Source organism: Sus scrofa, chromosome 4 (genome assembly GCF_000003025.6).
Source record: "Sus scrofa isolate TJ Tabasco breed Duroc chromosome 4, Sscrofa11.1, whole genome shotgun sequence".
Taxonomy (NCBI): domain Eukaryota; kingdom Metazoa; phylum Chordata; class Mammalia; order Artiodactyla; family Suidae; genus Sus; species Sus scrofa.
In genome coordinates this window covers 92,393,873-92,516,478 of record NC_010446.5, presented here as the reverse complement: position 1 = coordinate 92,516,478, position 122,606 = coordinate 92,393,873, and the positions used below count along the sequence as shown (strand labels likewise).

Here is a 122,606-nt window from a genome sequence, read left to right as displayed (position 1 = left end):
CACAAGTAAGTGGTGTTCAGTGCTCTGAAGTCCCTGTGTGACAATGATACCACTCATGTGGCAGGAAGGCTTCCTTGGAAAGAATATTTTGGGGGTGGGTTCTCTGTTTTAGCCACCACTGCAGGGCACTTTTAAGATGTTCCTCTCAGTAGTAGAGCCTATGGCTGATGGACCCAGAAACTCTCTGGGACACAGATAAATCCTGGGAATAGTGTGAGGGAGACAGTCAGAAGTGCCATCTGTTCAAGAGTAAATGACTCCCTTTCTCCTTGACCCAAAGCCTCTGTTTCTTTTCCTTCCCTTTATTCCCACTCTGGGTTCATCTACTACTGCCTTTGCCTTCTGAACTCAAGTTATCCTCTTTTCAAAAGTAAAAGTTAAGATGTCTATTAGGAAGCTCTTAGCCCACAGCAACCCGTAAAGTCCTGTTTATTCTTTCTAGGATTATGGAGGCTTGGTACTTAGAAACCCAAAGGGCTCTTATTCTCTTGGGAGTAGAGGTCACTGCTTCCCCCATTCTTTCCCATATGTCTGCCCAGCACATATATTCACACAAACATATATAGCAAGTAGGGACCAAGGACACTTCTTGTCGCTGTCTTGCTAAATGAACAGTCTAGGAGTTCAGAGTGTATTGCTGCATATAAAAAGATTGAAACACATAACTGCTATTTCTACCGTTGACCTAAAACAAATCATCTGCCAAATATTTCTCCACCAAAGATGGGTTTACTTGAGATCAGCAGAGAATTGCAATTCAGGATCTGCAGCCATGGAGAGCCACGTGCAAGTCCCCACACAGCAAGAAAGGAGAATGTTTTTATAGAAGGAAAAGAAAACAGAGAGTGCTGTAGTAAATGGCCCATGACTTCATTAGCTGTTGAGCTCTGCTATCATCACAGGGTATTAGAGCTCCCTCTGCTGGCCTCCCAATTCTATTTATTTATTTATTTTTAGGGCTGCTCCTGCAGGCATATGGAGGTTCCCAGGCTAGGTGTCAAACCAGAGCTGCAGCTGCCAGCCTACACTACAGCCACAGCAATGCCAGATCCGAACATCATCTGCCACCTACACCACAGTTCATGGCAATGCCAGATCCTTAACCCACTGAGCGAGGCCAGGGATCAAACTCATATCCTCACGGATACTAGTCAGTTTTGTTTCCACTGAGTCACAACAGGAACTTCCCAACTCTATTTAATTGCAGTGTCTGTTCATTAAATTTTAGGGTAGAGATCTAAGCCAGCTTCTTTTTTCCCCCCACATCAGTGGTGTGAGGAAGTTCATGGGCCAGGGATCAAAACTGAACCTGAGCCACAGCAGTGCCAATGCCAAGTCCTTAACTGCTAGGCCACCAGGGAACACCATGGCTTCTTGAATTCAATAGCTGCTTTGTATGAAGAGATATGTATACAGTTTTGACTACCTCAGAAGTCATCTCTATCCCTTTCTGACTCTGCTAATTGTGGTGTGCAGGAGTGAGGAGCGGAAGAGGGAAAGTTTTTCAAAGTCTGAAAAGGACTTTTGTATGCAGTCTTGCTGAAATTTCATAGTGTAACAATAGACAGAATCATCATCACCCCCAACATCACTGTAGCTAACTAATATTTATTAAGCACTTACTAAATGCCATACCTTGTGCCAAGTATACCATGTTCTCTTCCCCAAACCCCATACCCCCATTTCAGGACATTGCCAAAGTCAAAGCCAATTATGTAACTTGCACCCCCTGATAAAAAAAGAAGAGGCAAAGTACTGGGTAGATTTTTAAAAATTATTTTTTGGGTTTTGGAGGCAATGTATTCCTGATTTAAGTATACTGCTCTGACCCAATCATCAAGTAAACCAGATGACTGTCAGTTTTGAGTGAGACCCAGCGTAAGAGAAGGCTCTGCAACAAGTCCATGTTGCCGTGGAAGTTGTTCAACCACATGGGGGATACGAGCCAGGAGATCTGATGTTGCCTGAAGTGACGGTGGCCAATAGGGATGTTGGATGGGGCATCTGAGGAGCCAGAAGTGGAGGATTCTGGAATAAGATCCTAGGATTTTTAGAGCAAAATTTTATACTCTCTTTTGGAGATAATGCTTCTTTTGAGAAGTAACCATCTAATTTGTTACTAGGTCTTACCGGAAATTTAACGTTTGTGGGACATCAAGTGACTATCCAATCTGAACTTCTCATCACAAGCAAATGTTATCTAATCATAAGGTTGTACATCATGATAGCAATCCATTCTCCAGAGGAAATTTAAAAAAATAAAAGACTAGGCTCAAGCAGGCATAAGCGTGTTGTATGAGCAGGTAGGTCAGGCTGCTATGGAGTCAACTTTTGTTTCAGTCCTCTCTCTCAGTCCACGCCTATGGCCTCATGTAGAATTCCTTATAACTGGCTAACCATACTACTCAGCCATTAAAAAAAGAACAAAATAATGCCCTTTGTAGCAACATGGATGGAACTAGAGACTCTCATATTCAGTGAAGTAAGTCAGAAAGAGAAAGACAAATACCATATGATATCACTTATATCTGGAATCTAATATACAGCACTAATAAACTTTTCCCAGAAAAGTAACTCATGGACTTGGAGAACCGACTTGTGGTTGCCAAGGGGGAGGGGGAGAAGGAGGGAGTGGGATGGACTGGGAATCTAGGGTTAATAGATGCAAACTATACTGCCTTTGGGATGGATAAGAAATGAGATCCAGCTTCATAGCCCTGGGAACTATATCTAGTCACTTAAGAGCATGATGGAGGATAATATGAGAAAAAGAAGAGGTGTGTGTGTGTGTGTGTGTGTGTTTGTGTGTGTGTGTGTGTGTGTGTGTGTGTGTGTGTGTGTGTGTGTGACTGGGTCACTTTGCTATACAGTAGAAAAGAAACAGAACACTGTAAACCAGCTATAATGGAAAAAGTAAAAATTATTTATAAATTAAAAAAAAAAACCTAGCTAACCAAAGAAGAAAAGCTAGGGCTTGTTTCATGATGACTTTGCACAATATGCTGGAATTAATTGGAAAGGGACTGTAAAAGCATTACAATCCCAACTAGGATTTTCCTGAAAAAAAAAAAAATGATGAAGGTAATCCTTCCAAGAGGCAGAACTTAAAGCATTATATATGGTCTTCTTATCAGTCAGTCTGGCTTGAAACCAAATGAATTCTGATTAATTCACCCTTACAGCTGAGGCTCACAGAGTCCCCCTGCCCTCCCCTATGTGGCAGGAAGTCCAGCTTTTAGCTAGGGAGATAGAACCGGCCCTGATGATGAGACAGAGTTGCAGTTTTTGGAGTTTCATATTCAAAAGGCTGGGAAAGAAACAAGCTGAGTTCTCAGCCCTGCAAACAGGGCATACAGCAGGACTACCATTGCCCTTGAGATTGTAAAGAAACTTACATTAGCAGAAAAGGCAAATATTATACAAATAAATAATCAGGTAAACAAGACAATTTCCAACAGTGGGGATTTCTATGAAAGAAACAAAATAAAATCAAGATATGTAGGCAGGAGTTCCCATTGTGGTGCAGCAGGTTAAGAATCTGACCGCAATGGCTCAGGTGGCTGTGGAGGCACAGGTTCAATCCCTGGCCCGGTGTAGTGGGTTAAAGGATTTGACATTACCGCAGCTGTGGTGTTGGTCACAGCTGTGGCTCAGATTCAGTCTCTGGCCTTGGAACTTCCATATGCCACGGGCGAAGCAAAAAAAAAAAAAAAAAAAAAAAAAAAGAGAGAGAGAGAGAAAGAAAAAGAAAAAGATATGCAGGCAGATAGAATAAAACAACCAACTACAACAGCAACAGCATAATTGATATTCAAGTGTGTAGTAAATTTCAAACATAGTTCCAAGCCCTTCATATGCAGTCACTCATTAAATCCTCACAAAATCTTATGAGGTAAATATTATTATTCTCATTTTCAGATGAGGAAACTGAGGCACAAAGAAGTTGAGTCACTTGTCCACGGACACAGATGGCAGGTGGAGGAGACCATCTGGTTGCAGGGGCCAGTTAGTGCCAAGGTTCCCTCTGCATCTCACTTTTTTCCCATGGGAGGAAACTATTTATCTTCTTTTTTAGTAATCATATATCATCATATCACACCATATATCAAATCATATCATATACCATATCATGGCATAATGTCACATCTCTTCCAATGAACAGTCAAGACTCTGTCATGTGGCAGAATCTGAACTCAGATCATCACATAATTCAATTCTCCCCACAACACCAAATTCAGTGTAATCAAGCTATGCAAATACAAAATATCCAAATAGCTAACTTTAACAATAGTATCTTAAGTGCTAAAGTCTCCCACATTCTTCTTCTTCTTCCTCTTTTTTTTTTTTTTTTTTTTTTTTTTTTTGCTTTTTAGAGCTGCACCCTCGGCATATGGAAATTCCCAGGCTAGAGGGAGAATCAGAGCTCCAGAGCTACAGCCTCCAGCCTCCACCACAGCCACAGCAACACAGAATCCAAGCCACATCTGTGACCTACACCACAGCTCATGGCAATTCCGGATCCCGGACCACTGAGCGAGGCCAGGGATTGAACCCTCGTCCTCATGAATACTAGTCAGATTAGTTTTACTGCACCACAGGCACTCCCAAGCATCCCACTTTCTGATTCCAGTTTGTTCCTGACCTTCCTGATCAGTATCCCCCCCAAAACCACATTTTAATAATAATTTCCCATTTCTACTTAAGGTCACATAAGTTGATCCATGTTCCCTGATATGAAAAGAGTCTTGTCAAGGCTTTGTGACTAAGAAAGAAGTCCCACTTTCAGTAGATTTAAACCTGTGGAAAGCAAGGCTGTTCTCTTTGCCACATTAGTGTTAGGAGCCTTTCTTTCCATCAAGGATTGAAGGGCCAAAAAAAGGTTGTAGGTAGAAATATTTGAGGCACCTGGTTAATCTGAAGATGAAACTAAGTGGCAGGGTTAGAGATTCTAAAAAAGATGATGAAGGAGTTCCCCAGTGACTCAGCAGATTAAAGATCTGGGGTTATCACTGCTGAGGCTTGAGCCACTGCAGTGGCACAGGTTCTATTCCTGGCCCTAGGATGTCCCCATGATGTGGGCATGGCAAAAAAAAAAAAAAAAGAAAGAGAGAGACATGATGATCACAATGATACATTCTGGACATGGAACATGGATTTATCTATAAGATTCCCTTTATTTTCAGGATCCATGTCACCAAGCATCTGTCAAAAGCCAGGCACCAAGGAGATTTATGGCACATTTTTCCATCAATAGCCACCTGCAAAACCTGCCCTTCTCTTTGAAGATCTCTAATCACTCCCTAATAAGCACTGCTACGCACATAGGGTTACCTTTTAGGGCAGGCCTTGCTTACACAGAATGACAAGCAGATGACTGGAGTACAGATGGGTGTAACCACAGAGCTCTCTTGGTCTCAAGTGATGGGGGCCACACTCCTGTAGCTTTTAGACTGAAGGGGCTTAGATAGACATTTATGAGTCTTAAGTACCAAGAAAGGGAGCTGATTTGTCTGGAGATCATGAATAAGAAATTGAAACTTGCTGATTTTTTTTCATCTGCCTGAAAATGCCAAGAACAAGAAACCGGACACTAGTGCAAAATTACTCATTTTCCAATCTTTTCAATTTGCAACTTCTGAGAACTTTCTCAGCAACATAATAACCACTACTTCTTCCTTTTTTGCTTACTTCCCTTTGTTCCTTTTTTACCCTCAGACCACATGTAAAGCAGCCCTGTCCAGCTGAAGGGCTGAAGAAATAGCAGTTGCTGAAGTAGAATCACATTAATCATCCACCTATAGGGAAGAGAGGAGAGATTTATTTTAAGAGTGGCTTGTGTAGATTGGTCCATTCAACTTCTTTCAATCCATAGAAAGGAGAGAGAAGAATTTACAATTGTCAGGGAAGAGTAATTTTAAATATGGTTTCATCTACTAAAAGGACACTACTGGGAGGAAACTGAAATGTCAAAGGGACCTGTGAGGGGCTATTGCATTGTAATTTATAATTCTTGATATAAATGTCTCTTTATTCATCAACAAGGCACTGTTTTTTCTTGTATATTAAGAGGATGTCCCCTGTGAGTAGCACAGACAGAAATGCATGCTCCAATGCATATTCCACCATACTCACTTTTGGAAAAATGAAGCTGTTCCCTAGACTGAATGACCTAAGGATTATGGTTTTCCTAAACTGTAACACCTGGTGCTTGATTCTGAAATCGTCCTTTGTAGCCAGGTTGTTTGCAGTTAGTGACCCCATCTTTAATTCTTTTTGTTTGACATCTAATTTTCAGAGATGTTAAGTATTAAAACACTCTGCATTGGAGAACACAATTCAAGAAGGGACTTGTCTTCCACATTACACATGGGTCTTTCCTCTCTTCAGACCATGTTTTGGTTTCGTGTTTACAGAAATTGAGAGGAGTCTCGGCAAATGTCTTGTTTCTTCACCCATGGCTAGATGAGGGCATTTTAGTAAATAAATATATCTTTATAATCTATTAGATAATTTTGGCATATTAAAATAACAGGAACAAAATACAAGGCAAAGGAAACACCACATTTACATTACAAGTAATAGGTAAAGATAGAATACACATTTGTGGTTGCCAAGAGGGAGGGGGGAGTTGGGGGTTAGTAGATGTGAACTATTTCATTTAGAATGGAGAAATAATAAAGTCCTACTGTATAGCACAGGGAACTATATCTAATCTCTTGGGATAGACCATAATGGACGATATATGTAGGACATGACAAAAAATTGATAGTAAAAGTGGGAAAATAGATAATTCCACAAGGGAAGTAGGAAATTTTAACATTCTTCTCTCAGCCCTTAAAAAACACCCAGGGAGTTCCTGTTGTGGCTCAGTGATTAACGAATCCGACTAGGAACCATGAGGTTGTGGGTTCAATCCCTGGCCTTGCTCAGTGGGTTAAGGATCAGGTGTTGCCATGAGCTGTGGTGTAGGTTGCAGACGTGGCTCAGATCCTGAATTGCTGTGGCTCTGGTCTAGGCCGGTGGCTACAGCTCCGATTAGACCCCTAGCCTGGGAACCTCCATATGCCACAGGAGCCGCCCAAGAAATGGCAAAAAAAAAAAAGAAGACAAAAAAAAAAAAAAAACCCAGAAAAAAAACTCAATAAAGACACAGAAAATCTGAATAACACACTCAACTTCCTCAACTTAATTGATATTTATATCTTCAAAAGTTGAGGATGTACACTGTACAATTGCAGAATATATATTATTTTCAAGTGTACATGGTATATTCATCAAGATAGACTATATACTAAGTCATAAAACAAGTCCCAATAGATCTGAAATTATTGAAATAATAGAATATTTTTCAATAACAATGTAATTAAATTAGAAATCAATATCAGGAGTTCCCGTCATGGCGCAGTGGTTAACGAATCTGACTAGGAACCATGAGATTGCGGGTTCAATCCCTGGCCTTGCTCAGTGGGTTGAGGATCCAGCGTTGCTGTGAGCTGTGGTGTAGTTTGCAGACATGGCTCGGATCCAGCATTGCTGTGGCTGTGGTATAGGCTGGTAGCCACAGCTCCGATTAGACCCCTAGCCTGGGAACCTCCATATGCCACGGGAGCAGCCCAAGAAATGGCAAAAAGACCAAAAAAAAAAAAAAGAAATCAATATCAATATTATATTTTGGAAAATCCCAAATACTTGGAAGTTAATAGCACAACTTTCAATAATTAATAAGTCAAAGAAAAAAATCATACTGGCTTTAGAAACTATTTAGAATTAAATAAAAATATCAACAAAATATAAAAACACTCTAGAAGAATTCAGGAAGTGTTAACAGAGAAATAAAAATCAGAGAAAAAATAAATAGTGAAATGGAAGATCTAAATTTAACATCAATATATCAGTATATATCAATAATAACAAAAGGTGTGAGATGTAGCTAAATCCACCTTAATTTTAAAACCTTATAGCTTTTAATGCCTATTTGGAAAAGAAGAAAGGTCTAAACAAATGAAAGTTACCACTTTAAGAAACAAGAAAAAAGGAGCAGAACAGACACAGTGTATTCAATTCCTACTCTTGAGTAACAAATTAGTACAGATTTAGCAGTTTAAAATAGCAAACTTTTTTATCCTAGGGTTTCAATGGCTGGGTTTTTCATTCAGTGTCTCACAAGTCTGAAATCAAGGCATCAGCTGGCTGCATCCTCCTAAGAAGACTTAATTATGGAAAAATCCACTCCCAAGTTACCATCATTTCCTTTTAATTATATGACAGAGATCTTCTTTTTCTTCTTATTTTTCTTTTTGGGCCACATCTACGGCACATGGAAGTTCTCAGGCTAGGGATCGAATCTGAGCCAGGCTAGGGATCGAATCTGAGCCACAGTTGCAACCTACACTACAGCTGTAGCAACACTGGATTCTTTAACCCACTGTGATGGGTCAGGGATGGAACACTCGCTGCTACAGAGACATGTAGGAATGTAAATCCACTGCTCCACAGAACTCATGATCTTTTTTTTTCTGTTTTTTTTTTTTTTAATATCAGTTAGCTGGGGAACACTCTCATCTCCTAGAGGGGCCCCTCTTTTCATAGGCGGTGCACAACATGGCAGTGGTTTCTTCTTTAAGGCCTGTAGGAAAATCTCTCTGATGCTTCACTTTTTTTTTTTTTTTTTTAAGACTTACCTGATTAGGTAGCCTAGGAAAATCCCCTTTTTCATTAGTCTAAGATAAATGATTAGTAACCTAATCATGGAGTGAGATCCCCTCATTTTCTCAAGTCCTGATCATACTCAAGAAGAGAGGAGACTGCAAAGATGAGGGTCACTGGGGTTGCTATCTTGGAAGACAGTAGAATTCTGCCTACCACACACGAAATAAGTAAAAGGGGTGAAATAATAATGATAAGAGTGAATCAAAACATAAAATGCAGAAAAAAATAGAGTTGATTAATAAAGACAAATCTGGTTCTTTGAAAAGATCTACACAGTTGAGAAACTGTTAGCTAAACAGATCAAGAATAAAATAGAAAAAATACAGTGACAGTATTAGAAATGAGAGGTTAGCACTACAAATATGTCACAGTAAAAAGAGAATAAAATATTATATAAAAAGTTATGCTAAAAGATTTGACAATGAGATGAAATGGACAAATTTCTTGGAAAGAACAACTTGCTAAAATTGGTGCAAAAACAGTGTGAATAGTCCATTACCTTTTAGAAGTTTAAATTCCTTGTCACAAAAACTTCCCACAAAGAAAAGTTCAGGTCCAAACAGCTTCTCTTGTGTATTCTATTAAAGATTTTAAGGGAGTTCCCGTTGTGGCGCAGTGGTTAACGAATCCGACTAGGAACCATGAGGTTGCGGGTTCGGTTCCCTGCCCTTGCTCAGTGGGTTAACAATCCGGCGTTGCCGTGAGCTGTGGTGTAGGTTGCAGACGCGGCTCGGATCCCGTGTTGCTGTGTCTCTGGCGTAGGCCAGTGGCCATGGCTCCGATTCGACCCCTAGCCTGGGAACCTCCATATGCCGCAGGGGCGGCCCAAGAAATAGCAAAAAGACAAAAAAAAAAAAAAGAAAAAAAGAAAAAAAAAGTTTAAAAAAAAAGATTTTAAGCAAAAATATCAATTCTACAAAACTCTCTTAGATAGCTAGATGTATGTGATCAATGGAGCAGAATAGTCCAGAAATAGACTCACATTTACATGGTCAACTGATAGTTGACAAATGTGACAAGGTAATCCAATGAGGAGAAGGTAGGGTTGTTGTTTTTTTCAAGAAATGGTAGTGGGAGTTCCCGTCGTGGTGCAGTGGTTAACGAATCCGACCTGGAACCATGAGGTTGTGGATTCAATCCCTGGCCTTGCTCAGTGGGTTAAGGATCTGGCGTTGCCATGAGCTGTGGTGTAGGGCACAGACGTGGCTCAGATCCCACATTGCTGTGGCTCTGGCGTAGGCCAGTGGCTGCAGCTCCAGTTTGACCCCTAGCCTGGGAACCTCCATATGCTGCAGGAGCGGCCCAAGAAATGGCAAAAAAGCAAAAAAAAAAAAAAAAAAAAAAGGTAGTGAAACAATTGGACATCTGTGCAAGAAAAAATTAACATCAACTCTACATGACATATGAAAAGATTAACCTGAAATGCATCACATATCTAAATACAAAAGCAAAAACTATTAAATTTCTAAAAGAAAATGCAGAATGAAATCATCATAACATTCAGTTAGTCAAATGGTTTTTAAACAAGATACACAAAATATGAACCATAAGAGAAAAAAATGATAATTTTCATCAAATCAAAAATATTTGCAAAAAAATATGTTTGCTCTTTGAAAGATACAGTTAAGAAAATGTAAAGGCAAGTCGCATACTGGGAGAAAATATTTATTAAGCATATATCTGACGAAGGTATATATATCCCAAATACATAAAAAAATAAAAATAAAAACTCCAGTAACTTGGTAATAAGAAGACAAACACCTTAAATTATAAAGAGGCAAAAGAAAGTTTATTCAGCTAATAGTGCTGGAACACAGAGATATTTACAAGAAAAAAATGAGTATTTTCCCTCATACTACAAAGATTTTCACTCTAAATGTCTCCTAGAAACATTTATATGCAAACATTTAAAACTATGAAATTTCTAGAAAAAGAAATAGGAAAGAATATTTTGACTTTGGGTATATATATATATATATATGTATATATGCGTGTGTGTGTATTTATATATATGTGTGTGTGTGTGTGTATATGTACATATTGCCACACCTGCAGCATATGGAGGTTCCAGCCTAGGAAGTGAATCAGAGCTGCAGCTTTGGGCCTATGCAAAGCCATGGCAACATCAGATCCAAGCAGCATCTGAGACCTATGCTGCAACTTGCTGCAATGCCAGATCCTTTACCCAATGAGTGAGGTCAGAGATCAAACCCACATCCTCATAGACATTATGTTGGGTTCTTAACCCCCTGAGCTATGATGGGGACTCCAGGAGGTATACTTTCTTATATAAGAAAGGCAAAACATACCCATAAAATGAGAAAGTGATAAACTGGACTTTATCAAAGCTAAAAAAACAAACAAACAAAAAACAAACCTCTTCAAAAGACACCCTTAAGAAAATGAAGGGTAAGCTACAGATACGAGAAAAAATATTTGCAATGCAAAAATCAGACCAAGATATAGGAGAAAAAACAAACCCTTGCAACTCAATAATAAAAAGACAGTCCAATAAAGAAGAGGTAATAGGTGTGAACAAATACTTCACGATAGATCTACAAAGAGCTAATAGGGACTTGAGAAGATAATCATCATTATCAGGAAAATTAAAACCACAATTAGACAACAGTATATACCACACTACACACTCCTTAGAAAGACTAAAATTAATGACTGAAAATGTCAAGTGTTAGCAAGGAGGTGGAGCAACTGTGACTACCAGAGACTGCTCACAGGAATGTAAAATGGTGCTACCATTTTGGAGAAGAGTATTGCAGACTCTTAAAATGTTAAGAGTGACATAAATGTTGAGTGACCCAGTGATTATACGTGTTTACAAAGACACAATAGAAACATGTCCATACAAAGGACTGACTGTGAATTTTAATAGCAGCTTTATTTTTAATAATGACAAATGAAACAATATAAATGTTCATTAAGAGATAAATGGATAATCAAAAGTGATATATCCATACAATGGAATATTACCCAGCAATAAAAAGGAATATGCTATGGATACCTGAAGCAATGTGAATGAATCTTGCTATCTTTTTGCTTGGTGAAAGAAGTCAAGCACAAAAGAGTATAAACTCTATGATCCTATTTATATGATATTTTAGAGAATACACTCCATAGTAACAGAAAGCTTATCAGTGATTGCAGGAAAAAAAAGGTGGAAGGAAAGAAGTATTGCTTATGTGATAAGGAAACCTTGGTGGGGTGATGGAGATATTTGAGATCTTGATGGTGGTAGTTTCATGGATGTATATATTTATCAAAATTCATCAAATTGTACATTTTAAATATGTGGAATTTATTGTGCATAAAATACTCAATAATTTGTAAACAAATAAAATAAATATAATGTAAAGAAAGAAATTATCATAATGCTTTGACTCTTAATGCCTCATTTGTTACCTTCCTGACTAGTTGGAAACATAATTTCCTCTTGGACCTTCCTCAAATATTCCTTAGGATCTTCCTGACTGCCTACAGGTACTACTGTTTGCCTTCTGTTTGAGGACCTGCATAAGGTGTCTGTGATGGAGGTCCTACATGCACTCAGAAATTCTGTACACTTAGAGTCCCTTTGGTGTCCACTTCTCTTAGGGGATTTGCCAATTCCCGCCTTAGAGGTTGCTGTCCTTGGTGCTACTTGCACTGTTGGCATGCACTCCTGATTCTCACTGTCTATGGGAGGCTACCTCAATCCTGTATTTCTCCCTTAGGGATTTTTTTTTTTCCTCTCTTAAGTCAACAGTGAAAACTTGCCTTTTTTCACCACTCTTTTAGATGGGTTTCCCACAGCTGGACCTAATGGCATGTTCCCCTTCCCCTATATACTTCTTCATCCTGGAGCTCACATTGGGGAGGAAATTGCAGCAAAATTTAAGCACTGGCAGAGATTACACCTGGATTCCTTGCTCCCTCTATGGATTGCATTTTGTATCTACTGATACAGAAACAAGACATATAAGTGCCTGGTTCATAATTTAAAAAAAAATGTGTTCCTCTTTAAGAAAGAAAGAAATCATTTTTCCCTTGGCAAATGATCTTGCTAGTTGAATTCCTTAGTTTAAGACAAAAACCTCAAATCAAATTGCGTTTTGATGGGAGTTCCCATCATGGCTCAGTGGAAATGAACTTGACTAGCATTCATGAGGACGTGGGTTCAATCCCCGGCTTTGCTCAGTGGGTTAAGGATCCAGCGTTGCTGTGAGCTGTGGTGTAGCTTGCAGATGCGGCTCAGATCTGGCGTTGCTGTGGCTGTGGTGTAGGCAAGCGGCTACAGCTCTGAGTTAACCCCTAGCCAGGGAATTTCCATATGCCTCGGGTGCAGCTCTAAAAAAGCACCCCCCCAAAAAATTGCATTTTGACATCTGTTATACCTTCTATTCGCTCAGCTTCTGATACTCAAGGAGAAAAACATAAAATTTGAAATACACAGTACTTTTATGCTTGAGTTGTTTTCAAGCTTTGCAAGGCATTCTTGCATTAATTACTTAAAGTTATCAGCAATGGCTGGTTTAAAATCAACAATGTCCCTGAATTGCATCAGTTGAGTTGCAACAGCCATCGGGGAACTTACTAGCTTCTTTTCTTAAGGTCTGTTGTTTTCAGGGCTTAAAATGTTCAGTGTAACACTAGGTGATAGTTTTCAGAGCTAAAAAATATTCAGTGTAACACTAGATGATAGAAGCTAACAATTTCAGTTATTCCTTTTCTGCCTCAGCAGCGCTCATGATAAAAGTAACTCTGCCATTTTTTTTCTGGCATACTTAAATTTTTTTTTCTTCATTGGCAAACACTCAACATCTGTCAGCCAACTGAGGAATTGATTCAAAGTCACTGAGCAATGGAAGGGGATGTTCTTCTTTGTGCCTATTAATTGTCTTTCATCTCTGAATCCACTGCCAGCTCAGGTCATGAGGGCTCCCAAGTGACACTAAGTTTTAACATCCTAGTCTTGTGAATCATTGACCCCACTGACCTGCCCAGGTTGGTGCTGATGCTTCTGTAGCCACCAAATAGTGGATATTGAATAATTAAACAGTATAACTGAGCTGCTGTCAGTAGAGGAAGGTTTGACCTTGCGAGAGAGGAAGTATCTTGAAGACAACAAATTCTGCATGGGGTGGAGTGTGTGAGTGTCATGCACCTGCATCTATCTTTATCTATCTATCTAGTCATCTACCTACCTATCTTCAATATTGTCATCAATCATTTATCATCTATGTGTCTAGATAAATCTGTGTTAGTCTGCTCCAGCTGCCATAACAAAATAACACAGGCTAGGTGGCTTAAACATAAGATATGTTTTCTCACAGTTCTAGATGCTAGATGGCCAAGATCAAAGTGCTAGCAGAGCTGGTTTCTGGTGAGACCTCTCTTTCTGCCGCCTTATGCTTTGCCAATGCCTGCCTTCTTACTGCGTCTTCACATGACCTTTCTTTCCTCTGTGCACATGAAGAACAATAGAGAGGGCTCTGGTATCTCCTGTCTTCTTGCAAAGACACCAGGCCAATTGGATTAAGATCCACTTGTATGACCTCATTTAACCATAATTACCTCCTTAAAGGTCCTATCTCCAAGTATAATCATACTGAATTTTGAAGAAATATAATCCAGTCTATTACACTATCCAATCAGACAATTTGGAAGCTCTCTCCCATTAAGTAGAATGGGTTATTTTTAAAAATCTTAATACCGATACATATCTCATAAAGAAATAGAATATACACGGACAGAATGAATATTTTTGGTTGTTTCCAGTTTGTTAGCTGGGACAAAGCATATACACCAGAACATCAGCAATGCCACTATAAACCACACAAAAATGGAAATGAGATATTTAGAACAAACTGTTTATGTGAGATAGTACATTAAAAGGTTTGATGACACTTAGATCTGCTGGTCATGATCACACCCTTGTGATCCTAGCTAGACCACTTTTCCCTTCCTTTCAACAGGCCCAGGAGCTGAAGGCCCACCTGTCCTGTCTTCACCTCTGTCTCTACTAAGAAAAGGATGCAGCACCTGCTCAAAGATGCCCACTATGTTCCCAGAGAATGCAGAGACTCAGGCACAGAGGAAGTTGGCAGAACATGCACACAGCTTCATATCCCCTATAGCCCAGCCTCCTGGGATGCACAGCCCTAGAAGCAAGAATGGTACATGGTTAGAGATAATAGAGATAATGACACAGGCTACTTCTCAGGGTCTCTGTGAGCCACTGAATACAGAGCTAGTGGTTTAAGGCTGATGACGTGCATGGGACATTCTCATAGTTTTCTGCAGCATCTTCAAGGTCCCTGTCTCTATTGCTGGCTTGCCCTGTAGAGTCATCTGGATGTGCCTTCTTCAACTCTGAATAGATTACTCTGGGCTCCTAGTAGGGGGGAAAAACCCACAAATAGTTAGTACCTAAATATAAGCAAGGAAGAGCAGAGGGGAAAGAAAGCCAGGAAATGGAACCCACCTTATCCTCCCAATATTTCCTTGGTGCATTTGCTGTTGGATGGGAAGAGAAAAGAAAAATATCAAACTATGGGTGATATATTGCAACTTACAACCTACTCACAAGGCAGTCTTTCCTTGGCTGACTCATTTCCTGTTTCCTCTGCTGAATTCTTCCAAGTCCTCACAGGCCAAGTATCCCATCCTCTCACACACAATAAAGCCTTTCTTCTGCCCATAAAAATGCCCAGAATGACTTTCCAGAAAACATTCTTCCTTCTCCACTGCTCATCACAACTTCAGCAGAATAGCCCTTCCCACCCCTACCCAGGGCCTTTAAGGCTACATTGGTTATCTGGGAGAAGGCAGAAAACATGGCTCATTTCACTTTGCTCAGAGAAATTGGAGGAGGCTGCATAGAGCATTGGCATATTAAGGACACACAGAAAATTCCCAGTAAGCCAAAGGTTATAGTATTAACATTGAGAAAATTCAGTTTGTGTATTTCTCCTGTCCTTACAAGGATTCTTTGGATGTCTTTCACTTATTCATACAATCAATAAGCATGCAGTAAACAATGGCTTTTACTAAGCATTGTTAAGCTATAAGGAAACAAAAATGACAATAGACTCAAGTCTATATGATCAAGGATCCTATCATTTTTAAGTGGAGAAATAGATGTGGAAACACATGAAAAAGTATTATGAGCACCAAGATAAAAATACATATAACATGCTGTTGCCACAAAGAGTCAGCAGTTCCTCTCAGGTGAGGAGATAAGGAGGGCTGGAGGAAATCATTGTGAGTTTCATAGTAATAAGTGAATTGTGTTTTGAAATGTGAGCAAGGGTCACCTGGTAAGCTAGAGATAAGAACATATCAGAACAAATAAGAAGCATGAGCACACATGCATGAAACAGCCCAGTTTGATCTGGAAATGCCAAGAGCTCAATAAGGCAAAAGTAAGGACATAAAGCAGAGCTTAGAGGAGGGACCAATGTGCAGAGGTCATGCTTTAAATTGGAGACTCATTGAGAGCAGTTAATCTAGGCCACAATGTGATCAATTATGCATCTCAGAGGGATTGTGCTGGAAACAGACTGGTAGAAGTTTGGGAGAAGAACAAGAATAGAAATACAGAGACCAGTTAAGAGAATTATAATTGTCAACACATTAGATAATGAAAGGCTCGATTTAGCAAGTATGTTCATTCCTTAATTTAAGAAAAATATTGGAGGGGGCTTATAGTTTTCTAAGCATTGCACTGGATGCTACTGAGGTATTATCCAAAAGTTATGGTGTCTGTCCTTAAAGAGTTTACGGGGTGATGGTGGAAGTATAGACAGGTAAGAAGGAATAGATATGGTTATATGAAGGGTAATATAAGAGATGCAGTTAATTTCTTCCATGTTGGATTCATATTTGAGATGACTCTTTGATCGGAGACCTCTTGCTAGATTTGATAAAACACTGCCGCCTTTCCCCCAATTCTTTCAAAGGTGTCTCACCTGAATTTTCTGTTGTATGTTGGATGCTCTGGATCTGGGAATAAACCAGGTCACTATCTCCAAGACCCACTGTGAAAGAACAGATCATAGCTGGCTGACTCATAGTTGTGGTGCCAAGAGCTCACACTACAGACCCTTCTTCCCAGGACCAAGTATATAACCACTTTCTATCTCTGACACAGTGCCAGAAATGTCATTTTTTTTTTGTTTTGAGCAACACTCGTGGCTGGGCCAGGGATCGAATCTGAGCTGCAGCCCTGACCTATGCCATAGCTGTGGCAATGCTAGATCCTTAACCTGCTGTGCAAGGCCAGGGATCAAACCCAAGCCACTTCAGAGACAACACTGGATCCTTAACCACTGTGCCACAGCAGGAACTCCCAGAATTTTTTTTTTTTTTTGGTTTGGTTTTTTTTTTTTTTTTGTGGTGGGGGTGATGCCTGTCTCATATGGAAGTTCCCAGGCTAGGGGTTGAATCAGAGCTGCAGCTATTGGCCTATACCACAGCCACAGCAACACTAGATTGAGCCACAATGGTGACCTAGCCACAGCTTGTAGCAATGCTGGATCCTTAACCCACTGAGCAAGGCCGGGAATCGAACCTGCATCCTCAGTCACATTAATTGGGTTCTTAACCTGCTAAGCCACAATGGGAACTCCATAAATGCCATTTAAAATTGAATATGACTGAGCCATGGACTGTGCTCAATCTCCCTTCCCTCCTTGGTGCATCCCTGGAGCCCTGAACCCCTTAGGAAGCCCTTACCATTGCAGTACTCTGGCTGCAGCTCCGTTGGGTCTGGTGGCTCAGAGTAGACAGGCCCTTGGAGGTCTGTGTTGGAGGTTCTGGACAAGGAAGTCTCCTGAAACGCATTGGGACTGGAACTGAGAGAAAGGGGGAGAGACAAAAAGGAGAAAAGTATTTATGATTATGCAGAATCTCAGGAAAATTTATATCCAGGAAGAGTCCATCATGGTTCATGTAAAAATATCAGGGCTGCCCACTCTTAAAAAAAGTCTTGATGGCTCTTTGGAGAAAAATGTCAGGAGAATAAGAGGCAGCCAGGGCCATGTTACAGAGGCCAGCTGAGCCAAGGTCAGAGGGCAAAGGCTGCCTAGTTCCAGGTCCCTTTCATAGAGTAAACACTTGTATTTGCCTAATTTAAAAAAAATTATTTTCAAAAGCTTAAATGTTTCGACATCAATACACAAAGCCTTCTTCACTCCCACAGAACTTGACCTTTGTCTTTTTTTAAGGGTCCCTTTCAATTTTCTACTTCACATTACCGTAGTCTACCTTTCCTGTAAAATACCATGAAGGCTCTTTAGGAAAAGTATTTTTTCCAATTTCATTTCCTCCTGCAGTTAATATTGTGAATTGAACATTGTCAGCATTCAATAACGGTTTCGGGAAGGAGTGTATGAGTAGGAGAATGAGCAATAAGGGAATGAATGAAATGTAGCCTTATAAAAGATGATGTCATTCAGACTTCAATGGTCAGTTCTCTACTGGAGCACACTTAGGGAAGGAGATAAATTGCTATGGATAACAACATGAATTCTGTGTATAAGTAGGTATAAGTAAGTATTACTCACAAATACGATTGAAAGTGGCCTTGTTAATCCCATTTTTTGATCCCATCAGAATTTGAAAAATGTTAATAGGAAATCCAGCCAATTTTTTTCCTTTCCGCAGCATGAATCAGCTTGATGTGAGATCTCAGTTCCCAGACAAGGGACTGAACCCAGGCTGCAGCAATGAAAGCACTGAGTCCTAACCACTAGACCACTAGGGAACCTCCCAAATATTTTTTAATTTTAGAAATTCCATGTTCTATTTTGTGAGCATAAATAAAATGAAACTGTTGGCAGCACAAGAAGCAGGGAACTTACCCAGGGGTTCTAATGACAAAAAATCCTCCTGAAAAGCAAACAAAGGAACATTGATGAAAAGTGCTCCACGTGGACAGTGTGCTCCCTGTTAGAACATCCTTCTCCAGAAATCAAATTCATTTTAGATCACAGCTATGGCAACAGAACATAGCCTGTTCAGAACATCCAGCTCTGCCTTACCATTGTAGGTAAGGAAGGTGGGGTCTGGAGAGATATTTGCAGAGAATCAGACTTATTCCCAATCATTCAGTAATAGCAGCATGTACTCTAAATAGTTGTGACCAAGTAGCAGAAGAGAGACAACTTAATTTTTAACTCAAGGTCAAGGGCTTCCCCTACTCCCATTTCTCTGTTCCAATTGCAGCCTATGAGGTAAAGACAAGGAGATTACGTCCTAGAGAGGGGGTTAAAACTGATACTGAATTGTTACACGAGTATGATCCATAGGCCTACCACCTTAGTAAGACCTCTCTTTATCTGTGACCCTTGCAAATCCATTTTAACAACACTGGATGCATATTGTTTTCTCCGTACCTCTTCTTTCCTTCTCTTTCACCTGGCTAATGCCAACTTATCTTTCCTCCTCCAGAGCTTTCCCTGATGCCAACAAGCTGGATTAAGTGACTTCTATCCATGCACATATACCCCTACATTATTAAAATTACTGTATTGTATTGTAATTATATTCTATGTTTGCTGCTAAAACTCTCCTTCATGAAAGGATATATTACTTGAGACTGCGAACCTCATTTTAATTATTTTTGCATTTCCGGTGCCTAAAATACTAAAAATATTTAATAAAGATCTGTTAAACTACTGAACAAATTATGTACTGTGAGGACTCAAAGAATTATGGACTATGAGGACAAGGCGACAATTTTATAATGGGTGATTATATATAAATCTAATCTGGAAGCTTTCTGCATCAGCCTGGAAAATATGGCAATTTTCCACCAACACTGAAATACTGAAATCTTTCTGGTCTGTCCAATACATACCTCCTCCCAGTTTCCCATCTCTGCCCTTTGAGTGTTTATCTGTGGCTCTAGATTTGTCTTACTGGGCTTAGAGAACACAAATTTTTGCCCAAAGTGAACATATTCAGCCTTATCTCCCATGAAAAGTGACTGATTAATGCTTACAAACCCTGCCTTTGGGAACCAGGTGTCCTGAGTTAAACTAGAGGTATGTAAGCATGATACTGGCCTGTACCTCTCTCCTCAGGGCAATGGTAACCACATCAACCAACAACCAATAACCCAATAACCTTACTTGTAGGCAGGTTAGCTAAGTCCCAGGATGCATCTGAACATCAGACCAACTCTTCATTTGCATAAAAGAAAACAGACCCAGAAGGTGGCTATTTATAGCATAAACTAATATTCACTGAAGATATATGGACGAGGCACTATACTAAGCAGTTTACATAGACCTAAAATGGTAAAAACTATTATTACAACCATTATTTCACTAAGGAGACTGGAGTTTGGAGAGTTATATTATTGACTGTTTAATCCAAGTTTTGTGTGTGTGTGTGTGTGTGTGTGTGTGTGTGTCCTTTTAGGCCCGCACCTGGGGCATATGGAGCTTCCCAGGCTAGGGGTCAAATCGGAGCTGTAGTTACCAGCCTGCACTACAGTCATAGCGATGCCAGATTCAAGCCTCATCTGCAACCTACACCACAGCTCATGGCAATGCCGGATCCTTAACCCACTGAGCAAGGCCAGGGATCGAGGTTAGTCAGATTAATTTCTGCTGAGCCACGATGGGACCTCCCCAAGTATTTTTAGAGTCAATAAATATATCAGTCCCTTTGGTAACTTGGAGAATACACCCAGGCTTAAGGAGCAGAATTTTTCGCTTTCAGAAGAATTTGGAAGGGCTGAGATCTTCCCAGAGAATATGGATCACTATGAGATGGAGGACCTTGCTACTACAGAAGTTTAGGAGACAAGATTTTGAGGCAGAAAGGCAGAGACCCTCTGATTGGTAGACTGTCAGAATTCCTTAGTTTAGTTCGTTATTTAAAACAACATTTCCCAGGAGTTTCTGTGGTGGCTCAGCAGGTTATGAACCTGACTAGAATACATGAGGATGTGGGTTTGATCCCTGGCCTTGCTCAGTGGGTTAAGGATATGGCATTGCCACGAGCTGCAGTGTAGGTCACAGACACAGCTCAGATCTGGTGTTGCTGTGGCTATGGCATAGGTCTGCAGTCACAACTCTGACTGGACCCCTAGCCTGGGAACTTCTATATGCCATGGCCCTAAAAAGATAAATAAATAAATAAATAAATAAATAAATAAATAAATAAATAAGTAAGTAAATAAAACATTTCCCCTAGATCTGGAGGACATAACATCCTGGGCTCCTGCCCTCATGGGTCACACAAAATGATAATTGATCATCTTTCCTTCCTGGTGTTATTTGGTGCTGCACTGACTGAGCAATCTGTTTTTTGAACATTATCAGTTTCAACACTGAGGATCTCATGTTTGCACTTCTAGAATATTACTGAGTAATAAACGACATCCAGATAGGCAATGAGATATAAAAGTAATTTTGAAAGTAGGAGGTGTGAGCAACCTTTTACAAGCCACAAAGGTGTAATGGAGAGAATACGGACTCAAGGGCTAGGGAGTTAAGCCTTAACTCTGACTCTTGGTAGATATACATGAATTTGGAAAAGTTGCTTAACTTCCCCAAATCTTCATTTCTTCATCTTTCATATGATTATAATAATATTGGTTGAATTGATGTGAGATGTACTTTTTGAACAACTGGGAGAGTTAGACACAACATATAATAGATTCTAAATAAATAACAGCTTTTATGATGAGTACTATCAGGGTTAGTGCTACACACATAATTGTATATGTAATATTATTTCAGAAAATACTAAGTAGAAGTATCAGTCATAAGTATTGGTCATAAAATGATAGTGCCATTTTTCATACAAAGGAGCAGAAGGACAGAGGCTCATTGACCTGGAAGTAGACGTAAGAAGACAATGCTTGAGTATTGTCACTAAGGAAAATATGAAAGGTTTTCATTAAACTGAGATCCAATTATTTGTTTATTTGCTCAAACTTTAGTCTGAGCCCTGAGAAAGGGAAAACAGAAGGCAATATGTCCACATCTTTAAAATATTGAAAGAAAAAATATTTTCAGCCTAGAATTATATGCCAATAAAAATATATTGCACAAATGAATGAAAAAGAAAGACTTTTACAGACATACAGAAACTGAAATAACTCATTGCCAGCAGATACATACTGAAAGAAATGTTAAAAGAAATATTTTATTTTATTTTATTTTGCTTTTTAGGGTTGCACCTGTGGCATATGGAGGTTCCCAGGCTAGGAGTTCAATCAGAGCTGTAGTTGCTGGCCTATACCACAGCCACAGCAATGCAGGATCCGAGCCGCATCTGTGACCTATACCACAGCTCATGACAACAGCAACACTGGATCCTTAACGCAAAGGGCAAGGCTAGGGATCAAACCTGCATCCTCATGGATGCTAGTCAGATTTGTTAACCACTGAGCCAAGATGGGAACTCCAAAAGAAATCTTTTAGGCAGAAAAAATAATACAAGATGAAAATATGGGAATACGAAAAGGAATGAAAGACATTGAAAGTGGTAAATTTATGAGTACATATATGGTATTTTAAATGAAATTTAAACCTGTTTAAAAGATAATTGATTTTTTATGAAAATAATAACAATGTAGCAGGGAGGGGAGAAATGGAGAATGCAATGGTAAGATTTTTATACTGTACATGAAGTGATGTAATGTCATCTGTAAGTAGACGGTGATGAGCTAGATATGTATACCATATACCCTAAAACAACCACTAAAATAACAAAAAAGGGTTATAGAGCTAATAATCCAACAAAAGAAATAAAATACAATCATAAAAAATATTCAATTTGTCCAAAAGAAGGTGGAAAAAATGCAAAGGGAAATAAAGAAGAGATGAGACAAACAGAAAATAGAAAAATAAAAGACTTAAATCTAACCCTATTGATAATCACACTAATGTAAATTGCCTAAATTCCTTAATTAACAAGTAGAGACTTCCACGTTAGATTAAAAAACCAGAGCCAACTATATGCTATATATAAAAACACACTTTAAATACAAGGGCACAAATAGGTTAAAAGCAGAAGGGTGGAAAAGAGAAATATGCTAGTACTTATTATGCTAATTTATTTATATCAAAGAATATTTCAGAGTGAATGAGACTATCAGAAATAGAAAGGTCATTTAATAAAGATAATGTGGTCACTTCATCAAAAACAAATAATAATGAGAAATATTTGTGCACCTAATAATAGAATTTCAAAATACATGAGGCAAATCTGATAGAATTGTAAGAAGAAATGGGCAAATCCACAATTACCATTGAAGATCTCAGCACCCTCCTCTCAATAATTGATAGATCAGGTAAAAAGAAAATTAATAAGGATATAAACAACTTCAGCAACACTATCAATCAACTTTACCAACAGGTCCATACTACAAGAAATTCTCTGTCCTTCAGGCAGGGAGAGAATGATACCACATGGAAGTATGTATGTCAGGAGTTTTGGGTTTTTTAGACTTAAGAGAAACTTAAGTCTAGACAAAGAGGAATGAAGAATTCTGGAAGTAATAACTAAGTGATTACCCTGACATCAAGCCAGAAAAGGAAATGATAAGACAATAAAGTTACCAAACAAACTTATGGACATAAATGCAAACATTCTTAGCAAAGTTTTAACAAATAAAATTTAAAAATCATAACCAAGAAGGTTGACCCTAGAAATGCAAAGTTCGTTCAACATTCAAAATCCAAATCCATACCAACAGACTGGAAAATAAAATCATATGATCATCTCAATCAATGTAAAAAAAAAACATTTGTCATTTTTCCTATAAAAGCTGTCAGCAAATTACAATTAGTAGGGATGCTAATAAGTAACATCTACAAGAAATCCACAGCTTTCACCATTATCATACTTAATGGTGAAAGTCCAAATACTTTCCCCCATAAGATTAGGGGCAAAACAAGGATGTTTGTTCTCAACACTTCTATTCAACATTGTACAGGAGGTTCTAGCCAGTGCTTTATGGCAAGAAAGAGAAGTAAAAGGAATTTAGATTGGAAAGGAAGGCATAAAACTATTTTTATTTGTAGATGACATGATCATCCATATAGAAAAGCTGATGAAATCTACAAAAGTAATACTACAACTAACAAATGTGTTTAGCAAGTTTGTAGAATATGAGATTGATATATAAAAATCAACTGAATTTCCACAGGCTGTAAAAAAAATCAGAAGTCGAAATTTTAATTTCTTCCTTAGAATATCTATTCATTTATCTAAATTTTATTGTATTTAAATGGCATTAAATATATCTCAGAGTTTACAGTTTGTACCTATGGCTATTGTCTATTTTTGTTGTTATTGTTACAAGCGGAGGACTTTGTTTTTTCATTCTTTTTGTTTTCAGCAAGCTTTGGACTGGGATTGGAACAATTAATTCTTAATTTTCTAATTTGTAATGGGAAGTAAAACTCTGCTCTGATTAAACCTAAAATTAATCACATGGAGTAACAACTTCTTTAAGAAATTTGTTCCACATTTTGTCACTGCCAATAGAACTGAAGCCCTAGCACTTGAAAGGAATAATTGACCTTCGTAGGACATACTACACAAGTCCAAACTATCGTAGCAATGACAAAAGCCACAACGAGAAAGAGTAAGATGTACCCACTCACCTGAATTCGTTTGGGTCCTGAAGCGACTCACCAGAACAGCAGTGACAGCAATGCCAACGATGGTTAACAGCCCTGTGGTAACTCCCATAGTGATATGGGTTACTTTGCTACTGGAAGACCCTAAGTGAAGAGACCTATGTTTGAGTCCCATTGCCAAGTATTTTTTGATCTAGACAAAAATCACATAGGGAGGGGCTAGCGATCTGTTAGGACAGTGTTTTAACAGATTCTGTTTTCTCAATTTGAAAAATTTCCAGTATAATTTGTAATTTTCAAGATAACAGCACATGAAGAGTGCTTGTCAGCATCTAAAATTTATTCCTTTTCCCTGCCTTGACCCACTGAAAGCAGTACCAAGATTCCAGAAGCTTCAAGCCTTGGTGTCATGTTAAAAACACTTTGAGGGGTTCCCGTCATGGCTCAGTGGTTAACAAATCCGACTAGGAACCATGGGTGGCGGGTTCGATCCCTGGCCTCACTCAGTGGGTTAAGAATCCAGCGTTGCCATGAGCTGTGGTGTAGGTCGCAGACGCGGCTTAGACCCCGCGTTGCTGTGGCTCTGGTGTAGGCCGGCAGCTGCAGTTCTGATTCGACCCCTAGCCTGGGAACCTCCATATACCACGGGAGAGGTCCTAGAAAAGGCAAAAAGACAAAAACAAACAAACAAACAAAAAAAAAAAACCCAAACAAACAACAAAAAAAAAACCCCGCAAAAACCACTCAGAATTTTTACAGTCTGCTAGAGAAATATTTTATTGACTATAAAAGAAACCTATAGCCCAGGTACCACCATCCTACCTGTGATGCTGAGTGTCACCACCTCACTGCACTGCACCCCTAGGCCATTGTCAGCCGCACAGGAGAAATTTCCAGAATGTTCTGCCATCAGAGTGAGGTTGAAGGAAGCGCCCCCTCCAGAGGGGGCTGAGCTGTTCCCCAGGGTGACATTCTCGTGATAAAACCAGTACAGGATCGGGGGAGAGCCTCTTTGGGCCTCACAGCGAAGCTCCACCACATCTCCCACCAGGGCCTGAGCCCTAGCAGGATTGAAGGTGAGGACAGGCTGAGACACTGGAACTAGGAAGGAAACATAGTTCATCAATAGTTTAAATTAAGTATGTGCACAAAATAGCTTAATAAAAGAAATATCCAGTAGAGTTTAGTAGTAGGAACATGGACCTGGGATTCAGGAAAACCTGAGTTTAAATCCTGCCTCTTCCCTTTATTAGTGCGGGGATCCTGATGTTTTTTTAACATTTTAATATCTCTGAGTCTGAGTTTATTCCTTTGTAAAATGGAGCTAATAATAATTATTAATCATAATAGTCATGTATGGAAGTACTAGATAGATGTCAGCTGCTATTATTGACAGATTTAATAAAATAATAAAAGCAAAGTTTGTTTCTCAACATTATTGATTGGAGTCTTTGCTTTAAACCTAGACTTCCATATTTATATGAATTAGGACCTCACCGCCCTCTACACAGTTACCTGGCTTTATTTTCCTACATAGCATGAACATTAACATCTACCAATCTATGCATCTAGTATCTATTCTCTCTCTCTTTCTTTCTTCTATCTATCTTTCTACCTATCTATCTACCTCTCTTTGTTGTATATCTGATTTCCCAAACATAATGTAAGTTTCATAGGAATGAGGACTTACCTGTTTGTTCGTTTTTGTTTTTCTGGCTGCTAGAATTTTGCCTTGGCATGCAATAGTTCATCAATAATTGGTGAATGAGGGGATGACCAAATTGACCTGGATTGGTCCCCAAATATTCAGATACAGCAATAAAAACTGATTTTTATTTTTACTGATAATGACAGAAATAGGACAGCCAGGAAGAACAGAAAATCACTATATTTTCAATTAATAGATGGAATGGTCAATCAATAAGGAATTAATGTGGATTGTGAACTATAAGATTGCTGATTCTGACAAGTTGTGAGGAAATTTGACAGAGCCAATCTGTCTGCAGTGTTTTAGATATAAGCTGTGTGCTTTATTGGCAAGAGAAGTTTGGTAAGGATCTTAAGATCTCCTTTGCATCTGAGATTGGCTAGAGGGGAGAGTGGGGGGATAATCCATAGAATGAATAATTCAACTTGAAAATGCTCCACCTGCTGGCTGCAAGACAGATGGCATGAGCTGCATCATGGCTAGAAATGCCAAGTCTTGGTTGCTTTTGGAAGAATAGGATTCCTGCTAAATTTTAAACAGATAGTTTGAGTTTGGCTCTTTGGTACATCCTTTACAACATGAAATGAACTGAGCCAAATGGTTAAGAGTCTCAGGGATAAGCCTTTATATGTTCTTTGTGCATCTCTGTGCCTTTCCACCCATGTAACTGCCACATGTATTTTTTATCCAATTTTTATTGCTGTAAAATACACACAACTTAAATTTTACCATCATAAATTTTCAAGTGTACAGTTCAGTAGTATTAAACACATTCAAAATATTGTGAAACGATCACCACTGCCCATCTCCCTAACTTTTTATCTTGTAAAACTGAAACTCTGTTCCTGTTAAACGATCACTTCCTATGCTCCATCTCCCCAGCCCCTGACAAGCACCACTCTGCTTTCTGTCTGTGATTTTGAATACTCTAAATATATAAGTGGGATCATACAGTATTTGTCCTTTTGTGACTGCCTTACTTCACTTAACATAATAACCTCAATATTCATCCATGTTGTAGCATGTTATCAGAATTTTATTTCTTGTTAAGTCTGAATAATTCTCCATTTTATGTGTATAACACTTTGCTAAACCATTTATCTGTAGATTGACACTTGGGTTGTTTCCATGTTTTAGCTATTATGAATAATGCTGCTCTCTACATGGTTATACAAATATCTTCTTGAGAATATGTTTTCAGTTTTAGGGGGTGTATACCCAGAAGTGGAATTTCTGCATCATATCATAGTTCTATTTTTAGATTTCCGAGGAACCTACATATTGTTCTCAATAATGATTTCATCATTTTACATTTCCACCAACATTATACAACTATTCCAATTTTTCCACTTCCTAACCAACACTTGTTATTTTCCATTATTGTTTATATACTCATCCTAAGGAGTATGAGGTGGTACTTCACTACAGTTTTGATTTTCATTTCCTTAATAATCAGTAGTGTTGAGCATTTTTTCATGTACTTAATGGCCATTTATATATCTTCTTTGGAGAAATGTCTATTCAAATCCTTTACTCGTATATAATGGGTGTCCATTACCCCAGCTCCTGTCCCTCAACCCACAGCAGAGCCCACAAACCTTAAAACACTAGACAGGGCAGAGGTGCCAGAGTGCCCTTGGTTCCCACCCTACCCCCTCCCTCTTCCTGCCCCTGAATTGAAGGAACTTAGGACAAAGGGGATCCCAGACACCTGGTCAGAGCCCACCATCCTGGGGCACAAGGTGATGATAATGGCAACACTTCAGGAGCAAAGCATTAATGACTCCGGAGGAACCAGAAATGATAATAGAGCTACACTTCTTGCAGAGACAGGGGAGGATGGAAAGTGCCTCTTTCAAACATAATCAAAGGCTCCGCAGGTGCAAGGAACCAAAAGCTTACGCCATAGCACCACCTACTGGAAAGCAAAGGAAAGTCCTCTACTTTTTAACTTTATTATTAATGCACCAGTAGAGGAACAACACATCAAGTACAACGAAGAGTCATATTAATACTATACCACAAAAAGAAAATGGGGAGTTCCCATTGTGGCACAGCAGAAACAAATCCAACTAATAACCATGAGGTTGTGGGTTTGATCCCTGGCCTCACTCAGTGGGTTAAGGATCTGGTGTTGCCGTGAGCTGTGGTGTAGGTTGCAGACACAGCTCAGATCCTGTGTTGCTGTGGCTGTGGCTGTTGTGTAGGTCAGCAGCTACAGCTCCAATTTGCTCCCTAGCCTGGGAATCTCCATATGCCAGGGGTGAGGCCCTAAAAAGCAGAAAAAAAAAAAGAAAGAAAAGAAAAGAAAAGAAAGAAAGAAAAGAAAATGGCAGTTCTCCAGAAACCAAACCCAAAGACATGGAACATTGTGATCTGAGAAAGAAATTCAACAAGCTACAGGAAAATCCAGAAATCTAAGTTAATGAGCTCAACCACAAACTTCATGAGCAGAAGAAATACTTTACCAGAGAGATTAAAACCCTAAAAAAGAAACAAGAAATTCTGGACTTGAAAAACTGAACAAATGAGAAGAAGAATGCATTAGAAAATATTGGAAATAGAGCAGACACTATGAAAGAGAGAATTACTAATCTCAAAAATAGAAATCTAGAAGTAATACAAATATAAGAGGAGAGAGAAATAAGATCATTTAAAAATGATGGAATTGGGGGGGCAGAGCAAGATGGCAGAGGAGTAAGAGGTCGTGCTCACCTTCTCCCACAAACACGTAAAAAAAAAAAAACACATCTACATGTAAAACAACTCACACAGAACATCAACTGAATGCTGGGAGAAGAACCTAAACCTCCGAAAAGAGCAAGAAACTCTTGATATAACTGGGAAGAGCAAAAGAAAAAAAGAGAGAGAGAAGAGGAATCAGGACAGGACTAGCATTCCCGAGAGGGAGCTGTGAAGGAAAAAAGGAACCCACCGAACTGACGGAAAGATCAGCTGAGTCAGAGGGACCTTAAAGTTGCCAAGAAAAGTGCAGCAGCTGGACTGAGAACAACAAAGCAGAGTGAGAGCCACACAGACCATATGAACCACTGGCCTGGACACCACTGCTTGAGATGCTTGGGCAGGGGCTGGACACTGAGACTCAGGCTCCAGAGGACCAGGGTTGGTGGTGTGGAGACAGCCTAAGGGCTAAGGAGCAGCAGGCCATGGGCAGGGGAACGGTAAGTCACAGGCTGGGGAGGGAAATGTCATGCAGAGGGAACCCAGGAGAAGGTTCAGACCTGCAGGAGAGGCAAGGTGCCATTGTTCAGGAGGGTGAGAGGAGGAGGGCCGAGCTACCATAGGAAACTCCCTGCACCTGAGTGTGTGCGTGCCCACGGGCTCTCAGAGGGTGGGGCGGCTCTTGCACAGTCTACAGGCAGCAAGAAGCCTCTTGCTTGTTTAGGGGAGATTGAGCACTTTTTGTGCAAGCTACCGGTGGCCAGGCACCTCTTATGTGGGCCAAAGGCATCAGGGGGCTAAGTGTGATGTGGTGCCTCTTGCATGATCTACAGGTGGCAGGGACAGATCACAGTGGTTGTCTCAGAGGCCAGAAGGAGGTATGGCCTGTGAGTGGGCTCAACCTGTGACCCTGGTCACCTCAGGGGTTGGCAAAAAATAAAAAAAGAGGGGACTGCAACCAAGCACCATACTCTGTTGCTCTTACTCCCTGGGGAACACACCCACCCTGCAGCTGCCACTGACATTGGTGGCACCCAGACATTGGTCACTGTCCCTTCCCAAGACCCTACAACTAGGAGCAGCTGGTGCAGCACCTCCTGCATGGGCCAAATGGGACAGGGTGCTTCTTGCATGGTCTGCAGGTGGTGGGGGCAAACTGCCACAGTTATCTCTAACTCCGGAGGTGGGGTGGTCCACTGCCACCAGGGATACCTGAACAAAAATCACTTGCAGCCCCAACCACCTCAGAGAGCACCACAGAGAAGGACATTGCAATGGAACACCACTTGTTGCTCTTGCTCCCCTGGGAACACACCTGCCCTGCAGCTGCCAATGCCAAACACTCTGGGCAGTGCCCAGACACTTGATCACTGTCCCTTCCCAGGAATCTGCAACTAGGAGCAGCTTGTGCAGCACTTCCTGTGGGGGCTAAGTAGGATGAGGTGCTTCTGGCATGGTCTACAGGAGGAATGGGAGCAAATCACCACAGTTATCTCTGACTCCAGAGGTGGGAGTGGCTCGCCACCACTAGGGCTCCATGAGAAGACACCATTTGCAGCCCCATTCACCTCAATGGCACCACAGAGGAGGGTGTTGTGACTGAATACCACCTGTTGGTGCTCTTGCATCCATGGGAACACACCTGTCCTGCTGCTACCATGGCCAGATGCTCCAGGCAATACCCGCATGCCTGATCTCTGTCACTCCCCAGGATCCTATAATTAGGAGCAGTCTGTGAAGCACCTCCTATGTGGGCTAAGTGAGACAGGTTGCTTCATGCAAGGTCTACAGGTGGTGGGGGCAAACTACCACAGTTATCACTGACTCCAGAGGCGGTCATGGCCTGCTACCACTAGGGGTCCCCTAACAGGCACCATGTGTGGTTCCAATCACCTCAGAGGAGGGCATTGCAATCAAATACTAGCTGTTGTTACTCTCACTCCCCTGGGAACTCACACACTCTGCTGCTGCTACTCCCAAATGCTCTGATAACCTTGTAGATCTGCCTAGAGCTCATTACCACTTCTCAAGGCCCTGCAACTAGGAGTAGCCTGTGTTATCTTCCTGCAGGTCCTTGCTACTATTAAGAGCCCAACGACCATGCACTGAGTGCTGGCCCTACCCATTGCCTCCTTCTCCCTGAAAACACCCTGAGCATCCTGGGGATAACAGCCTGCCCACACCGAAGAAAGAGATGGCAAATATTCAAACTCCCACAGCAAAAATAAATAGTAAACCCCCCTAAATACAAAGAGGTACTCTTGCATAGAAGTAGCCTTATGAGACTACAGTTGGAGTTCCCCAAACTCACAGAAAAAGAAAAACACAAGCAAGATGAAGAAGCACAGAAACCATTCCCAGTTAAAGCAACAAGCGAATTCACCTAAAGCAGTCAACAATGAAACAGATCTCCTCAGTCTGACAGACTTTGAGTTCAAAAGGGAGATACTGAAAATACTGAAGGAATTAAGAGAAATATGAACAGTAATGCAGATTCCTTTAGAAAGAAACTAGAAAATATAAGAAGGAGCCAAGAAAAAGCAAAAAAATTCATTTGCAGAGATGCAAACTGAGCTAAAGGCAATAACGTGCAGAATGAATAATGCAGAGGAATGAATTAATGACATGGAAGACAGAATAATGGAAATCACCCAATCAGGACAGCAGACAGAAAACCAAATGAAAAAACATGAAAGCAATATAAGAGACCTATGGGATAATATAAAGCTGGCCAATCTACACATAAAAGGAATTCAGAAGGAGAAGAAAAAGGAAAAGGGATTGAAAATATATTTGAAGAAATTATGGTTAAAAACTTTCCAAATCTAAAGGATACTGATTGCAAAATACAGGAAGCACAGAGGGCCCCAAACAAGTTGAACTGAAACAGGCCCACACCAAGACATATTATAATACAAATGGCAAAAGTTAAAAATAAAGAGAGGATTCTAAAGGCAGCAAGAGAAAAACAAACCGTTAATTATAAGGGAACCTCCATAAGGCTCTCAGCTGATTTCTCTACAGAAACACTACAGGCCAGAAGGGAGGGGCAAGGTATATTTAAAGTACTGAAAGGAAAAAATTTGCAACCTAGAATACTCTGTTCGGCAAGAATGTCATTTAAAATAGAAGGGGAGGAGTTCCTGTCATGGCTCAGTGGTTAACGAATCCAACTAGGAACCATGAGGTTGTGGGTTTGATCCCTGGCCTTGCTCAGTGAGTTAAGGATCTGATGATGCTGTGAGCTGTGGTGTAGGTTGCAGACACGGCTCAGATCCCACGTTGCTGTGGCTCTGGCATAGGCCAGCAGCTACAGCTCCAATTAGACCCCTAGCCTGGGAACCTCCATATGCTGTGGGAATGGCCCTAGAAAAGGGAAAAAAAAAAAAGAGAGAGAGAGAGAAGAAGGGGAAATAAAGAATTTCTCCAACAAGCAAAAGCTAAAAGAGTATGACAATACTAAACCCATTCTAAAAGAAATACTGAAAGGGCTTCTCTAAATTAAAAAAAAAAAAGTAAGAAGAATTAAGATGGAGGAAACCTCATTTGGAAAGCAATCACTTAAATAAGCCAGCAAGCAGATCTATACATGAAGATGTTAAAAAAAAAAGACATCAAAATCATACAATGTGGGGAAGGAAAGTAAGAAAATATAGATTCTTTTTTCTATTTTAATGACATGTTTGAGCCTATATGACTATCAGGCTAAAGCAAGCAGATATAGGAAGGGGTTAACATACTTAAAAAACAGGGCAACCACAAATCAAAACCAAACATTACATTCACAAAAACTGAAAAGTACTCAAGCAGAAAACAAATGGAAACCATCCAACCAAAAAAAGAAAAGAGAAACAAAGAATCAACTGAAAAACAAGGTTTAAAATGGCAATACATACATATCTATTAATAATCACCTTAAATGTCAAAGGACTGAATGCTCCAATGAAAAGACACAGAGTGGCAGATTGGATAAAAAAGCAAAAACCTTCAATCTGCTGTCTACAAGGAACTCACTTCTGGGCAAAGGACACATACAGATTGAAAGAGAGGGGATGGAAAAGATATTTCATGCCAATGGACAAGACAGGAAAGCACGAGTTGCAATACTCGTATCAGAAAAAATAGACTTTAAAATGAAGGCCATAAAGAAAGACAAAGAAGGACACTATTTAATGGTTAAAGGCTCCATTCAAGAAGAGGATATTACAATCGTCAATATTTACGCCCCTAATATAGGAGCACCCAGATACCTACAACAAATACTAATAGACATAAAAGGAGAAACTGATGGGAAGACAATCATAGGAGGAGACTTTAACACCCGCTCACATCCATGGACAGATACTCTAGAGAGAAAATCAATAAGGCAACAGAGATCCTAAAGGACACAATAGAAAAGTTAAACTTAATCAACATTTTCAGGACATTACATCCAAAAAAAAAAATCAGAATATACATTCTTCTCAAGTGCACATGGAACATTCTCAAGAATTGATCACATACTGGGGCACAAAGCTAACCTCAACAAATTTAAGAATATAGAAATTATGTCAAGTTTCTTCTCTGACCACAATGGCATGAAACTAGAAATCAACCACAGGAAAAGAAATGAGAAAAAAACAACTACATGGAGACTAAACAACATGCGACTAAAAAACTAATGAGGAAATCAAGAAGGAAATTAAAAAATACCTTGAGACAAATGATAACGAAGACACAACCTCTCAAAATTTATGGGATGCCGCAAAAGCAGTGCTCAGAGGGAAACTGATAGCAATACAGGCCTTCCTCAAAAACGAAGAAAAATGTCAAATCGACAACTTAACCCACCACCTAAATGAAACAAAATCTAAAGTCAGCAGAAAGAAGGGAATTCATAAAGACCAGAGAGGAAAAAAATAAAATAGAGATTAAAAAACAATAGAAAAAATCAATAAAACCAAGAGCTGGTTCTTTGAACAGGTAAGCAAAATTGGCAAACCTCTGGCTAGACTCAACAAGAAGAGGAGAGAAAAAACCCAAACAAACAAAATAAGAAATGCAAAAGGAGAAGTCACAACGGATACTATGGAAATACAAAAAACCATAAGAGAATACTATGAACAATTGTATGCTAACAAATTTGACAACCTAGAAGAAATGGACAACTTTCTAGAGACTTACAGCCTGCCAAAACTGAATCAAGAAGAAATAGATCAACTGAACAGACCGATCACTAGAAATGAAATTGAATATGTCATAAAAACAGTCCCTACAAGGAAAGTCCAGGACCAGATGGCTTCACAGGTGAATTCTACCAAACATACAAAGAGGAAATTATACCCATCCTCCTTAAAATTTTTCAAAAGGTTGAAGAAGAAGGAACACTCCCAATGACATTCTATGATGCCATCATCACCCTAATTCCAAAACCAGACAAAAATACCACCAAAAAAGAAAACTATAGGCCAGTATCTTTTTTTTTTTTTTTTTTTTTTTTTTTTTGTCTTTTTGCTATTTCTTGGGCCACTCCCACGACATATGGAGGTTCCCAGGCTAGGGGTCGAATCGGAGCTGTAGCCACCGGCCTACGCCAGAGCCACAGCAACGCGGGATCCGAGCCGCGTCTGCAACCTACACCACAGCTCACGGCAACGCCAGATCGTTAACCCACTGAGCAAGGGCAGGGACCGAACCCGCAACCTCATGGTTCCTAGTCGGATTCGTTAACCACTGCGCCACGACGGGAACTCCAAGGCCAGTATCTTTGATGAACATAGACGCAAAAATTCTCAACAAAATTTTAGCCAACTGAATCCAACAGCATACCACAACCAGGTGGGATTTATCCCAGGTTCACAAGGATGGTTCAACATGCATAAATCAGTCAACGTCATACACCACATGAACAAAAGAAAAGTCAAAAACCACATGATCATCTCAATGATGCAGAAAAGGCATTTCACAAAGTCCAACATCCCTTCATGATCAAAACTCTTATCAAAGTGGATATAGAGGGAACATAACTTAACATAATAAAAGCCATTTATGAGAAAAACCACAGCAAATATAATACTCAATGGAGAAAAGCTGAAAGCCTTCCCGCTAAAGTCTGGAACAAGACAAGAATGCCCATCATCACCACTGTTATTCAGCATAGTATTGGAAGTCCTAGCCACAGCAATCAGAAAAACAGAAGAAATAAAAGGCATCCAAATAGGAAGAGAAGAAGTAAAACTGTCACTGTATGCAGATGACATGATACTATATATAGAAAACCCCAAGGACTCAACTCAAAAACTACTTGAACTGATCAACAAATTCAGCAAAGTCACAGGATATAAGATTAATATTCAGAAATCAGTCACATTTCTATATACTAACAATGAAATATTAGAAAATAAATACAAAAATACAATACCTTTTAAAATTGCACCCCCAAAAATCAAATACCTGGGAATACACATGACCAAGGAGGTAAAGGACCTATATGCTGAGAACTATAAAACATTAATCAAGGAAATTAAAGATGTTAAGAAATGGAGAGATATTCCATGTACCTGGGTTGGAAAAATTAATGTTGTAAAAATGGCCTTACTACCCAAAGCAATCTACAGATTCAATGCAATCCCTATCAAATTACCCAGGACATTTTTCACAGAACTAGAACAAACAATCCAAAAATTTATATGGAACCACAAAAGACCCAGAATTGCTAAAGCAATTCTGAGGAACAAAAACCAAGCAGGAGGCATTGCTCTTCCAGACTTCAGGCAATATTACAAAGCCACAGTCATCAAGACATTGTGGTACTGGTACCAAAACATACATACAGACCAGTGGAACAAAATAGAGAACCCAGAAATAAACCCAGACACCAATGGTCAATTAATCTTTGACAAAGAAGGCAAGAACATAAAATGGCAAAAAGACAGTCTTTTCAGCAAGAATTGCTGGGAAACCTGGACAGCTGCAGGCAAATCAATGAAACTAGAACACACCCTCACACCATGCACAAAAATAAACTCAAAATGGCTTAAAGACTTAAATAGAGGACAAGACACCATAAAAATCCTGGAAGAGAACATAGGCAAAACATTTTCTGACATCAGCTTTACAACTGTTTTCTCAGGTCAGTCTCCCAAAGCAACAGAAATAAAAACAAAAATAAACCAATGGGACCTAATCATACTGACAAGTTTTGCACAGCAAATGAAACCAAAAAGAAAACAAAAAGACAACTTACAGAAGGGGAGAAAATAGTGTCAAATGATGCAACTGACAAGGGCTTAATCTCTAAAATATACAAACAACTTACACAACTCAACAGCAAAAAAGCCAACAACCCAATTGAAAAACGGGCAAAAGACCTGAATAGACATTTCTCCAAGGAAGATAAACAGATGGCCAACAAGCACATGAAAAAAAATGCTCAATGTCACTGATTATTAGAGAAATGTAAATCAAAACTACCATGAGATACCACCTCACGCCAGTCAGAATGGCCATCATTAATAAGTCCACAAATAACAAATGCTGGAGGGGATGTGGAGAAAAGGGAACCCTTCTGCACTGTTGATGGGAATGTAAGCTGGTACAGCCACTATGGAGAACACTATGGAGAACAGTATGGAGGTGCCTTAGAAATCTATACATAGAACTACCATATGATCCAGCAATCCCACACTTGGGCATATATCTGGACAAAACTTTCCTTGAAAAAGACACATGTACCCGCATGTTCATTGCAGCACTATTGGCAATAGCCAAGACATGGAAACAACCCAAATGTCCATCAACAGATGATTGGATTAGGAAGATGTGGTTATATATACACAATGGAATACTACTTAGCCATAAAAAAGAACAATCTAATGCCATTTGCAGCAACATGGATGGAACTAGAGACTCTCATATTCAGTGAAGTAAGAAAGAGAAAGACAAATACCATATGATATCAGTTATATCTGGAATCTAATATACGGCACAAATGAACTTTTCCACAGAAAAGAAAATCATGGACTTGGAGAATAGACTTGTGGTTGCCAAGGGGGAGGGGGAGGAAGTGGAACGGATGGGGTGCATGGGATTAACAGATACAAACTATTGCTCTTGAAATGAATTAGCAATGAAATCCTGCTGTGTAGCACTGGAAACTATGTCTGGTCACTTATGACGGAGCATGATAATGTGAAAAAAAAATAATGTATACAGGTATGTGTAACTGGGTCACCATGATGTACAGTAGAAAATTGACAGAACACTGTAAACCAGCTATAATGGAAAAAAATAAAAATCATAAAAATGATAGTATTCTCCAAGAACTATCTGACTCTTTTAAGAAAGGCAACATTAAGGTAATGGGTATCCCAGGAGAAGACAGGGAGAAGTGAGCAGAGACTATATTTAAATAAGTAAAAATAGCTATGGACTACCCAAACCTGGGGAAGAAGCTAGATATACATGTCCACAAAGCTAAGATAACACCTAACTACCTCAATGCAAAAAGACATATTGTAATTGTCAAAAGTCAATTCCAGGAGTTCCTGTTGAGGTTCAATGGAAATAAATTTGACTACTATCAATGAGGACATGAGTCTGATCCCTGGCCTTACTTGGTGGGTCAGGAATCTGGTGTTTCTGTGAGCTGTGGTGAAGGCCACAGATGTAGCTCAGAGCCCGCATTGCTGTGGCTGTGGCATAGGCTGGCAGCTGTAGCTCCAAGTAGACCCCTAGCCTGAGAACTTACATATGCTGTGGGTGTGGCCCTAAAAAGGAAAAAATTAAAAATTAAAATTAATCAATGCCAAAGGATTTTAAGGCAGCCAGGGCAATAAAGGATGGTAACCTCCCAAAAAATCCCTGTGAGGCTATCATCAAGTTTCTCAGCAGAAACTCTGCAGGCCAAGAGGGAATGGAATGACATTCTCAAAATACTGAAAGATAGAAAGTGTCACCCAAGAATACTTTATCCAGCAAAGTTATCATTCCTATATGAAAGACAAACAAAGGCCTTCCCAGACAAATGAAGGCTGAGGGAATTCATCAATACAGTTCTGCTTACAGGGAATGCTGAGAGAAGTTTCTCTACTAGAAACAAAAAGGCAAAAGTACACAAAACTTTCAGGAAAGTGATAAATAGACAATCAGAAAATTGCAACTCTTTATCAGAACAGGTTTTAAACAGTTTGTTATAGCATAAAGGTAAAAGGGGGAAGCAGAAAAAGAACTATAGCTACTTCAATCTGGCAACAAATTTATAATATAGAAAGAGATAATTTGAGGGAGTTCCCACTGTGGCACAGTGGGTTAAGGATCTGGCGTTGTCTCTGGTAGCCCCAGTTTGAATATCAGCCAGGCGCATTGGCTAAGGATCCAATGTTGCCACAGCTGTGTCATAGGTCAAAGCTGTGACTGGGATTTGATTGCTGGCCCAGGAACTTCCATATGCCGCCAGTGCCACCATTTAAAAAAAAGAAAAGAAAAGAAAGATGATTTGAGACAAGAAAAACATAAAAGGAGAAGCAGAAAAGGATGGAACCTATATAGGTAAATGAAGATAAGATGCTATCAGCAGAAAGAAAGGACTATTTTACTAGGAGTTGTTTTATGCAAACCTTGGGGGTAAATATAAAATATAAACCTAGAGCAGAGACACAAAACATTTTTTAGGAGAGGAAACTGAGAAAAATATCAGAAAATTCACAAAACCAAAATGGCAGGCAGAAATGCAAGGAAAAAAATCCCATGGAGATACGAAGCAACTGACAATGAAAGATAAAATGGCAGTACTAAGTGCTCATTTATCAATAATAGTCTTAAATGTAAATGGATTGAATTCACCAATCAAAATACATACAGTGGCTGGATGAAGTAAAAAATAAGGCCTGACTATATCCTGCATCCAAGAGATTCACATCACCTCTAAAGACCAACGTAGGCTCAAACTAAAAGGACAGAAGATGATACTCTAGGCATATGGCAGCCAAAAGAAAGTGGATACCCTTGCTCATATCAGACAAAATATACCTCAAGCCAAAAAAGATAACAAGAGACAAAAATAGACATTATATAGTGATAAAAGGGGACAATTCATCAAGAAGACATTAACAGTGATAAATACATATGCATGTAACATTGGAGCACCAAAATATACAAAGCAATTCTTAAGGGACCTAAAGAAAGAAATTGACAATACCACAAAAATAGTAGGGGACTAACACCCACTTACATTAATGGATAGATCATTCAGATAGAAAGTCAACAAGGAAACAGCAGTAGATAACATGATTTTATATACAGAAAACCCTAAAGACTCCACAAAAAACTAGTAGAAATAATAGACGACTATTATATTATAATAAAGTTGTAGGGTGAAAAACTAATATACAAAAATCTCTTGTGTTTCTATGAACTAAAAACAAACCAGCAGAAAATAAATTAAGAAAACAATGCCACTTACAATTGCAACAGAAAGAATAAAATACCTAGGAATAAATTTAATCAAGGTGAAAGGCCTGCACATTGAAAATGATAAAAACTTTGTGAAAGAAATTAAAGAAGAAACAAGAAATGGAAAGATATTTCATGATCATGGGTTGGAAGAATTTACATAGTTTAAATGTCCATATCACCTAAAGTAATTTATAATTCAATGCACTCCCTATCAAAATCCAGGACATTTTTCACATAAATAGAACAAAAAATTCTAAAATTTATGTGGAACTACCAAAAAAAAATTAGCCAATGCAATCCTGAGAAAAAAGAACAAAACTGAAGGCATCATATGCCCCAATTTTAAATTATATCACAGAGCTAAAATAATCAGAATGTCATGGTATTGGCAGAAAAACAGACATATAGATAAATGGAACAGAATTGAGAGCCCAAAAATAAACCCACACATATCTGGACAATTTATTTATGACAAAGGATCAAAGGATATACAATGAAGAAAGGATAGCTTCTTGAATAAATGGTGTTGGGAAACCACCACATACAAGAAAGAAAGAAAGAAAGAAAGAAAGAGGGAGGGAGGGAAGGAAGGTAGAGGAAGAGGGAGAGAAAGAGAAATAAAGAAGGAAATGAAATCATTATCTCATACTGTACACAAAATTAACTCAAAAATTAACTCAAAATGGGAAGTTCAAGTTGTGGTTCCGCGGTTTGTGAACCTGATTAGCATCCCTGAGGATGCAGGTTCGATATCTAGCCTCACTCAGTGGGTTAAGGATCCTGTGTTTCTGTGGCTGCTGTGTAGGCCAGAGGCTACAGTTCCAATTGGACCCCTAGCCTGGGAACCTCCATATGCCACAGGTGTGGCCCTAAAGAAGATAAAAAGACTCAAAAAAATTAACTCAGAATGGATTAACTGAAACCATAAAATTCCTAGGAAAAAACATAGTAAGCACAATGAACAAATGGGACTACAGCAAACTTAAGAGCTTGTCCTCAGCAAAGGAAACATTCAACAAACCAAAACCAAATGGGAGAAGATATTTTCAAATCATATATCCAATAAGGGGTTATTGTCCAAAATATATAAATAATTCATACAACTCAACAACAAAAACAAACAGCTCAATTAAAAAATGGTCAGATGGAGTTCCTATCATGGCGCAGCAGTTAACAAATCCAACTAGGAACCATGAGGTTGTGGGTTCGATCCCTAGCCTTGCTCAGTGGGTTAGGGATCCGTCGTTGCCGTGAAATGTGGTGTAGGTTGCAGATACGTGGCTGTGGCTGGGGCATAGGCTGGCGGCCACAGCTCCATCTGATTGGACCCCTAGCCTGGGAACCTCCATATGCTGCGGGAGCGGCCCTAGAAAAGGCAAAAAGACAAAAAGAAATGGTCAGAGGAGCTGAAAAGATATTTTTTTTCAAAGAAGATATCCAGATGGCCAATAGGCACTTGAAAAGATGTTCAACATTGTCAGTTATTAAGAAGATGCAAATCAAAACCACAATGAAATACTACCTCATATATGTTAGATTGGCTATTACCAAAAAGACAAGAAATAACAAGTGCTGGCAAGGATATAGAGAAAAGAGAACCCTCATACAGCATTGGCTGGAATGTAAATTGGCATAGCCACTATGGAAAACAGTATGGAGATTCCTGGAAAAATTAAGAATAGATCTATTACATGACCTAGCTTTCCCACTTCAGAGTGTTTATCCAAGAAATACAGAAACTCTAATTTGAAAAGATACATGTGCCTCTGTGTTCATCCTGGTGTTATTTACAATAGTCAAATGTGGAAACATGGAGTTCCCATCATGGTGCAGTGGAAACAAATCCAACTAGGAACCATGAGGTTGCAGGTATGATCCCTGGTCTCGCTCAGTAGGTTATGGATCTGGCATTGTTGTGAGCTGTGGTGTAGGTCGAAGACACAGCTCGGATCCTCTGTTACTGTGGCTGTGGTGTAGGTCAGAAGCTGTAGCTCCAATTCGACCCCTAGCCTGGGAACCTCCATATGCCACAGGTGTGGCCTTAAAAAGACAAAAAAAAAAAAATGGAAACAACCTAAGTGTCCATCAATGAATGAATGAATAAGAAAGATACACATACACACAAACACAGAATGGAATGCTACAATGCCATAAAAAAGATGGAATCTAGCCATTTGTGACAACATAGGTGGACTTGGAGGATATTATGCTAAGTAACATATATCAGACGCAGAAAGACAAATATAGTATTCTTTTAACCACATGTAAAACAAAGAAACAAAAAGCAAAATAATGAAAAAACTAAACCAAACAAAAACAGAAACAGCAAACATAGCTGAGGTTACCCAAAGGGAAGAGGTGTTGAGGGGAGGGAAAAAATGATGGTAGAAGGAACCAACTGTATAGTGATCAATGGGAACCAAATTTTTGGTGGTGAGCACACTATAGGGTATACAGAAGTAGAAATACAATGCTGTACACATAAAAGGTATATAATGTGATAAATCAATGTCACCTCAATAAAACACAAATTAAAATTTAAAAAGAATGATAAAATCCATAAGTAAATAAGCAGAGATAAATATAAAGATTGTCCATGTGTATGTCTATGAAGAGAGATCTTTATTCCATTTTTGGTATTTTAAAAATTAAGTGTATTTATTTGTTTATTGGTGATCAGTGGCTATCAGGAGTGCAATGGTTAGTCAAACACTAAAATAAAGGACCTTTCAACAGTACTCATATCACTACCACTTTCTAAATAAAGTTACGGTAGGAAAATAAAATTTTGTAGGATAGCTATTCAAAATATTTACATTTCTGTGTGGTCTTATTACCAGAAAATGTCAATATGTCAGGTCTAAAAATTTATATCTGCACATTCAAAAAATCTGCAGAAGCAGAATGTAGGAACTAGTTCATACTTCTTCCAAAGCTTAAGTTCATTTGCAGTAAATTTAAATATGCAACATTTCCCCATTATTTTACAAGAACAACCGAAGGATATCAATACGAATAGAAATTACTAGCCAAATTTCAATGAAAATCTGTATAATTAATATATGGGGTTGAAAAATGACTATTACAGATGTTGTCCTTCCACTCAGATCTAGATGTGTTGATAAGATAGTTTCTGAAGTAGTAACAGCCCCGCAGAAACAAACTGGAGAGAGTCAAACTCATAACCATGCATCAAATAACTGTACACAAGACTAAATCAAAACTTTAAAATTAGAAAAAAGATTATATTCAAGTACTATTTCAGTCAAAGAGTCTAATAATTTTTAAATCATTTCATCCTTATTTAATTTCTCTTTCTGTGTTTGTATTACAAGATATACTTTAAGTTAGTAAAACAGTACATGTATATTATTAGTAAACAAATATTTAGGGTGCGTGTTTGATATTTTTCCTGAAAATGATGCAGTATCAGGAAAGTTTGTGCGTCCATAATTTACTTGGCTCAATTACTTTATAAGTGAGAAAAACAAGACAAGGCTAATAAAGAGATTTCTTCAAGGTCATACGAATAAATATTTTCCCATTTAAGACTAGAATCCCAGTTTCAGCACACTGTCTGTACTTCCCCCCACCCCTGACTCTAATAGCTTCCTAGGTCATAACCCAAGTTTGGCTCATAGGAAGAGTCATTATTAACCAAGATGTCATAAGGAGTCCAATAATTTCGAATATTTGGAGACCAAGAAGTCATGACATAAATCCAGAGACTGTAAGGGGCTTGAGTCACTGGGCGTTATTGCCATAGCTGTTTTATCCTGCCATCTCTTCCTATGTACAAGGGCTGTTTGCCCCATCCTACAAATGCTGGACACTTTGGAACAACCAGGGCTTAGACTAGGAGTCTCTCCGCAGTGAATGGGCACCTTGTTGACTGTCAACATGGGCTGGAAATGGGACATGAAAAATACACAGGTGCCTCCCGGTGAAGAAAAATTTTGTTTGGAGATACTGAAAACATCATATTAAATGACATCCCAGCAGTCAAGAGTCAGAAGACATTGGAACAAAGTGAGAAGACCAGAGAGGTTATTAGAATCTGAAGGCCACGGGAAAGCTCTATGGCTCTGATGGTGGTGGATGTCCACAGAGAGACACTTTGCCTGGTGAACCAGAGAGCCATGTAGAATTTAGGTCAGATGGGAGTAGGGGCAGAACATCTACAAAAGAAACAGCCTGCTCATTTGCTCTTAGATCAAGGAATTCAGAAATAAACCTTTCTAGACAGTGTTCATTTTTCAGAAATTGCTGAGCCATCATTTATCTGATAATTTGGAATGACTTTGTACCTCTACTAGAAAGACTAAGGAATGCATGACTCTAGAAGGCAGTGACAGAGGAATTGAAGGAATGGCTTAAGTTCCTGAACAGTTGGAAGAAAGAATCCTAGAACTTTCGGGTAAAGGCAAAACAAGTGGGGAGTCTGCTGGAATGTCACACCAGGAAAGAGCTCCACGGGGAAAGACAGACTCTGTTCTTGGTTGTTCCCACTGTGGGCACATCCTACTCACCTATAACACTGAGGGTCATTCTGTCACTGCGCTGAGCCCCCAGGCTATTGTCAGCCTCACAGGAGTAGTTTCCAGAATGTTCTTCAGTCAGAGAGAACGTGAAGGATGCTCTTCCAGAAGGAACTGTGCTGTTCCCCAGGGCGACATCCTCATGATAAAACTGGTACAGGATTGGGGGAGAGCCTCTCTGGGCCTCACAGTGAAGCTCCACCATGTCCCCCACCACAGCCTGGGGCCTGGGGGCCCTGAGGGTGAGGACAGGGCGAGACACTGGAACTGAGAGAGAAAAAAGATCTGTCAGAGAAGGACTAAGGCAGATTCATAATCCCACTCAAGATGCCTAAAAATAGATACATCTCTCTCTCTCTCTCTTTTTTTTTTTTTTTTTTTGTCTTTTCTAGGGCCGCTTCCCATGGCATATGGAGGTTTCCAGGCTAGGGGTCTAATCAGAGCTGTAGCCACCAGCCTACGCCACAGTCACAGCAACACAGGATCTGAGCCGCATCTGCAACCTACACCACAGCTCACAGCAATGCCGGATCCTTAACCCACTGAGAGAGACCAAGGATCGAACCCACAACCTCATGGTTCCTAGTTGGATTCGTTAATCACTGCGCCATGACGGAAACTCCTAGAAACAGATACATCTCTTGAACCATGAATAATCCTAGATAATTTTGTTCTCATCACAACAGTCCTTGCTGCAAGAAGTAAGATGTTGGAGTTCCCATTGTGGCTCAGTGGAAGCAAATCTGACTAGTATCATGAGGATGCAGGTTTGATCCCTGGCCTCGCTCAGTGGGTTAAATATCTGGTGTTGCCATGGCCTATTGTGTAGATCACAGATGCAGCTCAGATCCCGAGTTGTGTGGCTGTGGTATAGGCCAGCTGCTACAGCTCTGCTCAACCCTTAGCCTAGGAACCTCCATATGCCGCAGGATCTTAGCCATGTCTGTGGCCTACACCACAGCTCACGCCAACGACGGATCCTTAACCCAGTGAGCAAGGCCAGGGATCGAACCCACAACCTCATGCTTCCTAGTCAGATTTGTTAACCACTGAGCCATGACGGGAACTCCTCCTTTGCCTCTTTCTGAAGAGCCTCCTAGCTGCTAGAAAACCTAAAGCCTGGCTTGTGAACCAAGGTTGAACAGGAATCAGGAACTTACTTCTGAGTGTGACTGTAACCAGTTTACTGAGGATGGGACCATGAAGGTTGTCAGCTGCACAGTAGTATCTCCCAGCATCATGCTCCTTCACAGTGAGTATCTGCAGTTCTGCTGACAAGGAACGCTGGGTCCTTGTTCCCAGACTTCTGACAGTGCCCTCTCTGTGCCAGGAGAATGTGATATTCCCTGTACCCTTGGCTACTGAGCAAATAAGGAGCAGATTTCCTCCTTCAATCAGCTGCCCCTCAGGGGGCTGGATCTCTAGATTTACATCAGACACAGGGACTCCTGGGAGAACGCAAGGTGACACATGAAGGTTCTCGCGGCAGAAAGGAGAAGGCCAGTTCTACCACGAATAAGCCAGCAGCAGCAAGGGCAATAAGCAGGGGTCCAAAGTGGGCAATAGGGAATTAATTGTGTATATTATTGTAAAGGGAATAACAACCCCCCACCACCACACATGACAATTCCCATCCTTGATCTCCTTAAACCTAATGTTGACCACAGTCGCATTTTATCGGCATTTATCTCTACGGAATCTTTTTTTTTAGGGGTGCACCTGCAGCATATGGAAGTTCCCAGGCTAGGGGTCGAATTGGAGCTGCACCTGCTGGCCTACACCAAAGACACAGCAATGCCAGATCCGCATGGATACTAGTCGGGTTCTTAATCCAGTAAGCTACAATGGGAAACTCCTCTAAAGACTCTTTGATGCACCAGTGGACCACAAAATAAGAAAGAACCCTGACAATATGACTTCTGTCCTAAAATCCAACTCCCCTTCCTATTCTTCAAGACCCTTCTCCAGTCTCCCTCCATCTTCCCACATTCTTTTCCAATTAGTCCAATGCTCGTTTATCTCTCTCTTTAATTTCGAAGTATGTTTAAGTCAACAAATGGCAGCAGCATAGAGACTTATAAAGACTACGCGTGGTCATCTGTGCCTCCAGTTATCTGTTGACCCACAAGAGAACATATCCTATAAGGCTCTGTAACATATGCAGGGCTGGGGACCCAGTAATTGATCAATAACAGCTATTAACTGACTTAGATGGAAGAGAAGGTTCTAGGGACATTGAGCCCATGTTAAACCTGAAGAGAGAAGGATACCAGGACAGCTGAAATCTCCTCTCTGTTACGCTCACCGTCCCAGGGAGCAGGACCTGTCACTGTTCTGCTCTCCTCTCCCCAGCTCTGACCTTGGGAGAGCAGCTGCATAGATACTCACTCTGCACATGGATCTGGGATCTCAAGCTTCTTTTCCTGACAGCTGGAGTCACTGTCTCTGCCTGGCACCAGTAAGATCCTGAGGCTTCACTCAACATGGTGGGTAACCTGAGCTCTGGGGAGCTGCTCCAGCCTGACCCCAGGGCCTGGTTTTCTCTGAAGAAACAGAATTGAAGCTGAGTGTATGCCCTCTGTGGAGGGAGCCATGTGTCACATCTCAGGGTTACTGGTCTCCCCTCTATGGCCGGGGAGGGGTTGAATGTCAGCACAGGACGTGAAAACAGCTCTAGAGAGAAGAATACAGAGAGTTGCCAGGATAGTGAGGCTCAGAGCTCCTGGTAGGATGCACGTTTGCTCTCAGCACCAGCTATGGAACACAGGGACCCATGGTAGAACCATCTCCCACTGCCCTCCTGTGACTGGAGGCGTTTCATGAAATCTTCACTGATGAGCCCCTCCCTGGATCCCTACACACTGTTTCCCTGCTGAGCCCTGCAAGAGGAGAGCCATTACCTTGAACTTGAATCATTAGAGGTTTTGAATTTTCCTTCTTTGTTCCCCAGAAACTTTTTTTAGAAGCACTACAATGATATTTGCCATGATCCCTGGAGACTGAAGTTAGGGTGAAACTAGATTCATAATTACTACTAATTTTTCTTTCATTTTTGTAGAAAACCGTTTCGCTAGTGCTTTCTTCTCTCCTCGGGCATCTCAGAATTACATCATCTCCTTCAAAGATAGGGTATGGGGCCTGGAGGATCAGCCAGTCTGCAAAGAGTAGAGAAATATACTCAATGTATTCCCTGATGCTTCTTTCTTCAAACTCTCCTTTCTGCCCATGAAGAAAGATCGGCAATCCTATACAAAGCTACAAATGTCCTTCATCAACATTTCCACATGGTCACAATACTTGGGTCTCCCTTATCCTAAGATAATAAACTAATTACCAGAAAATGTCCTAAAGAAATCCCCAGACATTTTTTGGCCACACCCACAGCATGCAGAAGTTCCCCAGCCAGGGATCGAACCCACACCACAGCAGCAATTCAAGACAGCAGTGACAGCACCAGATCCTTAACCTGATGTGCCACCAGGAATTCCCCCCATACATATTGCTAAAAGAGGAATTTTATACCATACCTTTTTTCAGACCTGGATCCCTTTTGCCTGATAACTTCTGACTCACTGATACCCTCTGGACCAAGAAGATGGACCACGAAGCTTCCTGTTCCTGCCCTATATTCTCATTTTCCCCACTGAGGTCCATACATCAAATATCCTCATGCCTGGTTATGACTCTGTCTAGGCTCCCTGTGGAAATCCAGCCCTTAGACATGATGCCCAGGAGTTTCATTTCAGAGATGCCCCTTTTCTTTCCTCACCAGATAAAAAATCCACATGTACAGGGTCACTGAAAGAAGATCTTTGGGTCTTGCAACTGTAATCTCCAGTCTGGTCTATTTGAATTGCTTCAGAGTTTTTATCCAACAATTTCTCATTATAGTACCAAGATATGTGTCCCTGGCTTGGAGAATAGGAATCTTTGCACGTGAGAGTCACTTTGTCTCCTTTGAAGTTTGTAGACCATGGAGGATTGAGGAGAAGAAAAGCTTTGGGAATTACTCCTGAAGAGAAAATGGAAAGATGAAGGCAGGTAAAGGTAAACAGGAGGTGGATGGTGTTTGCAGCTAGGTGTTTTTTCTGGACTGATTCCTATTAGGACCAGGGTGGGAAATGGAGAAGACACAACGTGGGAAAATGCCTGGGACAGAATCACTTCATTTTTTGCCTTGCCTGGAGGTGGACCAGAGGGCGTCATAGGGAACAGGTGTTAGCTTCCTGCTGCGGGCTCAGAAAAGTTGAAGAGATGTGATTTGTAGTTGGACTGTGAAGGCCTCTGAAGGTGGGCTGATCCTGAAATGCTTTCCCTGTATATACTTTCCTGTCAAGACAAAAGTGAGCATGGGGTATATATACCCTTCAGAAGCCATTTCCGAATTCTGAAAAACCAATTCCTACTTGGTCGTTAATACTTAATGGACAAGATTTTCTTTTCACTTCCAATTTTTTTAAAACCTTGCTTTACTTGAGATTCTATGGGCAAGGCAAATTTTTTTCTACTCTATCAGTTGAATACAATTAGTAATTGGGACAGGATACAAAAATTTTAAACAAAGAAGCATAGACTCCTTGAGTCTCCTTGTGTATATAATTGCAACTGACCAATGAGAACAGAAATTGAAACAATGCAATGACATGAGCTTCTTTTGGAGATGTGTAAAGATTTGGCTGTAGCATTCTTCCTCTGTGAGTGGGAGTTATTTCTCTATTTTTTGGTGGTGGCACCAGCTTGGACATACAGATGGAGGGGTCTTGGGGAGTAGAGGAGAGAGGATGGGGGTCGTCTCACTATCGGCCTCCTGCCTCCACCTTTCCCTCTGCCAGTGCTTCCCTCCCCTCTACACTGTGGCATTTGGTGATAGGGAAAGAACTGTAGACTGGAGAAATCAGAGAAGGGACTGCTCAGCCACCATAGCAACAGGTGTGACCTCAGAGTAGCAACACCACCGATGTCGACACATCACCACAGTCCTCATTTCTGGGAACAGGTAGTGTTGGCCAGGAGGACCCATGCCCAGAGACCAGGAGGAACAGAGAAAGGGGAAAACTGACCTGATTGATCTCTTCCAGGAGCTGTAAGGGAGCCAAAATTTAGAGATTAGCACAGAGAAATGCTTTTCAAACCTTTTTTTTTTATGGCAGCACCTGTGCAGTATGGAAGTTACCCAGGTTAGGGGTCAAATCATCAGAGCTGCAGCTGCCAGCCTACACCACAGCCACAGCAATGCCAGATCAGAGCTGTGTCTGCGACCTACACTACAGTTTACAGCAACTGGATCCTCAACCCACTGAGCGAGGCCAGGTATCAAACCCACATCTTCATGGTTATTAGTTGGTTTGTCACCACTGAGCCACAATGGGAACTCTTGCTTTCCAAACCTTTTCAATGAGACATTCTCTGAAAAGTGTTCCGACAACCCAGCCACAACCACTTCTTTGGTTTTTCCTTCCCCTTTCTTTGCCCCCATTCTTTGACACCCAGAACCGCCCCCTCCTTCAGCAAACAAACAAGTATAGCCGATAATACATTCTACAGACATGAATGTCTTGTATCCACAGCCCTGGCTCGGCTCTTTGCTGTTTCATGCGTGGCAGCTTCATTGTTCCTTCCCACCCTCTCTTCTCTAGCCTGAACTCAGCAGTGAAGAAATAGGGCAGAGCTTGGAGAAATGGTTTATCTCCCCTCATTTCTTGGGCATGGCTTCTTCTCTACTTGTTCAATCTCTGGTTAAATACTGGCTTAACATCTCAGGAAGGGGTCATGTTTCTTAGTTCATTGTCCCTCACTCAGGTAAATTTGGAAATAATAGTTTATCTGAGGGATGCAGAAGGGATTTGGCAGAAAGAAAAATTCAATCTTCCTATGAGATGGAAAAGAAATGGCTGAAGAACCAAGGATAATATACTTGACATGCTCTGTTGGCTGTATTGAGAGCCTTTTGGTTTTCCCAGAACCCAGCTCTGCTCATTTTTCTTCTCCTGTGTAAAGAAAAAAATGTTGTCTGCTGTTCTGTTCTACAAGGATTAAGCCATTGGCCGCTGCAGCTGCCCACAGACAGTGCCCTCTGAAGGGAATTCAGGATGGAGAAAAACAGGAAACATCCTGTGCCTTGGATTTACTGGCACCTAGATAGTTAAGAAGCATAACTAGGAGAAATTTTCAAATGACCCCATATTCTTGCATTTTCCCACATGGAGAAAAGCACTAAAATCGTTAAGATGTCTGTTCTTTGTGATTTGCAGTAACCTTTTGATCCTTGTCTATATATTTTTCCCAGTAAAAAAAAAAAAGTTCATATATATCCTGGATCCTCCCTTATCTTCTTTGGAGCAGTTCCTCAGAGCTATCTGAGATGCTGTCTCCTGGACTATAGTCCTCAGTAAGTCCCCAAATAAAACTTAATTCACAGTTTTCACATTGTGCATTTTTCTTTTGGTCACCAGTTTGGGTGACTGCAAAAGGACCCAGAGCAGATTTCACTCCTTCACCTGAACTCTATGAGGATGCACAGCTTGGGTAGCAGTGGGGCCTCTTGGGCCCATCTGTCCCCAGTGAGTTCAGACAAATTTGGACAAGTCTCTCCCCCCGATTCAGGAGCTATTAATTACATTTACTTAAGGGAACCAATAAAGTTACCTGAGCCCACACAGTATAAAGTGAAAACAGGGGGCTAATATTCAGGGACTAATAAAAGTAATAATAAAGTTTTTTTTGCCCCTAGGATAAATTTCTCTGTTTAACTTGTGCACTCCGAAAGCAGGCCTTTGTTGAATACCTTGTGCAAGTTTTAAAGGCAAGATAAACTGAACCCTAAAGTTCTAGAACATAGAACTCTTTTTTGCGTATGTGCTATTTTAGGGCCACATTCGAGGCATATGGAAGTTTCCGGGCTAGGGGTCGAATCAGAGCTGTAGACGCCAGCCTACAGCACAGCTACAGCAATGTAGGATCCGAGCAGCATCTGCCACCTATGCCACAGCTCATGGCAATGCCAGATCCTTAACCCACTGAGCGAGGCCAGGGATGGAACCTTCGTCCTCATGGATACCAGTCAGATTCCCTTCTGCTGAACCATGACGGGAACTCCAAAACTAAATTTATAAATAGTTCTATTTAATTGATTTTAAGTGCTTACAAATTAAATATTTTTAAATGTAGTAGAAACTAACCGAAGTGAATTTCAAGTTCATGTGATCCGGGAAATAGTCAGTATTAAGTTAATATTCGGTGTTAAAGTTCAAGTTTGTTGGTCTAATATAGATGTCTTACTTTTACTACACCTAAGTTTACTAAGATTCAAATAAAGTTATATTATCTCTGTGATAAAATTTATCAGGGAGAAAAATAGCTTGGGATGGTGATTGACTTTGTCTCATGTCTCATAAAATTTTCATGGATAATCCCAATATAATTGTTAAGAACAAATGAATTAAGTAGATGTAAATGGGGTAAGAGCTTTTAGGTGAACTTTTAAAGACTAATCATGTTTTATGGTGTATCTACTTAAAAATAGTTTCTCCAGATCTTTGGTAACTTGAAACTTTAGAATTTTTCTAAATTAAATGATGGAAATTTATTAAACGTTTAGATAATGTCCACATAAAATCAGATACTGAAACATTAATTACTGAACATAGACTTCATTTTACAGAGAAACTAAAACTATTTGGGACTATTAATAAAAAATGTTTGGTGCCATAATAAAAAATTCTTTTTCAAAAGCACATATTTTTAGATGTTCCTGTCATGGCGCAGTGGAAATGAATCTGACTAGGAAACATGAAGTTGTGGGTTTGATCCCTAGCCTTGCTCAGTGGGTTGGGGATCTGGCATTGCCGTGAGCTGTGGTGTAGGTTGCAGACATGGCTCAGATCTGGCATTCCTGTGGCTGTGGTGTAGACCGGCAGCTACAGCTCTGATCAGACCCCTAGCATAGGAACCTCCATATGCCGTGAGTGTGGCCCTAAAAAGACAAATAAAAAATAAAAATAAAAAGCACATATTTTTAAAAATCATAAATATGTATAAGTGTGCCAATCTACAGAATGCTAATGTAAAACACAGTTCGTAATTGCTTACTTCTTAGTTTTCACTAGGAATTAAGTTTTTTTTTAAAGTTAAGAATTTGGATTTCCTGTTGTGGTTCAGCAGGTTAAGAATGCAACATAGTGTCCATGAAGATGTGGGTTCAATCCCTGGCCTCGCTGGATGAGTTAAGGATCCAACATTGCTGTGGCTGTGGTGTAGGTTGCAGATGCAGCCCCAATCTGACCCTTAGCCCAGGAAGGTGTATGCTGCAGGTGCGGCAGAAAGAAAAAAAGAATGAGAAAGAGAGAGGGAGAAAAAGAAAGGAAGGAAGGGAGGGAGGAAGGAAGGAAGATGAAAGAAAAAGAATTCTAATTAGTATATGTAATTAAAACTACGAAAATTAATAAGGGCAATTTGGTATGAAAGGAAAAGGATATAAAGAATGGAAATGAATTTTGTTACAGAAAAAGAAAGTAATTTTGTCCTGGAGAGAAAGAAAGAGCACAGGGCAAAATGTGAAAGTGAAAAAGAAAGTCATGGAAGGTTTGTGGGAAAGCAACTATAACCATGTTGTGCATAGTAAGGGCTGGCTAGGATTAAAATAAAATTTAACTGAGTAACTACATTTAAATGTTAAAAGTAAGCTGGTACCAAACTAGAATTTGGTTTTCTCTCTATATTAAGAGAACAAAAATTTCTTAGAATATTGATCTGCTTTTGATAACATTGGAAAGTTTCTTTATCTTTTAAGTAATTTGCTATAACTTTCTGTATTTACCTTTAAAATCTTCTATTGTCACCTGGGTTCAATGACTATGTATCTTTCATAGTGATTTATGATCCCATTTGACCAAGTATTTAAAAAACTTTAAGAAACTTCCTATATCCAATTACAGTTTTTCCCCCACCCTTTCTTCTGTTGCAATATGAGTATCTAGACATAACCCCCTTGCTGTACAGTGGGAAAATAAAAAAAAAAAAAGAAAGAAACTTCCTATATCAAATTTTAAATGTTCTTTTGACTTCTAGCCAACTTTGGGATGTTTCAAAGGGACACTAAAACATCCCAAAGAGAGATATTAAACTAATTAGGTTTCTTTGGTATGTTAAATTAAGTGGAAAACTTTGTCAAATAAGTGGTGATAAACCTTCTTAGGGTCTACTTTTATGGATAAATGTCATTAATATAGATATTCCAAAAGTTATATGAAATTCCTAAAAGTCTGATATGTCATAATATAATATTATTGGTCATAATTCAAATTATTCACCTAAAATATTGTATGCCACAGGAATGTTGTATGTTCTTTGTCAGTTACGCTGTAATCAGATTTTTAACCATGCCATTTTAAATCTTTCGTCATTTATAGGCAGTCATTGTTTTACTCTGATGCTTTTACAAAATGAAGACCTTCAAGAAGATTCATAAAAAAGAGCTTTTGAGAAAAAAGGTTTCTGATGACTTTTAGATCATACCACTGAACCGGCTAAGAAATTACAAAACTTCAATGGAAAACCTCATGATTTCATCCAAAGCTATCGGGATTAATTGCACAGACCTCAACGAAATAAAATAATTTATAATTTTATAATTTTTTGTCTGAAATATTACTAGCTTTTTTTGTTTTTAATGGAAGTTTCTGGGGTAGGGGTCAAATTGGAGCTGCTGCTGCAGGCCTGCGCCACAGCCACAGCAACACCAGATCCAAGCAGCATGTGCATTCTATGCTGCAGCTTGTGGCAACGCTGGATCCTTAACTCGCTGAGCGAGGCCAGGGATCGAACCCACATCCTCATGGGCACTATGCAGGGTTCTTAACCCACTGAGCAACAACAGGAACTCCTGAAATATTACTGGCTTTTAATCCTTATTTCTCAGAAAACCGTTCCTCATACTATGAGCCACAGCAAACTGAGAAAATATACTTTTGTAAACAAAGATGAAACATTTATTTACTTTTTTTCCTTTTACCTGATCAGCCCAGAATTTGGCTTCTCCAGCTGGATCTCCTCTGGACTTGATGGCTTGTTATGATCCAGATTACAACTAGTTATACTAATCATTATTTTAACTTATTCTCTCTTTGTTGTTTTCAAATTGTTTATGCTTCCTGCTCTCTCTGTTCTACTCTGACCTTATTAATGTTACTAGCTATAGCATTTACATTCTGTCGGATTTTATTTATTTATTTATTTATTTATTTTTTGCCGTTTCTAGGGCTGCTCCTGTGGCCTATGGAGGTTCCCAGGCTAGGGGTCCAATCAGAGCTATAGCCACCGGCCTACACCAGAGCCACAGCAACACCAGATCCGAGCCTCGTCTGCGACCTACACCACAGCTCATGGCAACGCCAGATCTTTAACCCACTGAGCAAGGCCAGGGATCAAATCCACATCCTCATGGTTCCTCGTTGGGTTTGTTAACCACTACACCATGACGGGAACTTCTATTCGTTATTTTTAAATTGTTTGGGCCATGCCCCTAGCATGTGGAAGTTTCTGGGCCGGGGACTGAACCTGCACCACACCAGTTACCCAAACCACAGCAGTGATAATGCTGACCCTTAACCACTAGGCCACCAGGGAACTCCTAACCTATTTTATAAGATTGTTGCCTCTCGTTTTACCTGATGTGTAACCAGGCCTCCAACAAAATTAATAATGGGTAAAGGTCCTGAGACAATTATCACTTACATTACCCTATAGAGAATAATTGTAATTGTGCAGCTCTAGATATGAGAAGAAGAAATAACAAGAGGAAAACATTTCCTGGATCATAATAGACTAGGAAGACAAATGATGCAGAGAACTTTAGGTGATCAACAAGGGCCTAATCCAGATACAGCACATGAATGACCTATCACTGAGATCTTCACTTTGTCTTTGAATAAGCACACTGTCAGGCCAATTGGTCGTAAAATGCCTCCCAAACCTTGAATTTTTCTGACCAACAAAGGGCACTGTAAAAGAAAAATTGTTGCCTGCTGTTCCTGTTCTATAAAGATCAAACCATTAGCCACTGCAGTTGCCCACCAATAGTGCCCTCAGGGGGAATTCAGGATGAGGAGAAACAGCTAACATTTTGTGCTTTGGATATACCGGCCCTTAGATAGTTAAGAAGCATATGCAAGAAAAAATTTCAAATGACTTCTGATTCTTCTATCTTCCCATGCATAGAAAAGCAGGAAAATCGTTCACTTGAGATGTCTATTCTTTGTGATTAGCAGTAATCTTTTGATGCTTGACTACATGTTTCTCCCAGCTAACAAAAATTTACATGTCTACAATATAAATATATATAATTATATATTACATAGTTTCAATATATTTGTTAAATCCATATATATACACACACACACTGGTTCCTCCCTTACCTCTTCAGAGCAGTTTCTCAGCGCTGAGAGGCTGTCCTGTGGGTTATCGTCCTCAGTAAGTTTCCCAAACAAAACTTAACTCACAGCTTGTATGTTGTACATTTTTCTTTCAGTGGACAATTACTATCTGTCTCTCAATCCCGAGTGGTAGCAGAGATGGACACTCCTTGGATTTTCCCTGGTTGACATCAGGAACCAAGGCCCCAGTCCCAGTTCAACCCGTCTACTCACCCAGGATCAGCAGCAGCAGCCACAGAAGCATGGGGACCTGGTCTGGCTGAGGGCATGGAATGTCTCTCTCAGCAAAAGCCAGCCTTAGTTCCCAGCCACAAAAGAGGACAGAAGGGTAGCACTCAGATGGTCTCTGAAATATTTAGAAAAGAGGAAGTAAAAGAATCATGTCTCGCCTTAGGTTCTGAAAAATGAACATGGCTATCTTCCTAAATGTTGTTTGTGTTTCAACCCTGGCAGCTGTGCATTTTTCAGATGTTGACAGTCACCTTCCAACAGCTCAGGTCTCTCAGGAGAAATGTCCCCAGGGCTGTGCTGGGTTCTCTGAAAAGGCCACACTGGGGATTTGCTAGTATTCAAATAATATTTTTTCATTTTCAAATGGAAAAACCCTTCATTACCTTGAATGCACAAAACCTCTGTTCTGCAGAAGGCTCCTAATATAGGTACACTTGGGGACTGTGATGTCCTGCTAGGTTTTACGGTGTGAATCACAAAAAAAAAGTATCAAAGTGGACACCAAAGCCTTTTCAACCCTACATTAGCTGGCATGAAGTTGCTGAAGAGGAAGAAAATTTTTTTTTTTTTTTAATTCACAGACTGGAGTTCCCATTGTGACTCAGCAGTAACGAACCCAACTAGTATCCATGAAGACTTGGGTTTGATCCCTGGTCCCGCTCAGTGGGTTGAGGATCCGGCATTGCGGTGAGCTGTGGTGTAGGTCGCAGACATGGCTTGGATCCCACATTGATGTGGCTGTGGTTTGGGCTGACAGTTGCAGTTCCAATTCAACCCCTAGCTTGGGAACTTCCATAGGCCATGGGTGAGGCCCTAAAAAGCAAAAATAAATAAATAAATAGTAAAAATTCACAGACTAGCAAAAAAGGCTGCCCCTAAATTCCTCCCAGATCTGTGTAAATTAGAAGATAAGTGAACAAGTAGAAGAGAGAAAACTGTTTTGTTCCCATCTCAGCCTACAATCAATGCTGTGGCTGGACAGGCCCTTGTGGATCTTATCATGATTGCAAGACACCCTCAACAATAACCATGAAGAAACTTTGTAAAAGGAAAGTGTATTACTCACAGGTCCTGGAAAGCACATGGCCCACCTGGGTCTTGGCCTAGGCTGGAGGGTAGGGTCCTGAAATTTCCAGGGCTCGCTCTTTATTGTGAATTCAAAAAATAGAAGACTGGAATTTAAAGCACAGGAAGAGAAAAAAAAAAAAAAAAAAAAAAACAAGAGGCCCAGAGGGTCAGTTATCAAAATCAACCAATATCTCTAAAACAAAGTAGGCTGGTGTCTGACAGTTCTTTGAAGTAAATGCCTCAGCAATCAAAGCTTAGGGCACTTGCATTACAACAAAACAAAACAGCAAAGACAACGAAAACACTGCAGAACCCCTATTTTAAAAGCTAGAGCCCTTTTGAGAGGCCTTCCATGGCCTTACAATCAAAGAGATCTCAGCTGATTCTTTTCAGTTTCAGGCCCCTTTGTGCCTTTTTCACAGCATTTTCCATAATTTGTAACAATTTCTTCAGTTTGCTTTTTTTGATGACTTCTCCTAGGTTAAAATTCAAGGGCCCATGTTTATCTTACCCATCGTTGTATATACTCTATGCCTCTAATAATTCTTTCTTGAAGACAGGCATTTAATATTTATTGAAGGACTATGAAAAACTCTGGACCAGTGTTTCTCAACCTTTATTTCATTAGCACGTCTCTAAGGGGCCTTTTTAGATTTTTTTTTCCTAGCCACCTCTCTCCTCCATGAAACATTAATAGCACAGATATTTTGTATATCTGTACATATACATCTGCTTTTGCATTAAAAATATGATTTTTTTTTCTCCTTCACAAGAACCAATTTTTGCTGCCTTGAGGGTAATATCACCTCTGTTAGGAAAGCTCTCAACATCAATTCAGACCATTCTCAGCAATCTAAATACCGGAATAGAGAGTTAGGACCATTCAAAGACACCTTTGTAGTAGAAATGGAAAAACCTCTGATGAAGTTTCCCTTCTGTGGGGACAACCTCCAGAAGCTATAATGGAAAGAGATCCTCCTTAAGCAAATGACATTCTATTCTTTCCCCCATGACAGTTACCTAATTTTGTCTTTCTGTGTGTATTTATGTGATTGTTTGATGTTTGTCTCCTTAGACTATAATATCATAAAAGCTAAAAAGAGTCTGGTGTGTTCTCAACATTTTCTTTCTTTTCTTCCTTCCTACTTCCTTTCTTTCCTCCTCCGCTCCCTCTTCCCTTCTTTTCTTTTCTTTTTTTTTTTTAATTGTAGTAAGAACACTGAACATGATATCTATCTTCTTAATAAAATTTTAATTATACATTATTGTTGACTAGAGAGACAATGTTATCTACATGTTATGCCAGTAGATTTCTAGATGCAGACTTAAGCTTGCTTATCTGACACTTTATGACAGTTAATTAGCAGTAGTTCCTCCTTTCCCCTTTCTGGCAACCACAATTTGACTCTTAGTTCTATGAATTTGACTTCTTTAGATATCTCATATAAGTAAGATAATGCAGTGTTTCTTTCCTGTGACCGGCCTACCTCACTTAGCATACTGTCCTCATGGATCATCTATGTTGTCGTAAGTTGCAGAGTTTCCTTGTTTTTCTAAGGCTGAGTAGCTTTTCATTATATGTACATACCATGTTTTCTTTATCCGTGTATCTGATGATGGACAGGTTTTTTCCATGCCATGGCTATTTTGAATAGTGCTTTAATGAACATAGCCTTGCTAATAACCTAGTCAAGATCCTGATTTCAATTATTTGGGATAAATACCCAGAACTGGGATTGGTGGATCCTATAATAGTTCTGTTTCTAATTTTGCGGGAAAAACTTTATACTGTTTCCATAGCTGCTCTATCTTATAGATTAATAAATGACACCTTACTAAAATGAATAAAGCTTAGAAGATGAAAATAAAGTGAGGAATGGCAACAAAGTCAGGTCTGAAGCTTTGTGGTCAGGCAAATACGGATTTTGGTCTCAGGTTTACCTTCCGCTAGGGCTGTGTGAACATGGCAAACTACTTGCCCAAGGTTGTTAACAATGGACAATAAAACACACTTAAAATTTCTTTTTTACAGAAACAGACTCACAGACATAGAAAACAAATTTATCATTATCAAAGGGGAGAGAGTGAAGGAGGGACAAATTAGGAGAATGGGATTAACAGATAGATAAATACTATGATACATAAAAAAGATAAGCCGCAAGGATTTACTTTATAGCACCAGGAGTTACACTCAGTATCTTGTAATAACCTATAATGGAATATAATCTGCAAAAAAAAATCACTATGCTGTACATCTGAAACTAATGCAATATAGTAAATCAATCTATACTTCAATTTAAAAATTGATTTTTGATAGTTCTTCAGTTTAGAGGTGGAGTGTATGTTCCCTCCCCTTGCATCTGGACAATTTTTCTAGGCACTAGAGCCCAGTAAAAAGTGTTAGGAGTGACTCTGTGTAACTTTTAAATTAGTCAATGAAATGTTGTAGATTCAATATCACACCTTTTTTTTTTGAATCCTAAACCAACATGTAAATAGTTTGACTCCCCTGAGGTTACCGTGTCATGAGGAAATCCAGACCAAATTGCAATGTGGCCCAAACACGCTCTAATTGACTATCCTAGTTGAGGTCCTACCTGCAACCAGCATCAACTGCCGGACATCTGCGTCCTTTTATGACCCATGTAATAGATCAAAGAATTCAAATGTGTTACTGTTCTTGTCCTGAGTAGAACAACTGAGAAGGAGAGAGAAAATATTGTACTAAGTTGTTTCAATTTATTTAAATATAACTCCTTATTACATTTTATTCCATTGCATATAAATGAAGCATGTCTATTGAAAATTATTAAATTATGTTTAATAATTGGACTTTTTATTTAAAAGTCAAGCATGGAGGAATGTGGTAATGGTTTTAGTCTCAAGTGACTACGCACAGGGGAAAATGACATATTGTAAAATTAGTAATATGGCAACATCGCCCACAGCAAAGAACCTTAGAAAATCGTGAAGCATGAAAATAATTGATCAGATTTTTGAGGTTTACTTTTTTCTTTTCTCTCTCTCTCTCTCTTTTTTTTTTTTTTCCTTTTTAGGGCTGCAACTGTGGTTTATGGAAGTTCCCAAGCTAGAGGTCAAATCAGAGCTGCAGCTGCCAGCCCACGCCACAGCAACACCAGATCTGAGCCGCATCCAATACACTGCAGCTTGCAGCAATGCTGGATCCTTAACCCACTGAGTGAGGCCCGGGATTAAACTTGCATCCTCATAGACACTATGTCGGGTTCTTAACCCGCTGAGCCACACAGGAACTCTTTTTTTTTTTTTTTTTTTTTGTCCAATCTAATTTACATCAGTAATGGGCGAGGGAATCCTTGCCAATACTATACAGAAATGGTCAATATAAATTCATGTAAATTTACCTTAGTGTGTACTTTTCAGATTAGTGAGGAGAGAAGAAAGGTAGTCAGGCATGGAGTTCACCTTCTCCAACTCCCCCAACACAGCGGACATCACCTAGATCTCCACCTACCTTTTTTTGGTTTTTTGGGGTTTTTTTTTGTTTGTTTGTTTGTTTGTTTGTCTTTTACCGCTATACCCTAAAAGGAATATTTTCTTATATTTCAGAGGAAATAGATTCAGGAACTCCCATGCCAGGGTTTCAAAAAGGGCCTGGCTCTGGGTCATCATGTATTCCTTCCATTCCCATATCCCCACTAGAGCACCAGAGGTTGTTTTCTCAAAAGTATCTTCAGAAATTTGGGGAAATACCAACTCGGGGTTATTGTCTAGAGACACAGTCATTTGTTGTTCTCATTTATTTCATGTGTGTGTGTGTGTGTGTGTGTGTGTGTGTTTAGGGCTGCACCCACAGCATTTGGAGGTTCCCAGGCTAGGGGTGTCATCAGAGCTATAGCTGCTGGCCTACACCAGAGCCACAGCAACTCAGGACCCGAGCCACGTCTGTGACCTACACCACAGCTCACAGCAACACCAGATCTTTAACCCACTGAACAAGGCCAGGGGTCAAACCTGCATCCTCATGGATACTAGTCAGGATTGTTGACCACAGTTACGACGGGAATTCCTTATTTATTTCTAATGCCAACCCAGCCCCCTTTGTGTTTTCTTCCGTGAAAAGAAAGATGTCAGCAGCTTAACTTGCAAAGGTAACCCATCCTCAGACTGTTGTTGGCTCTCCACAGTACTGATCGCTGGGATTTTCCTGTGACTCCTGGCTCCTGGTTTCAGGGTTTCTGTCTGAGATGCCTGAGTGTGCAACTCACTTCTCATAGGGATATTCACCTGCTCTGATGGGATCATGGCCATTGTCATCTCTACCATAATATTGGCTGGCACTGTGCTTCTTCACTGCTGGGATCTCCAGGTCTCCTGACTGGGAATGCTGGACTTCTTTCCCAGACTGATTCCTGTGGCCTCTCTGTGCTAGAAAAATGTGATGATTCTTGTGCCCTCAGCCACTGAGCAGAGCAGGATGAGATTCCCAACTTCAGTCATTTGCTCCCCCTGTGTATCTAGGCTCACATTAGAGACCAGAACTTCTAGCTGAACAGAAGACAACATGTGAGGACTCTGACTATGAAAGACTCTGGGACAAGATAGATTTATTTCATTCTCTAATGCAAGGAGTGAACATATGAGTATCGCCTATGTAATATATTACAAGTATACAATAGGAAGGGAATCCATGGTGATTAGTCTTGGATACAGATACTTGTGATTAGTCTTGATACAGATACTTGTGTGTCCTAACCCTGGCTAATTTCATGGGTAGCAGTCATTAAAGAATTGTGATGAATTCATGAGAGTTGAGACTTTTTTTTTTGATGAGTCACTATGCATGCAGACACCTTTTGCATAGAATGAAGAGGGTCACGGTAACATCAGTCCTACCTTGGGAAAGGCACTGTTTCTGACAATAATGTCAGTAATGATTCCTCCAATACTGCCAATTCCAAGGATCAACACAAATGGTTATCCCTCCTCTGACCACTTCAGCTCACTTTGATTTCTGCTTTCTCTGATGCTTCATTTAGCCCCATGTGTATTGCAATCCAGCACATGGAGCCCTTTGAAAAGCCATTGGAGATCAGGGGCCTTGCCTTTTAAAGTTCCCAGCCACTACTAAATGCCAAGGCACAGAGTCAGTGATCAATGAAGGTTTGATTGATGATATTACTTCCACAAAGAAGACAAAGATTATAAAGAGCTTGGTCCATGAAATGCCAAGAGCAATTTGGAGAGTGTTTTTGATCCAGCGCCTACTCTCCACCAGGCCAGGAGTTGTGCAAAGAAACAAAAGACTAGCCATCCATGCTGAAGCTACAGGACTCCTGTTTTTCCTCATGGTCAGCCCCCAAAATACTTATTCTGCCCATAAATTTAGGATTGGAGGCTCTGATTCCTTACACTGTGAGTGACTGTCACTCTGCCTGGCACCAGTAAGGCCCTGAGTCTACACTCCACATGGTGGGGATCTGGGACTCTGGGGAGCTGCTCCAGCCTGAACCCAGAGTCCTGCTATCTCTGAAGAAGCAAACTGGAGCTGGGCGTCTGAGCTCTGTGGAGAGGGCTGGGTCTCTCAAGAGAGGTCAAGTTCATATTTAATGTATGGGTAGCTTTCCCCTCTTAGGTAGCCATCTGTTCTGCTAGTATTGCCTCCTGTCCAGCCCGGCTCCCATAGGAGGGACAGTTTTATCTAAGACTTCAATATTTACCATTCTTTGCCATTTCTTTAGGATTTTCTTTCAGTAGCAGTACACTGATATTTGCCGCAGTCATTCAAAAGCTGCATTTTTGGATAGGGAAGCATGAGACTTCATTTGTAAAAAATGACGATTTTCCATATTTGTCACAGTCTTTATTTCCCAGGTCTTTTCCCTCTGGCATATCAGAACTACACCATCTCATTCAAAGACAGAAAAGGGAGCCAGGAGGGTGAGCCAGTCTGAAAGACAGGGGAGGGGGTTTTTGGATTTTTCATTTCTGCAGATTCCCATGTCTGACCTGCTCCCTTAATCACAGGCACAGGCAGTGAGATGGTATCAGGTGTAACCTCTTCACCTTTAGACAGGATGGAAGTTCTAGCACATTCCTTAGTCACTCAGAGATACATCTATTTTCCCTCAGAGGATTGTCTTAGCTTGGGCTGCTCTAACAAAATACCATAAACTGAATGGTTTATCAACAACACGAATTTATTTCTCACAGTTCTGGAGGCTGAAAGTCTGAGATCAGGGTGCCAGCATAGTCAGGTTCTGTTTGGTGAGGACCCTTCTCCAGGTTGCAGACTGCTAACTTACATTCTCCTATGGCAGGAAGAGAGCTAGCTTCTTATAAGAGTGCTAACTGCATTCATAAAGACCCTACCCTCCTGATCTAATTACCTCACAAATGTCCCACTGCCAAATACTATCACATTGGGATTATGGGGTTTGTTTGTTTGTTTTCGGCTTTTTTAGGCCTGATTTCACCGCATATGGAGGTTCCCAGGCTAGGAGGTGAATCAGAGCTATAGCCGCTGGCCTATACCATAGCCACAGCAACTCAGGATCCAAGATGCATCTGTGACCTACACCACAGCTCACGGCAATGCTGGATCCTTAACCCACTGAGCAGGGCCAGGGATCGAACTTGCATCCTCATGGATGCTAGTCAGATATGTTTCTGCTGAGCCACGAGGGAAACTCTGGGATTACGGTTTTAACATATGAAGGGAGAACGAGCATTGCAGGGAATGTCAAGGTAAACATAACTTTTTACATGGATAAAGGGTATTCTGCTAAAACTCCTACTCCTTAGCTCTCTCTGTTGGTGACATCACACAGGGGACCACTGTCCTCTGGGCATTTTATTTTCCCACCCCCAATGCTTTCATTCAGTTTTTAAAGGCATCAAACTGAATTATAAATTCATGGTCTATTCCTTCTTTCCCTGCTAGATGAAACCACCAAGTGGGCTGGATAACTGGGGAGTAAGCTGGTTACTGGAATAAGATCCAGTATCTTTTTTTTTTTTTTTTTTTTTTTTTTTTGCTTTTTTAGGGCCTTATCCGCAGCATATGGAAGTTCCCAGGGAAGGGGTTGAAGTGGAGCTGCCACTGCCAGTCTATGCCACAGCCACAGCAATTCGGGATCCAAGCCGAGTCTGCAACCTACACCACAGCTCACAGCAACGCTGGATCCTTAACCCACTGAGCGAGGCCGAGGATCAAATCCTCATCCTCATGAATCCTAGTTGAGTTTGTTAACCACTGAGCCACAAAGGGAACTCCATAAGATCCAGTATCTTTAATTCTTAGAACTTTCCTCTTAAGTGCTTTAAAAAATTTATGTCCATCCACTCAATGTATAATGAGGTAGAGATAGGTTTTAATCCAAGATTAAGTTCTTAGGTGACTGATTATAGTGAGAAAAAAATCATTGCTAAAGACAAATGTCCTCGCCCGGAGCTGCTCTTCTTAGACTGGTCATGGATTCTCTAATTTCCACCCTGTCTCTTCACTTATTTATGATACTAGACTATGTTCTGTGTTTCCTGATATCTGCATTATATTTGAGCATTATAGTTGAGGGGTTTTGACCTCAAGGTAAGGAGCGAAGTTATCCCTCAAATAAAAATATTCTCCCCACCACAGTTCAATGGTAAAATGACTGCCAGAATTTGGATGTGTACTGTAAGGAAGCAGCAGTCAGTCATAGAGAAGTGATGCCTCCTAAAATATCACTGCAAAGCCAGAGCCAAATATTATAGGAAGCTTGAGGAATTTGGAATTATGATTTTTGAGAAAAATATGTGGTTTGCTATCGACTGTTACAAGAACCAGACTTACCTGTTGAACACTGAGGGACAATCTGTTGTGTTTCTTCTTTTAATAAAATTAGAAGAGCATAAAAGGTAAGTTGCAGAAGCAATTAGCTTAGTTCAAGCATTTTGCCCTCCTTCACAGATGAAGACTAGATCCCACAAGGGTTTGGCCCTGGGACCTATGATCAAGCTGCTTTTTAAACCATTAGTAGAGTCTTCATCTAGAAGTTGGGAAAAATTCCCACGGAGTGTGATTTTCAGGATAGGAAGGAAATGTTCTGAGTCACTTAGAGATGCTATTGAAAAGTTACATGATGGGAGTTTCCTGGCGGCTCAGCAGGGAAAGGATCTGGCATTGTCACTGCTGTGGCTCTAGTTATTGCTGTGGTGCAAATCCAGTCCCTGGCCTGGGAACTTCCAGATGCTGTGGATATAACCAATAAATAAATAAAGAAAGAAGAAGAAAGAAAGAAAAAGAAAAGGCACATGATGGGCAACCTCACAGGCTCAGGGCTGTAGTTGATTCATTGAACTTTTGAGTCGGTCACTAAGAATTATTCCTGGAACAGAATGAATGCAAGTGATGAGTCTTACTTCTGAGAATAACCCAAGTCATCACTCCTGTCGGTGTCCCTATACATTCTTGTTCCATTAATGTCTCACGAAGGTGAGATCTCTTTATCCCAGTATAGTTCTTTAGAGCCCACAGAGCCTCTTCTGCTTGGTGGTCATCACCAGATAAGCAAGGGGAAAACTCCATTTCCTCAGATTTAGTCTTGGCTCATGTGGATTTTCTGTATTTGAATATGATATTATTTTCATTTACTTCCTTTTTTTTTCCTATCCAAGCATTTTTATTTTTTTATTACTCAAATGAATTTATCACATCTGTAGTTGTATAATGATCATAACAATCTGATTTCACAGGATTTCCATCCCACAGCCCAGGCACATCCCCCCAACCCCCAAACTGTCTCCTCCAGAGACCATAAGTTTTTCAATGTCTGTGAGTCAGCATCTGTTCTGCAAAGAAGTTCAGTCTGTCCTTTTTTCAGATTCCACATGTCAGTGAAAGCATTGGACTTCACTTAGCATGAGAGTTTCTAGGTCCATTCATGTTGCAAAAAAATGCGGGTATTTCGTTCTTTTTAATGACTGAGTAATATTCCATTGTGCATATGTACCACATCTTCTTGATCCACTCCTCTGTTGATGGACATTTAGGTTGTTTCCATGTCTTGGCTATTGTAAATAGCGCTGCAATGAACATTGGAGTACATGTGTCTTTGCGAGTCATGGTTTTTTTTCTCTGGGTAGATGCCCAGGAGTGGGATTGCTGGATCAAATGGCAGTTCTATGTTTAGTTTTCTGAGGAATCTCCATACTGCTTTCCACAGTGAGTGCACCAATTTACAATCCCACCAACAGTGTACTAGTGTTCCTTTTTCTCCATACCCTCTCCAGCACTTATTGTTTGTAGACTTTTTAATGATGGCCATTCTGGCTGGTGTAAGGTGGTACCATTTACTTCCTTTTTTGAGCACAGCTTTAAATCAAGAGTGAGATCCAATTAGTTTTATCCACACAACATTGGCAAAGTATATAACAAATTAAAAAATTCCAGGAGTTCCTGTCGTGCCTCAGCAGAAATGAATCTGACTAGTATTCATGAGAATGCAGGAAAAAATTTTCTGACTCTGATCTGGAGCCAGAGAAGCAATGCTAGACACATTGGTCATTGTGACCATGGGGAAGTTCTTAACCACTTTCCTCAGGGAATAACTGTTTTATTATAATAAGACAATAAGTTACAGATGTATATAATAAATGTGAAGACATTTGGTGAGACAACGTTAAAGAGTTATGGTCCCATGGCCAAGAAAACCGGCCCCTCCAAATCAGCCTTCTGTCCAGTCTACACATCCTTATTTATTTTTTTTATTTATTTAAAAAAATTTTTAGGGCTGCATCCTTGACACATGGAGGTTCCCAGGCTAGGGGTTGCATCGGAGCTACAGCTGCTGACCTACGCCTCAGCCACAGCAATGCCAGACCCGAGGCACATCTGTGACCTACACCACAGCTCACGGCAACACCAGATCCTTAACCCACTGAGTGAGGCCAGGGTTCAAACCCGCATCCTCATGGATACTAGTCAGATTAGTTTCCACTGTGACACAGCAGGATCTCCTACACATCCTTTTTTAGATGTCACTTCCCTCCCTCCACCTGGGTTTTAACAAGGAGGCCCACACTGGAGCCTTGGGAAGGCTGGACAGGGCTTGGTCACCCAGCCAACCAGATGGTTTTGGGACCAGAGATCACATGACCTTGGACCAAATCGGCCCAGGGAGCAATGACATGCAGACATCTCCAGTCTCTCTGCATCGTCTCTACTCGACCTTAGATAGCTGGGTCACTGAGATACCACAGAACACCACTCACAAAGACCAGGAATAGCTCACCTGCCTGTTCACTGAGCAGAGCAAAAGGGGATCAAAACCCAAGGTTACCACAGAGCACTTGCATCACAATTTAGAAATTTCTATTACACTGTTAAATTGCTCAAAACATTCCATCTTCCCCTCCTTTTCTAGTTCCCTACTCTATCTATTATCACCAACAGTTCAATCTCCCTCAAACATGCAACTAAGCCTCATTTACTTTATAATCACAGGGCGAGTTTCAGATTCATCCTTTCCCAAAGGGATATCCAGGAGAAAGGAATCTTGTTCCTAGCAGCAGCCCTCCCTCATAGCCCACAATCAAAGCACAGAAAAATTAGCAAAGGGTCTCAGTGCATCTTTGGCCCAAATCTTATAAATAACTATCATGGAGGAGTATTAGGTGTTGAAGTTTTGAAAATTGTATTTATGAGGACATATTACTCATCCATTACTTATCAACAAACAGTAAAGTGGCCTCCCTCAAACATTAAAAATAGGATGTATTGCAATAGGATTTTCCTGGGACCACTGTTTTCCATGTGTCTTTGAAATCTAATCTGGAAGAAGACATCTGAGCATTTGCACTGGTCCCAAGCGCTAATAAATCCTGAGACCTTTCAGGAGCTGGAGCTCTCATCTTGCTTCCACCCCAGTTCTAATTCCAAGGCTAGGGGTCTAATCAGAGCTACAGCTGCAGGCCAACACCACAGCCACAGCAACGCAAGATCCAAGCTGTGTCTGCAACCTACACCACAGCTTACAGCAACACTGGATCCTTAACCCACTGAGTGAGGCCAAGGATTGAATTCGCAACCTCATGGTTACTAGTCAGATTTCTTTCAGCTGTGCCATGACAGGAACTCCCTAATTCAAGTGATTAACTCACCAAAGATGATCAGCAATGATCATAACAGCATGAAGGCATGGTACAGCTGAGGTGGGATAATAACTCAGGTCATCAGTGTGGGAGCATGGGCTTCGATGCATTCTTTGGTATGGCCATTGATTAACATTTGTGGCTCAAGGGCTCCAGGGAGTATCATCCCCGCAGCCTTGTTTACTATAGGGAGTGAATCTACGCCCAGATGGATATTAATCACTAACCCACTCCTCAACTAATAGAAATGGAATGAGAGGAATGGTGACTCAGTCTCAGTTAAAGAAGAGTAGAGAAACCATGAGACTTACAGGACATTTCCACCCCTAGGACCCCAATTGGACAAGGACTGATATAAGTAACTGGGCAAGGCCAGTGGGAGAAAACCACATCTTTCTGGACTTCACATTTGGTTTTTTTTGTTTTTTTTTTTTTTGCTATTTCTTGGGCCGCTCCCACGGCATATGGAGGTTCCCAGGCTAGGGGTCCAATCGGAGCTGTAGCCACTGGCCTACACCAGAGCCACAGCAACTCGGGATCCGAGCCACGTCTGCAATCTACACCACAGCTCACAGCAACGCCGGATCGTTAACTCACTGAGCAAGGGCAGGGATCGAACCCGCAACCTCATGGTTCCTAGTCGGATTCGTTAACCACTGCGCCACGACGGGAACTCCTGGACTCCATATTTGTAACCCCCATTTTTAAGGGTTAAAAACCCCTATAGACCAATAGAGAGAGGGACTCTTCTTCCCCTTTCCAGTCTGTCCTGGGAGATGTTTGCTTTCCTGTAATAAAGACTTTGCTTGCTTGCTGCCTGTGTGTTTGCAAAGTTCATTCTTTGGCTCCATGAACAAGAACCCAGATTCTGATAACATTTTTCTGGCATCACAGCTATTTGAGAAGATGTTCCCTCAACCATCAGCTGAGTCTCTGTACAGGAAATGAAAAGGGCTTTTCAAAGTAAGTATTACAAATTAGTAAAAAAGGGAAGTAGAAGAGCTCTTTTTTTATTGAGGTATAACTGCTGTACAATATTATATAAGTTACAAGTGTATAGATTCACAAAATTTAAAGGTTACACTCCATTTATAATTATTATAGAATATCAGGTATATTCCCCATGTTATACAATATATCCTTTCAGCTTATTTTATACATGATAGTTTGTATCTCTTACTCCCCTACCTCTATAATGTCTCTCCTGCCTTCCCTCTCCCCAATGGTAACCACTAGTATCTGTGAGTCTTTTTTTTGTTGTATTCACTAGAGTTATTTTATATATTTTTTAGATTCCCCATATAAATGATACCATACAGTATTTGTCTCTCTCAGTCTGATTTATTTCACTCAGCATAATACCCTCCAAGTTCATTAATATTGCTGCAAATTGCAAAATTTCTTTTTCTTTTATGGCTGAGTAGCATTCCAGTGTGTGTGTATGTGTGTGTGTGTGTGTGTGTGTGCACGTGCGCGTGTGCACCACATCTTCTTTATGTATTCATCTGCTGATGGACACTCAGGTGGTTTCCATATCTTGACAACTGTAAATCAGGCTGCTATGAATATTGGGAGACATATATCTTTTCAAACTAGTATTTTTGTTTTTTTCAGATATATACCCAGGAGTGGAATCCCTCAATCACATGGTAGTTCTATTTTTAATGTTTTTAGAAACCTCCATACTGTTTTCTGTAGTAGATGCACCAATTTATATTTCCACTCACAGTGTACAAAGATTCCCTTTTCCCCACATGGTTGCAATGCTTGTTATTTTTGTTCTTTTTGATGATAGTCATTTTGACATGTGTGGGGTAATATTTCATTGTGGTTTTGATTTGCATTTCCCTGATGTGCAATGTTGAACATATTTTCATGTGCATTTCCTCTTTGGAAAAAACGTTTATTGAAGTCTTCTGCCCATTTTTTAGTCAGGTTGTTTAGTTTTTTGGGTTTTGTTTGTTTTTGGGTTTTTTTGTTTTTGTCTTTTGGGCCACACCTAAGGCATACAGAAGTTCCCAGACTAGGGGTCAAATCAGAGCCATAGTCGCTGGCCTACACCACAGCCACAGCAATGCCAAATCCAAGTCTTGTCTGTGACCTACACCACAGCTTATGGCAATGCTGAATCCTTAACCCAATAATCAAGGCCAGGGATTGAAACTTCATCCTCATGGATGCTAGTTAGATTCATTTCTGCTGAGTCATGAAGGGAACTCCATCAAATTGTTTAGTTTTTTTGATGTTTAGTTGTACGAACTGTTTATATATGTTGGATATTAACTCCTTATCAGCCATATCATTTGCAAATATTTTCTCCCATTCCATTGATTATATTTTTGTTTAGTTAATGGTTTCCATTGGTGTGCAAAGCTTTTAAGTTTAATTAGGTTCCATTTGTTAATTTTGCTTCTATTTTCTTTGTTTCATGAGATAGATCCAAAAAATATTGCTGTGATTTACATCCAAGAGTGTTCTGCTTGTGTTTTCCTTTAGGAGTTTTATGGTTTCCAGGCTTAAATTTAGATTTTCAATCCATTTTCAGTTTATTTTTGTATATGGTGTTAGAGAATGTTCCATTTTTGTTCTCATCACTATCTTCTTTCCTGTAGGTGCCAAGAAAATTGAAGACTAACCTCTTGGGAGTTTCCATTGTGAGTCAGCGGTAATGAACCCAACTATATCCATGAGGATGCGGGTTTGATCCCTGGCCTCAATCAGTGGGTAAGTATCCAGCATTGCCGAGAGCTGTGGTATAGGATCCCGTGCTGCTGTGGCTGTGGCATAGGTTGGTAGCTATAGCTCCAATTCGACCACTAGCCTGGGAACTTCCGTATGTCATGAGTGTGGTCCTAAAAAGCAAAAGAGAAAAAAAAATTTTTAGGGAATCTCCACCTCCCGACCCTGATGATAACTAACACTGATCTATGGCTATTAAAGAGATGGCTAGGTTTGAATGTGTACAAAATTATTAACTCTCAATTATTTAGTTAATAACCCTCAATAAGTTTGTGAAGCCTTTATGCAACTGAGGAAACCAAGGCATGAGAAAAGGCAAGTAAGTTGATAAACATCAACATGGTATAATCAATTTCTAGTAGTAACAGCTGGGCAGTAGTAACAGGAATAATTCAGGCAGTCCAGTTCCATAGCCTTGCTGTTAAACAATTTGATGTCTTATTATGATATATTGTCTCTTAATGTTCTTTAAGACAATGGGGCCATTATCACCATGGCTTAGGTCTCTTAGATGAAATATGTTTAGTGTATTTTTAACTTTGTAGAATGGGATTTTACTAAGATTCCAAACGCTTGCTCTATATATTTGCAAACATTGTGCCTTTCCCTAACTCTCTAATCCATTGTTGCTTTTTGTACCACAGGCTAGTTCCAATAAGAACATGCCCTACAAAGAACACATCATGTCCAAGCCCATTATCACTCTCATTCTGATTAGATGTAGTCCTCATAGCTGTAATATATAATCATCTGCTCAGGATCAGGTTGTCCAGACATGTAACTTGCCCTTTGAGATCTTATCCAGTGTGAAACTTTAACTCACAGGAAGTCCCATCATGACTCAGTGGTTAACGAATCCGACTAGGAACCTTGACGTTGCAGGTTCAATCCCTGGGTTGAAGATCCGGCATTGCCGTGAGCTGACGCAGCTCGGGTCCCGCTGGCAGCTACAGCTCTGATTCGACCCCTAGCCTGGAAACCTCCATATGCCACAGGTGTGGCCCTAGAAGAGACAAAAAAAAAAAAAAAAAAAAAAAAAAAAAAAAAAAAACAGAAACAAAAACAAAAAACAAAACACTTAACTCACAAAATCATAGGTGTTCGTAACCTGGGGAATGACTGATAGTGAATCAATACTTATAGACGTAATGTTATCTGTTTGGGTGAATACTTACCACTAGCATTCACTATAAACTTAGCGTTACTTTGGGAATTGCTGATGTGTGTAGGCAATGGGATGCCTCATGATAATAATGTAAAATAACATGCTAAAAGCACCCAACAAAGGCAGATTGAAAAATAAATTACACATCAGACAGTAGACAACCAAGCTGTCATTAAAGTGATTCTGTAGAAGAATTTAAAAGCAATAAAAGATGCTCATGATGTATTGTTAAGAGAAAAGTGGCTGCCAAAAGCAATTTATCTGCCGTACACCACTCCTTCACTCCCTTATAAAAAATGTCTGGGACAATAAACACCAACATGTTAGTATAATTATATCTGAATAATATAATTAAAGGTGATTTTTATTTTGCTTATCAGTATTTTCTAGTATTCCTACAATAAGCATATGCTATTTATATATTTTTTAAAAGATTCATTTAAAAAGACCTGGGTTCTATGGGCTTTCTCACCTCAAAGTATATTAAGAGATGCTATTTTAACCTTCTGCAGAGGTAAATGGTTTATTTGTGGCTGGAAGAGGGTCTGTTTTCCTTTCCCTGGGACCAGAGCTGATCCCCGAGCTTCTCCTCAAGTTCTTGTCTGCTGAGGACAGTGGTCTGCAATTCCCCCTTATCCTGGCCAGCCAGGAAGGCATAGAGTCCTGATGGATGGAAGTGAAGGAAGAGAGTAGAGAGAGGAGCAAGCAAAAGATGGTGAAGGGGTTTGTGCAGTTATAAGTTTTCATAGACATCTAAGGAGATTTTTTAAAATACTCATATCCTTTCATTGATTCCAATATGTTCTCTATGGAAATGGTTTCTGTGAAAGTGAGTTTTGCAGGTGAAAAAATGAAATAATGAGTTGTTAGAGAAAAGTGTTGTCATAGTGAAGGGGATAGGACACAATGGTGGCAACAAGTTCTCTAAGATGATTGGCAGGAATTCCCTCGTGGTCTGGCAGGTTAAGGATCTGATGTTGTCACTGCTGCAGTTCAGGAGATGGATCCCTGGCCAGGAACTTCCGCATGCTGCCAGCATGGCAAAAAAAAAAAAAAAAAGAGAGAGAGAGAGAGGGAGAGAGATGAATGGGGAGTTTGGGGTTGGTAGATGCAAACTATTACATTTAGAACATTTAGAATGGATAAGGAGTGAGGGCCTACTGTACAATAGCCAATCTCTTGTGGTGTAACATGACAGAAGATGGTATGACTGGGTCACACAATGCTGTACGATGGAAACTGATGCAACACTGTAAATCAATAAAAATTTTATTGTATACTCTAAAAATTTTTTTAAAAGATGATTGACATGCTCCATCGGGGGTGCTGCTCTGTATTTGACAGATGGCAGATATTTACAAGTGGATAGACAAAGACTGGAAGTTAAATAGGGGCCACAGCCAGAGATTAGAAAGCTAAGTAGTGCATTGGAGGAAAAGATCATTATCTTTTATGTTTAAGATTGTAATGGCAAGGATGCAATTGTGTGTGTGTGGGTTTGGCCAAAATGAGAGAGAAAAATATCCCTGGTGTAAGTGTCTTTAGCCACCAGCAAGGTGGAGTCACATGTACCGAAGGTAAGCAGAGTTACACATAGATAAAAGCCTGTTTGATCACTCAAGTAGACTCTTGACTTGGAGACCCCACAGGTGGTAGCATACAGCATACAATTCTGGGTATGCCAGAATTGAGACAGAGACAAGAGAGTCTTCAGGAAATGCAATTCAGAAGAAAATAAATAATGTCTCCCATTTGAGGAAGTCAGTGACTAGAACAGTTAGGGTAGAAGAATGAAGCTGGTAAACTTCAGAGATCTCTGGGTATGTCTAGCTGAGGTTGGGGCTCCAAGGTCATGGTGACAGACTGAACTGTCATAATGTATATAAATATGCTGTGTATGTGGCGGTGTAAGTAGTCATAGTCATGGTTATCATGACTGTTGGTACTAGTTACAGTAGTGATTTTAATAGTTACTATAATTATCTTGAACGACATGATATATCTTTCTCAAAAGGAGCTTGACCAAGGAATTTGATGTCCAAAGTAGTAAATATATAATTTTGGAGGTAATCATGTTTGTTGGAGACCTTCTGGAGCAGAACTGGCTAGTAGAAATATTGATGTCCATACAGACACCCCCCAGATGTTATTTAGACAGAACTATAGCTTTCTGCCCAGAATCTCTACAATGCAATTAATTTCTCTAAGTCTGCTGTGACCTTGCATAGGCCAATGGTGTGACCCAGAATTCAGACAGAGTAAGAATGCATGGAAGCTGTTCTTGCATTACCTTCCTGGCAGATATAAAGATGGAGATTCTCCAGAAATCCAGTTTCTAGAAGAAGTATTTCCATATTTGCTCCAGGCAATTAGAGAAGGGCAAGAGCAAGTTTAATTTCAGATAGTGATGGTTTTAGGAGACTGGAATTTTACAGTGCTCAAAATTTTCTTCTTCATGAGGGCATAAGTTTCTCCAGTATTGGTAGAAGTTACTACAAACCCTTTCTCAAGAAGGCATTGCTATTCCTGTTTTGAGGAGAAAAGGCAAACCTAGTCTTAGAGGTCTAAAGGGAGACAGAGGCATAGGAAGACTTAACCGAGGCTCTTGTTTTTAAATTTAAAAAAATTATTATAAATGATTTACAATGTTCTGTCAATTTCTGCTGTACTGCAGAAATTACAGTATTACTGTATTACAGTGACCTTGTAATATACATATTCTTTCTCTCACATTATCCTCCATCATGTCCCATCACAAGTGATTAGATATGTAGTTCCCTGTGCTATACAGCGGGATCCCGTTCCCCATCTACTCCAAATGCAGTTGAGGCTCTTGATAGATATCTGAACAGCCTCTGCACCAGGGAGAAGTCTTCCCTTCATGTGTAAAAATACCACCTGGTAAATAGCCTGGACTCCCTAGGGACAGACAGCAGGTGCAAGAGAGTCCCTCACAGGTCAAAGCCAAAGATTTTTACTTTCTGTTTTAATTGTACATTTGTGAATTTTCCAGAAGGTGCACGGATTTTGACTTTCCAGACAGACAGGAAGGACAATTACTAAGAACTGTGAAAAAAGGGTCATTGACCGTACCAACCCTTAATAGCATCCTGTGGGTATCTTCCAGGCAGTTGAACATTATTTGTTGGTGACAGAAAAATAAACAAGTACTAACACCCAAATTAGACCCTAGCTTTCAATCTTGACTTCCCTTCAGAGGTTTTTGCTCACTCTTCTAATATACTCTCCTAACAGCTCTTTCCCAGTACACAAAGGTATAATCCCAACTCAGAGAAAGCATTCATTCAGATATGGATTCATTTCACACAATTTTTTAAATGCATAACCAAGCAGATAAAGAGGGAAAGTCCCCCATTACAGAGAAAAAAAAGGAAGTGAAAACAGGGTGTTAAACATGTAAATTACATTACTGCTCTCTAGGGGAGGAATGGAGGAGAAAATACTACACTGAATAATTTTTATGAGTTTTTCAATTAAAATGTGGAATCAGGAGGCACAGTCTTAGGTCTACAAAAGGAACAAACTTGAAACTAAAACATCTGCATAAAATGTAGAACATCAGAAGACTTTTCTAGTTTGATGGTTTGGTGAGAAAAAAAAATCACCCAGAATCACAAGTAAGCTTGTGCTTGTTCAAACTTGGGGAAAATAGAAAGTTTCTTCTGAAATGACAAAGCCTAGGATTGTGCCCTGCTCATGAATTGCCCAAATAAAGAATTATCATAAAAACAGATCCTGGGCTGGTGACTTCCCAGGTTTAGGAGAAACCAATACAAAAAAAGCTTTTGAGGGACACAGTCAGAAGCCCAGGTCACATGGAATTCCTGCACTGCACAAAAACCTTCTTAATCTAAAATCACAAGAACATGAGAGTCTTTGTGGAAGTCCGGGAGTCCAGCAGAAGAGTTTCATCACATTGTTGGAGCAAAAAAATCAGATATTGGACACACTGAAGGAAAATATTGAGGTTTGTTGTGTAACTGAGTAGTGGGGAGCACTTAGGAAAGGGATAGCACTCTCAGTGGGGACCAAAGGGACACGAATGCTACTAACTGCATCACAGAATCCATCAGGAAGTCTGCCAATGAGCCACTGGAGATGCCTCACCTTCAGATCCCTCCACCTGGCTCTCAGGCACCAATAGCACTCCACAGGTCTCACTCCCACATTCCCCTACTGCAGGGCTGGTTTTCTATGCATACTCCCATTAGTAGCAAGAACCAGCCTTTGAAGATAGCTGGTGAGCAATACAGAAATCTGAACCAACTCTGTAGGCTGAAAGAAATGACACAACTTTAGGACCACCCTAGAGAAAGCAAAAAGGAGTCTAGCAGTATCTGGGTTGGCTTTGAAGATCAAAGGAAGGTATACAAGCTTATGAATTAGGCTACAAGAGAGAATGCAAAATGGGGATCAGGTGTACCCATAGAAAATGACTAATACAGCCTAAGAATGCATAGCAGGACTGTCAGAAGTTATTTTCCTCCCAAAGTCAATCAGTAAAGACTGGTTAAGGTGACTGCTCCCTCAAATATGAAGTCAAAGCAAGTAATATCAAAAAAAAGGAAATATGACACTACCAAAGGAATACAATTTTTTCAATTACCAACTCCAAGAAATATGGATCTGTGATTTATGCAATAAAAACATTCAAAATAACTGTTTTAAGGAAGTCCAGTGAACTACAAGACAACACAGAAAGGCAATTCAATGAATTCAGAGAAATAATATATGAGCAGGAGTTCCCATCATGGTGCAGTGGAAACAAATCCGACTAGGAACCATGAGGTTGTGGGTTTGATTCCTGGTCTTGCTCAGTGGGTTAAGGATCCAGCACTGCTGTGAGCTGTGGTGTAGGTCACAGATGTGGCTTGAATCTGGTGTTGCTGTTGCTATGGCTGTGGTGTAGGCCAGCAGCTACAGCTCCGATTAGATCCCTAGCCTGGGAACCTCCATATGCCATGAGTGTGGCCCTAAAAGGACAAAAGATAAAAAAATAATAATAATAATATAGGCAAAACTCAAAGTTTCACAAAGAGATAGAAACCATAATTAAAGAATGGAACAGAAATTCTGGAGATGAAGAATACAATGAATGAAATTTAAAAATGCAACAGAAGGAGTTCCTGTTGTGGTGCATCAGAAATAAATCTGACTAGTATGCATGAGGATGTGGGTTTGATCCCTGGCCTCACTCAGTGGCTCAGGGAGCCAGCGTTGCCACAAGCTGTGGTGTATATTACAGACATGCTTGAATCCCATGTTGCTGTGGCTGTGGCTATGGCGTAGGCTGGAAGCTGCAGCTCTGATTCAACCTCTAGCATGTGAATTTCCATATACCATGGGTGTGGCCCTAAAAAAGCAAAAAAAAAATTTTTTTTCATTTTAAAAAATTTTTTTAATGCAACAGAAGCTGTCAATAATAGACTAGATCAAGCAGAAGGATCTGTAAAGTAGAAGACACAACCTTTGAAATTAACCAATCAGAGGAGAATGAAGAAGAAAAGAATGAAAGAAGTGAAGAAATGCTATGTGAACTGAGATACCATTAAGAGAAACAGTCTATTTGCTATTGGAATCCCAGAAGATGAAGGGAAAATGGGGCAAAAAGCTTATTTAAAGTAATAATGGCTGAGAACATCCCAAATCTAGAGAGACATTTGGATATCCAGTTCATAAAGCTAATAGTCCACTCCAAATTTCAACTCCAAACAATCTTTTCCAAGACACATGATAATGAAGTTATCTAAAAGCAAAGATAAAGAAAGAATTTTTTAAATAGCAAGAAAAAAAATTCTCTCATACAAAGAACACCAATAAGGCTATCAGTGGATTTCTCATCAGAAACCTTACAGGAGAGAAGAAAGTGTAATGATATACTCAAAAAGTTTAAAGAAAAAAAACCTGCCAACTAAGAAAACTACCTGGAAAACTGTCCTCCAGATAGAAAGGTGAAATAAAGACTCTCCCAATAAACAAAAGCTGAAGGAGTTCATCACCCTCTAGAGTGCCTTATCAGAAATGCCAAAAGGAGCTCCTTAAGTTGAAATAAAAGGATGCTAATAGATAACATAAAAACATATGAAAATATAGAACACATTGGTAAAGGTAACTATATAGTCAAATTAGAATACTGTAATACTACAATGTGGTGGTGTGTTAATAACTTAACTCTTGTATAAAGTTTAAAGGGCAAAAGTATAAAAGTAAATATAATGATAATTTGTGGGGTTTTTTTATTTTGAGGGTGTTGGTCTTTTTGTCTTTTTAGGGCCACACCTGAGGTATATGGAGGTTCCCATGCTAGGGGTCAAATTGGAGCTGTAGCCACTGGCCTACATCATAGCCACAGCAACTTGGGATCTGAGCTACATCTACAACCTAGCTCACGGCAATGCTGGATCCTTGCTCAGTTTGATCCCACTGAGCAAGGCCAGGGATCAAACTTATGTCCTCATGGATGATAGCTGGGTTCACTAATCACTGAGCCACGACTACAGGAACACCTTTTTTTATTTGTAACGGTAATTTGTTAATAGCTATACAAAAAGTGGTAAATTGTGACATCATAAACATGATGTGGAAGGAGTAAAGAGGTAAAAGTTTTATAGACAAATGATGTTATCAGCATAAAATGAAACATTACATCTATAAGATATTTTATGTAAGCTTCATGGCAATGGCAAAGCAAAAACCTATAGTAAATACACAGAAGATAAAAACTAGAGAATCTAATATGGGAAGAGAATCTGAAAAGGAATGGATATATGTATATGTATAACCAGTTTACTTTGATGTACACCTGAAACTAACATAACTTTCTAAGTCAACTATTCTCCAATAAAATTTACTTTAAAAAACAGAAGAGAATCTATCACCATGAATAATCCTCAATTCAGAAAGGAAAACAAGAAGAACAAAGGAACAGGGAACTACAAAATAGGCAGAAAATAATAAATAGGATGGCATTAGTAAGTCCCTTCCTATCAATAATTATTTAGATTTAAATTTCTTCTTCAGTCAAAAGGTTGAATGGATAATAAAATAAAGCTCACTATATGCTCCTCACAAGAGAGACATGTCAGCTATAAGGACACACACAGGATCAAAGTGAAGGAATGAAAAAAATATCCTCAGTAAATGAAACCAAAAGAGAGAAGATTATAGATAGATACATAGATAGATAGATAGATAGATATCACACACATATGTGTATATCTATATAGATATAGCAAACAAAATAGACTTTCAGTCAGAAGCTATAAAATAAGACAAAGGTCATTATGTAATGTAAAAGGGGTAAATTCATCAAGATATAACAATTGTAAATATTTATGTACCCAACATTGGAGTACCAAAATATATAAAGCAAACACTAACAGAACTAAAGGAGAAATAAGCACCAACACAATAATAGTTGGGTACTTAACTACCACTTATCTACAATGGGTAGATCATTCAGAGAGTCGATAGGGAAAGAGCAGGTTGGAACAACACTACAGACCTAATAGACCTAACAGACTATAAATCTAATTTTCCATCCAACAGCAGCATTTTCAAGTACACATAGAACATTTTCTAGGCTAAATAATATGTTAGCCACAATACAAATCTCAACAAATTTAAGGAGAAATAAATTGTATCAAATATCTTTTCCTACCGCAATGGTATGAAATTAGAAATTGATAACAGAAGGAAAGCTGGAAAAGCCACAAATACATGGAAACTAAATAACACACTTCTGAACAACCAGTGGTTCAAAGAAGAAAGCAAAAGGGAAATCAAAAAATATCTTGAGACAAAAAAATTAAAAACAGAACATACCAATACTTGGGAATGGAGCAAAAACAGTTTAATGAGGAGAGCTTATGGCTGTAAATGCCTACATTAAAATAAATAAAATAAAATAAAAAGACCTCAGATTAACACCTAAAATTATACTTCTAGGAACTAGAAAAACAAGAACAACTTAAGCTTAAAGTTAGCAGAAGGAAAGAAATAATAAAGAATAAGCAAAAATAGGGAGTTCCCGTCGTGGCGCAATGGTTAACGAATCTGACTAGGAACCATGAGGTTGCGGGTTCGGTCCCTGCCCTTGCTCAGTGGGTTAACGATCCGGTGTTGCCGTGAGCTGTGGTGTAGGTTGCAGACGCGGCTCGGATCCCGTGTTGCTGTTGCTCTGGCGTAGGCCGGTGGCTACAGCTCCGATTCAACCCCTAGCCTGGGAACCTTCATATGCTGCGGGAGCGGCCCAAGAAATAGCAACAACAACAACAACAATAACAACAACAACAAAAAAGACCAAAAAAAAAAAAAGAATAAGCAAAAATAAATGAAATAGAGAACAGGAGAATAACAAAATAGAATAAGAAAACTAGAGCTGGTTCTTTGAAAAGATAAACAAAATTGACAAAAAAAAACTTTAGTTAGATTAATCAAGAAAAAAAGAAGAGGACTCAAATAAAATTGTAAATGTAAAAAGGAAACATTACAACTAATACGTCATAATTACAAGGGATTATAGGAAATTACTATAAAAATTGTATTCCCACAAATTGGACAACATAGAGACAGTGAATAAATTCCTAGAAATATACAACCTACCAATGCTAAATCATGAAGGAACAGAAAACCTGAACGGATAGAAATAAACAAGGCCATTGAACCAGTAATCAAAAACTTTCTGAAGTTCCCTCATGGCTCGGCAGGTTAAGGATCCAGCATTGTCATTGCCGTGGCTTTGTTTACAGCTGTGTTTGATCCCTGGCTTGGGAACTTCTGCATGCCACCCCCCAAAGGCCTATAACCATATAGTTTCACAGGTAATTCTAGCAAACATTTAAAGAAGAATTAAAGTCAATTCTTCTTGACCTATTCAAAACAATGAAAGAAAAGAGAAGTGAACATGTACCAAAACATTTGATGAGGCCAGAATTACCCTGATACCAAAGCAAAACAAGGACACCACAAAAAGAAAAAAGAAAAAAAAAACCTACAGGCCAATATCCCTGCTAAATATAGATGCAAAAAACAAACAAACAAAAAAATTCCCAGAATACTAGCAAATTGAATTCAACATCACATAAAAAGGACCGAACACCACAATCAAGTAAAATTCATTCCTAGGATTCAAGGAGGATTCAACATATGCAAACCAAATTTAATAGAATAAAATAGAAACTATAAAATCATCTCGATAGATACAGAAAAGGCATTTGACAAAATTCAGCATCACTTCATGATAAAAACTCAACATTGAATATAGAAGGAACGTACCTCCATCTAAAAAGGTCGTATGTATCAAATCCACAGCTAACATCATACTCAAAGGTACAAAGCTGAAACTTTTTCTTCTAAGATCATGAAAAAGCAACAATGCCCACTCTCACCACTCCTATTCAATATAATACTAGAAGTCCTAGCTAGAGCAATTAGGCAAGAAAAAGAAAAGGCCTCCAAGTCAGAATGGAAGAAGTAAAATTTTATTCATTTGCAGATGACATGATTTATATATAGGAAAACCCTAAAGACTCCACCAAAAAACTGTTAGAAATAATAAAATACAGTTAAATCTCAAGATAAAAAAATAACCACAGAAAAATCAGCTGCATTTCTATATATTAACACCAAATTATCTGCAAAGAAATAAAGAAAACACTCTTATGTACTATAGCATAAATCTATAAAATAGTTAGGAATAAATTTAACCGAGGGGGTGAAAGATCTGTATATTTAAAACTACAAGACCTTGATGTAAGACATGGAAGAAGACAAATAAATGGAAGATATACTTTGTTCATGGATTGAAAGAATTAATAGTATCCATACGATCCAAAGCCATCTATAAATTCCCTATAATATCCCAATGACATTTTTCATAGAAATATAACCAAAAAATCCTAAAATTTGTATGGTGCTACAAAAGTCCCCAAATAACCAAAGCAATATTGAGAAAGAAAAACAAAGCTGGAGACACCACATATCCTGATTTCAAACTATATTGCAAAGCTATTGTGATAAAAAAATATGGTATTGGCATAAACACAGACATGGACCAATGACACAAAACTGAGAACCTATAAATAAATCCATGGATGTGTGGCCAACTAATAACTGACAAGAGAGCCAAGAATATTCAACAAAGAAGGGATAATATCTTCAACCAATGATGTTGGGAAAACTGGATATTCCTATTCAAAATGATGAAACTGGACTCCTGTCTTATACTACTCACAAAAACAAGACAAAAACAAACACATAGATACAAAAAACAGATTAGTGGTCACCAGAAGAGAAGGAGCAGGGGGGAGCAAAATGGATAAAGGGAGACAGCCAACTATATGGTAATGGATTGAAACTAAATTTTTGGTGGAGAATACACTGTGGTGTAAATGGAAGTCAAATTATAATATACACGTAAAACTTGTGTAATATTATAAACCCATGTTACCTCAATTCAAAAAAAGGGAAAAAATAGAAGAAACACAGATGAGGAAAAACAAAACAAAACAAAAATTTGATAATTGGAAAATAAAGTTGGTAGCCAAAAATAAATGGTAAAAATGGTAAATTATGTTATTTTTATTTTACTAAAATAGAAAAAAAATATATATTATGATTTATCATATAACAGATTACCATATAGCCTTTTAAAATAGTACAATAATCTACATACAGACTTGAAAACATTTCCTGATATTTTATTAAATAGGTTTACTTCTAAATATTTGTATATTCACATGTATGTAGAACTATTTCTATAAAAAATGGAAAATATCTGAGAAGGTAAGATTTCAACAATGCTAAGCTTTTAATAGTGGATACCATTTTCAGTGTTAGTTTATAAGGAAGACTTTAATTTTTACATCATATACATTTAAAATGTTCTAACTTTTAAGTGTTAGCTTATGCTTGTTTTAAAATTAAAATACAGACTTCAAACCATATTATCACATTTTCAAAAAGTTTGTGAATTAAAGAAGAAAACATGTTCATAAAGCTTCTAGAGGCTGCAACAAATACAAAACTTTGGATGTAGTGAAACTTACTAGAGTATATACCTCATTATAAACATGGGGCCTCTAGATTGGCCTGTGCGTGCAAAATATGTCTTTAAAATTGAGTGTACACACAATAACTTTTTATATAACTTTGTTTTAATTCTAATTTGGTAACAGTGACCCCAAATGCACTGAGTCACATATTTTAAGTGGAAACAGGATGATTAATATAAGTGGCAGGGCTGGAGCTCTGTACTGTCTGTGCAGAGAAAGCAGTTGAACCAAAAATGGTGGACATACCTCTCTGCATGGAGCAGTCCCACAAAACTGCTAACCTTAGGTTTGTACACGCTAAGCTTCACTGTCTTTTTACTCCAAGGGCTCAAGTTCTTTTATTCCCATCCTATTTTCTTTATTAAAGAGAAGTTAGAGCACAGTTTGACCTGCACCTAAAAGAACCAATAGGAATTGTGTTCTGGCCACAAATTTCTTCCCATTCCTGAGTTCAGGTTGGTTCTCCTGGGGGATCTCTTCAAAACTTGAGCCAACTTCACTTCACAGTGAAAGCAGGAATAGTCTGTTGGAGGAAAGCTCCTGTATGAGGTGTACTGGAAAGCTGACTCCCCAGGATCACTGAGGTATGTCTTAGTTTGATATATGGGGTCATGGCTGGTTTCCCAAGAGCACAATCTTCCATACCTTTACATAGCATCTTCATAGTCCACATCTGTAAGATCTGCCATTAGCCTATAGTAGATGGCTGAGGAGTCCTAGAAGCAAAGGTACATGGATAGTACCTGAGTACAAAAGACAAGTAGAGCATGTTTCCCACAGGTTCTCTTCCCCAATCAGCCTGGGTGGATCCTATTCACGGAGCGCCACCCCCACGTAACTCGGAGCCTCTTGAGGACTGTTTTTGAAGGGCTTACATCCTACTGGTGAGCTCCAGAGATGCCCCCGATCAACCCACGAAAGCTTTCTCTCACTCTTATGACCCATTGTTGGCTGTTCCTTGGGCTGTAGTTTCATAAGAATGTCAGAATTTTGTGCACATAAACTAAATTTAGCCTGTCACTGGAGTTTACCAAGGACTTGAATTCTGTTCTGAGATGTTTGGCAGCCATACCACACTAGACAGAATTACAAAGCACCTACTCTCTTTGCACACATGCAGAGTTGGAATTTCTGCAATTTTCTGAAAGCATTTTTTGTATAATTAGTGATGTCTTCAATTAATCAAGGTTTAGAAATTACTGACTTTTAATGACAAAAATCACTATTCATTTAGCTCCATTCAATATTAATTTACTTTTGGACATGTTCGATTAGCTTACAGCAATGAGTGATGTGTATATTTCAATAGTATGTCAGGATAAAGGCTTTCAAATCAATAGAATTTTTAGACTAAGCATGCACTACAGTTTAGATACAAACCATCCATATGTCTATTGCTTAAAAAATGTCTATGAGGAATTTCCCTTATGGTGCAGCTGGTTAAGGATTAGCCAGTGCTACAGCTGTGACACAGGTCACAACTGCAGCGTGGGTTCGATCTCTGGCCCAGGAACTTCCACATTCTCCAGGTGCAGCCACAGAACAAAAACAACAACAAAAACAAATGCCTATGAGAGCCTCTAAAATTACATTGTACAGTGATACTTTGCTTTTATAATCAATGTTTTTATTTCTATTGTATGGGGAGATAAGATAGGAGATAGATCATGAGATCTTTTGTTTTACCTAAGTGATCATAATTTTAAAAGTTTGAGAACCCATCCCCAGAAGAAAGAGAGAGTGTGGAGGAAAGAATAAGAATTCCAACTCGGAGTTCCCGTCGTGGCGCAGTGGTTAACGTATCCGACTAGGAACCATGAGGTTGCGGGTTCGGTCCCTGCCCTTGCTCAGTGGGTTAACAATCCGGCGTTGCCGTGAGCTGTGGTGTAGGTTGCAAATGCGGCTCAGATCCCTCGTTGCTGTGTCTCTGGCGTAGGCCAGCAGCTACAGCTCCAATTCGACCCCTAGCCTGGGAACCTCCATATGCTGCGGGAGCGGCCAAAGAAATGGCAAAAAGACAAAAAAAAAAAAAAAGAATTCCAACTCACCTTATCCTCAATATTTGTCCCTGAGGGTTCTTCTGTGGAGATAAATGTATGTGATGTAAGATTCCATTGCAAGTCTTTCGCTAAATCTGTGTTAATAAAGGCTTCTTTCTCTCCTGTCTATTCCCCGTGGGTTTATTTCCATTAATATTTTCTGTCTCTCTTTTTCTGCCTCTCACAAATTTGAGTCCCTACTATACAGAGGGAAATTGGCACCTGGGGGTGGGAGGGTCAGTCAGTCCCTCCTGGCATTTGTACCCTTCGGCATTTCTGCGCCCACCAAGTGGGGGGTGGAACAACAGCCACACCTAGGGAGCTGTACTGGGTTGCTCCAGGAAATACATAGATGGTACCATCTCCAATGCTGCCATCTGACTGGGTAGGGAGATATACACAGGGACCAAACTAGCATCAGCACTGGAATCTACTCAAGGCGGCCTCCAGATCAAAAGCTAATCTTCAGATCAGCACAGCAATGCTCATGGTCAGCTACAAGGGCAGAAGCACCAGCACCGAGAACATTGCCAAGGTTGCCACACACAGTCACTGATTATCCTCCTGGTTCCAGGAAAGACAAAAATCAGATATAAATGCTCTCCCTCACATCTCACCTGCTGTTGCTGGCCGTTCCTGCTGCGTGCAGTACACCAAAGAATAAACCTCATCCCCACTTACAACATTCACTGAAAGAGAAAAAAGGAGGCATTGTGACATGACACAGTCCCTTCCTTGTTCCTGCCATTTTAATTCACTCTATAACTTCCACCTGCCACAGCCATGAAGACAGAAGAGTCACTTATCTGAAGGGGTGGCTAGGAGACAGCAGGGTCAGGTTTGGTTAATAGACATCATCTGATTGCCTCTTCCCCAGCTTGCCCAGGTCATTTGGGAAACCTCACCGTTTTCATATACAGGCTGTAGTTGCTTCAGGGCTTGGGAGTTGATATAGGTGGTTTGTTGGGGTGCAGGTCTGGGAGGGCTCCTGCAAACACAGATGCACATGCTGTCTATCTGAGATAGCATCCCATATGTACCAGATAGAAATATCTGAGGTTATGAGATGAAGGAGAGAAGCCTGTTAGAAAGTGTCCTGAGCCGAATACTAATTTATGGAAAAAGCCATCAGCACCGCTGTCCAGTGCAAGCCACAGCCCTATTCCTAGGCTGAGTAGGACATTACAGAGTGTCACTAGAGTATATATTCCAGGAGTGAAAGGTCCTTATCTGACAGCTGACTGTGGTGCTGCCCATGACCAGAACAGTGCCATTGACATCATGGGTGCTCAGTAAATATTGAATGAAAAAATACTGATTCACCCTGGATGGAAACGGGTTGCCAGGCAAAACAAGCAGCTTGAGGAAGGGAAAGAAGAAAATGGTCTTACATGTACATACACCACTGAAAAAGTGCTATTCTGAAAAATATCTGGTTCTTTGCTGGCAAAAGTAGTAACACACTATATAGAAAGGTATCAACTAAACATTGATATCCCCAAATGGAAGTATTAAAAATCTTTTCCTCCGCTAATCCTTAAGGGACTTCTTCAATAATTTTTAGTATGTTTATTACTTACTCTCTGGCCTACATTATGGAAATGTGTATATATCCTTTTATTTTTCTTTTTAGGGCTGCACCTGCCACATATGGAGGTTTCTGGGCTAGGGGTAGAATCAGAGCTGCAGCTGCCAGCCTCCACCACAGCCCAGCTGCATCTTTAACCTACACTGCAGCTTGTGGCAACACCAGATCCTTAACCCACTGAGCAAGGCCAGGGATCACACCAACATCCTCATGGATACCAGTTGGGTTCCTAACCCACTGAGTCCCAATGGGAACTCCTGGAAATTTATTTATATCTTAACTACTCTAACATACTTTAAGGCTCTCAAGATCTTTTCACGTTTTCATGCTTTCTAGAACTCAGCAAAATGCCTTAAAGACTCTCAGATATTGGTTAATTGATTGAATAAATTCATGAAACTGGTCAACATAACAAGACTTTCTTCTGCAGATTTAATGAAGGAGATAAATTAGGAAGATATTCTTTTTTACGGCTGAGTAGTGTGTGTGTGTGTGTGTGTGTGTGTGTGTGTGTGTGTGTGTGTGTGTGTGTGTGACATTTTCCTAATCCAATCATTTGTTGATGGACATTTGGGTTGTTTCCATGTCTTGGCTATTGTGAATAGTGCTGCAATGAACATGCGGGTGCATGTGTCTTTTTAAAGGAAAGTTTTGTCTGGATATATGCCCAAGAGTGGGATTGCTGGGTCATATGGGTCATATAGTGTTCTAAGCTACCTCCATAATGTTTTCCATAGTGGTTGAAAATTGACAGAACACTGTAAACCAGCTATAATGAAAAAAATAAAAATTACTATATAAAATAAAATAAACCTTAATTGGAAAAAAATTAGGAAGAATGATGAGAGGATTTACATGAATTAACTAATACATAAACTAAAAGGAATAGCAAATGAATGCTCAAAGTTATCAATGGAAGAACTCTGGAGTGGCAGTTTGGGATCTGACAAAATATGAAAAAAGCTTATGAGAGCAAACAGTTCGATTTTTTTAAAAATAGTTTTTTCTACATTATCAGTGCACACAGAGGAAGCAGAAGCCTCACCTGGGTGGATCCCTGGCTGAAAGTCTCCCTGTAATTCAAACAAAAGAGCATACATGTCAGTGGAGGAGCTCTCTTGCTCAGCGCTTCCATACAGCCTTGGGGTAGGCAATTTTCCATCTTCCAGGATGCCCATCGCAAGGTGCCACTGTGTGGCCAGAGGACATCCTGGCAATTACTTAGGCTGAACCTTCATATTGGTCCAGATAGTTAAGGGAGCTTCCCAAAGACAGTTAATACCAGGATCAGACTTGAGCCCAAGCCTCTGCCTTTGCACACCTATTACACTTTTTGGTTTGGGTTTTACAACCATACAACTTTATCTAAGCATGGCAAGAGTCCTCAGAGCAAGTTACTGCCACAGACACTTTATAGTTGGGGTGAGGTGTCCAAAGATGGCCAAAAAGCTTGGAATTTAAGTGAGAACCTCACATTGTCCTCTCTTGCCCCACCCACCCCCACCTCACTCAATGGAGAACAGGAAACCAAGATTAAACATACAAATATATATGATATAGTTGATATATAATTATCAACTAGATAAAGTGTGAAGCTAAATAACTTGGTATTCTGATGAAAAATAATAGAAGATAATTGTAGGCTATGTGATCAGATGAAGCCTCTTGGTGAAAATGACATTTAAGCTGGAAAAAAAATGAACCCAGCAGTGAGTAGACTATGTGGAAGTGTGGTGAGCATTTCGGGGAGAAGAAAAACCATGTGACAATAATCTAAGGTGAATGAGAATGAATAAATTGACTTTTAAGTGGGAGATGGTCAGTATAGCTGGAACTGCTCATTGTGTTTCTCTTCCAGTGGCTGATTAGTTATTTTTAAGTAGCTACATTTTTGCATAAAATTAAACCACAGAAGTACAAGATATCAGCTTAACCTCAGCTGATAACACATGGGGATGAAGGGCTTTACTGCTTTAAAACTTGTCTGACTCCTGTGTGCTGGAGGGTGTAAACATATCTGATGCAAGGTGACTGATGAGATATAGCTTTTTTTTTTTTTTTTGGCTTTTTAGGGCCACACCCCTGCAACACAGGGAAATTCCCAGGCTACGAGTCAAATCAGAGTTGTAGCTACACCACAGCCACAGCAACGCCCAGTACTTTAACCCACTGAGCAAAGCCAGGGATCGAATCCACATCTTCACAGATACTAGTTGGGTTCATTACTGCTGAGCCACAATGGGAACTCTGAGATATAGCATCTTAATAGTATATATGTCAATTCTTTTGATGTATTGTTGGATGTGGTTTGCTAGTATTTTGTTTAGGATTTTGCATCGATGTTCATCAGTGAAATAGCCTGTAGTTTTCTTTTTTTTGTGGTATCTTTGTCTGGTTTTGGTATCAGGGTGATGGTGGTCTCATAGAATGAGTATCCTTTCCTCTGCAATTTTTTGAAGTAGTTTCAGAAGGATAGGTGTTAGCTCTTCTCTAAATGTTTGATGGAATTTGCCTGTGAAGCCATCTGGTCCTGGACTTTTGTTTGTTGGAAATTTTTAATCACTGTTTCAATTTCAGTTCTTGTGATTGGTCCATTCAACTTTTCTATTTCATCTTGGTTTAGTCTTGGAAGATTGTACATCATGATCAACTGGGATTTATCCCAGGGATGCAAGGGTTCTTCAATATCTGCAAATCCATCAGTGTGATACACCACATTAACAAACTGAAGAATAAAAACCATATGATCCTCTCAATAGACACATAAAAAGCCTTTGACAAAATCCAACACCCATTTCTGATAAAAACCATTCAGAAAGTGGGCACAGAGGGAACCTATCTCAACATAATAAAGCCCATATATGACAAACCCACAGCAAACATCATTCTCAATGGTGAAAAGCTGAAAGAATTCCCACTGAGATCAGGAACAAGACAAGGATGTCTGCTCTCGCCACTACTCTTCAACATAGTTTTGGAAGTCCTAGCCACAGGAATCAGAGAGGTAAAAGAAATAAAAAGAATCCAAATTGGAAAGGAAGAAGTAAAACTATCACTATTTGCAGATGACATGATATTATACCTAGAGAACTCTAAAGACTCTACCAGAAAACTGCTAGAGCTCATCCATGAATTTGGCAAAGTCACAGAATACAAAATTAATACACAGAAATCAATGGCATTTCTATACACTAACAATGAAAGAGCAGAAAGAGAAATTATGGAAGCAATCCTGTTTACCATTGAATCCAAAAGAATAAAATACCTAGGAGTAAACCTACCTAAAGAGACAAAAGACCTGTACTCTGAAAACTATAAGCCACTGATGAAAGAAATCAAAGATGACACAAATATATGTAAAGATATACCATGCTCATGGATAGGAAGAGTTAATATTATCAAAATGACTATATTACCTAAGGCAATATACAGATTCAATGCAATCCCTATCAAATTACCAAGAACATTTTCCACAGAACTCGAACAAAATATTTTTGTGTTTGTTTGTTTGGAAGCACAACATACCCAAAATAGCCAAAGACATCCTGAAAAAGAAAAATGGAGCTGGAGCAATTAGGCTCCTGGACTTCAGACTATACTACAAAGCAACAATCATCAAAACTGTATGGTACTGGCACAAAGACAGACATATAGATCAGTGGAACAGGATAGAAAGCCCAGAATTAAACCCATGCACCTACAGCCAACTGATCTATGACAAAGGAGGCAAAGATATACAATGGAGAAAGGACAGCTTGTTCAATAAGTGGTGCTGGGAAAACTGGACAGCCACATGGAAAAGAATGAAATTAGAACACTCCCTAACACCACACACAAAAATAAACTCCAAATGGATTAAAGACCTAGATATAAGACCAGACACTATCAAACTCCTAGAGGAAAACATAGGCCAAACACTCTCTGACATAAATGACAGCAACATCTTCTCAGATCCATCTCTTAGAGTATTGACAATGAAAACAAAATAAACAAATGGGACCTAATCAAACTTAAAAGTTTCTGCACAGCAAAGGAAACCCTAAACAACACAAAAAGACAACCCACAGAATGGGAGAAAATCTTTGCAGATGAATTGACTGACAAGGGATTAATCTCCAAAATTTATAAACAACCTCTACAGCTCCTTACCAAAAAAACAAACAACCCCATCCAAAAATGGGCAGAAGATCTAAACAGATAGTTCTCCAAAGAAGACATACAGATGGCCAAAAAACACATGAAAAGATGTTCAACATCACTCATTATTAGAGATATGCAAATCAAAACCACTCTGAGGTACCACCTTACACCAGCCAGAATGGCCATCATCCAAAAGTCTACAAACAATAAGTGCTGGAGGGGGTGTGGAGAAAAAGGACCACTAGTACACTGTTGGTGGGATTGTAAATGGTGCAACCACTGTGGAAAGCAGTATGCAGATTTCTCAGAAAACTAAACATAGAACTGCCATTTGATCCAGCAATCCCACTCCTGGGCATCTATACAGAGAAAACCACAACTTGCAAAGACACATGTACTCCGGTGTTCATTGCAGAACTATTTACAATAGCCAAGACATGGAAACAACCTAAATGTCCATCAACAGAGGAGTTGATCCAGAAGATGTGGTACATATACACAATGGAATATTACTCAGCCATTAAAATGAATGAAATACCAGCATTTTTAGCAACATGGATGGACCTAGAAATTATCATACTAAGTGAAGTCAGCCGTTCAATGAGACACCAACATCCAATGCTTTCACTGACATGTGGAATCTGAAAAAAGGACAGACTGAACTTTGCAGAACAGATGCTGACTCACAGACATTGAAAAACTTATGGTCTCTGGAAAAGACAGTTTGGTTGGGGGGGGATGTTCTTGGGTTATGGAATGGAAATCCTGTGAAATTGGATTGTTATGATCATTATACAACTACAGATGTGATAAATTCATTTGAGTAATTAAAAAATAGTATATATGTCAAAAATCTAGCCTTATTTCAGTGAAAATAAAGGTCACAGTAACAAAATATGTCTCTATAAATACTAACCTCTTTTTCTCTTGAGCCAACAGCAAAATAACGGGGCGATAGCGGTGGGACTGAGGATGCCAAGCAGCACCCCAATGACTCCAGAAGTAAGAGGTTCTTTTCTATCCTCCGTAGGCACTGAAGGGAGAGACTTGTACATGAGCTGCCAAGGAGAAGGGCTTGGGTTTGGAGAGCAGACCTCTTGAGTGTGGCTTGAGTCCAAGGTCTGCTCTTCCTGGGGGAGGTGTGGAGGGTGAGAGTTATCTATGCACCTAGGGACTTGCAACTCATCACATTGATGAAAGGAGAGAGGCACCAGCTTTGAAGTCCTCCACACCCCCTCAGATACATCTTCCAAGACAGCATCACCTGCAGAAGCCCCATCTTTTGGTAGTACATCACCAGAAACATTGTGGGGTCAGTAAAACTCTCCCGGATGCTGGGAAAGAGACATTGACCAAGATAGCTCCACAGCATGAACTATACCTGTGATGTTGAGTGTCACCACTGCACTGCGCTGGGCCCCCTGGCCATTGTTGGCCTCACAGGAGTAGTTTCCAGAATGTTCTGCCATCAGAGAGTGGTTGAAGGACACTCCTCCTCCAAAGGGTGCTGAGCTGCTCCCCAGGGAGACATTCTCATGATAAAAATGGTACAGGATTGGGGGAGAGCCTCTCTGGGCCTCACAGAAAAGCTCCACCACATTCCCCACCAGAGCGTCTGGCTTGGGAGCCCTGAGGATGAGGACAGGACGAGACACTGGAACTGAGAGAGATAGTAGACTGTCAGAGAGGGCCTCTGATGAAGAGTCAGAGCCAACATCCCTGCTCACAGAGGCTCAGCCCCATTGAACATCCCCAGGATGCCCTGGGAACATGGAGCCCAGATTGTGACATGCTGGCTCAGCTGAAGCGCTGTGGAACTTACTTCTGACGGTGATGTTCACCAGCTCACTGAGCCTGGGGCCATAGCCATTCTCAGCTGCACAGTAATACTGCTCAGAGTCACTCTCCCTCACTGCAGGGATCTCAAACTTGGCCTTCAGTGAAAGCTGGGTCTTCATGTCCAGCTTTAAACCCAGGGATCCTTTGTACCAGAAGAAGGTGATCTCTCCTGTGCCCCCAGTGACTGAGCAGGCAAGAACCAGCTTCTCTCCCACCATCAGGTGTCCATCTGGAGGTTGGATCTCCAAACTCACCTTACTGATGGGGATACCTACACAAACACAAGATGACACAGGAGGGTCCTGAGTAGGGAGGGTTTCAGGGACAGAGTAGTTGTGACAGTTCAGCAAGCAAAGGCTTCCAGTGAAGTCAATCATTTACAGAGATTAAAGGTGGGGTGGGATGGAGGAGGGGTTCTGATGATTTGAAATTGGCATTGGTTGGGTCGATGGCAGTAGGGTGAAGAGACACCATAATATTCCCATGGAGAGTGCAGTGTCCTCTCCCTGCCTAGGACACGTGATTCCCAGAACCCTAATCTCTCAAACTCTTATCATTTCAAGGCACAATTGTGTGGTGGTTACACATCTGGGTTACAAGTCAAACTGCCTCAGCTGAATTTTGGTTCCAACTCTTGTGTGAGCTTGATCAAATCACTACACTTCTCTGAGATTCAGTTTCCTTTCTGTAAAATGGAGACAATAATGATAGTCATCTCCTACAGTTATGAGGCTTCAGTTAACGTGTGTGAAGCACTAGAAGAGGGCCTGTGGCATATGAAGTATCCAAGGGGGTTGTGTAGTGGTCTAAATTCACAGTGCTGAGTTTTGAGCAAGCCTGGGAAAGCCCATTTCTCCGGAGGGATTAGTATATGCTTTGTAGTATCAAGGATACATCTTTGTTTGAGTGTGGGAGAGGATGTCAGAAACGTCAACCCTGACACGAAATAACAGGGTTCAGAACTCCAAACACCCTCTTTCCTTTTGAACTTTCAAAACCAGACCTCAGTTTCTCTTCTGTAAGCCCTTCCTCCATAGCCTTTTCCTCAAAGCTGCCTCTTGACCTCCTCAGATTCCTCCCTTCTCGGTAGTTTCTGTTAACACCGCCACGCATTTCATCCTGGATGCCAGTTGAGCATCAGTGTCTCATAGTCAGGGACTGTGTTTACACAGCTATTTCCTCTACACACTCCAGCACAGCGATGACACACAGAAAGGGCTTCCTCAATATTCTTCATTTGCATGTATGGGAATAGCAAGGATTAGAGAAGACCCCTTAAGAACTCTGATAAAGAGAAGCTCAAGTTCACATCTCAGATAGCACCCAGTCACGTAGGAGCAGCACACAACCGTCAGGGAACACCAGTCTTGGGCCTCTGCCCTCCCCAGCCCACCCCAGCAGAGGGCCCCGCTGGCACTCACTGTGCACATTTATCTGGACTCTCGGGCTCCGTATGACCTTGAGTGATGTCATCTTGGCTTCACACCAGTAAGATCCTGAGTCCTCCCTCCACACAGTGGGAATCCGGAGCTCAGGGAGGCTGTCCCAGCCCAGCCCTAGGGCCAGGCCATCTTTGTAGAAACAGAACTGGCGCTGAACCTCTAACTTCTGTGGAGGGGGATCTAACGTTTGTGGAGGGGTCCAGGTATTACAGGCCAGAGTCATTGAGTTCCCCTCTATAGGCGGAGAGGGGCTGACTGTCACAAACAGCACTAGGAGAAGAATCAAACACATATTCTAGGACAATGGCGTTCAGGGTTCCTGATTGGGGGGGGGGCACTTGTTCACAGCATTTGTTCTCCACAAGACCCAAAGAAGCAACTAGTTGAATACACCAGCCACTTCTCACCTCACCACCCAGCCCCGACATGGCCCACGGGCTTTCAGCTGCTCACCCCCAGCACATCCTACCCCTGTGCATTATCACTTCCACAACACAACCCTTACCTTTGACCTGGTTCTTACTCTTTGAAGTTTCTATCCATGAACTGAAAACACTTTGGGAGACAGTGCAGGGATATTGATGACTGTCGCTGGAGTTGGCATTGGGGAAGGTGAAGCTTTAAGTTTTAGGAAAATATATTTCATTCATCCTTGTTATAAGCCATAGAGGTCATTTTTATCTGTTCCCTTTTCCCCTGATGTCTCAGACCCATACTATCTCTTTCCTCCTGAGACATGGAGGATCAGTCAGTCTGACAAATACTGGGAGGAACTCGATTTCTTCTCTACTGTTTTTCTCCTTCCCCTTTTATGGATAGTCCTTATGGAAGGAACAGGCATCCTCCTGCCTAGAAATAGCTTGCATCCATACATCCATGAGGTTCAGACCCTCATGGATGTTCACTTTTTTGGCCATAGAAGTCCTTTCCTGGATGAATTAAAGATGGGTAGAGTTATGTTCTGCTTTCATCTCATCCCCTATCAATCACAGTGGCAGCAGCCCATGAAACACCAAAAGCCCTGATAGCATTGGCTCTTGGGGCATTTATTTATTCCTCAGAGCCTCTGCTCTATGGGAATTTTTAAGAATATTCCTTAGAAAAGCCTCTTTCTCTGCACATCAGGTAAAAATGCTAAGTGTTCTACATCACTGAGGGGTGATTCCTGGTCCAGTATCTAAAATCTCCGAGCTTTCCTATGAGAATTTTTTAAGTGAGACTTTAAAAAAAAAATCATTTCAATCATGGGCCCAGAATGTTTGCTCTGTGCTGAGGCATGGAAGACCCTATGCATTAGTCACTTTCTTTCCTTGGAAAACTGGAGTCTCAGAGGACTGAGATGCAGCATAGCTTTGGGGGCTGAGCAGAGAATCGAATCAAAAAGGCATCTGGGCACCTGCAACCCACCCTTCTGAGTGGATCTGGGGTAGGTATGGAGTAGGACACTGGACAGGCCAGTTTGCACAGGTCTGGACATAGTCTTGCACTTCTGAGCTTGTTTCAGCTCATTTTCAGGCACAGGGACTACCTGGCAAATTCCTGGTGGCAGAAGCTTTGTTTCTTCATCCCAGATGTGGCTCTGGATATCTGCTTAGGCTATAATTGGTCATGTACACTTATGGAGTAAAAGCAGAGCCAAGCATGAGACATGATGGCATTAACGCAAGGCACGAGTTAGACTTGGACAAACATCAGGTGAGGAATCCAGAAGGCTGATTAGTTCTGAGTATCTCTGGTCATAGGAATTCCTAACCCTGTGTTTCCCTAGTTGCACATACAGCCTGTGTTCTTGAAGTAGCAGGATAACATCTTTTATCCCCGTCATTATTATTTTAGGCACAAGAGTCCCATATGTTAGATTAAACATACTTTAGTGAAAGATTTCCTCTGGGGAAAATTTCCTCTTCTATTCATCTGGTAAAGGCAAGACTGAATCAGGAGCAGAGTGATGAAGTAAGTTTGCATAAACCAGAGAAAAAAATGGGGGAGCAGTTGTGACTTCAGAGCAGGTCCGAAAATAGGAAGGTGGCAGCAGTCTATATCATTTTGTATGTGGTCCCTCCAAGCAGTGACTGTGATGTTCTCTGTGGAGATGTGACTTTGGCATTCTCTTCAACACTCCCGATGGAGCAAGCAGCTGGGCAATGCACAGGGACCTTGGAGCCCTTCTGGCAGAGGGCAGAGAGTCTTCTAGCATCAATCTTCAGCATCCCCTGACTTCTTTGTGCATCCCTAAGCTGGGATGTCCCAGAAAAACGAGACTGTGGTCTTGAGAAGATCAGACCAAGATCTGCTCCACCGGCTGAGCTGGCACTTGTCATGCTCAGGGTGGGGTGTGAACACAAGCAACCTGGGCCCAAGGGAGCCGCTGTCATCTGTATACCGGATATCAGACAGCCATCCCCAGGCCTCCTGCACTGACTCAAATGATCAGATACCCGCACACCATGAAGAAGAAAAGGAAGTGCAACTTACCAGTTGGTTCACAGAGTGGAGCTGGGAGAGAATTCAGGAGAGATCAGTACAGAGCAGCAAACACCAGACTTACCCAAAGTTCAACCTCCCTCCACCCAAAGCTTTCCTAATGATGTGCCCACCTTCCCTTGTGCCCTTCCTCTCTCCTTTTCCTCTCTTCCCTCTCCTTTCATCCCCTTTTCCCTCCCTATCTTCTTATTTTCCTCCCCCATCTTTCCCTACCTCCTTTCTCTCTCTTCCTTTTCCCACATTCCACATCCATTACCAGCCTACAAAATGACACACAGTTCAGTTTTTGTTTGTTTGTTTGTTTTGCTTTTTAGGACCACACCCATGGCACATGGAAGTTCCCAGGATAGGGGTCGAATTGGAGCTGTAGTTGCTAGCCTATACCACAGCCACAGCAATGCAGGATCTGAGCTGCATCTGTAACCTACTCCATAGCTCATGGCAATGCCGGGTCCTTACCCACTGAGTGAGGCCGGGGATCAAACCCACAACCTCATGGTTCCTAGTCGGATTTGTTTCTGCTGTGCCATGACAGGAACTCCACCGTTCAGTTTTATGATCATAGAATAATTTCCAATAATTTCTCTCATCTATGATTACAGGATGGTGGCTTTGTTCTATAACTGCTCAGCAGCTCCCTTCCTCAAGCCCATCAACCTCATCCCCTCTCTCAAAAGTCTGGTGGTCCAGCTCCTGGTAACAACAGTCAAGCAAGGAGAGTGGATAGACTCCTGCTCAAGACAGGATGCCTCTTTATTTAACGTCAGAGCAGAAGAGGCTTAGATCCAGAGATGAAATTCAGATTTCTCCAAAGGTTCTCTCATATCCCAAGGATCTGACCACAATATTATATCATAATGGTCAAGAGGGACATTTCTGAGGAAAATACAGGCTCTGTAGGCAGTTGACATAGGTTTGAATCCTGGCTCTTCCTCTTATAAGCTATGTGACCCTGGGACAAATACTTTACCTCTCTGGAGTTTAGTTTTCTTTTCTGTAAAATGGAGATAATGATAGGCCCACTTCACAGATATTTGCCAGGGTTAAATGGTTGATATCCACAAAATTCATAGAAGAATGCCTGGAATTTAGCATTCAATAAATACTCTCCCACTATTATTATCTACTTTGGCTCGGTTTGGTCTGAGATGTCTACTGTTTTAGATTAAATGTTTATTTAAATAATTCTTTCCTCAGGTAGCAGAAGGGAATTAATGGGAGCTAGCAGGAAAATCACACTTTTTTGGGGGGCCACATCCATGTCATGTGAAAATTCTGGTGCCAGGGATTGAACTTGTGCCACAGCTGCAACCTGAGCCACAGCAGCAACAATGCCAGGTCCTTAACCAACTGTACCACCAGGGAATTCTGATCATATTATATTTAATTCATCCATACAATAAATAACTCAGCTTTGTATACCACACTGAGGTTACAGTAGTGAAGTACATAACAATCCTTTCTGTCAAGGAATTCACATCACAGTGGGAGAGAGCCAATTTTTAAAAATAAACTTATGAGTTTCCTGGCGGACTAATGATTAAGGATCTGACACCCCTGCTGCAGCTCAGGTCCCTGCTGTGGCACGAGTTCTATCCCTGGCCCGGAAACATGGATGAAACTGAAAGTAGGCCTTCTGGATGTTTGAGAAAGAGTATCCCTGGCAGGGAAACAGCAAACACAAAGATCTTGAGAGGGAACGAGCATGTCCAAGACAGAATAAGAAGGCAGGTGCACCTGAAGCTGATGAAGTGGGGGAAGAGTGGCTAATATTGGTGTGTGAGAAGTAAGCAGGGGCCAGTCACGGAAGGCTCTGTGGACATGGTAATAGTTTTGCATTTTGTTCATGGTATAATGGGAAGATATAAACAGTTCTGACTTAATTTGCATTTATAAAATCACTCTTCCACTGTGAAAAGAACAGACTACAGACATGCAGGAAAAGCAGGGAGAATATTAGTGGAGTCTGGAAGAGTGAGGATGATGGCTCAGGTTAGATAGTACTAGGGCTGTGACGAGGGCAGATTTCAGTATAAACTTGGGAGTAGAAGCAATAGGATTTACTTATGGATTGATATAAAACATAAAAGGAAGAGAGGAATTAAGTATGATGCCTAGATATTTGGCCACAGCAAATGGAAAAAAAGGTGGTGACATTTATAGAAATAGGTTAAGTTCTATGGTGGTGGTGGTTCATGTGGAAGATCAAAGGATCTGTCCAGATGTGTTGAGTTTAAAATGCATAGTAGAGAGCTGAACAGCAGGTGAATACATGAAAGCTGTTCAAAGTTGAGATCAAAATTGGATAAACAAGCTTGATTTTATACCATTTAACCTTAAAGTGGCACATAGAGTGACTAAAATGTATAACTTGGGAAAATGAGTGTGGATGGAGAAGTCTAGGTACCAACCTTGGGAGAAGCAAACATTTTGAGGTCAATAAAAGCAGCAGGTATTAAGTTAGAAAGAAAACCAGCAGAATACAGTATTCCAGAAGCCAAGTGGAAAAGTATTTCCAAAAGTGGGAGTGACCAACTATGTCAAACAGTCTTGAGATGTGAAATAAGATAAGAAATAAACATTGAATCCTGGTGGGGCAAGATAGAGGTGATTGACAAGAGCACCGTCAGTGGAGTGGTGGGAGACAAAGAAAAGTGGGTTCAAGAGAGGAGGAGGAAGAACTCTAAAGACCTAGAACAGTTTGGCAGTTTCCAGGGGTTAGCAATGAGAGAGGAGCTGATTATAAATGGAATAAGGGCATGAGGGAATTTGGAAGTGATGGAAATGTTCTGTATGTTGATCGTGGGGGTAGCCACACATCTCTAAATCTTTGTCGAAAACCATAGATAGGCGTTCCCCTCTTGGCACAGCAGAAATGCATCTGACTAGGAACCGTGAGGTTGCAGGTTGAATCCCTGGCCTCACTCAGTCGGTTAAAGATCCGGCATTGCTGGAGTTCCCGTCGTGGCGCAGTGGTTAACGAATCCGACTAGGAACCATGAGGTTGTGGGTTCGGTCCCTGCCCTTGCTCAGTGGGTTAATGATCCCGCATTGCTGTGGCTCTGGAGTAGGCCAGTGGCTATAGCTCTGATTCAACCCCTAGCCTGGGAACCACCATATGCCGCGGGAGCGGCCCAAGAAATAGCAAAAAGACCAAAACAAACAAACAAACAAACAAAAAAAAAAAACGTAGACAATGCATCAAGAAAAACCTCAATCTTGCTGTAATGCAAATTAAAAATGAATTTTAAAAAGAAACAGTGGGGGGAGATTAGGTAAAAACAGAACTCAATGAAAACACTAAAGGGATACATAAAATGGTGAAGCCAATGGAGGTTACATTTCTAATATTTTAAGGTAGAAGATATTATAGCACATCTGTATATTTATAGGAATAACCCAAGATGGAGAAATATTTTGATGATGGAGCAAGAGAGTGTGGGACCAAAAGCACAAGTAGAGTCCTCTCTTCAATAGGATAAGGGAAAATATATTTATAATGGGGGGAGAAAAGGCAGGGTATGTAAACATAGAGGTGGACAGCTTGCTAGAAACAGCAGTAAAAAGATGAGAAATTTTTCTTCTGATTGCTTTTATTTTCTCAGGGTTATACATTGAGAGTAAGGAGAGAGAAGGTGGCGGAGAGAGGAGTAGGTTTGAAGAAGTGGTCAAAGAAGAGCATTGGATGTTCCCAGGTGGTCTAGTGGTTAGGACTCAGCACCTTCATCGCTGTGGTCTGGGTTCAATCCCTGGTCTGGGAACTGAGATCCCACATCAAGATGCCTCATGCCGTGGCTGCAAAAAAAAGGAAGAGGCTTGGCTCTGACAGAGTAGGAGGATTCTGTAGTAGCACAGATGGCTTCCTCAGACTGGTGATCCCATAGGTAAAGGAAGATAAGTCAGCAGGACCATGCCTTTGGTTTGAAGTCCCCTTCAGCTGCTTCAGCACAGGTGTGAAGCGTACAGAAATGGGCGTTAGTCAGGAGAGTGCTGTAGGGGGAGAGGAATGAAGGTGTATCCAAGGGAGTGTTATGACGGACCAGAGAATCTAAGTACTGTGAGTAGTGAGCACATGGAGCGTGCAAATTGCCAAGAGAAAAGTGAGCCTGGGGAGCTGAAGACATGTTGAAGATGGAGCCTTTGAGAAAGGGAGCTGGAACCACAACCTATTCAGGGAGGGGGGTGGACGCTGAAGTCAAAGATTTTGGAAGTGGGATGGTTGTTAAAGACAAGGTCTAGGGTTTGATGGTAGAAACTGAGAAGTCAAGGAAAGGTAAAGGAAAATAATGTGATGATAAGAAGGAGAGGAACTGAGAGGCCACATATCATCCTCACGGCTGTCGAAACCACCAAGAACAAGTCAAAATTAATAGAGAAAAGACAGACAGCGAACACATCCCATGAGATACAGACAAAAATGATGGATTTCTCCCAAAATCTAGCTTTCCATTATCTACTGTTTTGTCCAGTTCTGAGTCCTCAGTGGGAAGTAAAGATCAGAGCACACCTGACCATGGCTGGGCAGAAACTGGATCCTGAGAAGTCCCAAAGCTCATCAGGAGGTGGGGCACCAGGGGAAGGAATCCCATACCCTTTTCTGAGTTGCCCTACTCACCACAGATCAACAGCAAGAGCCTTAGCAGCATGGGGGCCAGGTCTGGGACTGGATCTGGAGATTCTTTCTCATCAAAACAAGAAAACTTTAGAGTCAAGAGGCAGCAGCTTGTCAGCAGTTGGAGGAAGTCAGGATCAGAAGTCACACAATCGAAAGCATGGGTTTACAGAAATAGAAGAAGGAAGAAGAACCCTCTGATGGCCAACCTATTTCCTCTGCTTTGGAGGCTGATAAAAGTAAATATACTTCTTTTTATAATTTGGTTCTATTTCCAAATTTTGAAGATGATGCGGATTAACACTCCAAGAGCTTGGGTATCTCGAAGGAAGTTTCCCAAAGGCCCTTTCTGTCCTTGATGAGAGTCACGGCAGGCAGTGTTCCTGCTGAAATTCAAATGGCAAGCCTTTCGTCTTTGATAAGAATGTCTCCTCCATGTCTACTCTGCACATCCTTTTGTCTCGCGCAGGCTCTATTGTAGTCACTCTATGCACAAGTGTCTGTAAGACAGGGACTGATGGGCTGTCACCCAAGTTATGTAGAATGTCTGACAGGTGTTACACATGATGATTTGCAGGGTCAAGCTGTTTACAAGATACTAGCTTCCATATTTAAACTTTCACAGTGGACCAACACGTGAGCAGGCAACAGCTGAAAAATGAAATCGTACAATCTGGGAGATGTTCATAAGTGACACACAGGAAATAGGCATATGCAAATATCTGGGCATTTGGGATGGGCTCACCATTATCACTAACCCTGGCATTATTCCTCCCCTCACTCCAAAGCAGGATGTTTATAATTTCTCCCATGTCTTCCTTTAGTGCTTTGGGGCTACCAGTTCTCCACACTTGAAGCCTGTATATGAGTCACATTGTGAATTAGCGGGGAATAAGCTGCAGCTCCAATTTGACCCCTAGCCTGGGAACTTCCACATGCCGCAGGTGCAGCCCTAAAAAGAAAAAAAAAAAAAAAGAATACAAAAACAAAACTTCCTGTGTTCAAATGGGACACTCCAAACTCTATGCCAAGCCACACACATACCCTGGGATAGACCTAGGAATATGCGGCTGGGGCAATCTTTACCCTAAGCAAGGGCAGAGAGCAGGAACCAGCAGAATCAAAAATTGATTATACTGGAATTCCCATCGTGGTGCAGAGGAAACGAATCCAACTAGGAAACGTGAGGTTGTGGGTTGGATCTCTGGACTCACTCAGTGGGTTAAGGATCTGGCATTGCCATGAGCAGTGGTGTAGGTCACAGACGCGGCTCGGATCCTGCGTTGCCATGGCATGGTATAGGCTATCACCTGTAGCTCTCATTCAACCCCTAGCCTGGGAACCTCCATATGCCACAGGTGTGGCCCTAAAAATCAAAAAATAAAACAAAATAAAATAAATTGATTACACAAATTTATAACGCTAACTATTTTTTAAACTAAAATTATTTTTCAATCAAGGGGGAAAAAGAATTTTTATTCCCACCTATTATGGATGAAGAAAATGTAGCCCACAGAGAAAAAAATATGTTTCAAGTCACCATATAGATTAGATTAATACTTCCAACTATTGGCTCCCTATCTGTAAGAAAATTGTGTATTGAGGGTTAGAGTTAAATAAAATATATTGTTAAATTAATTCCACCTGTTCTCTTTTATTTTTCTAATGTGGCTACTAGAACATTTTAAACTATAGATGTGGCTCATATTGTATATATAGAGCTGCCCTAGACCATGACCCTCAACAAGAAATTACATTCTAACCTGCCCACAGCCAGTCTACAGAGAACACCTGGACTTGGCATACTTTTCCCAGTATCATGTATCAAGCCCCATAAGATGCTGACTTGACCTCAGAGTAAAAGAAAATAAACCCTAGAAGGGGAAAGCATGGGTTAAGAGAAGAGGAAAAATGACATTATGTAGTTTCCCAAGCATGTCTGAGGATCCCTGAGGGGTCTGTCAGGAGGAAATCATGAGATGAGGACATTCTTAGAATTTTCAAAGCATCTTCACGAACTTAAATCAAGTTGAGGGCCAATCCTATTGCATGAGTAAGATCTAGGTCATCTTCCTCTCAGAATAGATTGCTGGGGAGTCCTGATGAAGAAATACTGAATACCTAAATAATTCTCAGCAGGCCTGAGTGGCCTCCTGCAAATCATCTTATGATGCTAAAGGGCTGGGTCCCCACCTTGGGCTTTCTGTTCCTACTGGAGAAACCACAGCCCCAGGGAGAGTGTGCCAGCCTAGGTGATGTAAAGTGAAACTGCTCCTTTTACCCTTCCAGTGCAGTCCCTCTCAGTCTCTATGATCCAGGGTTCTTTTTTCCAGGCTCATCCCTAGCTTCTGGGATTTTTGCAATGACATAAATGTGGATAGCTGCTAGCTGGTCTTCTTATGAAGACTAAAGTCTGGAATAACCTACATTACCATCTTGATGACATCACCTCATTTCATCTGTGTTTTTTCTTTTTCTTTTTCTTTTTTTTTTTGTCTTTTGCCTTTTTTGTCATCTGTGTTTTAATAAGGAAGGCATGAGTTATAAATATTACCAGTGGAAACAAGTTGATTGGTCTTCCATTCAGCCAGAACCACAAAAGGGTAATAGGTTATAGTGATACCTCTGTTATGGGTTCTTGTCCTCATCTCTTCAGATCCATAAACTCAGTTTTATAGATGCAAGGGGACTTGATTCATTACTGATAAATTAAACTTACACTAGATAGGTAAATTATCACTTCACTAATTTTCAAACAGGAAAACTGGTTACAGTTTTTTTTGGTTAGAAGTTTAAGAACCTGAGATCCCAGCATGACTAAGCAGAAACAAATCCGACTAGGAGCCATGAGGTCGCAGGTTCAATCCCTGGCCTCACTCAGTGGGCTAAGGATCCAGCATTGCCATGAGCTGGGATGTAGTTTGTAGATGCGGCTCGGATCTGGTGTTGCTGTGGCTGTGGCTGTGGCATAGCCCAACAGGTGTAGCTCCAATTAGACCCCTAGCCTGGGAACCTCCATATGCCAGGGTTGTAGCACTAAAAAAAAGGGAAAAAAAATCTGACAACCAATGAGATAATTCAATAAAAATTTAATATATATTATAATATTATACACACACACACACACACACACACACACATACACACAAAACACACAACAGTTTGTCACAGAACCCAAGACCAGGAATGCCACTGGATTCCAGAAAAAGATGAGAAAAATAAATTGAAAATGCTGTCTGGGCATGATGTCTCTCAAACATGCTCCTTCCTGTGTACCTGTTTCCTTATTTTATGTATCTCTTGAAGGGCTTCCTCTCATTTTATGGTCTATGTGGTATATGGAAAAAGACCACCCACGATGGATTCTGGAGCCTATGAGCTAGAGGGAACACAATACTAGTCTACAGGGAAAATCAGGAAGACCCAAGAAACCTGATCAGATAAAGGCAAAATCTCTTTGAGTAGACACAGCAGATCCCAAAGTATCTGTTAAGGCATGTTCTTCTCTTCTTGGATGCTAGGTTTTTCTACCTATTTTCACACACTAGGAAATAAGGAGAGAGTTTTGCATCTATAAAAGAGAGCAATATTAACACGCATGATTGCATCTGCTGGCAGGTTCTCTTCTACCTGATCCTGCCTAAAAGGCCATTGCTGACATTCCTGCAGAAGGAGTCTATCACACAGGGAGGCAACTGTTGAGACAGTGAGAGCTACTTTATTAGAAGGCATAAATGTAAGCACATTACAGACACTCAGCATAGCCTCAGAGTCTAAAGTTGTCAATTTTAGAAGTCAGCCATGATTCCCTCCTCAGGGTCATTCTGTCTCCCCTCAGATTTGCAGACCCCAAACTGAAGGATTGCCACGAGTCCCCAAACGCTCTCTCTGCAGCTCTTCCTTTCCCTTCCCCCAGTGGTAGCTCCAGAGCCAAAACATTTCTCCTTGGGTCAATTCAAACTCATTTGTGAGATTCCTCTTGCTAAGGAGTAGGAGGATGATAAGATGTTGATTGTGGTGATCACCCGAAGCTTGAGAAAAAGAATCCCAAGAAACTCCAAGCTTTCCCCCAGTTCCCTGTAATTGTTTACCCCGCAGTTTCAGTCAACTGTTCCTTTGGTTGTCTCATTCCTTTCCTGCTCTTTACAGACAGAGGTCTGGTCTTGGAAATGGCCTGTCATGCTCAAAGAAAGAAGCCTGGGGACTCCCAGCCTGGTTGAGAAGAAACAGGAGAGGCCAGAGCCAGTGCCAAAGCATCAGCAGTGAGGGGAGGGCGACTGGGAGCTCCTCTTCCCTGGAAAGAGAGAATTCAACAACTCCTATCTCCAGGCAACCGTGAGGGGGCTTGGCTCTGAGAGCAAGGTGTAAGCAGAGTGTTTAGACTCCTGCTGAGGGGCTGAGGGAGGGGTGGCTAAAGCCTGCAGGCCCAGTGCACATACTGGGCCAGTCAGGGCCCATGAGGAAATAAAGGACACTCAGGGCTTGCTGGGGTCTGGTCGAGCATCATGAAGTCCAGGCTATGGTTCTGTAAAGAGAAGAACATATAGGAAGGTTAGGGACCTGCAAGACGGAATTATTTCCTTCAAGCTCAAAGAGGCCAAAAAAGAGGATTGGATCTCAATATAAGAAAGAGAGAACTGGAGTTCCTGTTGTGGCTCAGCAGAAACGAGCCCAACTCGTTTGATCCCTGTCCTCGCTCAGTGGGTCAAGGATCCAGCATTGCCATGAGCTCTGCTGTAGGTTACAGATGGGGTTTGGAGCCCACATTGCTGTGGCTGTGGTGTAGGCCAGCAGCTGTAGCTCCAATTCCACCCCTAGCCAGGGAACTTCCATATGCTACAGCTGTGCCCTCCCCCCCAAAAAAGGGCCCTGCCAGACCTTAGTCATACACATATCTCACACTGATGTGAGCCAAGTTCAAATCTGGTGCTGTATCCCAGGGACCCAGTCAAGCAGCTCCCACAAGAGTCACAGTATTCACATCTATTGAGGCTTCTTACTCTCACACAATCATAAAACTCTTCAAGGGAAAAAATGGCACAAGGGCATGGGACATTTTTACAGATGAAATAATTGAAGTCCTGAACAGTTAAGTGACTACCCAAGATGACAGAGCCTCAGAATGGCAGTAGCAGGACTCAACCCCTAGTCTTCTGTCACTAAACCCCTCCTTCCCTAGGCACTAACTGCTCCTGACATCGCTGGCCAACTGTCAGCTCTTCCCGACTTCCATAACTGAGTGTTTCACCAAGCAGCCCTGTGTAACCAGCTTCTCACCCTGATTGCAAAGAGGGGGGCTTCCGAGCTGGAACTCTCTTGAGTCAGTCACCCAGGGGGGACTTGCTGGCTTGCATTTCCTGGCTCCTATTGGACAAGGTTTCTGCCTTCATCCCTCTGAGTTCTCCAGTTCTCCAGAGCTGGTATCTGAGCCTCTCTGCAAAGACGCTCTCACGGGCACTCCCAAAGAGCCCCCTACCCCTGCCCCGTTCCCACAGAGGAGCTTCGAATCTGGGGAGTGACCATAGAGAGAATGAGGTGGGACCACCTTCCAGAGGTGAACTTTGAGTTTGAGAGTTTGGGTCATCTAAGACAACTCCCTGAGCTAAGGGTCAAGGCCAGTCATTTTAGTTCTGCTCTATCATTGCAAAGCAGTGTTTATGATTTGGGAAAGTTGCTTCTTTTCTTTGAGTGTTCTATCTTCACGTTTAATATGAGGATATTAATTCAGTAATTTTCAACCCGCCTCTTATTCTCCCATTCAATAACTATAAGGTAAGGGAGTTTTTCAAATTAAGATTAGCATTCTATTGACTACTAGAATGCCTCCACCAAATCCCTTGACGTACACATAAAGTAGGTGACTACCGTGGGCAGAGGTGTGGCGCTGCTAGAATGACCCTTATCCCCAGAGTTCACCCACGCCCCCCTTCTTCACCTCCCTACGTGCCAGTCCTCATGAATTCCATCTGCAGGGCTTACCTGAACAGATCACAGCCACATCCTCCTTGTGGTTGCAGTCGTGATGCCCCCAGAACCTGTGTTGGCACTGCTCTAGGGACTTCTCCTTCCCCGAGCACCGAACATCATCCAGCCAGATGCGGCCAACCCCACGGCCAAACTTCTGGATTTTGGCAGATGGGAAGAGGGACTCCCCACAGCCCAGCTGCTTGCACACCGTCCGGTCCTCTTCTTCTCCCCAGCCGTCATCACAGACAGAGCCCCATTCGCCCTTGTGCAGCACCTCTAGTCGCCCAGAGCAATTGGTGTCTCCTCCTACCAGCCTCAAGTCAAAGGGATCTGCAGGGTCAGTGAATGGAGAGAAACAGGCAAAGAAGAAAAACATAAGGTCGTCTACATCCGCAGTCAAATCCCATCAGCCCTTTGAAACTCTCTACCTGTGTTTCTGTGGTTATAGCCCTTTCTCTAGGTTCCAATCCATGTGGCCCAGGTTCATTTCCTTAACTAGGATCTTTTCACTTTCCCATCAAATATTTAATAAAATATAATATTTACACATGACTTTCTAGTAGTTTTCTTTTTACTTGAAGAATCTGAGTTTCCACTGTGGTTCCAGGGGTTAAGAACACTTCATATTGTCCATGTGGATGCATGTTCGATCCCTGTCCTCTCTCAGTAGGTTAAGGATCCAGAGTTGCTGTAAGCTGTGGTGTAGCTCAAAGATGTGCCTCGGATCCAGTGTTGCTGTGGCTGTGCCTAGCCCTCTGCTGCATCTCTGATGTGATCCCTAGCCTGTGAACATCCATATGCCATAGTGTGTGTCTGTAAACAGAAAAAAAAAATCCAACAGGCACCTAGACCTGTGTGTCCTACTCCTATAATGTAGGATGCAATATAATAATAGATCATATTAATATAGTTAATTAATTAATATTGACTTAAAGCACTTTTATATACAAAGGCATATCTCACTATCTCTATTTTAAAAACAAGAGGATTGGAGTTCCTGCCATGGCTCAGAAGAAATTAATCTGACTAGTATCCATGAGGACACAGGTTCAATTCCTGGTCTCGCTCAGTGGGTTATGGATACAGGCATTGCCATGAGCTGTGATGTAGGTCACAGTCATGTCTTGGATCTGGCATTGCTGTGACTGAGGTGTAGGCTGGCAGCTACAACTCCAATGGGACCCTTAGCCTGGGAACCTCATATGCCAGGGAGTGGCCCTAAAAAGACAAAAATAAATAAATAAAAATAAAAACTAAAAACAAGAGGATTGATGAGCAGCACAATTAAACAACTTTGCCATGGTTATTCGACACGTGGGTAGTTCTCGGTAAACACTGGTTGAATAGAATTCCAATTCATCAAGTTTATGCATGAACCTGGTCCCTGGACCTATAGGCATTACCTTCACATTCGACACACATGTCATCATCATGGGTGCAGTTATTCTTCCCCAAAATCCCAGAAGAGCAGCGCTGAAGGCTTAGTTCTCGTCCTGAGCATGACACCTCACTCAGCCAGATAGGCCCTTGGCCCTGAGTAGTACTGCAGCATCTTTTTGTCAGCAGAGCCTTCCCACACCCCAGCTGCCGGCACACCACCTTCACGGCTGAGAGATTCCAGCCTGCTTTGCACACGGTGCCCCATTTGCCTTGGTGCTTCACCTCCACTCGCCCCTTACAGCGCCTAGGACCACCAACCAGCCTCACATTCTCTAGCACTGTGGGAAAAGAAAGAGAAAATATCTGTTCCCTGAAAAACACAGTCCCCAAAAACGGAGTCCCATGCACCCATCTCTCGATTCTTGGTTTTTAGTCCAATGTCTGCTACAGTACCTAGTGCTGCCTAATAGATGCTTAATGACAGAATGGATAAATAAATCAATGAAGAGAATGTTATTTCTCAAGTCCAAGTTGAGTCACTAATTATTTCTGTACTATTTTTATTTTTTCAAATTATTTTCACATTTGAATTCTAATCTTTTGGTTATAAGAGTCAGGTAGAGACATTGTGTAGATTTTAAAATCATAATAATAAGGAGTTCTGATTGTGACTCAATGGGTTAAGAACCTGACATAGTATCATTGAAGATATGGTTTTGATTCCAGGCCTCACTCAGTGAATTAAGGATCTGCATTGCCTGAAGCTTCAGTGTAGGTCACTGTTATAGCTCAGTTCCAGGGTTGCCATGGCTGTGTCATAGGCCTCAGCTGCAGCTTGCAGCTTTTATTCAAAACCAAGCCTGAGAATTTCTGCAGGCCACAGATGGGGCCATAAAAGAAAAAATGTTAATAATAATAATAATAATAAAATACAATGAAAACATGCACAATGTGTCCAAGACCAAACATTTTTACTTCAGATTCAGCATTAACACCCAAGAATACCGGATTACTGCTCCTAACCCTCAATCTTTCTAAAAATAGGAATGAGGCCTCAGTATCAAGGTACAAATATTTAGTGATTGTTCCTTTGATACAAAAAATGTGGAGTGACAAAGAGAAGATATAGGACTATTCCTCAGACAAGTCACAGTCTAACGGAGGAGGAAATATACAGACAGAGAGAAATTTTAGATACATAGAAAGCAAATATGAGATGGGATTAAAAGAATACAACAATAGCAACAGCATTTATTTATACACAGTTGATGTGTGTTGGTTTTGCATGCGCATCTCCTAGCTAGAGACTAGACTCCCTGAGAACTGAAAAGGCATACAGTATACTTTGCAAGCTCATTTCTTCCAAAGAAATCAACCTGGGGCTCCTGAAAGAGCATATGCTAATTAACAAATGTTCACAGTTTGTTGGTGCTGTACAGGTTTTCATAAAGATGGAAAACAAGAGAGAAGCATTAGTTCAATAATGAAGGAGTAACAATTGCAAGGGACGATAATGTTTGTCTCCACTGCCCACAATTAGGAAAGTGTAAAGTGTAAAAGACAGGGAATCAAAGGCCATTGTGTGAGGTTCATGGTGAAGAAGAAGGACAAAGAGTGGTCATGTGAGCTGTGGGCAGCTGGCAGACAGGCCTTGAGCCCTGCCATACTCACTTTCACACTGCACCCCTGCACCTTCATTATGGAAACAATCAAAAATATCCACTGGCTCACACGCAGTCAGGTTCAATTCATGCCCTTGGCAGATGACCTCTTGCATGAGGACTTTTTGGTCTGTGCCTGTTGATGGTTCATATGCAGTACCACGTGGTGTCCCCTTGGCTTCTCCACAGTTCAGCTCCCGGCACACCACAGCCGCTTCCTCCATGCCCCAGCCAGCATGGCACATGGTATGCCACTCGCCATTCTGCTGCACTTCCACCCGGCCTTCGCAGCGATGGGGACCTCCTGCCAGTCGCACTGTGAGTGAAGGTTCTGCAAAGAAATGAGATATCGGCTGGAGGTCTGGGAGGAGCCTAGAGAGTACTCGGGCTTGTACACAGCGTCCTGGGAACTCTCTACCCCTCACAAGTTGTGGAAATTTGAGGGCTGAGAAAGGAGGCATCAAAAGGGAAGAGGAGCTTCGGAACCCCGACTCTGGGTTCTGGTTCTGCCACACTCTGCATTGTACCCTATCAAGAAACTCCACCTCCAGACACCCAGCTATGACTGCTGGCTTTCGAGTTTGAAGATGAAGAGGAGGGCTGCCTGAACATCCAGCAGTTTTCAGAATCGCTGCTGGTCAGGATTAGAAGGCTCTAGAGAGATCATCGAGTCCACCCCCACTACTGCAATGAAGAAAAGGAGTCTCATGACATAGAGGATCATAGGGTCTCATGGTCAGAGAGTGGAAGCCCCAGGTCAGACCATGAGTGCAGAGATATCTGCTGTGTGCTTTCTTCCTCATGCTTCTCTCTCCTCCCATGGAAGTGAGATAGAGGCAGAGTGCCTGAACCTCATTTGGCCTGAACAACTTCTCTCTCTCTCTCCCACTATCTCTCTCTCTCTCTCTCTCTCTCTCTCTCTCTCTCTCTCTCTCTCTCTCTCTAGCAAGGGTGCATTCCTCCCCATCCTCGCTACAGCCTATCATATTCCCTCTGTTCAAGAGCCCAGATCAGAGGAAAGACAGAGAGCACTGGGCAAGGAACAAGTCAGAGCCACACAGCCTCAAAGCCCCGAAACCGAGTCTAGAGGATTCTATGGGTTGGGAGTAGGAGAGAGGCTTCACACAGTCTCCAGGGAAGTGCTGAGGAATCTAGGACTTGTTTCTACTTCTTGACTAAAACCATGGAGGTGGAAAGATAAGAGAAAGTCTCTCCCTTCTACCAAGACTCAGATGGAGCATAGAGAAGGCTGTGTAGGGACACCAGGGAAGAGCCCATCAGGAAGCAAGCTTCTGGCAACGACATTCCAGGCACTGTTCTATGCACTCTGAGAGCAGGGGTGAGCAAGGTCATCGGCATTTCTGCCCTCAAGGACATTATATTCCATAGGCTTGAGGCCATCCCACCAAGTGTCCTCAACCCCACAGGGACCTGGTGATAAAGACCTAACTGTGCCACCCCTCCATGGAGAATTTCTGGTGCACCTGGAGGGGCCACATATGGACTGGTGCTCTGTGGCCCATTGGACTAGGAACTGTGAGACTTACGACAACAGGGGCCCCGCAGAATGACCGGTGCCTGCGTGGATGGAATATGATTTCCTTAGAGCAGATTTTCCCCTGACTACCCTCTCTCAGCTCTGCACAAACGCCCTAGATCTCGGCATCAACCCCATGAGAAGTGGCTGAGTTAGGAAACAGACCTGGCTGATTTTGTGATACTTTATTTTTATGTTTTGGCTGCCCCATGGCATGTGGGGTGCCCGGGTCAGGGATCAGATCTGTACCGTAGTTACCAGGAAATAGGAATGAGACCTCAGTATCAGGGGACAGTTATCTAGTGATGGTTCCGTCGATAGAAAACCGTGGGGTGACAAAGAGAAGACATGGGCTGGTCCTCAGCTGAGTCACAGTCTAATGCAGGGGGAAGTATACACACAGAGAGGTATTATGAAGACATATAAAGCAAATCTGAGCTGGGAATAAAAGAAAGCCATAGAAGAGCAATTAGGTACACACAGGTGGTGTGTGTTGGTTTTGCATGCGCATCTCCTAGCTAGAGACTAGACTCCCTGAGAACTGAAAAGGCATACAGTATACTTTGCAAGCTCATTTCTTACCTATAACTCCACCCCAAGCTCCTGATACAGCATCGATATTTAACAAGTGCTTGGTGTTTCTTGCATCTATACATGCGTGGGCAAAAAAGAAGCAGGTTCTCGTAACAATTGTAACCAGAGAGAAGGGTTAGGTCAATCATGAAGGAGTGACAACTCCAGGGGAGGCTAATGCTTGTCTCCACTGCCCACAATTGAGAAAGCATGAGGTGTGAAGGACAGGGAGCCAACGGCCACTGTGTGGCGTTCATGGTGAAGAAGAAGGACAAAGAGTGGTCATGTGAGCTGTGGGCAGCTGGCAGACAGGCCTTGAGCCCTGCCATACTCACTTTCACACTGCACCCCTGCACCTTCATTATGGAAACAATCAAAAATATCCACTGGCTCACACGCAGTCAGGTTCAATTCATGCCCTTGGCAGATGACCTCTTGCATGAGGACTTTTTGGTCTGTGCCTGTTGATGGTTCATATGCAGTACCACGTGGTGTCCCCTTGGCTTCTCCACAGTTCAGCTCCCGGCACACCACAGCCGCTTCCTCCATGCCCCAGCCAGCATGGCACATGGTATGCCACTCGCCATTCTGCTGCACTTCCACCCGGCCTTCGCAGCGATGGGGACCTCCTGCCAGTCGCACTGTGAGTGAAGGTTCTGCAAAGAAATGAGATATCGGCTGGAGGTCTGGGAGGAGCCTAGAGAGTACTCGGGCTTGTACACAGCGTCCTGGGAACTCTCTACCCCTCACAAGTTGTGGAAATTTGAGGGCTGAGAAAGGAGGCATCAAAAGGGAAGAGGAGCTTCGGAACCCCGACTCTGGGTTCTGGTTCTGCCACACTCTGCATTGTACCCTATCAAGAAACTCCACCTCCAGACACCCAGCTATGACTGCTGGCTTTCGAGTTTGAAGATGAAGAGGAGGGCTGCCTGAACATCCAGCAGTTTTCAGAATCGCTGCTGGTCAGGATTAGAAGGCTCTAGAGAGATCATCGAGTCCACCCCCACTACTGCAATGAAGAAAAGGAGTCTCATGACATAGAGGATCATAGGGTCTCATGGTCAGAGAGTGGAAGCCCCAGGTCAGACCATGAGTGCAGAGATATCTGCTGTGTGCTTTCTTCCTCATGCTTCTCTCTCCTCCCATGGAAGTGAGATAGAGGCAGAGTGCCTGAACCTCATTTGGCCTGAACAACTTCTCTCTCTCTCTCCCACTATCTCTCTCTCTCTCTCTCTCTCTCTCTCTCTCTCTCTCTCTCTCTCTAGCAAGGGTGCATTCCTCCCCATCCTCGCTACAGCCTATCATATTCCCTCTGTTCAAGAGCCCAGATCAGAGGAAAGACAGAGAGCACTGGGCAAGGAACAAGTCAGAGCCACACAGCCTCAAAGCCCCGAAACCGAGTCTAGAGGATTCTATGGGTTGGGAGTAGGAGAGAGGCTTCACACAGTCTCCAGGGAAGTGCTGAGGAATCTAGGACTTGTTTCTACTTCTTGACTAAAACCATGGAGGTGGAAAGATAAGAGAAAGTCTCTCCCTTCTACCAAGACTCAGATGGAGCATAGAGAAGGCTGTGTAGGGACACCAGGGAAGAGCCCATCAGGAAGCAAGCTTCTGGCAACGACATTCCAGGCACTGTTCTATGCACTCTGAGAGCAGGGGTGAGCAAGGTCATCGGCATTTCTGCCCTCAAGGACATTATATTCCATAGGCTTGAGGCCATCCCACCAAGTGTCCTCAACCCCACAGGGACCTGGTGATAAAGACCTAACTGTGCCACCCCTCCATGGAGAATTTCTGGTGCACCTGGAGGGGCCACATATGGACTGGTGCTCTGTGGCCCTTGGACTAGGAACTGTGAGACTTACGACAACAGGGGCCCCGCAGAATGACCGGTGCCTGCATGGATGGAATATGATTTCTATAGACCCGCTACACTGTAGGTATTATCCCCAGAACCAAAAAGTGGTTCAGTTAGGAAACTGACCTGGCTGATGTCATTTTACGGCTTTTTTTTTTTTTTTTTTTTTTGGCTGCCCCATGACTTATGAGGTTCTCAGGTCAGGGATCAGATCTGAATGGCAGTTTCTAAGAAACAGGAATGAGACTTCAGTATCAAGGTACAAATATTTGGTGATTTTTCCTTCAATAGACAACTGTGGCTTGACAAAGAGAAGACATGGACTAGTTCTAAGCCAGGTCACAGTCTACTGGTGGAGGAAATATACATAAAGAGAGAAATTATGTATACATAGAAAACAAATATAGGATTGGAATAAAATAATAAAACAATAGCAACATTCTCATTTATACACAGTTGGTGTGTGTTAGTTTTGCATGCGCATCTCCTAGCTAGAAAATAGACTCCTGCCTTAACCAAAAAAGCATATATTTCACTTCGCAAGCTCATTTCTTCCCTAGAACTCCATTCTGAGCTCCTAATACAGCATATGCTTTTTAATAAACGTTTAGTGTTTGTTGGATCTGTGCATGTGTGTGAAGAGAAGCAGGTTCTCCTAAAGACTGAAACCGAGAGAAAAGCATTAGGTCAGTCATGAAGGAGTGAAAATTCCAGGGAAGGATAATGTTTCCTCCACTGCCCACAATTGAGAAAGTGTGAGATGTGAAGGACAAGGAACCAGTGGCCATTGTGTGAAGTCATGGTGAAGAAGAAGGAAAGGGGCAGCCATGTGCAGTATGAGCAGCTAGCAGACAGTCTTTGAGCCCTGCCATACTCACTCTCACACTGTGCCCCTGCATCCTCATCGTGGGTGCAATCAAAAACTTCCACTTGGTCACACTGAGACAGGTTCAGTTCATGCCCTTGGCAGATGACTTCTTGGAGGAAGACTTTTTGGTCTTTGTCTGTCGATGGTGTATATAGAGTACCACTCGGTGTCCACTTGGCTTCTCCACAGTTCAGCTCCCGGCACACCACAGCCACGTCTTCCATGCCCCAGCCATCATCGCACACGGTACCCCACTCGCCATTCTGTTGCACTTCCACCCGGCCTTCACAGCGATGGGGACCTCCCACCAGTCGCACTGTGGATGAAGACTCTGCAAAGAAACAAGATGTTGGCTGGAGGGAGTTCCCGTCGTGGAGCTGTGGTTACCGAATCGGACTAGGAACCATGAGGTTTCGGGTTTGGTCCCTGCCCTTGCTCAATGGGTTAAGGATCCAGCCTTGCCATGAGCTGTGGTGTAGGTTGCAGACACGGCTCGGATCCATCGTTGCTGTGGCTCTGGCATAGGCTGGCAGCTACAGCTCCGATTCAACCCCTAGCCTGGGAACCTCTACATGCCACGGGAGCTGCCCAAGAAAGAGCAAAAAGACAAAAAAAAAAAAAAAAAAGATGTTGGCTGGAGGTCTGGGAGGAGCCCAGAGCATACTCAGGCATGTACACAGTGTTCTGAGAACTCTTCCACCAATTGCAGGGTGTGGAAGTTTAAGGAAGGAGAAAGGAGGTATCAAAAGGTAAGAGGAAGAAGAGTTGCTACAGGACTCCATCTCTGGGTTCTGGTTCTACCACACTCTGCATTGTACCTTATCAAGAAAATCCACTTCCAGAATCCTGGATATGCCTGCTGACTCTTGAGTTTAAAAATTAAGACAAAGCTTCTCTGAATGTCCAGTAGATTTTGGAAACACTGGTGGTCAGGATCCGAAGTCTGTAGAGATTATCAACTCCACCCCACTATCTCACTGATAAAGCAAATATTTCTTGTGAAACTCAAAGTCAAATGGTAACACTGTCAAAGAGTGGAAGCCCCAGGTCAGACCACGAGTGCAGAGATATCTCTTGAGTTCTTATTTGTGACACTGTCTTCTCCCATGGCAGCTAGAGGGAGGCAGAATGACCTAAAATAATTTGGGTTGAACGACTTGCCTCCCTCTCTCTATAGCAATGGTCCATTCCTCCCCATCCTTGCTACTTCCTATGATATTCCCCCTGTTCAAGAGCCCAGATCAGAGGAAAGACAGAGAGCACTGGGCAAGGAACAAGTCAGAGCCACACAGCCTCAAAGCCCCGAAACCGAGTCTAGAGGATTCTATGGGTTGGGAGTAGGAGAGAGGCTTCACACAGTCTCCAGGGAAGTGCTGAGGAATCTAGGACTTGTTTCTACTTCTTGACTAAAACCATGGAGGTGGAAAGATAAGAGAAAGTCTCTCCCTTCTACCAAGACTCAGATGGAGCATAGAGAAGGCTGTGTAGGGACACCAGGGAAGAGCCCATCAGGAAGCAAGCTTCTGGCAACGACATTCCAGGCACTGTTCTATGCACTCTGAGAGCAGGGGTGAGCAAGGTCATCGGCATTTCTGCCCTCAAGGACATTATATTCCATAGGCTTGAGGCCATCCCACCAAGTGTCCTCAACCCCACAAGGACCTGGTGATAAAGACCTAACTGTGCCACCCCTCCATGGAGAATTTCTGGTGCACCTGGAGGGGCCACATATGGACTGGTGCTCTGTGTGACTTACGACAACAGGGGCCCCGCAGAATGACCGGTGCCTGCGTGGATGGAATATGATTTCCTTAGAGCAGATTTTCCCCTGACTACCCTCTCTCAGCTCTGCACAAACGCCCTAGATCTGGGCATCGACCCCAGAGGACATTGCTGAGTTTGGAAACTGACCTGGCTGATTTATTTTATCTTCATTTTTATTTTTAATTTTTGGCTGCCCACATCCAGTGGAGTCCCTGGGTCAGGGATCAGATCTGAACCATACTTTTGACCTACGCTGCAGCTGCAATAACACCAGATCCTTTAACCCACTGTGCCAGGCAGGGCACTGAACCTCAGTCCTGGTGTGCCAGAGACACAGCCGATCCTGTTGCACCACAGTGGGAACTTCTGACCTGGCTGATTGCATTGAGAAGTTTCTTTGGTTTGCTCATTTGTTTTTGTTTCTCTCTGTTTCCTCCATAAATTCTTGTAGAAAGCAACATGAGGAATGGAGGTTAGAAATAGGAATTAAAATAAAACCATAGGAGTTCCCGGAGTGGTTAACGAATCCGACTAGGAACCATGAGGTTGCGGGTTCGGTCCCTGCCCTTGCTCAGTGGGTTAACAATCCGGCGTTGCCGTGAGCTGTGGTGTAGGTTGCAGACGCGGCTCGGATCCCGTGTTGCTGTGGCTCTGGTGTAGGCCGGTGACTACAGCTCCGATTCGACCCCTAGCCTGGGAACCTCCATATGCCGCAGGAGCGGCCCAAGAAATAGCAAAAAGACAAAAAAAAAATTATTAAAATAAAACCATAAGAAAACTAGGAAAAGTTTCCCTTTTTTGCACAGCTACGTTTAAGGCACATATATATAATTCCAGAAGAGGCGCCTAGAAATGGCTTTGGGGTCATTGTAACTAAGATGAGGGTCTGCATAGGCAGTTTTGTCTACTCCAACAAATATTAGCTATCAAGATCACCCATGAGTTATGTAATTTTGATTTATAAAATTCTGGCTTTCATCTTCCATGGAGTGGAGGACCAGAACACCCCTTAAGAAAGAAGAAATATGTACGAAAGAAAGGAAAGACATAGAAGAAGTATCAAAGAAATCCAGCTTGAGGGAAAGAAGGGCTGAGAAAGATTTGAAGCCAGAGAGAAGAACAGCTCATCTCAGGCATTGTTTCAGGTGGCTCTATTAGCTGAGGGCTGGAGAGGGCCCCAGGGGTAGAGGAGCAACATCCTGGGATGTGGGAAGGCCTTAGAGAGCCATTGTCTCCCGGCACTGGCAATGAGGGATGGTGCTGGAGGCCAGAGAAAAAAGACCAAGGACCCTGAATGTTGGAGGAGACTGAGAAACAGGGCTCAAATTGCATCCAGCAGGGTGTAAGATCCTCCACATTCATAGCAGAGTTTGTAGCTGCCCCTCTCTGGTAAAGACTCTACCATCCAGAGAAAAATAGGCTCAAGGGATAATGGCAAAGAAACTGATAATCCACAACCGACCCCCTTGAGTCTGGACCATCAGAGCCTTCCTCTCCCACAGATGAACTCTCTGTGCAGCTCCCCCAGTTGAGCAGTTTGTGCCCAGCCCAATGACTCCTGCTACTCCTCCTTCTCGCAGAGGAGGGGGCAGTGGTGGCTGATATCCCCCGACCACCCCCTGCCCTCAGCTGGTGAAGCCATGTGCTGCTCAGAGGCTGATGCAGCTCTAGTTCAAAGACACCATGAAAGCTGGCAGAGGGACCTGGAGGTGGTGGACCTCAGCAGAGCAAAAGGAAGTTTATCCCCCAGATATGCCCACAAGTGGGGGAGGTGCCTCCTGAGCCTGAAACAAAGCCACCTGCTCCTTAGAGGTGGCCAAGACTCCGGGGCCACAAGCGCCAAGTGGGGAGGAATCCCCTTGCATGCTCAGCCACCCAAGTCTGTTCTAAGTGGAAATCTACCCTCATAAGATTCAGTGGGTGGGTTGGGAAACCAGAAAGGAGATCTGGGGCTGTTTGGAACCAGAGCCTCTCTCCACGGCCCTGGAAGCTTCCAATTTTCCTCTCTCCAGCGGTTACAGTCCTCCCTCCTAGGCCCCCAAAACTCTTACCAAATTGAGCAGGTCCGGTGAAAAAGGCTGAGGAGAAAAGAAAGAAGTGAATGATGAGACCATGCAATCAATGTCCAAGGTTTCGTTCAAAAACACATCTCTCCGGAGAGCCTTGCCAACCTTTGTGGGACAGGTAGAGTGGTAGATATAGAGCCTCCTAAGTCAGTCCTGGTTGGGACCTTTGCCTTCTAGAAGGCTCAAAGGAGACATGGACACTGAATCGGAACCACAAAGACCTGTTCTACCACAGCTCCCTGACCCACCATGTTCCCTTGACATCTGAGGTTGGCTCTCCCCCAGGCGTGGATAGATTTTGGTTTCTAGTCTAGTCAATTAGATCGATTGGCGATAACCACTTAAAGTGGAAGTGCAGTGATGCAACCCCAGGGCTCAAGAGGAAAGCATGCTGGAGGCCACTGGGAAGATGCACTGGGTGGGGAAGATAAAGCTGTCATAGGGGGAGAGCACGGAGAGGAGGGGCAAGGGCAGGATTTGTCTGGGATCACTGACTAACTGCATTTATTTATTTAGTTAGTTAGTTATATGGCCACACCCTTAGCATATGGAAGTTCCTGGATCAGAGATTAAATCTGAGCTGCAAAATGAAAAAAAGGAATTCCCATTGTGGCTCAACTAGTAGCATATGGAAGTTCCTGGATCAGAGATTAAATCTGAGCTGCAAAATGAAAAAAAGGAATTCCCATTGTGGCTCAGCAGTAAAGAAGGCAACTAATTTCCATGAGGACGTGGGTACGATCCCTTGCCTTGCTCAATGGGTTAAGGATCCGGGATTGCAATGAGCTATAGTGTAGGTTACAGACTTGGTTCAGATCTGGCATTGCTGTTGCTGTGACTGTTGCTATTTCTGTGGCTCTAGCTCGATTCCACCCCTAGCCTGGGAACTTCCATATGCCGTGGGTGCGGCCCTAAAAAAATACGATAAAATAAAAAATTAAAAAGTAAAATCCATTTTTAGTTTATGGGCTGTGGGTTTCCCTGACTTGCTTAACAGGTCAGAAAGCAGTTCTACGTTTAGTTCCAAATTTCTAGGTTTGAGTACCAACACATCTTTGAAACATCAGAGCTTCTTACCACCAGATCTCCATGTGAGGGAACTCTTCTATCCATGAGGCCCTCTCCTAAAACCATAGTGAGAGTCCTAAGCCCTGTGACTCTCAGTGGTCACTGTGCCCTAGGCATTTTGAACTGCAGAACTCACCATCCTTCTCACCACCACCCCAACTTAGAGGATCATCTTTCTGAAGGAGCCTATGTCTTTGCATTTCTAGCCTAGATCTTTTAAAACACATCCAAGTGTTTCAATGGCTTGTCCTGAAACTCTTCCTTCATTTGATTTCAAATTAGCTTCTTAATAACACCTGGCCCTTTATCCTCCAGATATGTCCACCCCAGACTCAATGAGACCTTGTCTGAAATTGCCTAAAACTCAAGGTTATATTATACGTAACACCCCACATGTCTAGAAAAGAACACAAAACACGTGTGCATGCAAAGAAAGCTGAATGTGATGAGCCTGACCTGCAAGTGTGAAGGTGATACAGCCCAAAAGTGACTTGAAAGCCTCTGTAGCAGAGTCCTTAACTATAGGTATCACAGATCAGATGGGCTTCATGAAGGAGGTGGGAGTGAAAGTAAGCCTGGGAGATTCAATAGTATGTTCATGATGGGTGGGGCTAGCTGTGAGGTGGTATAGGTGATATACAGATGTTTAAGAATATCAGAGTTGCCGTTGTGGCTCAGAAGTAATGAACCCGACTAATATCCATGAGGATGTGGGTCTGATCCCTGGCCTTGCTTCGTGAGTTAAGGATCTGGCTTGCTGTGGTGAGCTGTAGTGCAGGTTGCAGTGGCAGCTCGGATCTGGCATTGGTGTGGCTATGGCATAGTCTGGCAGCTACAGCTCCAGTTTAACACCTAGCCTGGGAACTTCCATATGCCACCAGTGTGGCCCTTAAAAAAAAAAGAAAGAAAGAAAGAATATGGCCAGCACCCTGCATAGAACACATAAATGCCTAATTAAAAGACCAGTGTAGGCTTCAATGATGCACTGGATCATCAAGATCATAAAATGAATGGGCTTGATTAGGCAAGGGACCTAGCCGGCATCGTCATCTTATGAAAACAAACAAGTCTCTGAGGAACATAATATTATCTTTATCTCATAGATGAGAACAAGATTTCAGAGAGACATAAACACTTACAAATTCAGATAGCTAGGATAACCAACATGGTCCCTACTGTCTACCACAGGGAACAATACTCAATATCTGGTAATAAATTATAAAGGAAAAGAATGTGAAAAGATATATATATACACACACACATATCTGAGTCACTTTGCCATACAGCAGAATTAATACAACATTGAAAATTCACAGTATTTCAATAAATTAAAAAAAAAATCAGACAGCTAAGAAATCAAAGAGCAAGGATTGAAACTCAAGTCTTTTTGATTTCAAAACCCCTATTTACTCTAAATTATTCTAAGCAACACAGAACTGGAGGAAACTGGGGAAGCATTATAGGGAAACTGTACCATATGACCAATGAAGATGTCTGTCCTGTTCCACTTCTTTTTCTTGCTCTACCTGCTGCTAGCAACCTATGGCCCACCTGTTTGTCTTTTCATGAAGAGTGCATTCAGGAATTTTTGTTTTCACTCTTTAGGGTCGCACCCGCAGCATATGGAAGTTCCCAAGATAGGGTTCGAATCGGAGCTACAGCTGCCAGCCTATGCCACAGCCGCAGCCACGTGGGATCCAAGCCGTGTCTGCGACCTACACCACAGCTCATGGCAAAGCCTGATCCTTAACCCACTGAGTGAGGCCAGGGATCAGACCTGCATCCTCATGGATCCTAGTTGGTTCTGGTTCATTAACAGCTGAGCCATGAAAGGAACTCCAGGAATATTTATGTAAAAAGGGAATGGGATAAATTATTAGAAATTTGTCAGAAGTTCCCATCATGGCTTAGCAGTTAATAAACCTGACTAGCAACCATGAGGATACAATCCTTCGCCTCGATCAGTGGGTTAAGGATCCGGTATTGCTGTGAGCTGTGGTGTAGGTCACAGACATGGCTCAGATCCCATGTTGCTGTGGCTGCGATGTAGGCTGGCGGTTACAACTCTGATTGGACCCCCTAGCCTTTGAACCTCCATGTGCCACGGGTGCAAATAAAGAAAAAAGAAAATTGTCAGAGCAAATACAGGGAAATACAAAATTTTCTGGTAATTAAGGTAGATTATAAATTGTGTTATAACTTGGGTATACTTAATGTGACTTTTTTGAATTTAGAGCAATTGCCAGATATAGAGAAAGGAAGAGAGCAGGGAGGAGCCTCTTCTTGAAGGATACCTAGATCTGCCCCAAATGGGCAGGGAGAGGATTCCCCCAATCAAAGTCCCAGAGGACTCTGAAGCCTAGACCAACGGGAGCAGGACTACTCACCAAGGAGCAAGAAGACTAGCAGGGCCATGACCCTGGTAACTGAAGACGGTGAGTTGAAATTTGAGGCTGGAGGAAGGCCCCAGAACAGCAATATTCAGCTCTGGCTGCAAGCGTGCTGCGTGGAGGGAGGGAGGAAGGCCCCTGGGCAGTGGAGGCTTTATCAGATGACCAGAAACCAATGGGCTCAAGGGGCAGAACTGATAGAGTTGGACGTGCTGAACTCAGCATGTCCCCAGAGGAAGGGAGGTGACAGGAATTGGCAGAAAGATGCTGAAAACAAAAGAAAACAAACAAAATCTCCCAGGCTGTTATGACTCAGTTCTGCTCCACCCCCAGCTCCATTGATCTCTGCTTCAGTCCTTTCACTATACAAACAGGGGAAACAACTGCCATAAGGAAAGGCAAGAACCGAGAACGGGGCCATTTCACATCAGAAGTTTAAGCAATGCTTGCAGCAACATGGATGGAACTAGAGACTCTCATACTCAGTGAAGTAAGTCAGAAAGAAAAAGACAAATACCATATGATATCACTTATATCTGGAATCTAATACACGGCACAAAGGAACCTTTCCACAGAAAAGAAAATCATGGAGTTGGAGAATAGCCTTGTGGTTGCCAAGGGGGAGGGGGAAGGAGTGGCATGGCTTGGGAGCTTGGGGTTAATAAATGCAGACTATTGCCTTTGGAGTGGATTAGCAATGAGATCCTGCTGTGTAGCCTTGGAAACTATGTCTAGTCACTTCGGATGGAGCATGATGATGTAAGAAAAAAGAATGTATACATGTATGTGTAACTGGGTCTCCATGCTGTATAGTAGAAAAAAATAATAATAACGTACT

The 122,606-nt window shown here is 41.3% G+C and overlaps 3 protein-coding genes and 1 long non-coding RNA gene across 15 annotated transcripts; 1 reads left to right on the top strand and 3 right to left on the bottom strand.

Moving 5' to 3' along the window:
• Positions 10,477-55,735, bottom strand: LOC100158069 (Fc receptor-like protein 3). Of its 8 annotated transcripts, none has more exons than XM_021089610.1 (15): positions 55,717-55,735; positions 55,316-55,448; positions 48,734-48,754; positions 47,443-47,685; positions 46,574-46,828; positions 46,062-46,346; positions 44,834-45,121; positions 43,665-43,940; positions 25,134-25,412; positions 24,336-24,455; positions 18,567-18,594; positions 17,440-17,558; positions 16,674-16,742; positions 15,188-15,219; positions 10,477-15,097 (listed from the first exon to the last, which is right to left on the bottom strand). In XM_021089610.1, exons 2-15 carry the CDS (start codon positions 55,344-55,346, stop codon positions 14,954-14,956), a joined length of 2,190 nt encoding a protein of 729 aa, XP_020945269.1. In that variant the 5' UTR covers positions 55,347-55,448; positions 55,717-55,735; the 3' UTR covers positions 10,477-14,953. The 8 variants fall into 8 exon arrangements, with proteins under 8 accessions (XP_020945269.1, XP_020945268.1, XP_020945270.1 ...); XM_021089609.1 differs by lacking the exon at positions 55,717-55,735 and adding an exon at positions 55,585-55,683; XM_021089611.1 differs by lacking the exon at positions 55,717-55,735 and adding an exon at positions 47,855-48,002 and having other exon boundaries at positions 55,085-55,631.
• Positions 57,809-70,275, top strand: LOC110260315. The gene is made up of 3 exons (XR_002343390.1): positions 57,809-57,928; positions 68,408-68,476; positions 70,126-70,275. It is a non-coding gene; the product is annotated as an uncharacterized LOC110260315 (long non-coding RNA).
• On the bottom strand, positions 65,717-100,798 carry LOC100152824 (Fc receptor-like protein 1). 4 transcript variants are annotated; one of them, XM_021089613.1, is made up of 12 exons: positions 100,640-100,795; positions 96,016-96,036; positions 93,520-93,810; positions 92,082-92,369; positions 91,641-91,919; positions 91,176-91,292; positions 87,165-87,192; positions 85,437-85,519; positions 85,149-85,220; positions 84,541-84,572; positions 83,138-83,208; positions 65,717-65,735 (listed from the first exon to the last, which is right to left on the bottom strand). In XM_021089613.1, exons 1-11 carry the CDS (start codon positions 100,668-100,670, stop codon positions 83,140-83,142), a joined length of 1,311 nt encoding a protein of 436 aa, XP_020945272.1. In that variant the 5' UTR covers positions 100,671-100,795; the 3' UTR covers positions 65,717-65,735; positions 83,138-83,139. The 4 variants fall into 4 exon arrangements, with proteins under 4 accessions (XP_020945272.1, XP_005663295.1, XP_020945273.1 ...); XM_005663238.3 differs by lacking the exon at positions 65,717-65,735 and adding an exon at positions 71,755-72,446; XM_005663239.3 differs by lacking the exon at positions 65,717-65,735 and adding an exon at positions 82,576-83,015.
• CD5L (CD5 molecule like) lies at positions 104,333-121,944 on the bottom strand. 2 transcript variants are annotated; one of them, NM_001243468.1, is made up of 8 exons: positions 121,766-121,944; positions 118,296-118,322; positions 114,491-114,811; positions 112,090-112,410; positions 109,655-109,975; positions 108,007-108,321; positions 106,616-106,933; positions 104,335-105,161 (listed from the first exon to the last, which is right to left on the bottom strand). In NM_001243468.1, exons 1-8 carry the CDS (start codon positions 121,791-121,793, stop codon positions 105,154-105,156), a joined length of 1,659 nt encoding a protein of 552 aa, NP_001230397.1. In that variant the 5' UTR covers positions 121,794-121,944; the 3' UTR covers positions 104,335-105,153. The 2 variants fall into 2 exon arrangements, with proteins under 2 accessions (XP_005663294.1, NP_001230397.1); XM_005663237.2 differs by lacking the exon at positions 109,655-109,975 and having other exon boundaries at positions 104,333-105,161; positions 121,766-121,939.

Excerpts from the sequence above, each read along its gene's own strand:
- CD5L (NM_001243468.1), bottom strand. The coding sequence starts at position 121,793 with ATGGCCCTGCTAGTCTTCTTGCTCCTTG. Across the intron at positions 114,812-118,295 it reads CACCGGACCTGCTCAATTTG|AGTCTTCATCCACAGTGCGA; the intron begins GTAAGAGTTTTG and ends GTTTCTTTGCAG. Across the intron at positions 112,411-114,490 it reads TGCAGGGGCACAGTGTGAGA|AACCTTCACTCACAGTGCGA; the intron begins GTGAGTATGGCA and ends ATTTCTTTGCAG.
- LOC100158069 (XM_021089610.1), bottom strand. The coding sequence starts at position 55,346 with ATGCTTCTGTGGCTGCTGCTGCTGATCCTGG. Across the intron at positions 45,122-46,061 it reads ATCCCAGATCCATGTGCAGA|GAGTCCCTGTGTCTGATGTA; the intron begins GTGAGTATCTAT and ends GCGTTCTCCCAG. Across the intron at positions 17,559-18,566 it reads TTTGTCATTAGAACCCCTGG|TTCCAGTCCCAATGCGTTTC; the intron begins GTAAGTTCCCTG and ends CCTTTCTCTCAG.
- LOC100152824 (XM_021089613.1), bottom strand. The coding sequence starts at position 100,670 with ATGCTGCTAAGGCTCTTGCTGTTGATCTGTG. Across the intron at positions 91,920-92,081 it reads GGTGAACATCACCGTCAGAA|TTCCAGTGTCTCGTCCTGTC; the intron begins GTAAGTTCCACA and ends TATCTCTCTCAG. Across the intron at positions 84,573-85,148 it reads GGAACGGCCAGCAACAGCAG|AAGAACCCTCAGGGACAAAT; the intron begins GTGAGATGTGAG and ends TTATCTCCACAG.